Source organism: Staurois parvus, unplaced genomic scaffold, assembly GCF_062004578.1.
Source record: "Staurois parvus isolate SC_StPar_1 unplaced genomic scaffold, SC_StPar_1.0 ptg000097l, whole genome shotgun sequence".
Classification (NCBI taxonomy): domain Eukaryota; kingdom Metazoa; phylum Chordata; class Amphibia; order Anura; family Ranidae; genus Staurois; species Staurois parvus.
In genome coordinates, this window is record NW_028317893.1 from 3,237,192 (window position 1) to 3,375,334 (window position 138,143).

At 42.5% G+C, this 138,143-nt stretch overlaps 1 protein-coding gene across 1 annotated transcript; it reads left to right on the forward strand.

Moving 5' to 3' along the window:
- The first annotated feature begins 61,098 nt into the window (after positions 1 to 61,098).
- On the forward strand, positions 61,099 to 116,978 carry RAB31 (RAB31, member RAS oncogene family). The gene is made up of 7 exons (XM_089671009.1): positions 61,099 to 61,286; positions 81,755 to 81,834; positions 87,491 to 87,572; positions 95,166 to 95,237; positions 98,954 to 99,060; positions 106,376 to 106,485; positions 109,722 to 116,978. Exons 1-7 carry the CDS (start codon positions 61,251 to 61,253, stop codon positions 109,817 to 109,819), a joined length of 585 nt encoding a protein of 194 aa, XP_089527135.1. The 5' UTR covers positions 61,099 to 61,250; the 3' UTR covers positions 109,820 to 116,978.
- Positions 116,979 to 138,143: the final 21,165 nt, after the last annotated feature.

A 138,143-nucleotide genomic window follows, 5' to 3' on the forward strand; every position in this document is an offset into this window, starting at 1 on the left:
CCACAGTTTGAGAATCACTTCTCCAAAAGATAACAGAAGTTATTTGTAGCCACCGCTGGATGTATCCTACTACCAGGGGTGGACTGACAACTCATGGGACCCCCAGGCAATAGGGGATCATGGGGCCCCTGTGTCCTTGCCCAAACTCAAAAAAGCCTATGAAAAAGGTACCAGGGGCATCTCATGGGGCCCCCTACTGACCCCAGACCCTCGGGCAGTGCCCGAGTTTCCAAATGGTCAGTCCGCCCCTGCTTAATACCTGTTTCCATCATTAAAAGTACTGTCTGTTATGTTTTTTGTTTACTCAGCCATTCACACAGTGTTTTAGCTGGACATTTATTGTTTGGTGAAATGTGCTATATATCTGATCATGAGGAGAGAGAGTGTAAACTAATGAAGCGTGGGCTTATAGGAGGCAAAAAGGGAGCTGTTCATAAGCCACTGGGAAATGAAGTAGCAGTGGAATTCATTACAGACAATGAAGTAAGAAGAAGGAGGCAGAATAGCAGCTGAACTTCAGGGATGAGGCAGAATGGCAATTGATGTAGTCCAGGGGAGTGAGGAGGAGCGGGTACCTGAAATTGATCCCCCCTCCCTCCCTGTAGTCTTGACAGGTTCCAAAATACTACAGGACCATTCAGAGAGCACAGTGCTACTCGCGCATGCTCAGTGGGCACCAGGCTATGAGGTTGTAAGCTGTCACAGCCAGGTGCCCACACTGAAGATGCCAGCACCAGGAAAACAGGACTGCCGGTGAAATGGGCTGCAGGAAGGACACTGCGGGATCGGGGGACAGGTGAGTGTCTGATTTTTAAATGTCAGCAGCTACAGTTTTTGTAGCTGCTGACTTGTATTTTTTTACAGCTTCACTTGAACTCCACTTTAATAACCAAGGACAAATGTGGGTCCTGAGGTCCACAGGTGGAGAACAACTACTCCAAAAGATAGCAGAAGTTATTTGTAGCCACTGCTGGATGTATCCTACTACCTGTTTCCACCATTAAAAGTACTGTTTTTTATGTTTTTGGTTTACTCAGCCATTCACACAGTGTTTTTGCAGGACATTTATTGTTTGGTGAAATGTGCTATATATCTGATCGTGAGGCGAGAGAGTGTAAACGAATGAAGCGTGGGCTTATAGGAGGCAAAAAGGGAGCTGTTCATAAGCAACTGGGAAATGAAGCAGCAGTGGAATTCATTATAGACAATGAAGTAAGAAAGAGGAGGCAGAATAGCAGCTGGACTTGAGGGATGAGGCAGAATGGCAATTGGTGTGGTCCAGGCGGGGCCTTTCACAAGACAGGGGGTAACTAATCATGGCAGAATGTAAAGAGTAGATAGAAATGACAGCTGATTGGGATACAATAGGACTGCCAATGTAAGAGAACAGGAAGGAAAGTTCAAACTGGTGAAGAACCTAGTACAGAGAGAGAGCAGAAAGTAGATAATCAAAAACATGAGAATGAGAGAATAGGTAGACTCTGAGCTGACCAACTACAATGGAAGTAAAAAAGTCACAGAGGAGATGATCATGGATTGGAGGAAGAGAGAGACTGCAGTAGAACTGCACAGCGTAGAGAAAAGACTAAACATGATCTTGTTGTGGACCATCATGGAGCATAATTAAAATGGGCATAAGCATGGTTGGGAGTAAAGGGAAAGATGCTTGTGCTTGGGGGGTGGTGGTAGAGCAGGATCTAATAGTGGATAATTCAAAGAGGAAGCAGAGCAGTAAATTACTGCTTCTGAGGAGTGACGGGGGGCGTCACTTCTCGCTTCTGGTTTAAAAATGAAACACATATGAGAAAGTGTGTGGCTTAAGAAAGAGGGTAAAATTTAATGAGAAATGCCTGGGCTTAGCATATGTAGGACTCTTGTGTTTTTATGGAATGTCATGTGATATTTAAAAAATTATTCTAGGGGACAGTATGGATACCATTTTTGGAGAATTAAGCTAGAAGTGTGCTAGCGTCACTGGACCATAAATGCAGTGGAAAGACCCCTGCCACTGGACTGAACTGAACAACTATAAAAAATATAGGGGAGTAATGCTGAATAAGGCAGATGATACGAAGAGAAATTGGGGTGTAGTTGTGTCAATAGGTGTTGCATGATTGGGCTGTTGCATGCACATACAGTGGAGATAAAAAGTCTACACACCCCTGTTAAAATGTCAGGTTTCTGTGACGTAAAAAAAATGAGACAAAGATAAATCATTGCAGAACTTTTTCCACCTTTTATGCGACCTATAAACTGTACAACTCAATTGTAAAGAAACTGAAATTTTTTTGGGGGAAGTAAACATAAATAAACTAAAATAATGTGGTTGCATAAGTGTGCACACCCTCTTATAACTGGGGATGTAGCTGTGTTCAGAATTAAGCAATCACATTCAAAATCATGTTAAATAAGAATCAGTACACACCTGTCATCATTTAAAGTGCCTCTGATTAACGCCAAATAAAGTTACATTTGCTTAGTCGCATCCTACAGCAAAAGCCATGGTCCGCAGAGAGCTTCCAAAGCATCAGAGGGATCTCATTGTTAAAAAGTATCAGTCAGGAGAAGGGTACAAAAGAATTTCCAAGGCAATAGATATACCATGGAACACAGTGAAGACAGTCATCATCAAGTGGAGAAAATGTGGCACAACAATGATATTACCAAGAACTGGTCTTCCTTCCAAAACTGATGAAAAGACAAGAAGAAAACTGGTCTGGGAGGCTGCCAAGAGGCCTACAGCAACATTAAAGGAGCTGCAGGAATATCTGGCAAGTACTGGCTGTGTAGTACATGTGACAACAATCTCCGGTATTCCTCATATGTCTGGGCTATGGGGTAGAGTGGCAAGACGGAAACATCTAAGCTAAATCTAGGCTACATTTTGCAAAAACACACCTGAAGTCTCCTAAAAGCATGTGGGAAAATGTGTTATGGTCTGATGAAACCAATGATGAACATTTTGGCCATAATCCTTAAAGATATGTTTGGTACAAAAACAACACTGCACATCACCAAAAGAACACCATACCCACAGTGAAGCATGGTGGTGGCAGCATCATGCTTTGGGGCTTTTTTCTCCAGCTGGAACTGGGGCCTTAGTCAAGGTAGAGGGAATTATGAACAGTTCCAAACACCAGTCAATATTGGCACAAAGCCTTCAGGCTTCTGCTCGAAAGCTGAACATGAAGAGGAACTTCATCTTTAAGCATGACAACGATCCAAAGCATACATCCAAATCAACAAAGGAATGGCTTCACCAGAAGAAGATTAAAGTTTTGGAATGGTCCAGCCAGAGCCCAGACCTGAATCCGATCGAAAATCTGTGAGGTGATCTGAAGAGGGCTGTGCACAGGAGATGCTCTTGCAATCTGACAGATTTGGAGTGTTTTTGCAAGGAAGAGTGGGCAAATATTGCCAAGTCACGATGTGCCATGCTGATAGACTCATACCCAAAAAGACTGAGTGCTGTAATAAAATCAAAAGGTGTTTCAACCAAGTATTAGTTTAAGGGCGTGCACAGTTATGCAACTGTATCATTTTAGTTTTTTATTTTTACTTCCCTCCACCTAAAAGATTTCCGTTTGTTGTTCAACTACTGTAAGGTTTACAGTTTATAGGTTACATTAAAGGTGGAAAAAATTCCCGAAATGATTTATCTTTGTCTCATTTTTTACATCACAGAAATCTGACATTTTACCAAGGGTGTGTAGACTTTTATATCCACTGTAGTAGGAGAAAACTTGCAAAACAAACTACTGTAAACAGGGAGCAAGAGCAGTGAGAATGCAGTGAAGACAGTGGTGGGTAAACTGCAATTAAATGTAGTGTGAATTGTTGGAGGATGACTGCCAGAAAATGTAGGCTGCCAAAGAGCATAGAATGTAGTGCACAAAGCAGGAAGAGAGCTGCCAGGGGAAATTTTATGGGGAAAACATCAACAGAAACTACTGATAACATTGAGAAAAGGGGTGCAAAACAGGCATGTGAAAAATATTGTGTTGTAGATTTAGGGGGGAACAATATGTGTTATGGACATAGACTCTCATGATAAAAGAATCTCTTCCAGGGTGTGGGTACTTCTGAATGAACAATGAGTGTGCTAGTCTTTTCAGTGCTGCAGCATAAAACTCTGGAAGGGGCTGGATGTGAGAAACAGCACATGTGTTTCTAGCCACATTCTATCCTGGTGGTAGATAAAGGGAAAAATACAATCCTTGTAGCACAAAAACTCACATGTACAGGACCAGCTGGACAGGACTGACAATCACCATGTTTCATGAACAGCTGGAGAGGACTGAGATCATCATGTGCTATGAACAGTTCTACAGGACTGCAAAGTATGTTCTGTGAACAGCTGGACAGGACTGAGAATCATCATGTTCTGTGAACAGCTGGAGAGGACAAAGAATCATCATGTTCTGTGAATAGCTGGAGAGGACTGAGGATCATCATATTCTGTGAACAGCTAGAAAGGACTGAGAATCATCATATTTTGTGAACAGCTGGAGAGGACTGAGGATCATCATGTTCTGTGAACAGCTGGAGAGGACAGAGAATCATCATGTTCTGTGAACAGCTGGAGAGGACTGAGGATCATCATATTCTGTGAACAGCTAGAAAGGACTGAGAATCATCATATTCTGTGAACAGCTGGAGAGGACTGAGAATCATCATGTTCTGTGAACAGCTGGAGAGGACAGAGAATCAACATGTTCTGTGAACAGCTGGAGAGGACTGAGGATCATCATATTCTGTGAACAGCTGGACAGGACTGAGAATCATCATGTTCTGTGAACAGCTGGAGAGGACAGAGGATCATCATATTCTGTGAACAGCTAGAAAGGACTGAGAATCATCATATTCTGTGAACAGCTGGAGAGGACTGAGAGCCACCATGTTCCGTGAACAGCTAAACAGGACTGCAAATCATCATGTTCTGTGAACATGTCAGGGTTCTGTCCACAGCAGAAGTTCTAGGAGATCTGGCATTCCTGCCAGTACCCTGCATGGCCGCAGAAGTGCAAAGATCCATGTGCATTGGCGCACGGACTTGAGGCGGAACACGTATGCGCACTGGCGCATAGTTACGCACGCATTTGCTCAGTTTGGTGCCAGACAGCCTTTATAAGGAGGCTTATCACTCCCTCAAGTTGCTGGTTGATCTCTGGCTCCCCAGTACCATTGTCTGTGTTCCTTCCTTTAGTGATTTCCTATTACCGACCTGGCTTGCTCTTGGACCTGTCTTCTCTGCCTGACTCCTGACCTGACCCTGGCTTAGCTAACGAATATTCTCTCCCGCTCCTCTGTGTATGACCCCAGCTACTCTACTGACTACGTCTGCTCCAATCTCCACCTGGCACTTGACCTTGGCTTTGAACCGACTACTCTGTAGTCCTCTGTTTCCCTGAAGGCTTGCATACCTCTCACAGGTGCCACCTGTCTGCAGACTCCATTCCAGTGCATCAGCTGTGCTCTTGGGTGTACCTCTGATCAACACTCCTACAGGCGACCTGTGCTACTTTGGGCCCGACTCTTGCTGTCCCATATCCAGGGGAGTCTGGAACTTAGCCGCAAGGGAAGCCCTCTCTCCATTGGCTTCCATCACCAGGTACATGATAGAACAGCTGGAGAGGACTGAGGATCATCATGTTCTGTGAACAGCTAGAGAGGACTGAGGATCATCATGTTCTGTGAACAGCTAGAGAGGACTGAGGATCATCATGTTCTCTGAACAGCTGGAGAGGACTGAAATCCACTATGTTCCATGACCAGCTAAACAGGATTGCGAATCATCATGTTCTGTGAACAGCTGGAGAGTACAGAGTATCATCGTGTTCTGTGAACAGCTGAAGAGGACTGAGGATCATTATGTGCTGTGAACAGCAGGAGAGGACTGAGGATCATCATGTTCTGTGAACAGCTGGAGAGGAAAGAGAATCATCATGTTCTGTGAACATCTCTACAAAACCGAGAATCATCATGTTCTGTGAACAGCTGGACAGGACTGAGAATTGTCATGTTCTGTGAACAGCTCTACATGACTGAGAATCATGTTTTGTGAACAGCTAGACATGACTGAAAATCATCATGTTTTGTGAACAGCTGGACAGGACTGAGAATAATCATGCTCTGTGAACAGTTGGACAGGGCTGAGAACCGTCATGTTCTGTGAACAGCTCTACAGGACTGCAAAGTAGGATGCAGGAGCAGGATGAGGCATCATCGTGTTCTATGAACATTTGGACAGGACTGAGGATCATCATGTTCTGTGAACAGCTAGACAGGACTGAGATTCATTATGTTCTGTGAACAGCTCTACAGGCCTGCAAATTATGTTTTGTGAACAGGTGGACAGGACTGAGACTTATCATGTTCTGTGAACAGCTGGACATGGCTGAGAAACTTCATGTCCAAAAAGTAGCTGGATAGGACTCAAAATCATCCTATTTTGTGAACAGCTAGACAGGACTGAGAATCATCATGTTCTGTGAACAGCTGTACGGGGCTGAGAACCATCATGTCCCAGAAGTAGCTGGATAGGGCTCAAAATTATCCTATTTTGGACAGGGCTGAGAATCGTCATGTTCTGGGAACAGCTGGATAGGACTGAGATTCATTTTCTGTGAATTGCTGAGAACAGGACTGATCACCTAGATCTGGGAACGATGCATTGAGCACTCACAGGAAACACAAGCAAAATTCCAAGATAAGCAATACATTTCAATCCCTCTTTTTATTGTATTTTTATTGATATTTTTCACAATACAAAAGAAAAACGAGTGAGAGGTGCAACATATATAGAGCCAACAAAGGAAGACTAAACAGGTTATAAACATGCAGCGTACTATATACTAAATTGTTTCACAATCTAGGATAACATCCTAGGAGGAAGGGGGGAGCCAGGGTGGAGAATCGTCAGGTGAAGGCTCAATATCCGAGGCTTGTGAACCATGGATTTGCAATTTAATTCTAATGGGTAGTTTCACAAGTGTAATAAAAAAACAAAAAAGAAGGTCCCCTTCTCCTTAGCCCCTCCACCCTGGGTCATTTCAACCTCCTTTAAAATATTTAGGAAAGGAAGTACAGGTATACTTGAACCAATAAAGGAATTTTTGGGTACAAAGGAATAACACCCCATGCATGCGCTGATCAGTGTAGCTCTTTAGGAACTGATCGTTTGACACCTGGGCTATGAGTATAAGAGATGCCAACAAGAGTCTTCAACCTCGGTGATCAATGAAACCATGTTTTTTTAATTGATATAATGAACTTGCTCTGATTCATACTCTGAACCAGAAGCATAATGCCGTTGTGAACCCCCTCAAAAATATGCATCACTTAAGTCAATAATGACAAAATTATTGCTAAATCAGTAGACCCATAACTGCTCTGGTCCCTAAGAGTAAACCTAAGTGAGACCGACATGGTTAAAGATGGTTGTTTTTGCTTCTTATCGAAAATACATGAGACATAACATTAGTTTTAAGACTTTCCACTTTTAACTTTTCAACCATGGAACATTAAAATGAGTTTAAAACGGCATCCGTTAAAACACTTGTACAGCAATTAAATTTGACAGCGGAGTATGATAATAACAGTGCATGTACATGTGGTTAAACTTACCACATTGTTTACTATATAATTTTCTAAAATAAAATAAAGTATTCAAAATACCTAAACTATAAGTTTTTGCTTTATAAGGAGATCTAGAACAATACCTCCTCTTCCCTTTAAAACAGGAAAGATCACCTATAAACTTTGAGCTAGGTCTTTTGTTATTAATTTCTTTAAAATCCTTGGCATATTGCATATTCTAATATAAAGGAAGAATTCTCTTGTTGCCTGAACATTCTTGGTGATAGTCGAATCTATGGAAAATTCGACTATGTGAATCCCCCTTTCCCCTTTTTTATTTTATTCATTTTTGCATAACCTATATAGTATGGTACAAACAAACAAAGGATTTCCCAGCACACTTACCAGCCAGCCTGCAAAATAACCAAACTGGCCCTGTCTAACAGTTTGCAATAAAAACAGAGGGTTTTGTTTGCACACATTTGCAAATACATATGTAAGCCACAGTCAAGTGTCAAGGGGCCTCTGTATGCTGCATTCCAAACTCTAAAATGTGCAGATCCTTCACATTGGGAGCACATATATAATGGATAGGTTAAGGGCAGGTGTGCCTAGATGGAGCCTTAAGGGCCAGTTCACACCATAGAAACGCAGTCTGTAGGCATTTCTGTATGCACATTTTTTATGTGTTTTTGATGCGTTTTGAGGCATCCCAGTGTTATTTTGATGTGTTCTGGTTCTTTTTCTTCTTCTTCTTCAACTTAATAAAGCCATGTACATTCTGGTGCATTTGTGATGTGTTTAGGTGTTGTCCGCTGTGTTTTTACTGCGCTCCAGTACAGTTCAGTGCAGAAAAAATGCAGCATGTTCTACTTTTTTTCCTGGAACTGTAACACACTAGAATTGACCGTACTTGTGTAAACTATGCCATTGGAAACCATGTAAACTACTATCAATGCGTTTTTGATGCAGAAAAAAAAACACACTGGACTGCATGTGATGTGAACTGGCCCTAAGGGCACAAGAACGCATGTGACACCCAGCTAACAACAAAAATCCTCTGTTTTTAATACAAACTGCTAGACAGGGCCAATTTGGTTGTTTTGAAGTCTGGCTGATAAGTGTGCTGGGAAATCCTTTGTTTGTGATGTGCACCTAGCTACTAAGGCTGGATATAGGTTGGAATGGTTGCCATTTTTTTTTGTACTATATTGTATGGTCTTCAAACCACCTGCTGCTGCCTTTATTCCCTGATTATTTGTTGTCATGTACTGCCAGTATTTTCATTAATTCACCGCCAGACCGATGAACATCTTTTTCTTTTGTTTTCTTCTTGGTCGAGCCATTTTGAACTGTATCTTTAGTTATGTTGCATGTTTGCTACATGAGTAGTGATGATACAGCACCTTATTTCCATGTTCCTTAACGGCTGCTTTATTCCATCTTGTTTGTTTGCCTTTTAGGCCGCGTCACGCACACAGGGTGTTTTTGTATATTGACAGCTTTTTACAACCGCTAGTAGAGAACACACTAGCATATTTGAAAGATACGAAGCATGTTATACAGTTGATACAGAAAGTACAGGTACATGACAATACTATTATGAGCACAGCAGATATCTCCTCATTATACACGAACATTGACCATGGAGGAGCAGTAGAGGCAGTAAAGTGGGCTCTAAACAAATTCTCGAGTATTCCCAACAAACATAAAAAATTCATTATTAAAAGCTTGAAATTTTGTCTATTACACAATTATTTTTGGTACAATAAAGAGTATTACCTACAAATTAGGGGAGTAGCGATGGGCGCTAAATTCGCCCCGAGTGTGGCGAACCTGTACATGTCAAAATGGGAGGAAGAGGTAATTTATCATCATCCCAGGGAAGAAATCAAATTGTATAACAGATTTATTGATGATATTATCATAATATGGGATGGTAGTAAGGAAAACCTAGAACTATTCTATAAAGATCTTAATATATATAGAGATAATATTAATTTGAGCTGGATTATTAATGAGGATGAAATCAGTTTTTTGGATATTCTAATTAAGAAAGAAGGAGATACACTGTATACTAAAAATTATTTTAAAAAAACTGATCGGAATGCATACATTCTAACTACTAGCTGTCATTACCAACCGTGGATAAACAATATCCCGAAGGGCCAATTTATAAGGTTAAAAAGGAACTGCAGTAGAAAAGAAGATTATAGGGCACAAAGTGAAGTCTTAAAAAACAGATTTTTAGCGAAGGGATATGATCCAGTAAAAATAGAGAAAGAGAGAAATGAAGTGGGACAGATGAATAGAGATATCTTATTGATGGATAAACCAAAGAAAGATAAAGGAGAATACGATATGCATATAGTGCTGGATTATCACAAACAGTATAAAGATATACAGAGAATTATATCCAAACATTGGGGAATATTAAAATTAGACAAACATCTTAAAAATATTATCCCCCAAAAACCGAAATTCATATATAAAAAAACGCCTAATTTAAGAGACACGTTGGTCAAAAATGTATTGGAACCATTGAAAACCAATAAAAATTTCACCTTTTTTCAAGGTGAAGGGTTCTATACATGTGGTAGGTGTTATGGGTGCAAGAGAGTGGTAAATAACCCCAGACGCAGATTTGAATTCTCTAATACACACAATGACAAGGTATATAAAATTAAACAATTTATTTCCTGTGAAACGGAGGGAGTTATTTATGCGTTGAAGTGCCTATGTAATTTAATATAGATTGGCAGAACTAAAAGAGCATTAAAAGAACGCATTAAGGAGCATGTATACAACATTAATAGAGGATACAGATACCACCATGTTTCATACCACTTTCGACAATGTCACAATCAAGATGCATCCAAATTACAATTCTGGGGAATAGAGAAACACAACAGACATTGGAGAGGGGATAATTTGGTAAGGGAGATAAGCAAAAAAGAATCAAAATGGATTCATGAAATGAGATGTTTAGCCCCGCATGGTTTAAATAAGGAATTTGACCTCACTTGTTTTATTAGCAATTTTTAACAATTTTTAAAATATTTTTAATAATTTTTTATTAGGTGTATTTATAATAATTATACAGTTACATAATAATTGAATAGAGAGTATTAGTACTGTAAGCATGAGACATAAGTATTATATATCGAGATAAATATAATAATAGTAGAAGAGTTAATTATTCTTATCATGGTTAGAAAGTTAAAATCATGCTAAAAAGTTAAATTATGGTTAAAAACGAATGTGGAGGAATAGGCTTTATTAGGTGATTGATTGATATGGTATCTGTAATGAGGGGGTTAATAAATAGAGATAGAATCAAATATTGGTTGGAGAGAGGGGGATATAATGTTTCCAAATATAATTGTATGGTATATATGTAGATTGGGTTGATGATATTTTGTGGTTTTTCCAAATATTTTTTTAAATATTTTTAATTGTTTATATATATATATGTATATCAATTCATGGGTATATATATATGTATATATGATTTTATAGTCTCATATTTTATATTAAAAGCCTTTTATTAATAATTACATTTTATAATAAAATTATGGTATAGATAAATTGTAATATAATTATGTATGTGATAAACGTTATTTTTAATATTTTTGTATTAATTGTAAAGCTGTATATGTGCTATGATCCTGCAGGTTTGTGAATAGTGACAGTATAGTCAGAAAAGGTATTAGATACGTAGCTAAACAGACTGGAAGGAACTGATGATATGTGTTATACATATCAGAAGTGTATCAGCATATGTAGACCCCAGGAAAATGGCCGCGTCCATGCGGTCTACAAGAAAATGGCGCCAACTGCCTATATAAATAGAGCAGAGCACAGTGACGTCCAATTATTTTCCCCCTGATGAAGCCACGTGACCCTGTAGCGTAACGCGTAGGGGAGGAGCTCTGACGTCACGACGCCGCGGTGGATGAGCGGCATTCACAATCACAGGATCTGGGGCATGTACCTGCTGAATACTGATCTAGTGGACACTGCAAAATGTGAGTGGTGACTTTACTCTACTAATAAAAGATTGAACCTCACAAAGGATAAGGCACTATTGTGGCTCTCTTTTACATGGTTCATTGAGAGGAAGATATACCATCCAAATCATTTCTACCCATCCATTGAGGCTAAAATGTGGAAGGAGGAATAAGGGAGACCTCTGGTGGCAGAAATAAGGCAATCCACAGCATGGATGGAAACACGTATTTAATGTGAAGATCCCTACCCTGTCCTGATAAGGACAAAAAGTGTTTTTAGCCTTTTTGGCTAATTAAGGAGGTGAGCGCACACCTATCTATAGAGCACGGGGAGTGTGGCACGAATCACCCTATTTGTCACTGAAAAGTTATAAGAGCATAAAGAGGACTATTTATGAGTATTGGATTAATATTATTTTTGTAATAGCATCACAAGGTGCACTGGTTTGAAGCACTTTTAATTTTTTCACGTGAATATTCATATGATCACTAATATATGAGTTTATATGTATACTTTGGAGCGCGACACGTATATATATATTTGTAGATATATATTAATTTTTTATTTAGGGTGTTTTTGTAGCCACTTTTAGGGGCATCAGGTGTGTTTTTTGTTTTTTTGTTTTTTTACTGCTTCCAAACTGCTCTCTTTATTCCTATGTGTCCATGCACACATAGACTTTTAGTAGCAGTAGCGTTTAAGAGCAGGAAAAAAAAAAACAAGGCCAGTGCATCAAGGAGCAGCAGCGTTTTGGCAGAAAAAAAATGCTTGATGGGGTTAAACGCTTCTAAACGTGCCTAAAGGTGTGTTAACGCTAGGCGAGTTTAGCACTTGAGTGTTAATTAAATAATTATTCTGGCCAATTAAATTAACACCCAAGCGCATGACCACTTGACACTTGTAAACGCGCCTAAACTCTTAGATACTTTTACTTAGATACTTTCTGCAAAAACACTGCTACCGGAAGGAAGGCTTCTAGAACAGTTTTTTTTTTTTAATGTCCTGTGTGCATGAGGCCTCATAGGACATTCAACAATGTCTTTCGCTTATTGACTTTGAGTGATATGTGTTCATAAACATGTACTTTTGCTCTCTTGTTTTTCATGTCAAATTTCAATGGAACTAAAATAAAGGAAGAGTTGAAGCAATAAGGTATGACTCAACTTTTTTCTTCCTTGTTTTTGCAAGAGATCCGCAGTGCTTATCTCCCAAGACTACATTAAATAGGAACAGTTTTGTCTGTGGGAGAATACGGATGTCTTTGCAACACAGTGACTTTGTCTGAAAGTAAGTTTGGTGTTTTGACCATGTATTGTGAGGGCAACTGGTTGTGCTAACCAGGTATTGTAAGAAGCCACATGGTGGTGTTGGTTTTTATTTTTGTTTGAAAAAAAAACAATAAAAACAATCCTAAGAAAAAGTTTGGTCTTTTGCATACTCCTTTTCACAGAAATAGTTTACTGGTGTCTGTCCCCAGTGATTTTTTTGATATGTGATTTGTGATAAGTACAATTAATCTAAAATATCTAAGCTGGTTCATTCCTCTAGGGCTGGTCACGAATGGCTCGTCACGAAGTGATACTTTTGAGCTTGGAATATCTTAGAAGTGAACCTGTGAGTGAGCCATATTTAACATATACCATAGATAATTACATTGTTTAGTTGGCTTTCTAATAGGTTTCAAAGCACCTTTTGTACATCATAATTTTGGTTCACTCTGAAGAGGAGACAGTGACCAACTTCCATGCTTGCTGGCTTTGTCCTGCCTGCAGGGCCTCTCTATTTGACAGCACAGTTGTTCATCATAGTGTGAGGCCAATAGCATGGTGCAGGAGGCAGGAACGAATAGGGCAGAATAGTGAATAGAGGATGTTGGTAGCTGTTTCTACCTCAGAGGTCACTATTTTAAGGGGTAAGGTGGTTCTCTGAAGTATTATGTCTTTTAGATAATGTATTGTAAGTGTCAGCTTACATTTTGTACATGGCTGAAGATTTGCACTGGCCACTTTTAGATGTGTGTGACCCATCATTAGGTCTAATTTACGCCAACTATGGTTCTATTCAGTTTTGGAACACATGTCATAGGAACCCCTTCCCACCATTCGGTCTATACTGGTTTTTACGTGCACTGACATAGAGTTTCCCATTCAAGCCTTATGCTAGCCATACACTAGTCAAAAAATCATTTGAATGGGTTTTTAAAAAACGAACACTCAGTTGTGAGAGCAAATAATATTGCCATCATATCATGACCGAATTTCAAACCATAAATTGTTCAATGAAAATAAATGAATCAATTTTATGTCCCCTTTTTTTTTCTTCTGGGTCACATATGCACATTATGAACAGTTTGATTTTTATTTAAATTTATTGTCTGTTGTTTCAAACTTTTCCTTCGATTCTTTGGCTCAAAAATGTCTCTACCGATTTTTGATTTGTGCCCATTAACTGGACGAAAAACAAACAAACTGTCCAAATGACAGATTTTTGATTAGTTCTTTGTCTAGTGCATAGGCATTAGACCTTCAAAAGAATCCCAACCCCGGCACCACCTGCCTGGAGTTTGCATGTTCTCCCTGTGACTGCGTGGGTTTCCTCTGGGTATTCCGGTTTCCTCCCACACTCCAAAGACATGCTGGTAGGTTAATTGGCTCCTGTCTAAATTGTCCCTAGTATGTATATGTATAAATGTGAGTTAGGGACCTTAGATTGTACGCCCCTTGATGGTTAGGGACTGATGTGAATGTACAATATATGTATGTAAAGCGCTGCGTAAATTGACGGCGCTATACAAGTACCTGAAACAAATAAATAAATAAAAGACATTGCAATGTGTCAGAAAAAGCTAGTCAGCTTGCGTTAAAGTGCAGGTTATATACTTTTATGCTGTATATGCTTTTATATATGCTTATATGCTTATATGCTTTTAATGAGCAAATCCAGGGAATGAGTTCGAGAATTCAGTGAGGTACTAATGTAATACAGTACAAACAATAACTGTGTCAAAGTTAATTTAAATTCAGCTATATGCTTTCTCTGTAATCCCCAGCAGAATATGCACACACAGCTCCACAGAGGGTCAGAAGGAGGGCAGTAAAAGAGTACTTTCTAAGCCCATTTTGTGTGACTTTCCCTCTCTGTTTCAGGTTCCGGGATCACCAGTCACATTTAAAGATACAGTATGTGTGAATCTGAGTAATGGCTGTGAGAAACCGCTTAGTACTGGCATTTTTTTGTACATGAGAATTCTTGTATAAGAGAGGCAGCATGCTGAATGTTCCAGCATCACCATTAGGTATGTTCCAGGATCAATACAGTACAGACAATTGAGGTAGATTGATGCTATACAGCAATGGCTGGATAAAAATTTGCAGGGCTAAAAATGAAAAGTTTATCTAAACCCAAAATCAAAAATTTAATATATTGTAGAATATCATTCCTTTGATGTAATGGTTGCATTGGTTTCCTTTTTCCTTTTTTTCCACCTAATGATCCTGACAGTAACACGCTTCCTATCCTAAGGTGACAACAGTTACTCTCTGTACTGTATCTATGGCGAGGCAGCGTTGCAACCTAGGCTACTTTTCTGATTTCAGTTACAGAACATCTCCCTCTCTCCTAGTAACACACCTACAGAAGCAGAAAATGTACTTAGTTTAAAAAAAAGAAAACAAATGCAACCAGTATGTCTAAGGACTGGTAAGCAAAAATACTGTAAAATAAATGTTTTTTCTTGGGTTTAGATACTGTTTAAATTTTTTCATGTTGGCTTTCATTCATACAGTCTGTGAAGTGAATGAACATTTACAATCTCATTGTCTGTTGAATAAGTTGACCATCATTGAAAAGTGAAAATGACACTGCAAACAGAATAGAAAGGGGAGCTCTTGACAATAAATTACTGATATTCTAATCTCTTACGCTGCATACAGAGATAGTCATAAATTGCTTTATTACCAGTGCTGTTATCAGCAACTTGGTAGACATTTCCTTACTCAATATCATTATTAGTTTTTTTTGGAAGGGAGGAAAGATAATGTAGTGTAATAGTGAACTTCAGAATGAGGGACACTTAAGGGAGGAAGTGACCTGTGGTGTGTAGCGTGCCGTGGTAAAAATGTGTGTGAACAAATGCTTAACCATGGGAGGGGCATAAGGGGCATGATTTTAAAAAACTCGGGCTTCCTTGTACCTATAAAATATGCTTTGACTGCTGTGCCACAAGTAGGAGTCTCAAACCCCAGTACACTCATTTAAAAAAAAAGAATAAAAAGCTTCCATTACAAATGGTTTTGTGCATACTGTAGAAGAGTGCATTACACAAAGTGTGAAAGGATTGAGGAATGCAATATGCACAGAGTGCAGGATTCAGGAATGTGTTTCATACAGAGTGCAGGATTCAGGAATGCGTTTCATACAGAGTGCAGGATTCAGGAGTGTGTTTCATACAGAGTGCAGGATCCAGGAGCGTGTTTCATACAGAGTGCAGGATTCAGGAGTGCGTTTCATACAGGGTGCAGGATTCAGGAATGTGTTTCATATAGAGTGCAGGATTCAGGAGTGCGTTTCATACAGGGTGCAGGATTCAGGAGTGCGTTTCATGTCTTCATGTCAGGAGTACGTCTTCCATGTTGCTGCGGTATTATCCTTCTGGAGTGTGGACAGGGTTAAACTGAATATCCATTAATGCAGAAGGGAAGCAGACATCTTTAAGGAGACCAATTTACAGTGCTACTCTATGGAGTGTTTAAAGTCCAGGGGGCAACCATCTTGGCTGTGTCTAGAGGATGGCGATAAGCTGATGCAACAGAGCAAGGAGACAGTGAACTGGGCTGCTGGAAAAGGGAGCTCAGAATACAAGGAGGAAGCCAATGTGGGCACCATGTGCTGCTGCAAGCATTTTCCCCTGCTGAGAGAGAGCACCACAGTGGTGAACAGTGGTGTGACCAGAGTATACTGAAGCTATCTGATGCTGTGCTGCCCAGGAGAAGAGTGATGATTTCATGTGAGGGGACCTGGAACCTGAGAACCTGCTCTGGTGATCAGTGTTTCACTTGCTGTACATGACAAGTGACTGTGACCATAAGCGGATCCCTGACCATCAGGAGAGGACCACTGGCTACTGCTGGGTGTTAGCTTGTGAGGACACTGTGGATCTGAAGCCACAGGAATTGAGGCTGGTCTGAGGTCGTAGGAATTGGGAATAATCTGAGGTCTGAAAGTGTAGGAATCAGGTTTGACTTGAGATGTAAATATGCAGAAATGGGGGCTTATCTAAAGCTCGAAAACTATGCATTCATTGGGGCTGATTTAAGGCCTGAAGTCCATGCAGTACCTGGAACTTGGTCAAACATTTGAAAGTGCAGGTTTTAAGGTTGATCTGAGATCTAAAGTGTATGGATTGGAGCTGGTCTGAGGTTTGAAGGTGCAGGAATTGGGCAGTTCTGAGGCCTAAAGGCACAGAAATCGAGGCTGATCTGAAATCCGAAGGTGCTGGAATTAGGCTGATCTGAGGCCTAAAGTCCATGCATGCATTGGGGATGAACTGAGGTGTGAAGGTGCAGGAATTTGGCTGATCTGAGGTCTTAAATGTATGGATTGGGACTGATCTGAGGTGTGAAGGTGCAGGAATTAGGGCTGATCTGAAGACTGAAGGTGCAAAAACTGTGGCTGTTCTGAGGTCTGAAGGCACAGAAATTAGGACTGATCTGAGGTCTAAAAGTGCTGGAATTGGGGCTGACCTGAGGTCTGAAGTCAATGCATGTATTGGGGTTGATTTGAGATGTGAAGGTGCAGTAACTAGGGCTAATATAAGGCCTTAAGTCCATGCATGAATTGGGGCTGACCTGAGATGTGAAGTTGAAGGATTTGGGGCTGATCTGAGGACTGAACGTGCAGGAATTTGGGCTGTTCCGAGGTCTGAAGGCACAGAAGTTATGGCTGATCTGAGATCTGAAGTTGTAGAAACTGGGACTATTCTGAGGTCTGAAGGTGCAGAAATTGGGGTTGATCTTCTAAAGGTGCTGGAATTAGGCCTGAAGTCCATGCATGCATTGGTGCTGATCTGAGGTGTGAAGGTGTAGGATTTGGGGTTGATCTGAGGTCGTGTTTGGATTAGGACTGATCTGAGGTCTGAAGGGGCAGGAATTGAGACTGATCTGAGCACTGAAGATGCAGGAATTGAGGCTGTTTTGAGGTCTTAAGGCACAGAAATTAGGACTGATCTGAGGTCTAAAAGTGCTGGAATTGGGGGATCTGAGTCCTGAAGTTCTTGCATGCATTTTGGGCTTATCTGAGGAGTGAAGGTGCAAGATTTTGGGTTGATCTGATGGCTAAAATATATTAATTGGGGGTCGCTCTGAGCTCTGAGCTGTATGCATGTATTGGGGCTGATCTGTTGTCTGAAGTCTCAGGAATTGGTACTGATCTGAGGTCTGAAGGTGCAGGAATTGAAGCTGTTCGAAAGTCTAAACGTGCAGAAATTTAGGCTGATCTGTGGTCTGAACGTGTCGGAATTGTGGTTGATCTTAGGATTGAAGGTGAAGAAACTGGGACTGATCTAAGTCAATGTAACTTGTCATCAGCAGTAAACCTATGAGTGCAACTGCATGTAGGTTGTCTAGTGCTGTATGTAGTGTAGCACCCTCCTAGTTAGAATGTTTAACTGCCCCCCCCCCCTTTCTTATAGGTTCTAGAATATACAGTTGTGTTCAAAATAATAGCAGTGTGTTGAAAATAGTGAATAAAGCTCAAAATCCTTCTAATAGCTTTTATTTCCATACACACAAATGCATTGGGAACACTACACATTCTATTCCAAATCAAAACATGAAGAAAAATATATCAAATTTGTGTTGTTCCTCTAAAAAAAATGAAGAAAATTTAATATTAGACTGTTCAAAAAAATAGCAGTGGTTGTATTCTTCTTTACAAACTCAAACATTCACTATATGAACTGAAAAATGTTTGAAGATTTTGCTTTCCTTTGAATCACTTAATTAATATTTAGTTGTATAAGCACTGTTTCTGAGAACTGCTGTACATCTGTGTTGCATGGAGTCAACCAACTTCTGGCACCTGTGAACAGGTATTCCAGCCCAGGATGATTGGACTACATTCCACAGTTCTTCTCTATTTCTTGGTTTTGCCTCAGAAACTGCATTTTTGATGTCACCCCACAAGTTTTATATTGGATTAAGATCTGGGGATTGGGTTGGCCACTCCATAACGTCAATCTGGTTGGTCTGGAACCAAGATGTTGTACGTTTACTGGTGTGTTTGGGGTCGTTGTCTTGTTGGAACACTCAAGGACATTTCCTCTTCAGCATAAGGCAGCATGACCTCTTCAAGTATTCTGATGTATTCAAACTGATCCATGATCCCTGGTATGCGATAAATAGGTCCAACACCGTAGTATGAGAAACATCCCCATATCATGATGCTTACGCAACCATGCTTCACTGTCTTCACAGTGTACTGTGGCTTGAATTCAGTGTTTGGGGGTCGTCTGACAAACTGTCTCCAGCCACTAGACCCAAAAAGAACAATCTTCCTTTCATCAGTCCACAAAATGTTGCACCATTTCTCTTTAGGCCAGTCAATGTGCTCTTTGGCAAATTGTAACCTCTTCAGCACATGTCTTTTTTTCAGCAGTGGGACTTAGCGAGGGCTTCTTGCAGATAGCTTGGCTTCACATAGGCATCTTCTAATTGTAACAGTACTCACAGGAAACTTTAGACCTTCTTTGATCTTCCTGGAGCTAATTGTTGGCTGAGTCCTTGCCATTTTGGCTTTTCTTCTATCCATTCGAATGGTAGTTTTTTGCTTTCTTCCACGTCTTTCAGGTTTTGGTTTCCATTATTAAGCATTTGCGATCATTTTAGCTGAGCAGCCTATCATTTTCTGCACTTCTTTATATGTTTTCCCCTCTCCAATCAACTTTTTAATCAAGGTACGCTGTTCTTCTGAACAATGTCTGGAACGACCCATTTTCCTCAGAATTTCAGAGAGAAATGCACTGTAACCAGCATGTACAACATTTGCTGCCTTCCTTCCTTAAATAAGGGCAATAATTGCCACCTGTTTTTTAAAGAATGAATGACCTCACTAATAGAACTCCACACTGCTATTATTTTGAACATGCCCCTTTCAATTACACAGAATCAGCAGCATGCATGTCATGACTGTTGGGTCTGTGGGATTCCTATTACTCTACTACACCTGCTAGTAAATTATTTGCCATGTAGAAATATCATTGCTACCAAAAACAGTGATTGATCAAGTTAGTGATGTCTGACTGCTATTATTTTGAACAAAACTGTAGTGGGTTGGGAGAGGTAGTCCCTGGGCTGAATATTCATACAGCCTCAGCCAATCCCTGACCAAGGGGATGACTAGCATGGGGCTGAGGTATGTATAAATAGTTTGGGGCCTTGAACAGCAAGGTTTTTTTCCTGGTGCGAGAGGCCCACCTGAGGGTTTTTTGCAGGGTTTTTTGCAGGAGATTCAATGTGGTCCCAACTGTGCTGTGGGGCTTAATTCTAAGGCTGCTGAGAACAGTTGTGAGACGGTCTGCTGAGGATCTGGCCTAGAGGCGCACAGTATAGGTCTGGCTGGTACTGGAAGGAGGCATCTGTGACGAACGTGGTGCCTGACCCCTGCCCTTCTCACCAACTCATGACAAAGGACCAGCCAATCTCGCACCGCGCTGTCACTTGCGTAACAATGCCACTCTTAGCTGCACCCTGCAGAAAGATTTTCCAGCTCGTGGGACCACAATCTATTGCCAGCAGCCTGAGATTGTCACTAGGTTAGGTTAATTACGCAATTAACCCTTCTAACTGCCACTACCGCCTTTTTACAGAGAAGGAGGAAACTCATAAATCCTAGCATTAACACTATAACTTTAGCATAAATGTCTGCAACACACACTGTCACCACAGACAAGTATATTTAGAGGATTATTATATACAGTAGCACTCTTCAAGAAACTTCTTTAGTTTGCATTAAAAACTTTAGAGACAGTTTCATCACTTTTCAAAATAGGGTTTATTACTAAAAAGGTCAAAATGGTGCAATTTAAATATTTACAGAAAGGGATGTTACAAAGACATAAAGAGAATAATAAAGCAACAGAGAAATAACAGAAAGTAATTAAGAAGGTAGAACACTTGCAAAGTCCTGGTTTTAGCAGAGTCCAATTGTCTGAGCAAAAATGTTGCCTTGGCTCTTAAGTCCATTAAGATGTTCCTTGATTGTCGTTAAACAAGAGCTCTCCCTTCACAAGTCCTGTCAGTCCTTTTCTATGATATCAAAGGGGTGTGGACAAACTGACCAATAATCCAGTTTAGGGATGGGTGTTGGGAGGTCACCAAATTTATGACCAAGTCCCAACTACAGTTTCATACTAATATTAACAACTTCCAATACGTGCAGGTGGTATTCTAGCAACTGGCATATTATTATTCAGAATTATGCAGGTGTACCTCGGTTTACGAATGCCTCGGTTATCGTAATTTTCGGTTTAAGAATGAAAATCCATTGAAAATAATTCCTTGGATTATGAATTTTTTTGCAATATGAAGTGTATGTCGGTGCCGATTTTTAAATGCAATTGCCGGCCTTTTGTTTTCTTCACTATAGCTCACAGAATTAGCTGTCACTTTTCACGGAGCTAAGGGATACTTTGTTTCTTTTATCTCTGGAAACAAACTAAAAAGAAACATTGTTTCTTTTAACACGGGGAAATAAACTAAAAGGAAACTTTCTTTCTTTTAGCTGGGGGGAAAGTGACAGCTGCTTCTCTGAACTATAGTGGAGAAAAAAAAAAGGCGGTAATTACATTTAAAAACCAGCACTGACCTATAGTGGCAGTGATTTTTTTTTAAACTTTTTTCTGACCTCAGGAATGGATTAATTGGTTTTCAATGCATTCCTATGGGAAACAGTGTTTTGGTTTACGAATGTTTCGCAATATGAAATGTCCCGGGGGAAAACCTGTATTTCGAACTCAGGGATACCAAACACAGCACACCTTTGTCACACAGGAGGGAAGAGACTGCTTTCTCCCCTTTCCTATGTGCTAACATAGTCATGTATGACCTTGATTTGTTCAGTATGATGTTCCCTATTCAAATATATACCTAATATTGATGTGCCCTGTTCTTGCTGAATTCTATGAATTGTATGTGGAATTGTTACATGTGGAATAGACGTTTTATGGCACGCTCTGCATTCCTAGAGCTCTAATGGCCTTACAGGTCATGTGTGACAGCTTGACTGAGTTATTATTGTTTTACAATAGGGCAGAGGAAAGTGTTTTCCATGGTTCATGGTGCTTGCAGTGATTGTAGCCGTATTAGTGCACTTGCGACAGAAACAATTGAGCACTGACGTGATACTTTTTTTATTTGCACTAACATACAATTTTGAGGACAAGCTTTCGGGGTATGTCCCCTTCTTCAAGGTCCAGGCAGTACTACTCAGTAGTAGTACTGCCTGGACCTTGAAGAAGGGGACATACCCCAAAAGCTTGTCCACAAAATTGTATGTTAGTGCAAATAAAAAAAGTATCACGTCAGTACTCAATTGTTTCCATGGTTCATGGAAAACAGACATCCTGCCAAGACTAGTTAGTTGTTTACAGCCCTGGACACTGGCGTCTATTTGTGTTTTAATTAAGATAAGAGGCTCTTTTGAAGTTCCTTACAAGTCACAGCTATAAATTCCAATTTTCAGGAAGAGGGAGGCGGAAGATTATTGCTCATGAAAAACAAAAATGGCTGAGACCGTAACAAGATGGCTGTCGTGTACAGCTTCCATGTCTCTATTGCGCCCAGTTGTTACAGCATCCATGTACACAGACACAGTGAGTAGAGGTCTGAAAGAGATCCTTGAGATACCATTTCTGTCTGACTTTAGAGAGACTGCTTCAGAGATGCTGGCTTAGCGCTGCTAAGTGGGAGACCCGTAAGCTGAAGGTTCACCACCAAAGTATCTATTATAAGAGGTTCACCTGAAGATTTTAGTTACTACCAGAGAGTGTCCTCTGTTTGCACTGCATTTGGAGTATCCCAAGGCTCACCCTACACCCCAACCAAGTTTATTCAGCATTAAAAGTTAAAGTGTTACTAAACCCAGGGCCCTGCATTCACTCTATCTGGTCTCCTACAGTACACACTACATAGAATTGCAATTATTTTAGTAAATATAAACTACTAAATACCTTTTCTCATCAGCAGTTTGAGCAGTCTTGTGACTTCTATCAGTATCCAGCAGAGCACATGCTCTAGGAGGATGCAGATCTCTTGACCTTTTTATGGACAGTGCTGATTGGCCCTGTGCTGATCACATGCCCTCTCCCAAGAAAAAAAAGAGATAAGAGGGGGATACTGAAAGAAGGGGAGGATGAGAAAAGTCAAGATCAAACAACCTTTTTACACAATGCAGAGGATTAACCCCTTAGGTTCCACAGTGAGTATAACAAGCATGCGTTACTGCATATACAGGCTGATTTTACTGTTGTGGGTGTTGTAACACTTAAAAAAAAGACACTGGCTGCCTGGTTATTGTGTCAAGATACTGGGGAGCTACCGTGTGCCTGGGTACTGTGCACCTAATAGGGAACCGAACCTGGGACAATCAGTGGGACCCATTATGGGTCAGTGCACTACATTACTACAGCTCTTACTTACTAATTAAGTGAGCAACAGTGAGCTGTCTGTATTCACACCTATACTGATCTGAAGTCCCTATTTCTAGTGTGTATGCTGCAGCGGATTGATCTGAGGTCTGATGGTGGATTTTATTTATATATATTTCTATATACAGTATATCTTACGGTGAAACTATTTTTGGGCACAAGGACAGTGTCAAACCATGTGCAGGGTTTACTGTGAGTAGATTCACACTGTATTTAAAGAGGTAATTCTCACCACAGCGATAAGGTGTTCCCATCACTCTTCCTTGCTCCACCCTTTTTAAATAGCTTGTGGAAGCTCAGATATGCCGCTGGTGTCTACTACAGTTGCAAGAAAAAGTATGTGAACCCCTTGGGATTATGTGGAGTTTTGCATAAATTGAGCATAAAATGTGCTCTTAATGTCATCTAAGTCACAACAATAGAAGAACACAGTCTGCTGAACATAATACTACACAAACATTAGATGTTGTCATGATTTAATTGCACATAACATGTAAACATTCACATTGCAGGGAGGAAAAAGTATGTGAACCTTTGGACTTAATTACTGGTTGACCCTCCTTTGGCAGCAATAACCTCAACCAAATGTTTCCTGTAGTTGCAGATCAGACCTGCACAAAGATCTGGAGTAATTTTGGACTACTCCACTTCACAAAACTCTTTCAGTGTAGCAATATTCTTGGGATGTCTGGTGTGAATCGCTCTCTTAAGGTCATGCCACAGCATTTCAATCGGGTTGAGGTTAGGACTCTGACTGGGCCACTCCAGAAGGCGTATTCTGTGCTGTTGCAGCCATTGTTTTGTTGAATTACTTGTATGCTTTGGGTCATTGTCCTGTTGCATCACCCATCCTCTGCAGAGCTTCAGTTGGCGGACAGATGGTCGTCCGTTTTCCTGCAAAATGTCTTGATAAACTCTGGAATTAATTTTCCCATCAATGACAACAATCCATCCAGGCCCTGATGCAGCAAAGCAGCCCCAAACCATGATTCTCCCTCCGCCATGTTTTACAGTGGGGATGAGGTTTGGATGTTGGTGTGCTGTGCCTTTTTTTCTCCACACATAGTGTTGTGTGTTCTTCCCAAACAACTCAATCTTGGTTTCATCTGTCCACAGTATATTTTGCCAGTAGTGCTGTGGAACATCCAGGTGCTCTTTTGCAAACTTCAAACGTGCTGCAATATTCTTTTTGGACAGCAATGGCTTCCTCCGTGGTGTCCTCCCATGTACTTCATTCTTGTTTAATGTTTTCCTTATTGTAGATGTGTCAACAAAAATGTTAGCATGTGCCAGAGATTTTTGTAGGTCTTTAGCTGACACTCTGGGATTCTTCTTTACCTCATGCATCATTCTGCGCTGTGCTCTTGCAGTCATTTTTACAGGACAACCACGCTTGGGGAGAGTAGCAACAGTGCTAAACTTTCTCCATTTGTAGACAGTCTGTCTTACCGTGGACACATGAACATCAAGGCTTTTGGAGATACTTTTGTAACCCTTTCCAGCTTCATGCAAGTCAACAATTCTTGATCGTAGGTCTTCTGAGAGCTCTTTTCTGAGAGGCATGGTTCACATCAGACAGTGCTTCTTGAAACCAGTAAACCCAAAACAGGTGTGTGTTTTTTTAAGGGCAGGACAGCTGTCAGCAACACATCCAATATCATCACACTGATTGGAGTCAAGGTTGGCTCACTCCTGGCTCCAATTAGCTCTGGGAGAAGTCATTAAGCTAGGGCCTCACATACTTTTTCCTCCCTGCACTGTGAATGTTTACATGTTATGTGCAATTAAACCATAGCAACATCTAATGTTTGTGTAGTATTATGTTCAGCAGACTGTGTTCTTCTATTGTTGTGACTTAGATGACGTTCAGAGCACATTTTATGCCCAATTCATGCAAAACTCCACGTAATCCCAAGGGGTTCACATACTTTTTCTTTCAACTGTATATTTGGAAACTGGCAGAGATCCATGGCACATCTGCACACATATGGGGGATTCCCCTATTTGGGCACGTCATTCTTTCTCAGGCAGAAAACGAAGAAGTGCTGCAGAGCAGAACTGTAAAGGTTATAAATGTCTCCAAAACTGAGGAACCGTTCTGCAATTGTGTAAGGAACTGTTCTGCAATTTTGTAAGAGGGAGGGGAAGGAAAACGAAGCAAGAAAGGTATTTTAATAGGTGAATGTTTGCTTTAAAGTGATTCTAAAGGTTCATTCTTTTTTTTTTTTTTTTAAACTAACAAACGTCTATACCTACCTACTGTGTGCAGTAGTTTTGCACAGAGCAGCCTGGATCTTCCTCTTCTCGGGTCCCCTGCAGGCTCTACTGGCCCCTCCCTCCTGTCGGGTGCCCCCACAGCAAGCAGCTTGCTATGGGGGCACCCGCAGCTCCGAGTGTCCATTCACACACAGAGCTGCGGCTTGGCCCAGCCCGCTCTCCTCAATGGCTGATTGGCTGTGATTGACAGCAGCGGGAGCAATGGCTCCCGCTTGCTTTCTCAGCCAATGAGGAGGCAGAGACCCGGGACAGCCGAGGCTGTCATTCACATCGCTGGATCGCGATGAGGCTCAGGTAAGTATTGAGAGGGTTGGGGGCACTGCTGCATACAGAAGGCTTTTTACCTTCATGCATAGAATGCATGAAGGTAAAAAACCTTCAGCCTTTACTACCACTTTTACCTTGCCCTTTCACAGCACACCTAATATGCAGTTCATGGTAGCCACACCTAATTTTCACTGCAACGCACAAAGCATGACGTTAAATAGGCCCTTTTATGTTCCTTTCTCTAGGCCCCAGTGTACCAGCCTGCTCCATTAGGGGAGGTTAACAACACTGCCACTGACTTTCAGTGAAGAGGATTTAAATACAGCCAATGTAGTAGTTATTAAAGGCTATTAAACTGTGTGAGTGAATACTGTTTTGACTTAATTAGCCTTACTTTATTTTAAAATGTTTTTATTATTTTCTTGTCTGATAAAGATACGGACTCATGCATAGTAAACCAAGGAAGGCTGGGAATGGGGTGGGCAGGTTGGAATCTTTGTTCTTGGGAAACTGGATGACCTTGTTTTGACATTGCTACTGCACATCATAACTGAAGCTAGGCAAAGGCGGGTAGTTTTTTTCTTTTTTTTTTTTACTTTCAGCTCGCGGGCTGATTGAATATAACTGATTCCTCCTTCCATGCAGGGGAATTGAATGGAGGAATCCCAAATCCCCCCTTGCTGGGACATTGCACTCTGACAGCGGTACTCCCTGCTTAACTGGACAAATTTAGATTTGTCTTTTTCCAGCACTGTTAATTTGTTCTACTGCAACTGCTGTTTTTCTTTTTTTGTTTTTTAACACAGGGTACTTATTATAGTCCAGATGACTGGATTCCATCACTGATGTCCAAAATAACACCTCTTTGGTAGGGTCACTTCAAATATTTCCTTGTTTTTCTTATTTTAACCTGGCTTACAGTATTGTTTTAAAGTGATTCTAAACTCTTTTCTAACTTAATGCATTCTCTACCTACATATCTGGTCCATCATCCCTAAACACTTACCTGAGTCCTTTCACAATCTAGTGCTGTCCTCAGCTGCAGCAGCACTGCCCTCTCTTCCTGCTTCCACAGGACACACTGAGAACTGCAGGAGACATAGGCTACTGCTGCTGTCAATCAAATCCTGTGAGTAGGGAGCCAGGGGCATTGCTGAGCCATGCTGTGTGTGTGTGTCTATGAATGCACATGTAGTACCCTCTTGAGTACATAGTTTGCAAGTGTAGTTACAGGCTTGTTAGAAGCCTGGGTGTGAGGGTTTACTTCAGGTCAGGTTGGAGGACTGTACAGGTCAGTCCTATGGTACCTACCCCTCGTTCTAGAATCTGGGAAAAGTTTCTAGAAGCCAGTGGGTGGAGGGCAGGAGGAGCTGATCTGCATATTCATGGGAGTATGACCAATCCCAGGCAGGAGACCTGGCAGTGTGGTAGACTGGCCCATATATATGAGAAAGTCTAGTCAGCAGAGGAGTTGGATGGAAGATGGAGTGCTGAAGCATGCTGCTGTGTAGTTTGGGAAGGGACCCCAGAGAAGGAGGGTTCTGCCTCCAGGTTGGATGCTGGAGGAAGGAAAGAAAGGAAGCTGACAGAGGGAGCTCCACTGCCTTACACTCCACTGAGGAAGGACAGCCTGTTAGCCTGGAAGGAAACCAACCCAGCAAAAGCCTTAAGAAGTTTCTCCAAAGCTACAGGACACAAGGACTGTGTGAGTACCTACACCCCTGGAGCCTACAGGAGAGAGGGCTTCTGGGTTCTATACCTAACCAGTTCTCCCTGGGTCAGTGCTACCAGCCTGTACTAGAATCTCTTGCTCCGGGATACTCTTCAATGACAGCCAGGTGGATAGGCATTTCCTAGCTGGGTTCTGAAGAGGTTCACTTAGAGGGGACCAAGTGCTCCTTACAGAGACTGTGTTACTGATCCATCAAGAGACTGTTGCCACTCCAACGGGAGTAGGAAGTCCAGGATCCTAAATTTTTGTACAGAATTCAGGAAGTTTGATCTCGGAGTAATGGTTTCAAGTCAAGACTAGACTCTATGCAAGTTGTTTATTCCCAAATAAAACAACAAAAACAAGCCCATGGACTAGTTACTGACTCTGAATGAAAGTTGGAAAATGTTTTTGCCTGGCCATGCAGGAAAATAGGGGGACCCAAAACCAGTGACTCTCAAGGGGGTAGTGCCACACACACAGCCTGGCTTGGGAGCATACCCGCATGGGTGCCCCCATAGCACACAACTTCCTATGGGGGAAACCGCAGAGCAGAAAGTGCTGGTGGTGGTCTCCAGAAGAGAAGGTTAGCGGCAGGTAAGTATAACATCTTATTTTTAAGCAAGAAGAGAAGAGGTTTCCAGACTGCAGCACACTTCACCCAGCAATGTGGTAGACAAGTAAAAGCAGCCTCAGCTCAGTCCATCCATCAAGGCCACACTCCCAACATATTTTGCTCCGGGGCTTAACTGCTTCCTGGCTGCCCTATAGCTGAAATACTGCTACAGGGTGGCACAGGTGTATATATTGTGACAGTATGAACGGCGAGGTGATCGATGGACGCTATGGCCTTGATTCACTAAGATGTGAGTGTATTAGCAGAGACTGACCATTCAGGCAGACTCCGGTCAATCAATCAGTCGTCTGACCAGCGTCTAACAAGCTCATTAACGAGCGTCTACTTTGCCATTAGTGAATGTGGTATCCTGTCTGGCACATTTTTAGGTGCAATACCGGATATATTCGCTAGATGGCGCACAAGCACAGGCTTTATTAACATTGGCGTTTTTCTGATAGCAAAAGAGAATTTTTAGAATGTAATAAAGAGTACAGCTGTATTAGAATTTTCTATTTTTTTTTTTTGCTGTTTCTCTAAAATGATCAGGAAAGTAATGCATTTACTAATAAATGTCATACATTCTATTTTCAAATGTTAAACATTTTCACACTTATATCTCAAATAATTTATATACTTCTAATTTCCCAATATAGTTATATATCTTCATTCTCTTTAATCACATAACTATTCTATGTTAAAGACAAGTGCAGCGCTATAAATGCATGTGATCAATAATGAACGCATGTAAAAACCAAAAAGGGCAAAGAATTGCAATAATGATGTAAACTGGTAAATCGTGCTAAAATAAGTTCATATAATCATTCCTGAATAATGGAATGTCCTTCGTGTGAGAGTACCAACTCAGAGAGTGCCTATGAATGGCACGTGTGGTCTCTCCGTGACAGACAGTAGTGCATGAACTCGTGAAAGGTAAACCACCCTTGGGACTGGTCAACACTCACCAGAACAAAAGTATTAATGTGCATGGGTTATACACATCGCACATCTGGGGGTGCAGCGGTATACTGGCAGCTATGGGTTAGTCAACCAGCTCCATCCATCCATCCATCAGGGTGGGTGCCCAAATGGTCCTGGGGAGGAATTAGCTCAGCCACAGGAGCCAGAAAGGTGCTCAATAGTGTAGTACACTGTCACAGGGGTGGATGACCTTTCACGAGTTCATGCACTACTGTTCGTGGTTATATTTATCTTGTGTAATACCATTTTACTAGTCTATATCATTTGACCAGCGCTCGCTTTATCATTTTTAAACAATGTAACTATTCTACATTATAACTCAAACTGTGTTTCCCACAGTGGTTTAGTGGTTAGAGCTCAGAACTTACAGCACTTGGGTCATGGGTTCTAATCCCAGTCTTGGCAACATCCCAAAAAAATGGAGATCAATTTTCTGGGTTGTGGCAGGAATATTGATCAATCAATTATGATTTTGCCTAATGACTAGAAAGTGGATGAATGTTACTTGCGTACTGTTCTTCTGCCAATTAGGTCATGTGCAAGTTTCATGCCGTGTATATTTCATTGTAACTTTTTTCTCTTTTAAATCTGTCTCCTTATACAACTTGACCCCCTCCCCCACCCCATCATCACCTGTCCCATATGCAAATCTATGGATCACCGTCCCACTCTTTAACTATCTATTTACTGATCAAGTGAATGTGTCTCATTTTCTATCAGCTACAGCTCAGATCTCACATTATTATACAATTGCTGATTGTATCTCACCACTAGTCTGATTGAATTCACAATTCCTGGTCAGTCCTGTTCCCTGACCTCTAATAACCTTTAGGGCCAGTTCACACTACATGTGTTTCAGTTGCTTTTTCAGCATCACAAACGCACAGAAAGAAGGTTATATGGTTGTCAATGTCATAGTTCACATCAGCGCTTGCATTTTCAATGCATTGCAGGTGCTGTAAACAAAGTTGACCACGCTGCATTGTTTCTGCACAGAACTGTACTGGAACACATTGAAACGTCCTTGAATGTACTAAAACGCACATGTCCCTAACTACATTGAATACAAAGAAAATAGAAAAAAATAAGTGGAAGGGATACAAAAATGCAATGTAAACATGTCCAAAACGCATCCAAAATGTACTGGAACACACTAAACATGCATGCCAAAAGGGCATGAAAAAAACCCATCAGGAACACATCTAGACTGTTTCTATAGTGTGAACCAGCCCTTAGGACTTGTTCAGACCATTGGTGGTGCAGAAACGCATGCAAGAACACACATTTTCCAGCACAGCAAAAAAATGCAATGCCCTATGTAGATGTGCGCAGGTATCATGATGAAAACGTTGTTGCACCTACACACGTCTATTAAAAACAGCCCCATTCACAGCCACAAATACGCATGGCACCACACTACTGTGCGGTTAGGTGCGACACACTTGGAAAATAACATAAAAATAAGCCAACATGGCTAAAACATATCTTGAAAATATGGGGACTCTGATATCCGGCGACAGTCCGTTCACGAACGAGAAGCAATTCTGCACCCCTAAAACCAACATAGAGGAAAGGGATGGTCAAATTGCTGTGCTGCTTCCAAACCACCTCTGGCATGCCAGGGTCATTATGCAGGTCCTCGATGCCAGTTCTTGCCTGCGGCCACAAAATATCCACTGGCCACAAGTGAAGGTGAGTGGAGGACGTGAAGGTGGATTTCTACCAGCTTCAACCGCAAGCAGTACCACTCCTGAAAAATGAGAGCAAATAATCATTGACACGTCATCATGACAGTCAATTCTCAGTGCAGGCTATCTAGAGTGTCTTTCCTTTTTAACCATTTCAAGAGTTCAAGGAAACATTCTTGGAGCATCTACTGTGTTTGGAAAGGCCAAAGGTCCCCCCCCTCCCCCAGGCACACTAATGCTTATGCAGGCCATAGACGGGGAGAAAAACAGCCGATTTTTCTTTTAAAAAATGAAAAATCGGTTGTTCAAGCGGCCGACGTTACCAGCAATGGTAAAAAAAAAATCGGCCGATTTTCATCCCGTCTACAGCCGGCAAAAAGTGTCCCTGCAGAGAGCTCCGCTATTTCTTTGACAGTTCTTTGACATTTATAGCGGTTGCAACAATGTATTTGTATCCATTTCGGATACAGATGTTTTTATTCGGAAACAAATAGATACAATGTTGCAACCGCTGTAAATGTCAAGGAACTGTCAAAGAAATAGCGGAGCTCTCTGCAGGGACACTTTTTGCCATACTGGAATTCCTCTCATTTTTCATCCTTCTTCTTCCTCTTCTTCTTCCTCTTCTTCTTCATCATCATCATCCTCTTCTTCTTCATCATCATCCTCTTCTTCATCATCCTCTTCTTCTTCATCATCATCATCATCATCCTCTTCTTCTTCATCGTCGTCCTCTTCTTCCTCTTCATCATTTTCTTCATCATCATCATCCTCTTCTTCCTCTTCATCATCATCCTCTTCTTCATCATCTTCTTCTTCATCATCATCCTCTTCTTCATCATCATCATCATCATCATCCTCTTCTTCATCATCCTCTTCTTCTTCTTCATCATCATCCTCTTCTTCTTCATCATCATCCTCTTCTTCCTCTTCATCATCTTCTTCTTCATCATCATCCTCTTCTTCCTCTTCATCATCATCCTCTTCTTCATCATCTTCTTCTTCATCATCATCATCCTCTGCATCATCATCCTCCTCTTCATCATCATCATCCTCTTCTTCTTCTTCATCATCATCCTCTTCTTCATCATCCTCATCTTCTTCTTCATCATCTTCATCATCATCCTCTTCTTCTTCTTCTTCATCATCCTCTTCTTCCTCTTCATCATCTTCTTCTTCTTCATCATCATCTTCATCATCATCATCCTCTTCTTCTTTTTCTTCTTTTTGTCTTCCTCTTGCAGGTCACTGCTCATGTGCAGATTTTTTATCAGTAAAAAAATCGGCCGATTTGCCCATCATTGCCGCGAAAATCGGCCGATCGGCAAATTCGGCCGTTTTTTTCCAACTTTACCGAAAAAAAAAATCTGCCAAAATACCGAAAAACGGCCGAACAAATAGCCCACTAACGATCCGAAAATCGGCCGATTTTATTTTCGGCCGAAAAATCGGCCGATTTTCGACCCATCTATGGCCTGCATAAGATATGGTGTGGCCCTAGGGTCAATGTGTGTTTAGAATACTTCCAAAATGCACATACAAAAACACTACATACAAATGCATGTTCCATTTCTATAGCATGTTAAACAGAAGAAAAATGCACTTCCATAATGTTAACATGCGCAAGTAAAAATAGACAAAATCCACATCCTTTTATTCTGGCTTCACATACATGCATTGTGGTCTAACACCGCACTCCTGGGCAAATCACATGCAATTTGTGTGCGTTGCAATTAGAGACAAACATTTTGCACACCTCAAATTGCACCGCATCCGGGCCAAAAATGTGCAGGACCCTTTTTCAGGGTATGCACATGGGTGTGAATAGGCATGCCATCCAATTTGGCAAATCGCAATACGCTTTGTGTACCAATATTGGTGTGTTGGTAACTTCACCTAGAAAGCCGCAGCAGGTGGCATGAAGGGGTTGCGGTTGTGATGCGGTGCAGCGCTTGCACAGAAAACACTGCAAATTTCACATGGCATCTGTGTGACACCAGAATGTGCCAATATGTGGCTTGACAAAGCACAGTGGTCAGTGCAGATTATTTTCAATCCATGTTTTTTTTACACTTTTCATTCACTGGTTTAACTCAGGTGATCATTAATCCCAATTATCTCCGGCGATCACATGCAGCCCCTCAACCATCTATACATATCTCTGGAAATCTATACAGATCTCCTTGAAAAAATGTCTCCTCTCTTCTTCGGAAAACAATTGTCCTCCACCTCATAAACAGGGGGACAGAGAAGACTTCTCCTTGATAACTAAAATCAGATGAATTATCTGTGCTTAATAAACATACACCAATACTGCAAATGCATTGTACTGTCCAAGGCATTGCACACTAACACATTGCACACTAGAAATGTCAAATGCTTTAGTGTGTACAGTGCATGAGTGTAAAATGCTTTAGTGCAGACTGCAGTGTACAACGCATTGCACACTGTAATACACTGTACAAAGTAATACCGTGTACACCCACACATTGTAGACTGTAATGCACTGTACTCTGTCATGCAGGATGGAGCAACGCATTGCACACTGTGATACCGTGTACACCCACACATTGTAGACTGTAATGCACTGTACACTGTCATGCAGGATGGAGCAACGCATTGCACACTGTGATACCGTGTACACCAACACATTGTAGACTGTAATGCACTGTACACTGTCATGCAGGCTGGAGCTACGCATTGCACACTGTGATACGCTGTCCACTGTCATGCAGAATCCAGCAACGCATTGCACACTGTAATACCATGTACACCAACACATTGTAGAATGTAATGCATTATACGCAGTATACATGTCCAGATATTCAAAGATTAGCCATGAAGGCCTAGCTGGTTACCTATTTGGCGACCGCAGATAGCCGAATAACGCTACACTGCATCCAGGCAGCTCTGGGAGGGTGTCATATGACATCCTGGCAGAACGCGCTCTCCGTGATTGCTGTGTCCTAAGGACACAGCTGATCACGTGATGCGGTAAAGACCAATCACAGCGGCTTTTTACCATGTGATCAGCCATGTCCAATGACACGCTGATCACCGGGAAATGCATTTGCCGGGTCTTGGCTGCACTTTCATCACGCTGTCAGAATGTGTGGAAAGTACTGCCGAGAACCAGCAGTTATCAAAGCAGGGGTCGGCCCCGATGATCAGTGCCCACCAGTGCCACCCAACAGTTCCGCCCACCTGTGGCCAGCAGTGCCGCCTCATCAACGCACATCAGTGTTGCTAAATTACCAGTTTACCAAATGTTATAATATAAACAGACTTTTATTCATTATGAGCTATTTTGTGGTTTATCGAGCAAAAAGTAAAACTCACAGCAGCAAGTCAATACCACCCAAAGAAAGCTCTATTTGTCTGAAATAACTGATACAAATTTAAGATGGGTACAATGTGGCATGACCGCACAATTGTCATTCAAAGGGTAACAGTGCAGAAAGATGAAAATTGGCCAGGACAGGAAGGGGGTAGGAGTACCCAGTAGGCAAGTGGTTAATATAATTGACCCATCAATACCCAGGAGCTAATGTACAGATAAGTAGCATGTGCACCAAGTGAGATTCTGCTAGGCCCCACCCACAAAATTGCAATTACTTGTCCCTCACATGTTATAAACATATTTGCAATGGCCACAGTTACTTTACATATAAGGATCATCTCCTCAGTTGAGAACTGTGCTCTCGCCATGTCCAAATGCCAATAAAGTCATCAAAATTTTCAACCAACACAAAACCTCCAACCACTTCTCATCCACTTACACTCCCCACAACCACTTCCGGGTGCGCGCGCACCAGATGACGGACTTCCAGGAGGATAGCTGCTCGTGCGCCATGGGGGACACCTGTTTGGCGTTTATTTGTGCACGATCGCGCATATCTATGCACGATCGCTCATTTCTATGCACGGCTATGATAGCTTTCACGAATGTGTGTTTCTTAGTGATTTTTTTCTTTTTAAACCTTGGCTAATATATATTTGTTGCCAAAGGCCAAAAATCAACATACAGTGGGGACTATTTTATTACTGTAAATCAAATTGTAGAAAACCTGTAGCTGGCTGCACAGTGAATGTGACATATTCATTAGTACATAATATTGTGGTGCAAGCAGGTTTTTTATTTTTTTGTTTGGTTTTGAAAAAGCCAGTTTGCACACACTTGTATATTCACGCTCTTACAAGCTACATTTGAGCAGATTATATAAGTATACAAAGTAACTATTAAGGTTGTTCATATATTGAACATAAAATAAACACAAAAACATCGGTGAAACATTTATTGATCAAATATATCTTCATTTATTTGGTCAGCAGGAACAAGTAGGTACAGTCAATATCTTGGTGAGTCACAAAAATAGGATTGATGTGGCAAAAATAAAACACTCCTGCTCATAAGAGCTTACAATCTAAAGATACTTCTAATGAACTGTGTGTGCTCAGGTTATAGCAGGAAACAAAGGGGAAGATGAATCAAGTAACATTTTCGTGCACATAAGGTTTACTTACACAATCATTTAGTATAAAGATCCATTCACAAAAAAAGTCTACACATCAAAATATCAAGAAAACAAGACATATGTGAAAAACCCCTGCCACCTCTACAAATCCCCTCCCACCTCTACAAATCCCCTACACATACATTTGTCAGCAGGTTTGTAAGAAAAATGCATTTGAGTCTAAATAAGCAAGCAAAATTAAAACAAGAGCAGATTTTAAACAAAACGATTGACATGTGTGAGGCTTTCAATGCAAAGAGAAAAAACACAATCATTGTGCAATAACACACAAACACACTTTACAAGGCCAAAAATATGCAAACGTTTCCAGCCCACTTCCAAACACAGCCTGAATTGTCTGGGGCAATTCAGCACAAAATCTCTTCCTCCCCCAAACCACTACAAGCAAGGACTTAGTCACAAACCACCCGGCCTAGTAACAGGCCAAATCACTCCCTACTGCACATCTTTATATAAGCTAGGTTGTATTTGGAGCGTGCCAAACAAGGCCCCACACCCAATGAACCCACACCCACCACTGACCTTAATTTGGTCAGTGAAAGTGTTTTCACCTGATGAATCCGCTTCCTACCTGCATTAACCCTTGGTATACAGGCCCCACAAATCAGAAAGAAATATACAGTGAAATGTACGTGTGCAGCATACAACAGAACATTGAGCAGGGATGTGAAAGGGAACCCCAATTGGAACCTTTATTGCTACTATGGTCACAATTCCCTCCAGATTCTCGCATGAGTTAAGACAGTCACATGACCACATCTTGTATGCAATACTGAAAATGACAAATCGATTTGACTAGTATGGTGAATTTCCCATCAATTGGTAAAACACTCCAGAAATCAAACATCACCAAACATTACACTCTGGGCAAAGCTGATTTACAAATCATGCAACTTACAGTAAAGTTGACCATTTCAATGCAATTTTCAAGACATCTGACACAGATCTCTATGCAAATTGCCACTAAAGTAGTACATGTACTACTATAGAAATCAGTGTTTGAAACGCACCCATGTGGTCACTCTAATAGCAGACAATAGGGTGCGACTTTGCAGACGATTTACAGCTTGCATGTTGTGCAAATCACATGCCAAGTCCCACTCAATGTGCACGCTATTGGAGCGTTCATATTGTTGTGGTTCAAACTTGGTAGGAGCCGCAAGTAATAATAGAGTAATGAATACACTACTTTTCATGCAATTTGCTGAGAGATCGATGTCGAATGTCTTGCAAATTGCACTTGAAATCACCATGTACCCCGACTTTGAAATCATGCAACTTCTATGCAAGTCACATGATGTGACTGTGGTGTCAATAACACCACTTAGAAATCTGCTTTAATGTGACCGGGTAGCCCCCAGTAACATTGTTTGCGATTGCCATGCAATTGGCATGACAGGCGACTTGCAAATCGTAGACCAAGTCGCACCCTATTGGCCACTGTAGACTCTGTTCACATCCAATTGGATTGTGAACTCGTGCAACTTCACTGTAAGTTGGGCAATCGGATTAGATGTGACAGTGGTGTTGGCCCCCAGTAACATTGGGTGCAATTTGCCATGCAAAGAGCAAGCTGCTGGCCATGCCAATCACATGACAAGTCACATCCAGGGTGTGCAATTTCAGGTGCGATTTGTGCATTGACATCGTACCTGATATTGGATATAATGAATGTGAGTGTATTAACATACACCATTTGTTGCAGCGAGAGTTCAAAGGTATTTGAGAATTGTGGCCATTTATTAGCAATTTAACATCTAGACTCAAATAGAAATCGCAATGCTACACACAATTGAAAACACAACTAGTTAGTAATTCTCTAGAAAACACAGTAAAATTGGCAACTTAAAGAGTAATTTTCAATTGCATATAGTGTGAGCGAAGCAGGAAAATCAACAAAGGAAATAAATCTTTGAAGGCGTGCGGTACCTGCCTGCTGGGATAAGGGTCTGCTATGCATTTGGGGGAAAAATGCACGCCAGGATTTGTGACAAGTTTGATGTGTGGATTCACCAAACAAGTCTTTTCTCTCTCGTTCACTCTTCTGAATGTCTCTCTTTATCACTCTTCAGTATGTATCTCTTGCTCACTCTTCTTTGTCTCACTGGCTCGCTCTTCTCTCTCGCTCACTCTTCTGAATGTCTCTCTTTATCACTCTTCATATGTATCTCTCGCTCACTCTTCTTCGTCTCACTCTTCTCTCTCTCTGTCAGCTCTTTGCTTGCCAAATCCTTCACAAAAGTGGGTGGAGTGTAAACCATCATTATCAAATCTATTAGTGATTCAGGCCCTTATCTTATCCCATTGTATGACATTCACATAAGGTGCAGCTTTGAAGGTGTTTCAACAGACAAGGCCTCATTCTAATTCACATTTTAGGGATCATTTAGACAGAAAGCAAAGATGTTGCCAGAATATGTATGTGAAGACAGCCACACACGGAGATCATGCTACTACCTCGCCGGGGTTGGGATTCAAACCTACAACCCTAGAGTTATGAGGCAGTAGTGCTAACCACTAATCCACGGAGCTACATTGCTAACCCAGCCTGTATTTCTGTGCTGTGAATCAATCCTAGGTCCCTGGGCATGGTCAGTATAACTAGCCAGATATCTCCAATGTGACACAAATGTTGTGCTATGTTGCCAATTCAGATGTATGTTGGTTCTATGTATCCCAATACAAAGGATTGCAATACTAATACAGGCGTACCTCGGTTTACCAACGCCTCAGGGAACGTCATATTTGGGGTACAAATGTCAAACCATTTCAGTTAATTGGTCTGTTTACAAATGTTTGAATAATTTGGTATGGGCATGTGGCCTGGTATGGTTCAGGAGAGGGGGAGGCGCTCGCTCGTCGTCGTCCCCCCTTTCCTGACCTGCCGGGCTGCATGCTCGGATAAGTATGTGTTATGGATTTAGGGGGGTACCCCATGCTGTTTTTTATTTAATTTCAGCGTGGAGTTACCCCTTAACATCCATACGAGACCCGAAGGGCTTAGTATGGATGGGAGGGGGGACCCCACGCCAGTTATTTAAAGAACTGTTTATAAATCACTGCAATACTTTGACATTCAACTGTCAGTGGGGAAATCCGCCGACAGCTGAAACATGAGCGCTGCATTGGTTTTCACTACTAAAACGCTGCATGAGTTGATAACATAACTCATGCGGGATTGTAGGAGCGACAGCCATGTGTTAATGTTTCAGCTGTCAGCGGGGTTCCTCACTGACAGCTGAATGTAAAATAATTCCCTTTATTGCATAAATAATAAAAAAAAAAGCGTGGGGTCCCCCCTCCCATCTGTACCAAGCCCTTCGGATCTGGTATGGATATTAAGGGGGAACTCCACGCTGGAATTAAAAAAAAAACCAGCGCTGGTCCCCCTCAATATCCATACCAGACCCTTATCCGAGCATGCAGCCCGGCAGGTCAGGAAAGGGGGGGGACGAGCGAGCGCCCCCCCCCCTCCTGAACCATACCAGGCAACATGCCCTCAACATGGGGGGGTGCTTTGGGGCAGGGGGGCTCCCCCCCCAAAGCACCTTGTCCCCATGTTGATGAGGACAAGGGCCTCTTCCCCACAACCCTGGCCGGTGGTTGTGGGGGTCTGCGGGCGGGGGGCTTATCAGAATCTGGAAGCCCCCTTTAACAAGGGGGCCCCCAGATCCCGGTCCCCCCCCCACTACGTGAATGATTCTGTGGTACACGGTCCGAAGACTTATTCACAAAAAAACTAAGTGTGGTGTAAAAAAAACACAGTACAGGGTCTTTGACAAGTCCTTTATTAAAACAATGTCCCCCGAAGTAGATCCAACGTCAATCGCGGTGGCAGGGACCCGAAAAAAAAAAAAGTTCCTCTCCCGTCCGAGGCTTCCAGCCTTGTGAAGAAGAGGCTAGCTGACATTTCTTATATAGGTATGGGGCGGGGCCAGCCGGGGACATCATCTGAGTGACCCGCCCCATGTCACATGCTTGCTCTTCCCGGCTGGCCCCGCCCCATAGCTATATAAGAAATGTCATACTGTCTCCTGCATTCAGCTAGTTAGCCTCAGTGGAGAGACAGGGTGACATTTCTCAAATAGGTAAGGGGCGGGGATGATGTCCCCGGCTGGCCCCGCCCCATACCTATATAAGAACTGTCAGCTAGCCTCTTCTTCACTAGGCTGGAAGCCTCGGACGGGAGCGGGGCCAGCCGGGAACAGCAAGCATGTGACATGGGGCGGGTCACTCAGATGATGTCCCCGGCTGGCCCCGCCCATACCTATATAAAAAATGTCAGCTAGGCTTTTCTTCACTAGGCTGGAAGCCTTGGACGGGAGCGGAACCTTTTTTTTTTTTTTCCTTTTTTCGGGTCGCCGCCGCCGCGATTGACGTTGGATCTACTTCGGGGGACTTTGTTTTAATAAAGGACTTGTCAAAGACCCTGTACTGTGTTTTTTTTACACCACACTTAGTTTTTTTGTGAATGAGTCTGCGGACCGTGTACCGCAGAATCATTCACGTAGGGGGGGGGGGGCCGGGATCTGGGGGCCCCCTTGTTAAAGGGGGCTTCCAGATTCTGATAAGCCCCCCGCCCGCAGACCCCCACAACCACCGGCCAGGGTTGTGGGGAAGAGGCCCTTGTCCTCATCAACATGGGGACAAGGTGCTTTGGGGGGGGAGCCCCCCTGCCCCAAAGCACCCCCCCCATGTTGAGGGCATGTGGCCTGGTATGGTTCAGGAGGGGGGGGGCGCTCGCTCGTCCCCCCCCCTTTCCTGACCTGCCGGGCTGCATGCTCGGATAAAGGTCTGGTATGGATATTGAGGGGGACCCACGCTGTTTTTTTTTTAAATTTCAGCATGGAGTTCCCCCTTAATATCCATACCAGACCTGAAGGGCTTGGTATGGATGAGAGGGGGGACCCACGCTGTTTTTTTTTTTTTTTTTTTATTGCGGACCTTTATTTTTACATTCAGCTTTCAAAATAAATATTATCTAGACCTTCAAAATAAGTAAAATCATAACAGAAATAATTATAAAGGATAAGAAACAAAAATAGAATCACTAGAACTAAGGAAATCTAATTAGATTACATGAAGATATGCCGAGTGCTGTTTATTAAACACAATAGTCGCGACCGAGTGCCGGCTGTCAGAGGAATCCACAATCAGATTCACTATTAGTCAGTGGCTAAAAAGCAAACGCCCATGGCAGAGGTCTAAAAGGTGTTCTGCACATGCTCAGTTCTATCTGCCAAAGACACTGCACGGGCGTCTAGATTTTTACTGTGTCGATTTCCTTGAAAAAAACGATTTTTAACACATTCTTAATTTTTTTGGAAATAGCAGATATTGTTTAAAGTGAAGTCCTGATATTTGGCAAAGCAAATTTCTAAGTGAACATGTCTCTGCAGTGATTTTTCATGGTGTTAGACGTGCTTCTTAGCAAGTCTGCTTTTGTGAGTCTGATTCCGGGCGTGTGTCTTTTTGTGAATTAGATTGGGCGTCTGCTTATGGGCTCTGCTCAATAGTGAATTAGGTTGCAGGGTAAAAAATGGACGGACGCCCATGAAAATTGGGCTTAAGCCCATAAATATGCGCCCACGCCCAATAGTGAATCAAGGCCTATGTGTCACCTCGCAGGTGATCATACTTTAAAATTTAAGGTGGAGTCCATTCCGGATTTTCGGGGCCACAATGGCAGAGGTGGTTCCGGACCGGATTTTATGCTCCACTGAGGACCACCAACAGGTGGTATAAATAAGACAGGGCTGGAGCAAGGAGTCGCTCGTGGCCTGGGACTCAGAGAGCAATTCTGAGAGAGCTGTGCATGAAAGTGATTGTTATACAAACAAGAGAAAAGGTTTGCTTATTGTTTTGTTTTTGGGTGACAGGGAGAAGCCCTTCACCTCTGAGAGAGGAAAAATCCTATGTTTAGTTAGTGCCTGGATGGCAAGGGTTTATTTTGCTGTTTTCTTTGTTTTGATATTTTGCAAACCTTTTTAAATAAAACTGACAACCAGTCAGATTTTGAAGAAAAACCTGCTGTGCGGCCTACCTTTTTTCCCAGGGAAGGTGATCCCCATCTGAGCTACCCCCACAATATATATATGTGATTTTGCAATTCCAGGTAGGGGGCGTGGCCGCGGCTGTCAATCACTGGGCCCCGGCTGGTAACTACACGCCGATGCCCAGTGATTTCTGAGGATCTCTGGCGGGCAGGAGGACTGTATTGTTTACTAACAGTCCTCTTCCCTGTCAGCTCTTGCAAACTGCTGTGGATGGCTGTGCTATGCACAGCACAGCACAGCCATCCACAGCAGTGTGAGTACAGTGAAGTACACACATCCCACCCCCTAGTAAAACACTCCCTGCACACAGTTAACCCTTTGATTTCCCCTCATGTTAACCCCTTCCTGCCCATTGCCATTAGTACAGTGTTAGTGCTTTTTTTTAGCACTGATCACTGTATTGGTGTCACTGGGGATGTCAGTGAAACCAAGCCGGTTCCCCCCCCAGTGTCAGAATGTCTGCTGCAGTCCCGCAATAAGCTGCTGATTGCCGCTATTACTAGCAAAAATGATTACAAAAAAAATCCCAGTATATACCACCATTTGTAAATGCTATAACTTTCACGTAAACCAATTAATTTACATGTATTGGGTTTTTTTTTTTTTAGCAAAGACATGTAGCAGAGTACATTTTGGAATAAATGTATGAGGAACTTTGATTTTTTTTTTTATTTTTTACTGGACGTGTTTAATAGCAAAAAGTCAAAAATATTGTTTTTATCTCAAAATTGTCTAACTTTTTTTTTATAGCGCAAAAAAATAAAAAACGCACAGGTGATCAAATATCACCGAAAGAAAGCTCAAGTCGCGGGGAAAAAAAAGGACATAAATTTAATTTGGGTGCAGCGTTGCATGACCGCGCAATTTTGTATAACCGCGCAATTGTCAAAGTGTCGTAGCGCCGTAACGCAAAAAAAATGGCCTGGTCAGGAAGGAAGGGGGGGGGGGGGTAAATCCTCTTTAGGGCAAGTGGTTAATCATGGAGGAAAGTTGCCTCATTTCCTCTAACAGCTTTACCCCTCTGTATATAACTTCAAGCCTAGCAAAAAAACATTACTTGTAAAAAGTACAATCTCAATATTGAATAGCTTGCAAAATTGGTACAAGGGACCCTCACAGACCCTAAATATACACCTGACGTTTTTCTTTTTCATCTGAACACTATCCCCAGATCTAAAAACAAATGTTCCTTTACTATCCACCTTCTGTATGCAGCCAGAACCTGCATACCAGCTTTATGGAGGAACCTCTTCCCCATTTATTTCTTCCTTCACCTTATTGTTGCCCTCATGGTTTTAGAAACATAGAGCTCAATGTGCTGTAAACGCCACTATGTTTGTTACATTTTCCCATTGACACAGCATACCTAAAAATAGTTTTTAAAATTCCCCTCATTAACATAATGATGCAGAAGCCCAGCTTCTAGATATTTAACCCTTTGTTATGGTAGAGAGTATTCAGTGTTGCCAGTGTGAAATATCTTTTTTAAAGGCCTGCTCTAAAATATTCATAATGCTCTTGTCTAAAATTGGCATCACGGATAGCAACAATTTGTAGCTGATAAGGCATCATATTTGACATTTTTTTGTTACCATACTGAAAAAAATCAACATTTCTTGAAAAAATGAACATAACATATTGTATTTTACATATGTTTATAAACAGTTTTTAATAGGAGTCATGGTCACTCTTATGCAGTGGCGTCCCGAGGCAGGTGTGGGGGGTGTGGCCCGCACCGGGTGACACCTACCGCACAGGGTGACAACGGACCTGCTCCACAAAAAGGTAAGTTGTAAAGCAAGCCGACAATCCCCGCAGGATGGATCCGATCCATCCTGCGGGGATTGTCGGCTTTCTTTACAGCTTACCTTTTCGTGGAGCGGGTCCAGTGTCAACCCGTATGGGTTGCATGCCGATGATCCCAGGATGGATCGGATCTGCGGATTGGGGAGCATAATGGATCAGACTCCGATCCATTATGCTCAATCCGCAGAAACGATCCATTTTGCAGGGATCGTTGGAGGTGGTGTCACCAAATGTTATCGCACTGGGTTAAACCAACCCTAGGGACGCCCCGGCTCTTATGCACTGGTTTTCAAGGTGTGTATGTGTGTATATACATTTATATATGATGCTAGGATTGTGTGGCTAGGTACATCCCTAGGATCAATAGATACAAACACATTTTAGTTATGATAATTTAAAGGTGTGAAGAATTGTACCAAAATATGCTCTACTCTTAAAATTAAACTTTAATTATAAAACAGTTAAAACAAGTGTGATTTGAACTTTGTACCATATGTAACAGGTAACTTACATTATATGGATACATAAAACTTTTTTCCATGTGTTTTACGGTTAATCGCTATGTATTCTCCTCCATTCAACAGTGAGGCTCCCAGAAGGAAGTTAGGGTCCCCTTGGGGGAAGCAAAGCAATAATTACGATGTGTTTCATGGGCCTCAACCCCACTTCCTCATGTTCTGTGAAACAGAAGATACAGAATTAATTTTGACCAATTTCTAACTACTGTATATACATATACTTTTTACACATATTTCTTTAAGTACCTTAAACTAAAATAGAAGGTTAATCCCGAACTGGAATCATAGGCCAGGCTAAATAACTAGAACAGGTCCTCTTTGGTGTTACTGTGCACTCCGGCTCTCTGGCTAAACCAGCTAGGTACAGAGGAGCAGAGGGCATTTCTTGTGACTTTAGGTAGTGAAGTACTTAAAGACATAATGTGTAAGGAGTATGAGAGTTGGATGAGGTTATAAGTTAAGCCGCAGGTAAGATAGAATCAGGGGCGAACTGACAACTCATGGGGCCCCCGGGCAATAGGGGATCATGGGGCCCCTGTGTCCTTGCCCAAACTCACAAAAACCTATAAAAAAGGTACCAGGGGCATCTCATGGGGCCCCCTACTGACCCTGGGCCCTCGGGCAGTGCCCGAGTTTCCAAATGGTCAGTCCGCCTCTGGATAGAATGGAGGATCTTCCTCTTCCCAGGTAATATTTTTGTTACTCTAATTTTACAGATAGACTTCGAGCAACTCAATATAAATAATCACAACCCCCCATTCGAATACCATCTAAACAATTCAAAGAAACAAAACTAGCACTCACACCACCTGAACCTCATTCCCATTTGCCCCCTTCTTACATTCTGTACCCCTTTTTTGCATACACTATGACATTCCCCCAATCCCCTAGACTTACCTAAGAGGCCCATCTGTTTTACAGGCGTTTGACTTTTTTAAATTTTTTTTCGTCTCTGAATGCCCCTCCATGTTAACGTACTGTATGTGTCTATGCACACAAAAGTGTTTACAGGAGTTTAGAGGCAGAAAAAAAAAACATCACTTGTCAAGAGACGAGTATTTTTGCTGAAATAAATGCCTAAATGCGCCAAAACACATGTAAATGCATCTAACTGCACCTAAGTGCTAGGCTCATTTAGTGCTTGAGCGTTTTTTTAATTTTAATGGCCAGAAAATAATTTACTGGCAATGAAATAAATAGGTGCTTGATGTGCCTAAATGCATTTGCAAAAAACATGGCTTAGGCAAATTTTTAAAGCAGCTTTTCACCTACCAGGAGAAAAGTGTTAACAAAAGTCCCAGGATGCATAAGTCGTTAATCATTTGTGTCTTGAATATCTTTCCCTGGAATCACCCCAAATTAATATTTTCAACTGTCATTTTTTAAAATCTGTTTAGGAAATATTTGTCATGTTAAACAATGTTTCTTTTAAATTGCTAGTCCCCAAGGTCCATGGTTTGAATTCCTTTTCAGGACATTATCTGCATGGAGTTTGCATTTTCTCCCTGTGCTTGGGTGGGCTTTTGCTGGCTACTCAGGTTTCCTCCCATACTAAATATGTGCTACTAGGTTAATTGTCTCCTGTCCGAATTGCTGTTAGTATGCTTTGTATTTAATAACCAAAATGTATGCGCTAGTGTGTTATAAAACAATTTTGTGGACGTGTCTCAATAACAGAAAAAAGCAGCTGCACTTGCTATCTAAAATATACACAATATATTTTATTTTATGTAAATATATTCACATTACACAAATGTAAATTGCATTGTGCTACCATGCATAAAAAGTGCATGTGCACTAAAGAAATATACAATAAATTACATTTATATATAATCAAGAAATTTAAAAAAACGTGCTCTGCAACAAGCATGTGAACAAATAAATAAAAAATTCCAGATAGAGTTCATAAAAATACTGTATATAAAGTCCACAACCACGGGAGTTAAAGAGCCCAGATGATCCCTTCAGCAGGCAAATTCTTCATCACTTGTGAACACCAACATATGAAAGCTGCTTACCAGACTCTTAGAACTCAGATTACAGGTGATCTAGCTATGTTTTTATAGAAAAAAACACAAGAAAGATGGATGGGTGGATGGTGGCTTCCCAGCCTGTCAAGTGTTTGTTGAATGGATGGATCAATAGATGGACAATCACCCTCTGATTCAATAAATGGTATATATGCTTTCACTCCCTCCACCTATACATTGCTCATCGCTCTAGCAACACCGATCCACCATAAACTAAGAAGAACTCTCATGTGCAGTATTAAAAAAAATCACTTTAATAAAATTAAACAACTACTTTCAAAGATAAAAGTTTAAACAGCATCACTAATAATCCACAATAAGTGCCTTGGCGGGCGTGATGACATCATCAGTGTAGCCCCATAGGTTAATTGGCTCCAGTCTGAATTGCTGCTAGTACTGTATGTATTTGCATGAATGTGCATGCGAGATAAGCACTGTGTAAATTGTTTTTGCTATATAAATACCTGTAATAAATAATAAATAATTTTAGATCAATTTATCTTTTAATGGAAACAGTGAAATTACTTTACTTAGAAGTGTGTGTGTGTACATGTGTGTACCGTACATTAATGCAACTGACTTTACATGTATTTTACTTGTTTCGAGGCTTAGTATTAACATTTTTTTAAAAAAGACTGAAATTATACCACTAACAACACAAAGCTAGGCACACAAAAGAAAAACAGTAAATCGGAGAAGCAGTGATGCTTTGCAATCCAATGGAAACATCTCAGTGGTGGGTTACAGAACAAATAAACAGTCTCGGTCAGACAGATGCCTGTGGTCAAGGCAATCTTAAAGCAAGGGCGCAAAGTAAAAATGTACAAGGGATATTGATATAAAAAGGACAGAGTAGCCTTGAAGTCTGTATGTGTTCTTCTGAATGAGTCTGTAATGCCACACTGTCTAATTAAAGTGGTTGTAAAGGCAAAAGGTTTTTTACCTTCATGCATTTTATGCATGAAGGTAACAAACCTTCGGGGTGCAGCTTCCCACCCACAGCCTCCCCTTATACTTACCTGAGCCTGACCTCAAGGGAGTGGAGGGCGGGGCTGAGCTGTGCTCTGTGTGTCATATGAACACACAGAGCCATCTCGGGAGTGAGCATACAAAAGTGCCCCCATAGCAAGCAGCTTGATATGGGGACACTCGGCAGAGAGGGGGAGTGAGGAACGTTGGCGAGAGACCCAAGAAGACAAGGATTGCACATTGCACAGAACAGGTAAGTATAACATGTTTGTTATTAAAAAAAACACCAAAAACCATACATCGCCTGCCTCCATGGCTCTTGGTCAACTACGCCAGTGAGTAGAATATGTTATGCTTAGACTTCTTTTGTTACGTTGTTGGTATAATGTTTGTTTACATTGACTGTACCTTACACTAAAACCCAATGTGTACTGCTGTATGTTTAATTTGCCATTCTTATTTCAATAAAAATTATTGAAAGAAAAAAAAATGTTTTGAAACACTTTAACCACTTGGGACCAACCAACAGTAACTTTGCTGCTGGCCGGCGGCTTCCCCTGGCACCGTGATGTACAAGTACATTGTTGTGTTTGAGCGCACTGCTTGCGTTCCCTGGGGCATGCAATGCCGCAATCTGCAATCGCTGTGTCCATCCGGCACAGTGGATTGCAATGCTCAGTATCAGGCAAAACATTAAAACTTCAAAGAACTTGGCATGCCTCTTACTAAATACCTGGGGCTGTCAACTTTCCAAAAAGGGGTCATTTTTGGGGTATCTGTACTGTCCTGGCATCTTAGGGCTTCAAAAATTATATAGGCAGTACGTCTGGATATATATACACACACCATAGTTTGTAGAATCTATAACTTTCACACAGACTAAATAATATACACTTATTTGGGTTATTTTTATCAAAGAAATGTAACAGACTACATTTTGGCCTAGGTTTATGAAGAAAGATTATTTGTTTGCAAACAGAAACAAAGAAAAATGTGTTTTTTTTCCAAAATATTTCGCTTTTTTTTATTTATATAGCAAAAAAATAAAAAACACAGTAGTGATTAAATACCACCAAGAAAAATCTGTATTTGTATGATAAAAATTATATACTGTACATTTCATTTGGATACAGTGTTGCATGACAGAGCAATTGCTAGTTAAAGCAGAACTTTACTGAATAGCAAAAACTGCCCTGGCCATGAAGGGGGAAAAACCTTCCGGAAGTAAAGTGGTTAAGAGCTTCTCAACCACTATTTTGTCAACTATATATAGTATATATACAGTCAAGTCCATAAATATTGGGACATCAACACAATTCTAAAATTTTTGGCTCTATACACCACCACAATGGATTTGAAATGAAATGAACAAGATGTGCTTTAACTGCAGACTGTCAGCTTTAATTTGAGGGTATTTACATCCAAATCAGGTGAACGGTGTAGGAATTACAACAGTTTGCATATATGCCTCCCACTTGTTAAGGGACCAAAAGTAATGGGACAGAATAATAATCATAAATCAAACTTTCGCTTTTTAATACTTGGTTGCAAATCCTTTGCAGTCAATTACAGCCTGAAGTCTGGAACGCATAGACATCACCAGACGCTGGGTTTCATCCCTGGTGATGCTCTGCCAGGCCTCTACTGCAACTGTCTTCAGTTCCTGCTTGTTCTTGGGGAATTTTCCTTTCAGTTTTGTCTTCAGCAAGTGAAATGCATGCTCAATCGGATTCAGGTGATTGACTTGGCCATGGAATAACATTCCACTTCTTTCCCTTAAAAAACTCTTTGGTTGCTTTTGCAGTATGCTTTGGGTCATTGTCCATCTGCACTGTGAAGCGGCGTCCAATGAGTTCTGAAGCATTTGGCTGAATATGAGCAGATAATATTTCCCGAAACACTTTAGAATTCATCCTGCTGCTTTTGTCAACAGTCAAATCATCAATAAATACAAGAGAACCAGTTCCATTGGCAGCCATACATGCCCACGCCATGACACTACCACCACCTTGCTTCACTGATGAGGTGGTATGCTTAGGATCATGAGCAGTTCCTTTCCTTCTCCATACTTTTCTCTTCCCATCACTCTGGTACAAGTTGATCTTGGTCTCATCTGTCCATAGGATGTTGTTCCAGAACTGTGAAGGCTTTTTTAGATGTCGTTTGGCAAACTCTAATCTGGCCTTCCTGTTTTTGAGGCTCATCAATGGTTTACATCTTGTGGTGAACACTCTGTATTCACTCTGGTGAAGTTTTCTCTTGATTGTTGACTTTGACACACATACACCTACCTCCTGGAGAGTGTTCTTGATCTGGCCAACTGTTGTGAAGGGTGTTTGACAACCACTTTGAACATGAATTCTGGTGCCTGGCTGAACTGAGCATTCATGTTGATGCTGACAGATCAAGAAACTGAAGAACTGTTGGATTATGCATGCGTTCCAGTTCCTTCTAAATGTATGGGCACCTATTCAGTATAGAAGGTTAAACAATTTTCAGAAGGGATTATAGCAGTTTGTCCATGAACTCACTGGAAAAAATTAGAAACATAATATATAGATATATACAAACTCCATTTAATGAGTTAGTTTTTCTTGATGTTTAAAATTTTCATAGCCAAAATTAGGGAACGGTGAAAACTCCTACCAGGTTAGTTTTTGTGTCTTGCTGTGAAGATTTCCTTCACTTTCTGTACTGAAGACACCTAGGAAGTGAGAGGAAGTCTACCAAAAGTGATGGGGAAATTCCCATCTTAGACATTTGACCCTTTGGAAGAGTTCTTCTTACCTTATGATCTCATGGCCACTCTAAAATTAAGGATTTCTTTTTACTTTCTGTCTCTGATAACGGTCATCAAACAGAGGGGTTACTTGCCCCAGCAGAGACACAATAAAAAGTTGACAAGGGGGCCTAATCTTTCCCTACTTTATCCAAAGCTAAAAGAAGGTTTTGCCTTTACATACATTTTATTTACTTGCTGGGTCTGACTGAAACATTTTAATCAATGGGTTTGGTACATTATGCACCTAAAGTGATATTAAATCCTCTTTTATGAAGTTTAAAAAAGGACTAGACATGCTTTGTGTCACATACTGTATCTCTGTCTCTGTTTTTTTGTTCTTGTCCTTGGAGGCCCGAAAGGTGCTGGCCCCCTTTGTTTGTACGTATCTCCTTTAGCTAGCTGGGTAGTAAAGACACACCATGCAGGTACCTTCCTGGCTGGTGCTGCGTGTGTCAATAGACACCAACAATGCCTGCCAAGCCATGCTCTGCTTCCTCCTCCTCCTTTAGAAATCTTATGAAGACAGTTGTAGTATATTGCTCCACTGCTCTTGGTATTTCCTGCACAAGAAGGAAGTTTGGGAAATGGTCTTGATCGATTCCAGGTCCCTAGTGACAACACCAAGTGTTTGGGGACAGGAGTTTTGGCACTGGTACTGATTTGGACTTTGTCCTAATTATGTGAATGCTTTCAGGTAAAAAGATTGAGCCTTTAGCACTACTTCAAGTTTTTTTTCCATATTCTGCTGTAGATAAGATAGGCAGTCAGCTTATTGTGAGACACACCAGTAGGAACCAAAAAGCTATCTGCAAAATACTTCAAATACCATGTTGCCTTCCTAAATAAACAATGTAAACAGGACAGTTGTAGGCTGCCCAAATGCAAAATTATAATTGCATGACAAACAGTGTTGTACCAACTGCATATCTGGCCATGTTACCGAATGTCAGATATATCATCATGACATCAGAATGGTAAATGTATGTATAGCTAGACTATGTAACATCTAAAGGAGCCTTGGGGGTGTGCTGCTTCTAGGCTTTAACACATCTAAGGGAGCCCCGGGGATATGCTGCTTCTAGGCTCTGTCACATCTATAGGAAGCCCCGGGATACGCTGCTTATATGTAGGTTCTGTCTATAGCTGGGTGTTAGTGGAAATTTATAAAAAAAAGTTTGTGGGATTATAAATCTCAGTGAGGGTGTTAAATATATTTTTGTTGACATTCCATGTCACCTCACCTAATTGGCTGGCACTGGACCTTAGGGCAGTGGCTGAGAAGCACAGTTCTGGTGTGGAGGACACTGCTTCCCTCACTGCCCCAGGAGGAAACTACAGCCTCCAGAAGGTTTTGTGTTCAGGGGGAGGGACCAAGATAAAATAAAACTGTCCGGCTCTAGAAGGGTCTGGAGAAAGAGCACAAGACCTGGGGAGAGAGAAGCATGTAGACCTGGAGCTCTAAGTCTGTGGAACCCTCCTGCCCTCCAGTGTGTCATCTCCCTCTGAATTAGGAGTCTCTGGCACCTCCAGATGGAACAGCCAGTCATTTCGGAAGATTTACAGCATTCCCCCAGTCTCCTCAGATAAGTCTCCAGCCAGACACCTCAAACAAACATTCAACTGAACATTTAAGGCCCCTTTCACACAGGCGGGTAGATTTCAGCTTTTAGCTGCAGTTAGAGGAACCTATTTACCGCAGCTAAATGCAGACAATGTTTCACATGACTGTCATATTGACTGTCATAAGCCTTTAAGTGTTTCTATATTTTGTTTCTGCTCCTCCCTTTCCTTTGGTTTAGTTAATGCTCTATAGATAGTCCTCCCCCTTTCCCAAAAACGCATTGCAGCTCTAGCCTCCTGTCATGGAGCAGGAAACATTGATCTTTTGACCTATCAAATGTTCGTTGTTGTAAGATTCTCTCAGTTTATGGAATAAACTTCACAAGATCTACAAGATGTCTTATCGATTGAGTCACTGACTGTGGTATCCAGCTGAGGTTGACGTTATCGCTATCTCATTACAACTGTAAGTTGCAGAGATCACACTATCAATCCTTAGATTGGAGAGACAGAACATACTGTGTTTAGCGACATTTTCATAACATATGGTTTTATGTGTTTTGGAAAAATAAAGTTGACAGTGTCCAGGAGCGATGTACCGCAGCTATCTGTACATAAATGCAGTTAATCGCAGTATGAAGAAAAAATAAGTAAACAGTTGCTATAGAAAAGGCAATAATTTACTACTGCAGCTACATGAAGCCACATGTAATCACATGTAAACACATGTAATCGCAGATAAACGCAATGTGCAAACGCAAGTGATCTCTGTGCCAGGAGTGTTTGAATTTCAAAATAAAAAAACCTGCATTTACAAGCAGCAGAACAACCACCCGTGTGAAAGAGGCCTTAGTTAAGTCTCTGTCAGGAAACTAGTGCAGCTAATGCAAATTCTTCTTCAGCTATTGCTAATTCCCACGCATCTCGTCCACGTGTACCAACATACAGACAAGCCCAGGTTAATATCCAGCGTGCACTGACACATAGGCGCATTTCTATGTACCATCACGTATTGGCGTGCACGTCTTCCCTCACTGGTGCCAAGCTGCCAATTTAAAGGAAACTTTGCTGTGTACTAATCGCTGGATGTTCTTCAGCTTCCTGTGACCCATGTTCCTGTATTCCTGCTTGTACTGACTGATCTTCCACTGCTGACCCGACTTGCTCCTAACCTTGCTCTGTGGATTACGGATTCTGACCTCGGCTTGCCTTAGACTACTCTCTGCCTGATCTCCTGGTGCTGACCTTGGCTTACCTCTGACTATTCTCTTCCTGATCTCCTGGTGCTGACCACGGCTTGCTACTGGATCTCGCTCTGCTTGCTAACCTGGTACTGACCCCGGCCTGCCTCCTGTGTATGATCCCGACCATGCTGCTGTGTATGATCCTGGCTCAAATTGACTACATCCCTGACCATGGCAATCACCTGCTATCAAGCTATTGTCACTTGTGCTCCTTTGAGCTTTGTACCTCTGTCACCACATTCAAGGGTGCTCAGACCAGAGCCGCAAGGGAAGCCCTCTCATCAACTCGGCCTTCAACCAAGGTATATGACAGTCTTCCACTAGACATCTCAGACCCGCATTCTACCAGTCACCTCAGACAAAGCTTTGGCCGGTCACTCTAGGCAAACATTTAGCCTGTCACCTCAGAAAAAGGACTAGCCCAGGGGTCCTCAAACTACGACCCGCGGACCACATGCGGCCCGCCGAGGACATTTATCTGGCCTGCCGGGCAGGGGCATATCTGCCGCGAGGCAAGGGTCTAGGGTTTGGCAGGTTGGGAGAGCTCGGCAGGGCTCGGGAGGGAGGCAGGAGGGAGGGATCAGCAATTCTAGAACAGGGGAAGGTGGGCTCGGCTTATGAACCCGCACTACTCACCTGGCCTCTCTGCAGCCAGCCGGCCATCTATTCTGATCAGTGCATGCAACCGTCACGGCCGGAGGGCGGAGCCTAGAGCTGACAATGAAGAGGGGGAGCAAGAGAGGAGACTCCATCGCTGCATGTTGGGTATCACGGCCACGGACCCTAGATAAGTGCAGTAGATGATCGATCTCCTCCCTCTCTCCTTCCCTGCTCTCTCCTCTCTCCCTCTCCCTTCCCCTTCCTCTCTCTTCCCCCCTCCTCTGTCTCTCTCCCCCCTCCCATGTCTCTTCCCCCCCTCTCTCTCCCCTCCTCCTCTCTCTCCCCTTCTTATCCCCCCCCCTCTTTACATTGTACACAGATCTGACCCAACAAGGTGCCCTGCATTTACAATATATTTCTCTCCATAAGACACACTTGGGGGGAAATGTCTGTGTGTCTTATGGAGCAGCCGGCCCAGTATTCCCGCCGCCGTTGTACGTCCGCAGTCTCTGGTCATCTCATGTTCTATGTCCGCAGTCTCTGGTCAACTCCTGTACTGTGTCCGCATTTGTTCATTGTTTTTTTTTTTAGACTATAGTCCGGCCCTCCAACGGTCTGAGGGACTGTGAACTGGCCCACAGTTTAAAAAGTTTGAGGACCCCTGGACTAGCCAATCTAAAACCGCGATGTCATGTGCGTAACAATGCCATGCCCAGCTGCACCCTGCACAACGATTTTCCAACTAATGGACCACAATCGATGTACCGGCAGCCTGGGAGCGATTGTTACTGCGTCAGGTTAATTACGCAATTAACCCTTCACACTGCCACTACCTCCTTTTTGTACAGAGAAAGAGGAAACTATATTGTCACCGCAGACAGGTTATACAGAGGGTTAAACACACACAGTAGCGTTCTTCAGCGGCATGAATTCGTGTTTGCATTAAAGAGCTTTAGAAACAGTTCAACACTTTCAGAAAGTAAGATTTATTATTATTATTATATTATTATTATACAGGATTTATATAGCACCAACAGTTTGCTCAGCGCTTTACAATATAAATTATTAAAAGGTCAAAAGGGTGCAATAAAATTATTTACAGAAAAAAGATGTAACCAATATATATATATATATAAATATACAGAGAACAATAGCACAGCAAAGAGAAAACAGGAGTTTAAAGGGTTAAAGTACTTGCCAATCAGCTTTGGTTTAAGCAGTTTCAAGTCTTATGAGTTCAAAAAGGATTTCTTGTCTCTCACTCAGTTTCGATGTTAAACGGGAGACTCTTCTTTCTCTCACACACCCAACTCCAAGCACTTTTTCTAGGATCTCAGCAGGGTGTCTCTTTGGAGTAGTAAACCAATCGTCTCCTTTTGGGGAGGGGAGTGTAGGTGGAGACTTAAGTTATACCCAGAAACTCTCATAGCTGCAATTAAGATTCATAACTTGGTCTTGGGGCATTTGCCGGCCTGGCCAATAGTATATTAATATTTAGCCGCAGCTGCGGAATGGTTAGAGATAAAACATGTCATATACACTTGAATGGTTCAGGAGATATACTTTTCTGCTTTTCTATGTATGCCAGTTAAGGGGTGTAACATACCAGGAGAATGGTCTCAAATTGAGCCTTCCGAATATGGGCTCCGTGTTTAGGTAATTATGTCCTATGTGAAGATATTAACTTATATGAAAAAGTGAGTTTTTAAAAGTAAGTCTGTCTTTACAACCCCTTGGAAGGTCTTTTGAAGTTCAGTGAGGGACTTGGTTAATACTTTTACGATATGCCCCAGCTTCCTTGGGGGTTTTATAGCTCGGAGCTTCCTGCTGTGCTTTGGCTGCCTGTGACCTCTGCCATCACTCAGGCCACATGTCACCCCACAGCGAGGGGAGGGGGATGAGCAAAGAGGGGGAGAGAAATCTACAAGATGGAGGGTTGGAGCAAAATGGTTGAACCGCGTTCATCTCTGTGGGTACGGTTGCTACACCGCATTCTGCCAGTAACTTCAGACAAAGCTTTGACCAGTCACCTCAGACAAACATTCGACTGGTCTTTTTAATCAAGTCTCCCATCAGACACCTCAGACCTGCATTCTGCCAGATACCTAAGACAAAGCTTCAGCCAGTCACCTGAGACAAACATTCAACCAGTCACCTCAGACATCTCCAGCTTCAACTTAGGCTATCCTTATCTCACCTGGCCTAGTTCAACCTGCTGAATAAAAAGAGTTATTTAATGGGGGGCACAGTCTCTGATGGGGGTGCTGCTTGTGATGGAGTGCGGCTTTGAATGAGTGCAGAGCAGTTGAACACAGCACTTTAGTTGTGCCTTCTCTACTTTCACAGGTAACTGCATTTATCTGCTACCTCCACTCTTAACCAGACAAACGCATTGACTCCTGCTGTTCTTCTCTGGGTAACTGCATTTATCTGCTACCTCCACTCTTAACCAGACAAACGCATTGACTCCTGCTGTTCTTCTCTGGGTAACTGCATTTATCTGCTACCTCCACTCTTAACCAGACAAACGCATTGACTCCTGCTGTTCTTCTCTGGGTGCACTCAGGTTTATGACTGTGGCCTGGTTCCTAAGAAACATCCCCCCCATTCATGTGAGCCTTATCAGCTTCTAATTGGGGCAGAGTTGAATGCTCATTTGAGCATCTCCCTATAAATTTAGTTCAGCTCATGGGGGAGATCTCTGATGGGGGGCACAGTCTCTGAATGGGGTGCTGCTTATGATGGAGTGCGGCTTTGAATGAGTGCAGAGCAGTTAAACACAGCAGTTGAACTAAAGCAGGAGAACTTAAGCAGCAGGAAGACACAACAACAGCAAGAAACTCTACTGCATGCTGGACAGACTGCAAGGAAACACACTGGGAAATATCTTTTACATACCTGAGTTCCACTCCGTGTACCTTTTATATAATACACCCCTCTTCTCCTCTTCATATTACTATCCTCTGTTCCCAAATCTCATTTCTTTACCCCTCTGCTCCACCCCAAAACTTGTACATCTACCCCTCATTGCTATCATCTCCCTACTATTGCTTTCATCACCTCCCCAAAATGCCTCTTCCACTCCTCCTTCTCATTTTCCTCTCCTCTGTTCCCAAAATCCATTCACTATATCCCTCTGCTCCTCCCAAACATTTGTATATTGTACCCTCACTGCTTCCCTCACCCCTCTATGGCACCTACCACCTCCTCCTATTACTCCACTCTCCCACTGACCCGAACACCTCCACTAGTAGTTTCTCACGCTCCTGCACATCCCGCTCCCATGCCACCTTTCTCACCCTTCTCCTCCTCATAACCGCGGGGGACATCTCCCCGAATCCTGGCCCTCCACTACCTCCCTCACCCGCCCAAAACCCTCCCGCCTCCACGTCCTGCCGCAACCCCCGCAACTTAGTATCTGTCCCCCTGCTCCCTAAAATCTCCCCCCCGTTTTCATGTGCACTCCTGAACGCCCGATCGGTGTGCAACAAGCTTACCGCCATCCACGACCTCTTTGTTTCCCGCTCCCTCAACCTCCTGGCGATTACGGAAACCTGGATCCAGCCCACTGACTCTACCTCCCCTGCTGCACTCTCCTACGGCGATCTCACCTGGACCCACTCACCCAGGCCCAACGGTCGTAAAGGTAGTGGGGTTGGCCTGCTCCTGTCACCGCTGAGCACCTTCCGAGTCCTCCCAAACCCCCCCTCCCTATCCTTCTCCTCCTTCGAGGCCCACTGCGTCCGACTATTCTCCCCAACCCCCCTGAAGATTGCTGTGATATACCGGCCTCCTGGATCCATCCCCCGCTTCCTGGAAGACTTCTCCTCCTGGCTACCCTTCTTCCTCTCCTCTGAGCTACCCACTATCATCCTTGGGGATTTCAACATCCCTGTCAACCTCGACAACCCGGACACAGCCCGTCTCCTCCACTTAACCTCCTCCTTTGCACTTGCACAGTGCATACAATTCACCACCCACTCCGACGGTAATATCCTTGATCTTGTCTTCTCCAACCGCTGCGCTCCCCACAACCTCACTAACACCCCCTTCCCTCTCTCTGACCACAACCTGATTACCTTCTCTATCTCCTCATCCTCCAACGCCTACCCCTCCAAATGTCACACTACTACCAGCCGTAACCTCCGCAACCTTAAACCTGCCTCCCTCCACTCCGCAGTTGATCAACTCCATGACCGCATCCTCCCCCTGTCCTGCCCCGACTTGGCTATGACCGCCTACAACAATGCGCTGTCAACAGCCCTTGACTCACTAGCGCCTTTAACCACACGCAACATCAGACCCCGACCGCTCCAGCCCTGGCAGACTGATCACACCAAAACCCTCAAACGACACAGTCGTGCCCTGGAGCGACTATGGCGCAAAACCAAATCCCAACAAGCCTTCACCCGATACAAATCTGCCTTCCACACCTACACCTCCTCCCTCCATACTGCCAAACAAGCCTACTTCCTGACCCTCATCAAGGCCCTCTCCTCCAATCCTCGCCGACTCTTCTCCACCTTCAACTCTCTACTCTCGCCACCCCCACCTCCACCCAGCACCTCACTCACTGCCCTTGAGATTGCCAATCACTTCAAAAACAAGATTGACACAATTCGCAAGGACATTGCCGCAACTCACACGCCTTCTCAACCCGTCCCCTCTCACACAGCTACCCCCTCATCCCCCCTCCCCCTCGACATAACCCACAGGGACTTCATCGCTGCTCAAACTCCCTCCAACCCCCTTCCCCCTCACTCAGCTACCCCCTCTACACCCCTCTCCCACGGCCCCACCACTGCTCTGACCTCCTCTCCCACCCCACCCTACATTCCTCATACTGAAGCTCCCCCAACACTCCGCACCTTTGACCTTACTACCATCGAAGAAGTCTCCAAGATCCTCTCTGATGCCCGCCTCACCACCTGCCCCCTTGACCCTATCCCCTCACAACTCCTACAACCTCCCTCCCCCTCCATCCTACGCTCCCTCACTCACATCTTCAATCTCTCCCTCTCCTCCGGCACTTTCCCTTCCCCTCTGAAACATGCACACATCACCCCCATACTTAAAAAGCCCTCCCTGGACCCCAATGACCCGAACAACCTCAGACCCATCTCCCTGCTCCCATTTACATCTAAACTCCTCGAGCGCCTAGTCTACGCCCGCCTATGCTCTCACCTCAACGACAACAACCTCCTCGATCCCCTACAGTCCGGCTTCCGTCCCCTACACTCCACCGAAACTGCCTTACTCAAACTCTCCAACGACCTGCTAACCGCCAAAGCTAATGGCCACTATTCAGTGCTCCTACTCCTTGACCTCTCTGCGGCCTTTGACACAGTCGACCACCCCCTCCTCCTCAAAAAACTACACTCCCTCGGCCTCAGAGATTCTGCTCTCTCCTGGCTCTCATCCTACCTGTCACAACGCTCTTTCAGCGTTACCTATAATGCCACCACCTCCCTCTCACTCCCCCTCTCTGTTGGGGTCCCTCAAGGCTCTGTCCTCGGGCCCCTTCTCTTCTCCATCTACACCTCCTCCCTTGGCCAACTCATACACTCTCACGGCTTCAACTACCACCTCTATGCCGACGACACACAAATCTATCTCTCAACCCCCCACCTCACCCCCTCGGTCTCCGCCCGAATCACACACCTGTTGAGCGACATATCAGACTGGATGTCGCTCCACTTCCTTAAACTGAACCTCTCCAAAACCGAGTTTCTTGTCTTCCCTCCAGCCCGGACACCACCCCCCATTGACTTCTCCATCATGTCCAACAACACCACCATCAAACCCGCCCCGCAGGCCAGAGTACTTGGTGTCATTTTGGACTCCAACCTATCCTTCCAGCCCCAAGTCCACTCTTTAACAAACTCGTGCAGACTCCACCTCCGCAACATCGCCAAAATCCGCACGTTCCTAACTCCAGAAACCACTAAACAGCTCATCCACTCCCTCATCATATCACGACTCGACTACTGCAACTCCCTCATCACTGGCCTGCCTCGCCGCTGGCTATCCCCGCTTCAGTCCATCCTGAATACGGCTGCCAGACTCATTCACCTTTCCAACCGCTCCGTTTCCGCCACCCCCCTCTGCCAATCCCTCCACTGGCTTCCGATTGCGCAACGGATCAAATTCAAAATCCTAACGCTGACGTACAAAGCTGTCCACCATACTGCCCCGAACTACATCACTGACCTAATATCCAAGTACCGCCCAGCACGCACACTCCGCTCCTCACAAGACCTCCTTCTCTCTAGTTCCCTGGTCTCCTCCTCCCATGCCCGCCTCCAGGACTTCTCCAGGGTGTCACCCATCCTCTGGAACTCCCTGCCCCAACCCATCAGATTATCACCTACTCTCCTCTCCTTTAGGCGCACCCTGAAAACCCATCTCTTCAGGGAAGCCTACCCCACCCCCTGCTAACCTGCCGACCTCCTCCACTCTTCCTACCACTCCATCCCCCACAGCTATCTCCTCCTGTACCACTATCCCCTCCCTCCTAGATTGTAAGCTTGAAAGAGCAGGGCCCTCGATCCCCTCATGTTTTGCATTGTATTGGTATTGTTCTGTCACATGGTCTGTCCCCCTTTATAATGTACAGCGCTGAGCGAACTATTGGCGCTTTATAGATACTGTATAATAATAATAATAATAATAATAATTGAAGTTGTCTTTGCCACCTGTATACCACCGGAAAGGCCCCCAACTAAGCTAGCAAAAGTAATCATCTGAGACTATTCCATCTTGTCCTATCATACAGGACATGTATTTGTTTCACAATTTATATTGTTGGGGGTTGCTCTATTTCTCACAACAAAGCCCGGGAAGCAAATTTGGGCTTATCAGGACCACCTTGAAGTCTTACGTACAGCCTAACCTCTTGATATGTTATTTAGGTTTATTATTTGTACTTATTTTTTGTGTTGCTGCCTTGGCTATGTTCTTGGTGGTCTTGTCCTAGCTGGTGGTGATATCTAGGCCAGACACCTTTAGGGTTACTCTCCAAAGTCAAAATTGTTACAGTATATGACAAAATTGTATTATAATGGTGTGTTATAAGTTCATTATTGCAAAGCTGTACATTTATATGATTAGGAGTAGGAAAGTTACTCCACCACGTAAAGAATATGTAAACTCAACATTTCATATTCCTGGTATGTGCCTGCATTACCATGTACTTGTATGAAAAAAGTATCCTGTCTTCTTTTTATTGCTCCCTTTGTATGAAATACATGGTGTTCCTGCCAGTCTCTCTGCTTTCCTAATAAAAACTGACCACACTAGGCATGAGAGTACAGCGTGGTCAGTTCTCTAGCGTTGCTGGAAACAAAGTGTGCTTTCCTCCAATGGTCAGATTTCTGTTTACATGCCCCACCCCGTCTTGCATAGCTATTCAATGGGAAGATCAGTGTACTACTGTTTCCCCTCCCCTAGCTCTTATGCAGCAGAGAAAAGAAGGAATGTGATCACTTATAAAGAAAGGAAAAAAGATGTATATAATTTTTTTTTTATGTCTACACACAAATGTTTTGTCTTTCATTTCTATTTTAAACTGAATGGGTTGTTTTAAAAGGCGTGGGTTTACAATAGCTTTAGGCTCAGTAAAGGAAATCAAGTTTTTAAAAGGATTACCAAGCTAACGGCTTCTGCGGGGGTGTTCCACATATGAAAATACGGGGGCACAAGCGGTGTAGCAGTGTCATAATTTGCTAAGAAACAAGCAAATCTTTGTAGTAAATGCGAAAGGTCTCGATGTGCAAAGTTTTCCAGAGATAGTACTGTAGCAGTGAATTCCTCTCCACCCTTATTCCTGGATTACAATCACTTTCCACTGTAGCTCATCCTAGCTGTTATGATTTACGTACTGGATAAAAAAAAAACTATAATAAACCCCTTAAACAAAGTGACCTAACAGTTCACACAGCACCTCCTGGACACGTAAGGTATTCTTCTCAGTCATTGCGTGCCCCTAAAGTATTTTTTTGTATAATGTGCAGCATTTTTGGGGGATTACGAAAGCAGCAAATGAGTAGCTGTCTGCAGGCCATGTGACAGGGCTGCCCATAAATAGCCCAGACTGGTTTCCGTTTGTTTTGTAGGAATTAAAACCTCCTCTCTCTCTCTCCCCCCCTCTCTCTCTCTCTCTCTCTCTCTCTCTCTGTCTCTCCCTCTCTCTTTTTGTTAAGTCAGGAAATTATTTGCATGCAATCCACATGAGCATACAAGAGCAGCTTGGGAGATGTCTGTGTGCTGAAGCGCTGCTCTCCTGATGATGTGGTATAGGAAACAAGAATTCCTTTAAAGGATGGCTATCCGAGAGCTGAAAGTTTGCCTTCTGGGGGTGAGTGTGTTGTTTAAAATTGGTTTTAAGAGAAGGATACGGGTGGGATGACGGTGTACAAAGGAACAAAGTTCCTAACCGAAGAAGGATATTGGCTTAGGGATTCTGTATCGAACACTGATTATAAATTCAAGTCACTGGCAACTGTACTTGGCTCATATTTGTAAGCATTCTTCCACCAGTAATGCACAGTGCAGAACTGCATCTTAAAGAATAAAGGACAGGAAAGGTATTGCTCAAAAGAGACGACGGGTGCGCTACTTAAACAGTGGCCTTACAGTGAAAATTTCCATCTTGCTTTTGTCTTTTTTTATTGTTCTGTACAACATTCAACCACAAACTTTGATTCTGGCAGATGTTATTGAGGAACGCATGTGTTGGCAGCTGTGTACAGTTTTCCTTTTACTCTTCTATTATTATTCTCAGTGCCAGGGTATTGTTCACTTTTTAAAAATACTCAGCTTGTATATGCAAAAAACCTCTTAGCTTTAGCAAGTAGAAAATGTCTGATTTAAAGACTAACTGCAAGAATGTAGTAGTTACTGGATAATGACTTTCTAAAACTCATTTTATGTTTTTATTCCCAGCATTTAAGACTAGCCATTGTCATAGGTGCTGTTAAAGCTGAACTCCAGGCAAACATTTAAAACAAAAAACCCAAAAGCAAAAATGTATTATATTACAGCTTACCAATTATTAGATGTGGTAATTACATCAGTTTTCTTTTCTTTGGCTTTTTTCCCTTAGTTTTTCCCTGGCGAACTGGCCAGTAACCCACCTCCTTTATTAGTGAGATACCACTCTGGATGAATGAGCACAGGAGGCACAGCAGAGAGCACCATTGCCAGTCAGGGGGGAGGGGAGTGTTAAATGTATTAGTAAACTAACAAATTAAAGCTAAACTCCAGCTTTGGCTTTTTTCCTTAGTTTTCCCCTGGTGATCTGGCCAGTAACACACCTCCAGTATTAGAGAGATACCACTGTGGATGAATGAGCACAGGAGGCACAGCAGAGAGTACCATTGCCAGTCAGGGGGGAGGGGAGTGTTAAATGTATTAGTAAACTAACAAATTAAAGCTAAACTCCAGCTTTGGCTTTTTTCCTTAGTTTTCCCCTGGTGATCTGGCCAGTAACACACCTCCAGTATTAGAGAGATACCACTGTGGATGAATGAGCACAGGAGGCACAGCAGAGAGTACCATTGCCAGTCAGGGGGGAGGGGAGTGTTAAATGTATTCGGAAACTAAAACATTAAAGCTAAACTCCAGCTTTTGCTTTTTTTCCCCTTAGTTTTCCCCTGGTGATCTGGCCAGTAACACACTTCCTGTATTAGTGAGATACCACTCTGGATGAATGAGCACAGGAGACATAGCAGAGAGCACAATTCCCAGTCAGGGGGGAGGGGAGTGTTAAATGTATTAGTAAACTAACAAATTAAAGCTAAACTCCAGCTCCCACTTTATAATCAGTTACAGCAAACTTTGTTTTTTGCCTTTTGGGACAAAGGTTTTACATGAAAAATAAAAGCTGATCATTTTATACACCCCTGCCAGTGTTAAATGGATTGTCTCATTCATGTAAACTGATACATTCCGCTGGAGAGCTTGAGCTTTTGGAAAACAGTAGACCTGTTGGGTGGATAACCAGATGAAAATAGAAGAAAGAAAGACAAAAAGAAAATGAATGCAGCTATCATGTCTAAGAATTGGCAAGCTGCAATGTAATAAATGTTTGCTTTTGGGTTTAATACCACTCTGCATACAACAATTAAATAATTATTTCTGTTCATCTAATCCTGAGATTTACACAGCTTTACCACTTGCCACAGTCCCGTCTAGCATAAAAGTGGCCTGATCTTTCTTTGATGCAGTTTCAGTTTCACTTACAGGTCTCCTAAACTGTTTCTGGACAGTGAAAGAAAATTACAGTGCCTTGAAAAGTATTCATACCCCTTGAAATGTTCCACATTTTGTCATGTTACAACCAAAAGCGTAAATGTATTTTATTAAGATTTTATGTGATAGACCAGGAAGTGCCTAAACTAAGACCTTCATGGCAGGATCATAAGGTATCATTTCAATGAAAGCCATAGATTTCAAAAGATTGAAAACAACTTTTGAAACTACATTAACATGGCAAATGATTGGGTCCAAACTTACTTAAAGTGTTACTACGCCCACAACAGTAAAATCAGCCTGTATATGCAGTAAGGCATGCTTGTTATACTCACTGTGAAACCTAAGGGGTCAATCCTTTGCATTGTGTTTAAAATGGTGTTTGATCCTGACTTCTCTGATCCCCCCTTCTTCCTGTGTCCCCCTCTTATCCCCTGATAAGACATATCCTGTGGAGACACTCTGCACATGCTCAGTTTGGTGTTTATTGCTAGAGAAGTTTTTTTTTCTTGGGAGAGTGCATGTGATCAACATAGTGCCAATTAGCACTGTCCAAACAGAGGTCAGGGGTTCTGCATCCTCCTAGAGCAAAATGAAAACTCCTCCTATAAGCTTTAACCAGTGCTGTACTGGACACTGATAGAAGTCACAAGACTGCTCTAACTGCTGATGAGAAAAGGTATTTAGCAGTTTATATTTACTAAAGTAATCACACTTCCACGTTATGTGTACTGTGGGAGACTAGATATAGTGAATGCAGGATCCTGGGTTTAGTAACACTTTAAGGCCTCATGCACATGAGGCCAAAAAAACAAAAGTACTGCTTTTTTATTTTTTACATTGGCTAGAAATGTTGGCTTTGATCTGTGTATGTGCGCTAGGTCAATGACACCAGAGACAGCCAAGTATCTTGCAGTTTTGAAACAGGTTAGTAGTGGTAGCCACCATATTTCTTTCCCTTTAAAGCTGATTGCTGGCCTTATTTCCCACCCTCCACTAAACTTTAAGCACCTTGCTCAAGCTAACTCCTAATTAGATTCTTTAAAAATAAAACTGAATGTCCCAATTTGTGGTTTTGTGACAATCCAGGTTCCAAGTCTACTTTCTTCTGCATTAAATTGTAAAAGGGTACTTCTTCAAGTGGCCATGTCCGTGTATGGTGACATGAACACTTGCTATTGGCTATCCATCGTTGGGGTCCTCACATGATCCCAAAGGCTTCAGCTATGTGATGACATCATGATGAGGAGCTTCAAAGAGGCCAGTCAGCAGTGCACTAGAAGATAGAACTGCTGCATCCTAACCTACAGAAGTGGTACCAGTGGCACCACTTCTGTAGGTTAGGATTCAGCAGTTCTAGTGACTAAGCATCACGACTGTGAACCTGGGTAAATAAAAAATGTTTCTTTTTTAATTGCATATTACTCAGAGCAGAGTGGTTGGAAAGGATAACTACTTTTCCCTGGAGACAGGCTTTAGAACATAATTTATACCTGAAGGTAAAACATTCTTAGAGTTAGGTATCATATAGTCCTAATGCAATAGACATGAAGTCTTGAGACCTGTGGTAATAGTATATGCCACCAATTATCTCTGGACCATAGTAAAAGCCCTAATAAGGAAAGCTAGTACAACTCAAAAGCCCTATGGCCTGTACTTATTGACTGTTACATGCACTGTGGAAGAATGGCGCAACAAAGGCCTTTAGCTCTCCAGAAAGGTCCTGGTGGCCAATGCATCATGAACGCGAAGCAGTAAACTGTCAGGATTCAAGTGGAAGTTTCATCAGATGAGGGTCAGACCCATACCAAGTAGAGCTTATCCATTGATCAGTAAAGGAAATATGTGTAGCAGGCAGGGGCATAAGCAATAACAATTTAGTAGTGTATTCAGAGAAATAGAGTAAATAAGTTCTGGCCAGGTCAACAGTGTGTTTATAAGGTGCAGCGCTAGATTGTTCAATTAATGCATTAATTCATCATAAAAATAAAGTGACGTGACATAGTGCCAAAAAATACATATACACACAGTGACTTTTGTGATCTCATATAGTCTGTCACTATTAGAGTGACCAATGGTGATAATACTAGAATAATAGTCCCAATGAAGAGTATGAGAGATCAAATTCTCTCTAATAAATGGTGCTCCATCCAAACTGTGGTGAAATGCCCGATAGTGTGTAAAAGCTGTGCACTCACCAGATGCACAGTTTATCTGCGCATTTAGAGAAAATAATCTCTGAAGACTCCTGTATGGATGGATCAGGTCTGGTCAGGTGTACCCCTCACTGCTCTCTTCTACTGGTATTGTGGCTCACTCTCCCCTTATATGCAGCTCTGTGGGTTGGCGATAGCTCACAAGGAGCACAAAAAAGAGGAGGCCAATAGCGTGATACCATTTTGCATATGGTATATATTTATTCCAGTAAAGCAGTACAAATAGGGAAAAGACAAAATCACTGACCATAGGTTGGATTCCAAGATGGCCGCCGGGACCCACGTGGTGCCGGCGGCGTGACGTCAGAACGCTGTAGCTCCTCCCTGGCGTGTTTCGTGCTAACCGCACATAATCATAGGGGGTGTGCAAACCAATTCATGCAAGCTGGTTAGTAACAGGTGTCAAAAGATCAGGTTAGGTGGCAAATTTGTTTAATAATAATGTGTGCCTGTCGGTGTTTTATACACCCAGGAGGCACAGGTGCAGCGTTCAGCAACAAGTCTATAGCAGCCTGTCCATGTCTATAGCAGCTTAATTTACACATCACATATCTCCAAACATCACCCTCGAAAACACAGCTTTGTTTCTTATTTTTGATGAGGAGTATTAGCTAATACCTCAATTCAGAATTGCTTTCCTGGGTAAAGCTAACATGCCGGTCTTTTGTAAGTACTGTTCACTTCTCTACAGCCGACAACCATGCTCATTGTCACTGAATGCAATGAATACCAGATCCGCTGCTCGGCAAGTGGAAATTAAGTTCTGTTTCTATTACCCATGTCTAGTACAGACATGGCTTGCATGCACTTCAAGCCTTTCTGTTTTCGCAGTCCCATTGCTGGGGCCTTACTCTCTCTCCTCCTACCAATTCTCTTCCACCAGCTCCGTGTGCACCAGTCTCTCTGATGGCTCCAGACCTCCCAAGTTCATCCGTCATCACTGAAGGGTTGTCACGATACTTCATTAGGGACAAGAAACGCTTCTCCATTTGTAAAAAAAAAAAACCTGGAACTTTATTCACCAGACAATTAAATACTCAGAAGCAAATAATCTTGAAGCACAATTAAACCCCACAGGTAACATCTTTCGGACACGAACTCCAAGAAGTAATGGTCCCTACAGTCTGGCTCTCACCATCCACATAATGCATTTCAAAGGTAATAGGTCCTTCTTCATCATGGGGGTGGGTAGCCAGGCTCAAAAACTCTTATATAAAATCACATTTTGCTGTTACCTTTTGTAAAATCAAACATTTTAATGACCTAGAGTCCAATTAAGGAAGCATTTAAAATGATGGGTTACACCAATGTTTTTTTGTTTACTGGTAATATTTCTCACTTTCTCTATTACACATTTAGCTAGGGTTATTTTTGTATGGTCCTCATACTGTTCACGTTCACACTTCAGTAGGTGGGTAACATGCATACTACTGAAAGTCAGGAAATCACTAATTTCATACAGTTTTTAAGCGACTTAGAACTTGTGTCGAAGGAGATGTTTGGGAATATGTGGGTGCTGGCATACTAATGTGTAAATTAGGACGATTAGGCCCATATGGTGATATGACTATGCAGGCAATAAGTCAAACAGAATTTCACAATCCTGCAGTCTCTGATCTCTGATTGGCTGCTTTATTATACTTTACATGAAGTTATTTGGTTTCCTAAAGACAGACCATGTTCTTTTGATCTCACATCTTCTTTTCAACAGTCATAAACTTTAACAGTTTGACCGAAAAATAGGCCTAATAAATGGTGTTCCTTTTTTGTTTGTAAATTAAATAAAATGTGTACTGAATAATTATGGAGGCTGTCATTGTTACCTCTCTTTCTGAAAATACATGTTCCTTGGCTCTCATGCTGATGCACTGGGTTCAGTACTTTCTCAGTCACTGACAAAGAACAAGTATGCAGATTAAGTGTTTACTTTGAATTTCCGGACATGACAGCCTGGTAGATTCACAAGACATGGCACTGCTCCAAACCCCACTGGATCCATACTCAGACATACCAGATGTAGACTAAAGGAAGTTTGTCTTCACTCCATCCCACCATCGATTTCCAAACACCATGTCGCACACTAGTTGTAACGTACCTGGTGGTGGAACCTAAAGTGCAGAGAAAGGCCTCTCTTACAGCCCTGGCTCAGGAGCCCTGGTAAAGTAATAGGGAACGCAAAGCGCAGACGGGCACAAGTTCCTGGTAAGACTTCTGCTGATGGATGCTTATGTGCTTCTGGGATGCAGGAGTAGCTGGCTGGTGGCACACTGGCAGAAGTGCAGGAGCAGGTGGCATGCAGGCAGAAGTATAGGAGCAGCTGACAGATGGTACGCTGGCAGAAGTGCAGGAGCAGCTGGCAGATGATAGAGGTGCAGGAACTGGATGCTGGCAGAGATCAGTTGGTCCAGGTGCAGTAGGCAATGTACAGGCAAGGTCCGACAGTCCGTGTTGGCAACTAGCAGGCAGATCAGTCATAAACAGCAGGCAGAAGAATAGTCAAAGGGCCGGCCAGGGGTTGGTACAGGCAGCGCTCAGGTAAAAGTCGATAACAGGTGAGGTCGGCAACAGAAGATAACTCGAGAACAGAATGCACAGATGCTAGAACATAATAGACCAAACAGTACTGATGCAAGGCACTAGTTCAGCTTAAATAGCCCGCCTGGCACCATTGCATCGTCGCACATGCACAACCGCACTTGTGCACCTGTGTGCGCAATTGTGCACGCGCACCTGATAATGGGCTATGATAGGGCTCACAGGAATTCTGTGCCTGCGCATAGGTATGTGAATTCCCTGACACTAGTGATACCATGAGTAGTAAAGTTTATTCAGTCAGCACAAATATTACCATTAAGCCCGTAAGGGTGAAAACCTGTGAGTGGGGACTTTGTGCTTGCTGGATAAACTTTACTACGTATGGCATCATTAGTACTGAAACCAGTGCATAACAACCAGGCATGAAGTATTTTTAGAAGTTTAGCATTTGCAACCCCTGGGTTTCTTTTGGGCTGGCCATACGCTGTACACTCACCAGCCACTTTATTACGTACACATTGCTAGTATTGGGTTGGACCCCCTGTTGCCATCAGAACTGCCTTAATTCTTTGTGGCATAGATTCAGCAAGGTATTGGAAACATTTCTCAGAGATTTTGGTTCATATTGACATGAGTTACTGTTGCCTTTCTTTCATCTCAAACCCTTGAGAGATGGTTGTACGTAAATCCCAATAGATCAGCAGTTTTTGAAATACTCAGACCAGCTCGTCTGGCACCAACAACCATGCCACGTTCAAAGTCACTGAAATTCCCCATTTTGATGCTGGTTTGCACTTCAGCAAGTCGTCTTCACCATGTCTAGATGCCTAAATGCATTGAGTTGCTGCCATGTAATTGGCTGATTAGCAATTTTTGTTACCAAGCAATTGAACAGGTGTAACTAGTAAAGTGGCCGGTGTGTAATCTGATTGTACAACTTCCTTTTAGATTTACCAAAACTACAGTATGTGAGGACATACCTAACCTATCTAGTTCAGATAGAACACATCAGGCAGGCCCTTGCACTATATAGTTTGTATATTTGTATATTGTAAAATCAGAATGTATAGGGTATAGTCAGCCCTAGGAAAGGTTTTATTTAAACCTGGACATAAATGGATTCAACAGGAACCAGACGAATTGTGATCTACCTATGGCTGCTCCTGTTCAAAAGCAGACGATCTACTAATCAACTGCTCATGAATAAGCTTGCTGGAAAACTTTAGTTTGATCAGCACTGCAGCCAATAAGCTGCAGGGATGATCAGTGTATTCTGACAGTGGAGGAGTCTAGCTAACCCCTCCACTGTCAGATTACAATAACACCATGGGGAGGATTCCCCCATCCACCTCGAATATGTGGATGAGGAAGCTGGTTTAATTTGTTTTGTTCAGCCCGCTGGCTGAACAAAAAATAAATTAGGCCATGTATGGCCAACTTAAAGGAGACAGGAGGAATTATAAAGAAAACAAACATACCTACTTACCTACCTGCTGCAGCATCAGTCCAATGATGCAAGCTGTCCCCACGGCTCTAAGTTTGAGAACTGAGCGATCATGTGACCACTGGAGCACAGGACAGGAGATGGGGCAGAAGTGGCTGGCTCTCAATGGAGCGCTGAAAGGCTGAGCCAGTTGCCTGTAAGATATCTGGGTGAATCTCAACATTAGTCTGGAGTGGGTCTGTGATGTTAGCTGGCGGATTTTGCGTCACAGGAGGGCACAATAAGTTTACACTTGTGACCCACATAAGAAGTATGGCCAAAAAAGCTTTGGTCATACTTCTCTTTTAGGTTTTCTGTAATATGAAAACTTTGATGTGATAATTGGTCTTTTTTTAATATAATGTTGGCACTTTTACTTATATAAAGGCAAGGAAAATCTTTTTTCTTTTCACATCTCCACATTTATTCCCTTCTGGCAAGAAGGAAATGCCAGAGACAGTTTGCGTATAAGTGGCAGGGGCAAGATAAACAGTGCATTCATTGTTATTATTATTACTATACAGGATTTATATAGCACCAACAGTTTGCTCAGTGCTTTACAATATAAAGGGAGACAATACAACAACAATGCAGTTCAGTACAAGAGGGTTAGGAGGGCCCTGCTTCTTGAAGCGTACAATCTAAGAGGGAGGGGCTGGTGGTACAAAAGGTAATAACTGTGGGGGATGAACTGATATGAGGAATAGAAGATTCCGTTATTTGCTTAAGGCGGGAATAGATTTGGGTAGAATGTTCCAGAGGATGGGGGAGGCTTTGGAGAGGTCCTGGAGATGAGCATGGGAGGAAGAGACAAGGGAGCTAGAGAGCAGGAGGTCGTGCGAGGAGCGGAGAGGACGGTTTGGGTGATATTTGGAGACAAGATTGGTGATGTAATTTAGGGGAAGAGTTACAAATGGCTTTATATGTTGTTGTTAATGTTTTGAATTTTATTCGTTGGGCAATGGGAAGCCAGTGGAGGGATTGGCAGAGAGGGGTGGCAGATAAGGAACAGTTAGTAAGGTGGATGAGTCTTGCAGCAGCATTCATGATAGACTGAAGAGGGGATAGCCTGCGATTAGGTAGGCCAATGAGGAGGGAGTTACAATAGTCAAGGTGAGAGATAACAAGGGAGTGAATAAGCTGCTTAGTGGTTTTGCGAGGTTAAGAACGGGCATATCTTGGAGATGTTGCGGAGGTGAAGTCTACATGATTTGGACAGTGATTGGATTTGGGGCTGAAAGGACAGATGGGAGTCTAGGATTACAGCTAGCACCCTGGCATGAGGGGAGGGAATGATGGTTGTATTATTGATCTTGATGGAGAATTCAGGGGAGGGGGCTGGAGGGAATGTTATGAGCTCCGTTTTGGAAAGATTTAGTTTGAGCAAGTAGTGACATCCATGCCGGTATATCACTTAGTAGGTTAGTAATGTGAGAGGAGACTGAAGGGGTGAGGTGAGGAGTAGAAAGATAGATTTGTGTGTTATCAGCATAGAGATGGTACTTAAAGCCATGGGAGTTTATCAAGTGACCTAGGGAGGAGGTGTAGATGGAGAAGAGAAGGTGTCCAAATACAGAACCTAGAGGGACCCCAACAGAAAGAGGAAGTGGAGAGGAGGAGACAGAGTTATAGGTAATGCTGAAGGAGCGCTGCAATAGGTAGAACCAGGAGAGAGCAGAGTCTCAGAGGCCAAGAGTGTGGAGTTTTTTGAGGACGAGGGGATGGTCAACAGTATCAAAAGCCGCAGAGAGGTCAAGTAGTAAGAGTATGGAGTAGTGGCCATTAGTTTTAGAAGTTAGTAAATCATTAGTGAGTTTTAGTAGGGCAGTTTCAGTGGAGTGTACTGAGCTAAAGCCAGACTGTAAAGGGTCAAGAAGGTTGTTGTCAGTGAGGTAGGAGCTCAGGCGATTGTAGACTAAGCGTTCTAAGAGTTTAGAGGTAAACGGGAGCAGGGAGATGGGTCTTTAGTTATTCAGGTTGGGGGGATCCAGCAAGGGCTTTTTAAGTATGGGAGTGATCTGTGCATGTTTTAGAGGGGTGGGGAAGGCACCATTAGAAAGCGAGAGATTGAAGATGTGAGTGAGGGAACATAGGACAGAAGAAGAGGGTGACCGTAGTAGTTGAGAAGGGACAGGGGGCAGGTGGTGAGATGGGCTTCTGAGAAAACCTCAGTAGTAGCAAGGTCAAAATAGTAAAGTGTTGAGGAAGGTTTAGTACAAGGTATGCTAAGTGGGATAGATGTCTGTATAGCAGAGATGCCCCTACGAATTGCATCAATCTTGTTTTTGAAATGATTTGCAATCTCGTAAGCAGTGAGTGAGTTACTGGGTGGAGGTGGAGGAAGTAGAGAGATAAAAGAAGAGAAGGGACGACGAGGACTGGATGACAAGGTATTAATAAGAGTGACAAAGTAGGCTTGTTTGGCAGCATGGAGGGAGGAATTGTATGTTAAGAAAGCAGATTTATATAGGGTGGATGCTTGCTGAGATTTGGTTTTACGCCACAATATCTCCAGTGCACGACTATGGCGCTTACGATTTCTGGTGTTGTCAGTCTTACACAGTTGTAACGGTCGGGGCCTGATACTTCGTGTAGCTAGGGGAGAAAGTAAGTCTAGTGTGGATGAAAGCGAATTGTTGTAGACAGCAGTGGCCAGGTCAGGGCAGGACAGGGGAGAGATTCTGTCATATGCAGTCAGTGGCAGAGTGGAAAAGAGAAGGGTTAACGTTGTGAAGGTTTCTACAGGTAATTTTTTGCTGCTTGAAGAGATAAGCGTTTGAAGACGAGGACGCTGTGAAGGTTATGAGAGTGTGATCAGAAATAGGAAAGGGGGTGTTTGTGAGGTTGTAGGGAGTGCAAAGATGGGAGAAAACAAGGTCTAATGTATTCCCATTAGAGTGAGTGGAGGAGTGTATCCTTTGTGTTAAGGTAAAAGATGAGGTTAGGTTGAAGAGTTGGGATGCAGCTGGGTTGTTCACATTAATGGGGATGGTAAAATCTCCAAGAATGATAGTGGGTATTTCAGAAGAGAGAAAGTAGGGTAGCCAAGCAGAGAAGTCATCAAGAAAGCGTGACACCAGTCTAGGAGGCCGGTAGATCACTGCAATCCTCAGAGAAATGGGAGAAAACAGCCGAATGCAGTGACTGTCAAAAAAAGAGAAGGATAGAGAGGGAGGGTTAGGGAGGACTTGAAAGGTGCTCAGTGGGGATAGACGCAAAGCAACTCCACCTCCTTTCCGACGACTAGGTCTGGGTGAGTGAGTCCAGAGAAGGCCTCCATAGGAAAGTGCTGCTGAAGAAGCAGAATCTGATGCTTGAAGCCAGGTTTCTGTAATTGCTAGTAGGTTAAGGGAGTGGGAGACAAAAAGGTCATGGAGAGAGGAGAGCTTATTACAGACAGAGCGGGCATTCCAGAGTGCACATGAAAAAGGGAGGGTGGTTTTTAGGAGCATATGGATCGAGAATAAATTGAGTGGATTGTGGCTATTCCTGGAGTAAGGAGGGTGCCTGGTGTGGGGGTGAGATACTGGAGGACCAGGGTTTGGGGAGATATCCCCAGAGGTTAGGAGAAGAAGGAGGGTGAGGAAAGTAAGATGGGGGCGGGATGTATATGAGTGCACATGCCTTCATGTCCTGGTTTTTGGGTCAGCAGGTGAGTAAGTATTAGCAGGAGGTGATGAGAGTAGTATTGGGAGATAGTAGAAGTGAGCGTGATATGTATAAGCTTTGGGGTGGAGTAGAGGGGTAAAGAGTTGAGATTTTGAGAACAGGGGATAGTAATATGAAAAGGAGGAGTAGAGGGGGCATATTAAAAGGTACATAGAGTGGGAATCAGACTTGTAGGAGGGTGTTTTCTTCCAGTCCATCCAGTGTGCAGTAGAGTTCTTTGTTGTATCTTCCTGCTGCTTGAGTTATCCTGCTTTAGTTAAACTGCTGTGTTCAACTGCTGTTTTGCACTACAGCAGACAATGCTGGTTTTCTGTGCAGAAATTTGGAGGGCGGACTTGACATGATTAAATTTTGCAACACCAGTTGTAAATAATTTTGCTGCTAACTGGCAAGCAAAACAAACCACAGACAAGTCAAAGAATGAGCAATGTAACAGCCTGGCGAGTTCCCTGTCTGTTTCACCTCCCCCTCTTTCCTTGTTAACCTCCGTCCTTGTTTCAATCAGCGAATGCAGGCAAATAATGTGCTTCCTGGAAATTCATCCAGATAACATTTCCATCTGGGAAATAGCTTCTTAACCAACAGATGAAAGTGCTGTGGATACTCTGTCTTCATTGCTGCTGCTGCCAGGAAAAGGAAAAGCCATAATGGTAATAAAATGACATGAGGTCTGCCTTATTCAAGTACAGTTTTCTAGTGACTTACTTCATGGGCTACTGAGACTTGCAGCCGGAAGTTGACAACGTAGGGATATAAGATTACAAGTCCCTGCGCAATATAGCAGTTTACATCAACTTATATTAGTTGCAGACCACATGCTGGAGAATGGTAGGAACTTGAATACTCTCCCTTATGTGTGGTGAAGTCTAAAGTGATACCTGACCTGGCAGTGCAAGTCAACAGTCCTTTGCATACCTGCTCCAGGCCTTACATCAACAGACCCTGCTCTGCTGCTTGGGCACAAGTTTTATTTCCAGGAGATGTTCTCGTATAGAGATTAGGAGAAGAAATCCACATCAGAAATGCCTTTAAACAGTTTACTAATTCAAAAGAGGCAGAGATATTTACATACTTCAGCCATCCCTTGAAGGTGGTTTGTAGCTGTAAGTTGCAAACAGTTCTGCATAGTTCAGAGTGGATTCCTCACTCATTATCCAACAGTTTTATGACTATCAGCTCAAGCTTGACTCACTCTGTGTGAGTGAGTGTTGTCTTCCCCCCCTCTCCCCCCCCTTTTCTTTTGCTGTGTCTTATCTCTAGCCTCTTTTTTTTTTTTCATCTCTTCTAACATTCTGCTAAAACTTTGTGATTTGTATAGTCATGCTTGGACCTTGAAGAAGGGGACACTCCCCGAAAGCTTGTGCTCAAAATTGTATGTTAGTGCAAATAAAAAAAAGTATCACGGACAGTACTCAATTGTTTCTGTCGCAAAGGCACTAATACGGCTACAATCACCTCAAGCATAGTTCAGAGAAAGCCTTACTACTCACAAGAAGGAAAGCCCTTCTGCCACATCAGGCTTCCTCCCTAAGAAGAAGGGAAACAAATAATGCCAAAATGCCTACATGTTGATCTGGTCCAGACTAGATCCACAGACAACCACACTTTCCCGGAAAGCTCTCTGCCTTCCTAATATACGCTTACCCAGGGTGCTTCTCTAATAGCAGGGGCAGGGCTGGCACTTAACCCTTACATCTCCTGACCCTTCCCTGACTTATGGCTATGGAGACATCATATGACTTAAAGTGGAACTAAAGTGAAAAATACCTAACTCTGTTTCAACTGTCCAGTATCCACAGGGTTCCTCACTAGCATCTGTCCTCCAGCTTCTTTTGGGTGCTAGTTTTTGGCTGTCTTAAAAGGCTGGCGTGGGGAGTGTAGACAACTTGGCGACAGGTACTGTGCCAGAACAGAAGCTGAGCTGCGCGGGTTCAGCTCAGTGCACATTCTACAGAGGATTGTGAACAGGCAGGTAAGTATATTTTATTGCAGAAGAGGCATTACATGTCTCTTCTGCAATCAAAAACCTTCCTGTTCGTATTTTTTAAACTTTAGTTCTGCTTTAAGAGGGAATTATAATGGGCCAACTCTGTGCCCAATCATACAGATCTAATCCTCTGTTCAGTAATTAAATTCAGAGTATGATCCTTGCTATTACACGTCATTACTATCTACTTGCCTCACATGCCATCTATAGAGTGTGGTTGGGACCAAGTTACAGCTTGTGTTCTGCTCTCTACCTGCCTGGACAGTTTATAAAATGAGGGGCATAGGTCAGTTTATTGCATGAGCCCACTGCCCTGAAGAAAGGGGATTACTTGGCAACCATGATGGGAGGGTGATCTTATAAAGCCTTAACATCCACAATCATAATCTGCACAGATGTCAGTAGTGAGTGTTTGCTAACATCATTATTCCAGGGAGCTGTACAGACATCACAAATTCCTTGCAAGAGCCCCACAATGAGATATGTTGTAGGCCTAAATATGTCCAAAAATTAATGCACTGAGTAGGATCACTGTTGTGATCCATTTTTGAAATATATATTGTATAATTACCATTTATTTGACTCTAAAGATTTGAAATCCTCTTATAGTTTGCCCCAACAGCGATCAGTGCTTTTCACTTTTATAAGCTACCCTTGGATACACTTTTATACCAGGTCTGGTACTTGGGTCCTCAGGAATACAGGACAGGGCTACAGGACTGTAATGTTTGAAGAGAGTAGCCTTTTCCCAACAGAACTCACGGAAGAGAGTAGTGGGTTGTAGAAAGAGGCTAAGATCAATTTACAAATATTAATGCCCCAAAGGGTAAACACAGCCTAGTAAGGGTAAAGAAAAGGGTCAAACCAGCTGGGGATGTGTAGAGGATTCTAAGGAGTGAGCTGAAGCATATCTGGGGATCACACCACTGGTTGATTCCAGATCAAAAATGGTTGACAGTAAGTGGTTCCAACCCCACATTCTAAAAGTTAAAAAAAAGGAGCCACAGTGCTATTTTAATCACAGATTACATTATTTCAGTTAATGTTATTTCCTATTTTTCACTTATATGCAAATACTGTATCTAAACCAAGTACATGTTCATATATTTTTCAGTTTTTTGTGTAGTATTTTAATTAGTTCTCTTCTGCAATTTATTGTATATTTTACAGGATTTTAAAAAGCTTTTCATACCTGCATAACCTGACAATACAGGCATCAATAAATGTAGTTTCATTGTCTTTTGATTGCTTTTTTTTTCACTCATACAAAAAAAGTAAAGAAGTCAGTGCTTTTTTGAGTTTGGGCATCGAGCCAATGGTTACAACATAAGGCCTGAAAAATAAACATTCCTGTGGGACATCTTTTCTTTGTGTCTACAAGAATATTCCGCTTGTCCCTGCAGATTGTTTATTTCCTGCTTATATGCCCTTGTGTCATTTCCTGTACACAGATGTACAGAGTATGCATATTCTAGTCTGTGCTATAGATTTATAATTATCGTTACTATAAAAAAAAGGAAATACTCGAACACCTCATCAGAGTAAACCCAAACATCCATGGCCTGAATTCTGGATGCCACACTTATAAAATCAGCCTCTTCACTGACGATTAAATGTTAACCCTAACTGAACCTATTGTATTGTTACCAAACTTTTAGTTCATGCTAAACTTATTTGCTCAAATCTCCAATTTATACATTAACCCCTTCACGCCTAAGGGTAAAACAAATCTTAATGCCTAAGCACAATTTTGCAACTTAGACATGTGTTAGTAAAACTGTACATATCATCACAACTACTTTGTACATCCAAGTGAATTATACCTTATTTTTTTTCAGGACAAACTGGGCTTTCGTTTGGTGGTAAATGGTAATGGATATCTTCTGATTTTTTTTTTATTATCAAAGGAAAACTGGCCCAAAATAATTTTTTTTATTTAGCTGTGTGTTTCTTCTTACTACCATAACCTACCACCAAAGAACAACCCAAAATAAATTCTCCAGCTCTTGATGATTGCAGCGATGCCATATGTGTGTATGTTTGTTGTTTGTACCCATAGTAGAAACAATAGTGCACATTTTGTTTTTGTCTTTTTTTTAACCTAAAACACACTAACTGACACCAATTTTTTTTTTAAATCCTGACCTTTGACCCTGACCTTGACACAAACACTAACCCTGGCACTGAACTAGATCAAACCTTGATCTAGGTATTTTTTCTGTATTTTTTAATATTTATCTCTTTCTTTTTTTTTTACAAACTTTTTTTTCCCTCTATGCCAGGAGTTAGAGAGATACAATGTATCTCTCTCCTCCATTCATAGAGAGATAGAGAGAGAAAAAAACAAGGGGGCCGGGCTGTACAGTGACTGATCACTATGATAGCCAATCAGAGGCTATCACAGCTATCATGTGACCCGGAATCTGGAGTCCCGGGTCCCAATCATTAGAACGGGACTCGGTGGACTCGGTGCACTCAGTGACACCGCGGTCTTTATGCTGGGAGCGCACCGCACAGCACAAAGACAGGTATGCAAATATGCAGCCCCACAGAAAAAAACCCAGTTCTGTGAGGCACCATATTTGTGTTACGTTGGCGTCTAGGGGTTAATGAAGAGAAATCAGTCGCCCTAACATCTCCCTACCCAACTCAATGTCTGAAAAACTCAAATCCTACTTCAAATTTATATTGATCTATATTTGGCAAAGTATATAGCAACTATCCGCAACCTAAAAACCCAAATATTGCTCTGAACATAACAGGCCATCTCATGGATGGGGAGAATCAACTTAATTAAAATGAGCTTCCTACTAAAACTTTTTTACCTTTTTCGTACCCTCCTGATTTAGATCCCCTTTATTGCTGTTTAGCCCTTTCAAAATCATGTCATGTCCTTCATTTGGCAAAACCACAGACTGAGAATTCCCAGGTGAACTATGTATATACATAGGTGTCAAGGGGGCCTAGGCATTCCAAATTTCTTAAAATATTGTCAAGCCGCCCAAATGACCTCTCTTGTTGCTCTATATGCAGCTAATGATGTTCCTTTGTGGGAGGAACTGGAAGCTACTTCCTGTACTTCCATTAATTTAAAAGCATTACCCTGGACTTCCTCTAACATGAGACCACTAACAACTAGTTTTGATGAAAATTATTGATGAACATTAGAAAATCTGGGATAGTATCAAATATTCTAGTAAAATACTTTCTGCTCACTTTCCCTTCCTTCCCCTAGGGGGAGATCCTCTTTTCCCACCAGGACTTAAGTCATTTGCAGCCTTTACTTGGTGGGTGACACATGGCCTCACTACAGTTTATACACTTCTGGAGAAAGACTCAGTCTTTTCATGGCCTAGTTTTATTTATTACAGGTACTTATATAGCACTATTAATATACACAGCGCTTTACATATACATATTGTACATTCACATCAATCCCTAACCCTCAAGGGGCATACAATCTAAAGTCCCTAACTCACATTCATACATGGGTCAATGTAGACAGGATCCAATTATCCTACCAGCATGTCTTTGGAGTGTGGGAGGAAACCAGAGTACCCACAGGAAACCCACACAGGCACAGGGAGAACATGCAAACTCCAGGCAGGTGGTGCTGTGGTTGGGATTCAAACCAACGACCCTAGAACTGCCAAGCAGACGTACTAACCATTTAGCCACTGTGCTGCCCACAGTTTCAAAGAGTTTTTAGATACACACAATTTAAATACTGGATTACATCACACATTACATTACATACAAAAACAAGACCTCTCCACCAATTTAACCACTTTCAAGCACATTTGTCACTATACTCCCTTGGTGCTCAAACTAATCTCTATAGGTTATTCACTTACCTTCACCCACCATGCACACTTATATAGTAAAATTGGAGGAAGATTTAAGGCTAGGTTCACACCTATGCAGTTTGCATTTGATGTGTTTCTGCAGTTCTTTTTGCAGAGCGTTTTGTGTTTTTGTACATGTGTTGTTCACGTGTTTTTTACCAACTTGTTGCTGGGCAGATTAAAACGCAAAATGCATCAAAAACACACTACATGCATTTCTGCAGTGTCTCCATTGAAGTCTATTGAACCAAAACACAACGTTTTGTGGTTAAAAAAGTCCCTGACCCTTTTCAAAAAAACCCACCAGGTGAAAACGCGAAAATTAGATGTGAACGTGTCCCATTGGAAATCATGTTAAATGGACTGTAGTGATTTCTGCAAAACACTTAAGTGTGAAAAATTTTAGAAAGATTGGCATGACTACTACTAATAATTGTTGCCTTTAAATCAATAAAAATTGAACATGAAAAGAAATCATGGGCACTAAATAGTCATATCTTTTCAGATAGTGACAAGTACTATCTGAAAAACTGCCCATAGATAATAGATGTGGCCGGGGCAGAAATTCCAAAAATTTCTATATCCTTCCATAAATTTATTCTATTAATATGTAAATTGGAAATTTGAGCAAATAAGGAATGTACACACCGTAAATTTTAGTTTGGTTTTGAATGCATCTCAATTTCATTTAGTCATATTCGTTACTCTGAAGCATTCGTTTGGTATATTTGTTGGTCCGGATGCTTTAGAAAAATGTTGCTTTTTTTAAAAAAGATTCTATATATTAGTTTTTGATTTTCATATTTCGGTGGATTTGTTATTCACATATAAAAACTATTCAATATTTTCCGACGCAACGGAATAAATAATGCAGAATTTGGCAACCTTTATTTTTTCAAACCATATTTGAATTTATTTCCCCAACCTGAACTTCTATTGCATCATGTAACATGCGATTCCTTAATTTCATTATAACTTTTTACAGATTTGTTAACATTCGTTACTGTGTCCATTCGACATTCCATGCTTGTATCTGCCAATAAATAGCTGTCAGATCGGTTATGAACCTGTGGTCAATCTTTGAAGACCTCCAGAGTTGTTCAATATACAACAGAAACATATAACACTACAGTACCTTGAAAAAGTATTCATACCCCCTGAAAATTTTCCACACCTTGTCATGTTACAACCAAAAACAGAAATTTATTTTATTAGGATTTTATGTGATAGACCAACACAGTGGCAGCACATAATTGTGTAGTGGAAGAAAAATGAAAAATGGTTTTCAAATTTTTTTTACAAATAAATATCTGAAAAGTGTGGCATGCATTTGTATTCAGCCCCCTTTACTCTGATACCCCTAACTAAAATCTAGTGGAACCAATTGCCTTCAGAAGTCACCTAATTAGTAAATAGAGTATGCCTGTGTGTAATTTATTCTCAGTATAAACACAGCTGTTCTGTGAAGCCCTCAGAGGTTTGTTAGAGAACATTAGTGAACAAACAGCATCATGAAGGCCAAGGTACACACCAGACAGATCAGGGATACAGTTTAAAGCAGGGTTAGGTTATAAAAAAATAGCCCAAGCTTTGAACATCTCACGGAGCACTGTTCAATCCATCATCCGAAAATGGAAAGGGTATGGCACAACTGCAAACATACCAAGACATGGCCATCCCCCTAAACTGGCATGCAGGGCAAGGACAGCATTAATCAGAGAAGCAGCCGAGAGGCCCATTGTACCTCTGGAGGAGCTGTAGAGATCCACAGCTGAGGTGGGAGAAACTGTCCACAGGACAACTATTAGTTGTGCACTTCACAAATCTGGCCCTTATGGCAGAGTGGCAAGAAAGCCATTGTTGAAAGCCATAAGATTTGTAGTTTGCGAGAAGCCATGTGGGGGGCACAGCAAACATGTGGAAGAAGGTGCTTTGGTCAGATGAGACCAAAATTTAAATTTTCGGCTTAAAAGCAAAACGCTATGTGTGGCGGAACACTAACACTGCACATCACTCTGAACACTCCCACCGTGAAACATGGTGGTGGCAGCATCATGTTGTGGGGATGCTTTTCTTCAGCAGGGACAGAGAAGCTGGTCAGAGTTGATGGGAAGATGGATGAAGCCAAATACAGGGCAATCTTAGAAAAAAACCTGTTAGCATCTGCAAAAGACCTGAGACTGAGGCGGAGGTTCACCTTCCAGCAGGACAACAACCCTAAATATACAGCCAGAGCTACAATGGAATGGTTTAGATCAAAGCATATTTATGTGTAAGAATGGCCAAGTCAAAGTCCAGACCTAAATCTAATTGAGAATCTGTGGCAAGTCTTGAAAATTCCTGTTCACAGACGCTCTCCATCCAATCTGACAGAGCTTGAGCTATTTTGCAAAGAAGAATGGGCAAAAATGTTACTCTCTAGATGTGCAAAGCTGGTAAAGACATCCCCAAAAAGACCTGCAGCTGTAATTGCAGCAAAAGGTGGTTCTACAAAATATTGACTCAGAGGGGCTGAATACAAATGCACGCCACACTTTTCACATATTTATTTGTAAACAATTTTGAAAAACGTTTATTATTTTCCTTCCAATTCACAATTATGTGCCATTTTGTGTTTGTCTATCACATAAAATCTTTATAAAATATATTTACGTTTTTGGTTGTAACATGACAAAATGTGGAAAATTTCAAGGGGTATGAATACTTTTTCAAGGCACTGTATTACCATAGAAAAGTAACCTCATTTAGTGGTAACTTCATGTATCTTTTCTTACAGACATAAAATGTTCAGTATTAGAAGTTAACAATAACTTATTAGTTTTATGATTTCATTTGCAGGACACTGGGGTTGGCAAGTCAAGCATTGTTTGTCGATTTGTTCAAGACCATTTTGACCATAATATTAGCCCTACTATTGGGTAAGTAATATGCACAACAATGTGTCTGTTTTATTGACTGTAAGGCATAATCAGTGAGACAAAGGGCAATGTAAAAAGTTCAATAGCTAAACTGCTTTGCATTGGCTTTGTAGGCGTAGGGCTAACTTTATTACATACAATTTTGACCTGCACAAACCAGAGCAGTAATCCATTGCAATAAATCATACATTTATTTGTTCAAACTGCTCAGTTCAAATACAAAAATTGTGCAAAGATTATATTTCTTAGTGTTACTACAAAATTGTGGCTGTTTGAGGTAGCTATGCAAAATTTGGAAATGCTGGAAACAAATGCAATCTGTGAAAGCCAGAAGGACCCAGAGCTATGCAAAGAAGCTAACTTGACAAGCTCCTTGGCTTCCAGTCCTGGTGGGGAATATGATGTAAACACCATATTTATGCTCTATGTTTTATGCCCATCTATAAGCAAGGCAGAGTTAACCACTTGCCCTTCAGAGGATTTACCCTCTTTCTGACCAGGCCATTTCTTGCGATACGACGCTGCGTTGCTTTAACTGACAATTGTGTGGTCATGCAATGCTGCACCCAACTTAAATTTATGCCTGTTTTTCCCACAAATAGAGCTTTTTTTCAGTGGTATTTGATCACCTCTGCGGTTTTTATTTTTTGCGCTAAAAACAAAAAAAGATTTTGAAAAAAAACAATATTTTTAAACTTTGCTATAAAATATATCCAGGGAAAAAACTTTTGTCATAAATTTAAGCCAAAATGTATTCTGCTTCATGTCTTTGGTAAAACAAAATCCCAACACATGTAAATTAATTAGTTTACCTGAAAGTTATAGCATCTACAAATGGCGGTATATATACTGTAATTTTTTTTTTTGTACTAGTAATGGCAGCAATCAGCGACTTATAGAGGAACTGCAGCAGGCATTCTGACACTGGGTGGGAACAGACTAACTGCCACTGACATCCCAATGATACTAATACAGTGAACAGTGCTAAAAAAAAAAAAGCTCTGACACTGTGCTAATGACACGGGGCAGGAAGGGGTTAACATCTGGGGCGATCAAAGGGGGTAACTGTGTGCTGTTTTACAACATGTGCTCTGTGTGTTTTACTTGGGAAACATGCTGCTGTGCAGAGAATTACACAGCATCATGTTCTTGCTGGCAGGAGAGAGACCTGTGTTGTATACACAGGTCTTTCCTGTCAGTTTTACTCAGCAATTGCCGAGTGCTGGCGGTGCGGGTAGGGTGGCACATGCTGCTCGCCCCCTACCCAAAAATGCAAATCACATATATATACAATACTTGACTTTGTGCAGCCCTGCAGCAGTATTTCTGCTATAGGCAGAGGGCAACTGGCCAATCTTGTTTTTCTGTCTTTTTCTGAGCCAGTCCTTGGCTGCCTGATTCAACCCTTGAAAAGTTAAATCACAATAAATAAAAATACCACCCCTCCTCTTTATTTCCCATCAGGGTCATGACTGTGTGTGATGGGAACCCAGCAAAACAGTTTAGAAATCTTCTGTCTATTTAATCCGCATTGCAAAGACAATTACTGTAGTGATGTACAATGCTACTTGCTTTAATAGCAACCGTATAGGGGGTTCTAGTTTTAAAAACATTAATTTTGCCCTAATATTTAATTCTATTGATAATTGCATAAATCACAAAGTAGCCAGACAGCCCTGAGCCCCCTGTATTTCCAGGTCCCATACCAGTCAAATGATCTCATATGGCTATATACAATATGCCCTTGAATTTACAGTCCTGTGAAAAAGTATTTGCCCCCTTCCTGGGTTTTTTTTTTTAATATTTGTCACACTTAAATGATTCAGATCATCAAACAAATTTTAATATTACACAAAGATAACCCGATTAAATACAAAATGCAGTTTTTTAAATGAGGATTTCATTTATGAAGGGAAAAAAACTGTCCAAAGCTGCCTGGCCCTATGTGAAAACGTAACTGGCTGTGCCACTCTTGGTGGCAACAACTGCAATCAAGCATTTGCAATAACTGGCAATGTGTCTTTCACATCGCTTTGGAGGAATTTTGGGCCACTCTTCTTTGCAGAGTTGTTTTTATGCAGGCATATTGGAGGGTTTTCAAGCATGAACAGTCTGTTTAAGTTCATGCCACAGCATCTCAATCGGATTTAAGTCAGGTCTTTGACTAGGCCACCTCAAAACCTTCATTTTGTTTTTTTGAGCCATTCAGAGGTGGACTTGCTGGAGTGTTTAGAATCATTGTCCTGCTGCATAACCCAAGTGCGCTTGAGCTTGAGGTCACAAATTGATGGCCAAACATTCTCCTACAGTATTTTCTGGTAGGGCACAGAATTCATGGTTAAATTAATTATGGCTAGTCGTCCAGGTCTTGAAGCTGCAAAGCAGCCCCAGACCATCACACTACCACCACCATGCTTGACTGTTGGTATGATGTTCTTTTTATGAAATGCTGTATTAGTTTTATGCCAGACACTTTTGTCTCATCAGTTCACAGAATATTTGCCCAAAAGTCTTGGGGATAATCAAAATGTTTTTTGGCAAATTAATATTATTATTATTATTATTATACAGTATTTGTATAGCGCCAAAGGGTTTGCTCAGCGCTGTACAATAGCAAGGGGGACGGAACATGAGACAAGACAGAAACAATACAATACACGAGGGGTTCGAGGGCCCTGCTCTTTCGAGCTTACAATCTAGGAGATGTGGGATGAGCCTTTGTGTTCTTTTTGGTCAGTAATGACTTTCACCTTGGAACTCTCCCATGGATGCCATTTTTGCCCTGTCTCTTTCTAATTGTTGAAATACTGTTTTAGTTTTATGCCAGATGTAACAGGATGCACCCTTTTGTCTCATCAGTCCACAGAATATTTGCCCAAAAGTCTTGGGGATAATCAAAATGTTTTTTGGCTAATGTGGGATGAGCCTTTGTGTTTTTTTTGGTAAGCAATGGCTTTCACTTTGGAACTTTCCCATGGATGCCATTTTTGCCCAGTCTTTCTTATTGTTGAATCATGAACAGTGATCTTAACTGAGGCAAGTAAGGCCTGCAGTTCTTTAGATGTTCTTCTGGGTTCTTTTTTGACCTCGTGGAGTCGTCGTTAGGCTCTTGGAGTAATTTTGGTGTTCCAGCCACTCCTGGGAAGGTTCACCACTATTCCAAGTTTTCTCCATTTGTGGATAATGTCTCTCACCATTGTTCACTGCAGTCCCAAAGCCTTAGAAATGGCTTTGTTACCCTTTTCAGACTGATACATCAATTACTTTGTTGTTGAATTTGTTTAGATCGTGGTATGATATGTTACTTTTTGAAATCTTTTAGTGTGCTTCACTTTTTCAGACAGCTTCTATTTAAGTGATTTCAGCAGGTCTGACAATAATCAGCCCTGGGTGTGGAAAGTGAAATTTAACTCAGCTTTCCAAAAAATTTGGTTAATCACAGTTTATTCATGATTTAGCAACGATGCGGGGCATTTACGTTTTCACATAGGGCCAGGAAGGCCAGAGGCAGCTTTTTTTCCCCTTAATAAATGAAATCATCGTTTAAAAACATGTTGTATTCACTCAGTGAACATTTTTTTGATAATCTGAAGCATTTAAGTGTGACAAATATGCAAATAAATAAAAAAGCAGGAATGGGCAAATAATTTCACTTTTGTGTAAATGCTGTGGTCCATACTTGCAGTAACGGTTCAAGAGTCAGCACTCACGTCAGTGTGCATAATGTCATTTAAATTATTTGTAATCCCAGATCTGTGAAAATTGCACCACACAACTTTGTTACTTTACACATAGCAACGTAATGTTGAAAGGAAAAAAATGACTCCTAAATTGAAAGACAAACTTTGTGCTTTGCCACTCCACAATGCTGTGTATAAAGTGCTCAGCATAAATGAGTACACCCCAACAGATTTGTCAGAAAACCTTTCCTTTCCTTTCAGAATCAACATTTTCTATGGGACACTATACTACAAAATACTCCCACAAATGTGGGCTATTGATTGCAAACAAGATTTGCTAATTAGCACACAAACAAGTAATTTTTCCTAACAAATTCTTTCAAGACCATGTTGCAAAAATGAATACATCTCAATGAAAGTCTTAGGAGCAAAGCTAAATTTTAGATAACAAAATCCTAATTACCAAGAATTCAACTACAGGTGAGTCTAATTATTCATTAGACAGGTGTCCAGCAGACAGTTAATTATAAAAGGGCATTACTTAACAAAGAAAACCCCTTCCCATTTCATACTGTCAGCAATGGGACCACATGGAAGAGAAATGTGAAGGCTACAAGAAGATCAGCAAAGCTTTACTTATCAGTCAGAATACTGTAGCAAAAGTGATACAAACATTTAACAAAGATGGAACTGCAAACATCTCAAAGAGATGTCCAGGCCTTTCACAGAAGTTAACATCTAGACAGGAGCGTCTTCTGATTAGAAGGGTTGAAGAAAATCGCCATGCAAGATCACTGCAGTTAGCTGAAGAAGTAGAAAGCCAAATGTGGGTGATTGTTTCTCATGACACAATATGGTGTACACTGCAGAGGAGTGGCATGCATGAGTGTCATCCACAAAGGAAGCCCATGCACAAAAAAAGGCCACCTAGAATTTGCCAGGGCCCATGCTGAAAAAGAAGAAGACTACTGGGACTCTGTACTCTGGAGTGATGAGACCAAGATAAATGTTTTTGGAACTGATGGCTTCAAAATTGTATGGTGTCCCAAAGGTAAGGAGTACAAAGAAAAATTAATGGTGCCTACAGTGAAACATGGTGGTGGTAGTGTCCTTCTGTGAGGCTGCATGAGTGCTGCTGGTGTCGGGGAACTGCATTTCATTGATGGTATCATGAATTCACAGATGTACTGCTCTATATTGAAAGAGAAGATGCTACCATTGCTCCGCGCCCTTGGCTTTTCCAGCATGACAATGATCTAAAATACATATCTAAGGCCACAGTTGCATTTCTGAAGAAGAACAGGATGAAAGTGATTCAATGGCCTAGTATGTCTCCTGATCTGAACCAAATCAAACATATATGGGGAATTCTCAAGAGGTAGTTGAGCATCACACTCCATCCAGCATTCAGGCTCTAAAAGAGGTAGTTCTTGAAGAATGGAAAAAGATAGATGTTGCAATATGTCGCCAACTTGTTCATTCAATGCCTAGAAGACTTGGTGCCGTCCTTACAAATCATGGAGGTCATACAAAATACTAGATGGAGTAGTTTTTATTGTGGGGTGCATTCATATTTGCATCAACTAATATGAGTGAAATTAAACATATTGTTATCTAAGTTATAATATTAACTTTACTTTCATATAAAGCTCAGTTTTGTCAAAATTTTGGAAATTATTCTTGTGTTTATTGAGATACTGATTAAAATCTTATTTTTCAAAAAGGGGTGTACTAATTTTTGCTGAGCACTGTATATAGTATGTATGCACATCTGCTACAGATTTAAAGCCCTATATGTCCTGAAAAAAGACAGTTATTAGATCAAGAGGCTCAAAATCTAAAAAGGTCCAGGGACTCTGTAAATAATATAAAATTTGTGATATACCTTATTTTAATCTATAAACTGCCACTTCATATGAGCATCAGTAGTTTTGTCTGTGATACCTACAAAGTAACTTCTTTTTTTTTTTTTTAAGGGCATCTTTTATGACAAAGACTGTACCTTGTGGGAATGAGCTGCATAAATTTCTGATATGGGATACTGCTGGTCAGGAACGAGTGAGTATAAATGAAATATGTTCGTGTTTGGTCGTTTGGCACTCTCTGCCTCCTCTTGTGGGTCTGCCCCTATAGCAAGGGCTACTATGGGGGTAGACGTATGAGCTTGCTTCAGAGCCAGGCTGTGTGCATCTATAGAGTCACCCAGTGTGGATGTGTCCCGCCTCCGACTCTCTGCTCTCAGGATTTGCTAGACAGCAGGAGGAGCCAGTGGCTCCCGCTGCCTCAGTGAAGTCCATGAGAGTGGGGAGAGGGGAGAGAGCCGTGACAGACCGGCACAGCACTGGATTTAATGTGGTAAGTATTTGGCGGATGAGGGGCTGATACTGCTCCTGGGATATTTTTTACCTTGCAGCGAATGCTTTTAGGTAAAAAATGTCTGGCACGATCTGGAGTCAGGCTCAGAGGTCAGTGGCTGTAGCAGCTGAGAGATTGACAAGTATTCATCTGGGTGAATACACAAACAGATCTGATAGTAGATGACGCAGGCTCACCCAAGGTGCAGGGTCTAAACACCAGCCAGCCTTCACCAGAGCTCCTGATGGTTTCACTGTGTGCCAATGCCAGGTTGCGGTCCTCAAGATTGTCCCAGCAGGGACAGAGCAAGCGGGAGGCAGGCAGTGGATGAAGCAGACAAGGAACAGGCAGGCATGTAGTCAATGAACAAGCCATGGGTCAGTACCAAACAGTAGATGAAGGGGATCAGATGGAAGCACAGTTGAGGAACAAACCAAAGGTTGGTAATGAGCAATAACGAAGATATGGACAGCAGCAGAAGTGTCAAGAGTGAGATATTGGAAGGAGAGAACACAATAATCTGGCAAACAAGAAGCACAAAAGCATGGTCTAAAGTTCATAGCAGGAGCAAAACGTTCAAGGTTCACGAGAAACAAGATACAAGACAAGATCTGATGGGACTGCCCAGGGATCTGTTTAGCATTACAGGTAGCTCAGCAAAAAGAGACCTCGTCTGAAATAGCAGAAAGCACAAGTTCAGACCCGGACCCTGACAATGTTAATGCTTCCTTCATCCATACAAATAAGGTGGGTGAAGGAATCCCTCTTGTTGGGACATTGTATCCTGACATGGGGACTCCCAGCTGTCAGAATACACTGACCAGCAGCTCCAGCCACTGGTTGGCAAAAGTTTTCCACCATGCCCCTTTTCTTTGACAGAAATGAACCAGCTGAACTTCAATCTGTCTATGGCCAGCTTTAGACAAACTTTAAGGCCCCATGTACACGGGAAACGTCTGAACGATGAAAACTGATTGCTGGAAAACGTAGGTTAAAAAACGTCAGTTTAGCAACGTTTGCATACCACGTTTATGAGCATTTGCATTTAGAAGTGTTTTGTAAAGATAACCTCAGGAGACCTTCCAAAATGCCCAGAATGCACTGAAAAACAGTAAAAATGAACTATTTCAGACATTTTGAGAGAAATAGAGAGAGCAGAAGCAGCAAGAACAGTATGTGTTCAGGTTAGCTGTCTTCTTTTTTTGTGGTGTTTGGATGTGTTTTAGCTCATTTCTATGCAGAAATTATTGCAGCAGTGTCTAACATATTTATGCAAAACCTCAAAGTATGGTGTACCAGGTCCATTTGAGTATCGGAAAAATGATTTGCATGCATTTTTCATGACGAAAAAAGGCTCTGGACAGCATTTGGAAATGGAAGAGTTAAAAAAAAATGTCAAACGCCTATAAACGCGTTTAGCTGCATTTTGCGTTTGAAACACTGATAAAATCTACTGCTGAATGCAAGTTTTCTGCATTCAAAATAATGACTGTAAACTCAACTGCCTGTAAACGACGATGGAAAGATGGACACATAGGAAAACATTAGGGTGAGTTCAGGGGCTGCTGAAAAAAAATGCTGAACAGCCCCTAAACGTGAGTTTATCAGCTGCATTGTACATGAGACCTAAAACTAAAATTCCACCCTTGCAGAGGACCCCCTCCCCCGACAATGCAAGTGTTAAATGCTCCTAATATATAGGGGATTGCAGGACATGTTATATACCTGGTTCCTTTCTTCAGCCAACGCCACTACTCTTCTCTCTCTGAAGCTCCTCTCTATGGGGCGGAGCCTTGGCATCATCACATACCATACAGGGACATTATCCCTGCATTGTATGTTTAGGAGGCTGTTGGCATGAATAGGAAGGTAAGTGTTTTCTCCTTAATCCTCCACACCTAGACTAAACAAGCATTTAATCTTTGCATAGTGAGGGGAGGTCCCACTGTATGGATAGATTTTTTCATCTTCATAGAGTTTGGGCTTTAAAGAATATCTATGGTCACAGCACACACTTTCATTTTGTAATATCAGCATTGTAATAACAATACAAACAGTTTTAAAATTATTTTAACAGTCCAATAAAAGCTTACTTGAAAAAATATCCTTTTACGTTGTGAGTGCTGTCTGTCTGCTGGCCATCTCTTTCTACAGCTTCCTAGTTTCCCTGTATGCGTTGCAGCCTGTCCTCTGCTGTTTATGTCCAGGGACTACATATCCCATGGTACCTTCCTGTCTGCAAGTGAATCCTGTACTGACTCCACCTTCAGAAGTTCCTCCTCTCAGTACCTATGTAGTTAGGAAGGAGGGCTTTGTGTAATCTGTGACACAGTAGTGCCTACTCACAGGGCATCGTAAATATGTCTCACAAATACAAAGAGGTAATTGTGTGTGTAGGTTAGAAATAATTGAAATAAAATGTGGGAACAGATATATTTTATTCAATGTTTCCTATAGGTAGGCTTTAAAGCAGTATTAAACCCAAAAACAAACATTTAATATATTGCAGCTTACCAACTCTTAGATGTGATGGCTACATTGCTTTGCTTTTTTCTTTGTTCTATTTTCATCTGGTAAACTGGCCAGTAAGTTTGTTATTTTTCTTAAAAAACAAGCTGTCCTGCAGATGTAGCAATTAGAGGGATGAGACAAACCATTTACCACTAACAGGGGTGCTTACAATGATCCGCTAATTATGTAAAACCTTTATCCCAAAAGAAAAGAAAACTGTTGGTTGTAACTGCTTATAAAGTTTTAGCTGGAGTTTGGCTTCAATTTGTTAGTGTATCTAAATTTAACTCTCCCCTGCCCCAGACTGACAATGCTGCTGTCCAAAGGAGCCCCTGTGCTTCTTTGTCCAAAGTGTAGGCACTCTAATACAGGAGGTGTGTTACCAAGGCTACTGTTAGAAACCATGGGGACCCATACAGCCAACCTGACAGGGCCCCCTCAAAACAAAAAAACAGTTTACTATGCTTCAGTTATGAATGAACAAAATAAGTGATCAGTACCAATCCCACATTGTGTTCATTCAGGAAAGTAAGGGGCTGGTAAATTTGACATATTAACCGGAACCTTCCCTCAGTCTCCATCCTGAAGGAACCTTATGCGTGACTGCAGTTGCCGGTGGAAAGGAGAGGAGGGAAGCCGGAAAAACTACAAGGGTGGGGGCACACAGGGGGCCTGGGCAGCTAAAGGAAACATATGGTGCACAGGGTGGGTGATGGGTGCGACAGGGGTGGTGAATTACTGGAATAAATCCCATGTATGGCTTTCTCTGCAACAGATGAAAGCCAGCAGGAGGGAGAGGAGAAGAAGCCAGCTTTCAGCTGCTGCAGAGACCCATACAGGGGATTGGTCAAAGTAATTGCCCCCCCCCCGCCATGTTGATCACCCTCCCTGTCAACAAATCTGATTCACCCAGCTGCCTGGAACCCCCTGCTGGCCTGGGCCCAATACAGGAGGACTGGTGGTGCCCCCTTCTCCATGGCCCTGTATGTTACTGGCCAAATCACCAGACGAAAACAGAGGGAAAAAAGCCTAAAAAAAGAAAACTAATGAAGCCACCACATCTAATGGTTAGTAAACTGCAATAAATCACATTTTTGATTTTGGGTTTAACAATGCTTTAAGATACGCTTCAAACCCCTGTGAGTACTGCTTCTTTATAATGTTGCATTTGCTGTGTATATGTGTTTTAGTCATGTTTTAATACATCTATACACACATGCTTTTACTTCTGTCTAAAGTGCTAACTGATAATCCCTGCATTATCTTATATATACACATATGCTTGCATGATGGTTATGCATGTGCTGTATTTACAAATGTTGAATAGGGTAAGGAAGTTCCAATGTAAATGTAAAAACGACATAACTGACTAACAAAGGAGTCATAAGCAAAGAAATAACTTGTACATGAATCCTCGTCATATCTCAGTGGTGAGGTCATATGATAGATATATATATATACCCCAGATCAGATGATTAATTTCTGGTACAAAGTTTATAGATTAGGGAAACACTATACAAGGGACACTATAAAAAGATCAAATTATAAGGCAAAATTGTTCCCATGGACTTAATAACTATGGAAGATCTTGTAAAGTTGCAGGAGACTGCCCAGTTAGTGACATGTGTGGTTCATTTTTGCCTATGATATTAATCATGAACAGTTTTGTGCCTTGGTTATCTAGAAATTATGCCTCCTAACATTTCCAGACTTTAAAGCAACATAATTACTTTCATGTGAAGCACTGATGGCCCAATCCACCAAGCAGAATACTTTCATGGCTTCAAGTGGCGGTATCAAAGTGACACAAACAATTACTGATATTCGCATTGCCAGCATTCATGTCAACGGCTTTATGTTTATTGAGTCATTGGATGCTGCTATAATTCTGTATTAATTTATAGGCATTTTTTTTTCAGAGTGTGGACCGTTTTTTAACAAGTATTTCCAACTAATGCATTGACATTGTTTGAATTACTAAATAGCTGTGCGGGCCTTCATTGCATGCTTGTTTGCAGCATTTAATTGTTGCAAGTAATTTAGCAACTTTGCATGATTGTACTATTAAACCCTTTTATTACACTGTTACTATATTATTTTTAGTGGCCCTTTTATTAAAATTATACTTAAAGGCTACATTCACCTTATATGGGTGTAACATGTAACAAGCTCCTTTGAAGCCACCTCCTGCCGTCAGCGCTTCCTGCTTTGTGACAGCGGGTGGGGGATTTTCTCCCCGTATTCGCTCTCACAAATTAAAAACAATGTGGCCATGGGGGGCTCTTCCCACAAAGCGGTGTCATTCAGTTTCCTGTGAATGAATTGGACTACAAGTACCATCAGCCATTGCAGCTGATGGCTTGTAGTTCTCAATGAACTGTGAGGGTACTGGTAAGCGCTTTTGTAGTTCATGGATTTTTACTGACATTCAGTAACTGCCTGCCCATATGGGAGGAACGGCAGACGACTGACCTTACTGTATCCTTTAATGAACATTTGCACAACTTTCATGGAACATACAAAGTCATATCTTCTAATTGTACAGGTCATGGGCTTTCTGAAAATAATGGTTTGTATGTATGTGTGTTTTTTTTTTTAATCACAAATGTTCAAGGCTGTAATGTACCCATGAAAAACAGCTAAATTGGCCTGGCTACCTAAGGCACAAACCAAAAAGCATAGCATGGCAGTGAAAGGGTTAAAACAAAATTTATCTCTGGTTTGGGGATCTTAAAGGATAAGTTCACATTTTAATAAAAAATAATAAATGCACATTTTTTTTCAGGAAAAAAAACCTGCATTTATTATTTTTTGTTTCTTAAGCCTCTAAAACATTGCACTAGCGATCAACAGATCGCTGGCGCCATGCAGGTTTCCCCCTGACCTGTCAGTATATCTGCTTGTCGTACATCCCGTACAGACAAGAAGATACTTAGTGACAGGATACTCAGTGAGCTGTGGAGCACCGTGGTAGTTCATTGAAAACTACAAGCTGATAGCTGTAAAGGCTGTTGGAACTTGTAGTTTTCCCAATCATAGAATACTGTGAATGAGTGACAGAGGTGGAGCCCCGCAAATTGTGACAGCTAGCTGGGATCAGGGGGTGTGGGGGCCAGTCGGACAGTAACATGTTACATGTTATACCCTGAATATGGGTGTAAAATGTAACATGTTATGAAAGGTAAACTTATCCTTTAAACACAGATATTACTGCACTGGCTGGGTGTAACTTTGCCCATTCACATATATGCAGATTGGATGCAGTTTGAATGTGAAAAAACATTGTGAAAAAACATTACTTCCTATGGTGCCTGTTCACATATGTCCAGTGCACTGGTGGTGCAAATTCAGTGCAGATTTAGTGTGGTTTTTAAAAGAATGCTTTCCGTTTTCTGAGTAGTGCGGCCCGGATCAGGTGTAGATGACAGGCTATTGACTTCTATGGGAGCTGTTTCTAAACGGTATGTGTGTGAACAACATAAGATCCTGAGCTAATCCTGTCCTGAACCTGATGTAAACCTGACCTGAACCTGTGAACAACTACTCTATCAATTAGCTGTGAAATCTGAGCTTCATCCACACCGCACAGCATATGTGTGAATCAGCTAAGCTGGCTAACAAGTTTCAGCAGGTTTTTAACAAGTATTGCTGAAGCGCTTGTATAAGCTGCTAGCTAAGGGACAGCACTCAAATCACTTCAAACACTCATCTAATCTTTAAAGCGGTAGTAAACTGCAAAAAATAAAACAAAATAATCTTCCCCCTGCAACTTAAGAGCATAATGTACTAGTATGCTTCGCATACTAGCACATTATAAAAAACGTACCTGAAAACGAAGCCCTCCAGCAGAGCGGTTCCATCTTCACTCGGACTTCCAACCAGGTTCGCAGGATGTGGCTGTTTGACTTGCCGAGCCATGATGACATGCGCACAGGGTCTTGGCCATGGCACAGCTCTCTCAATGGACAGCACACCGTCCATTGAGAGTGCAGTGAGCTTGCGCCGGTGACATCACCAGCGCTGCTAAAGTAAATAGCTCCTAAACGGTGCATGTTTAGCAGATTTTTACTGTGCCTACAGGTAAGGATTATTATAGGCTTACTTGTAGGTATAAATAAACAAACAAGACTTTGCTATCACTTTATCATGTTCATGTCATTTCAAAAGGCATTTTCAATATTTCTAAATCTGCACCTGTCATGAAAATAATACCGGGTAATCCACTCACACTCAGATCACTGAAAGTGCAAACTGTCATTACAATGCACTGACACCACATAGGGTTGCCACCTCATCCCTTTAAACCCGAACACATATTAATGACACAGGTTTTGAGGCTAATTTAATGCAGATAAGGTTCTAAGTGAGTTTATTTGCCACCTTAATCAGCTAAAAACCCTGTGTAATTAATATGTGTTTGGGTTTAAAGGGATGAGGTGGCAACCCTAGCACCACACCAATCACAGCGTATATCATTGGCCCCAGTGTAAAAGTGCTGGTGGGGTGCACAAGCCCACAAGCTTCAAGAAGGTTGCTTGATGTTGGCTGAAAGTCTTACCAATGCTTTTTAACTACTTGCACACACTGTTCTGTACAAGCTGAAGCCCATGTGTTCAGAGCATAAAAACACAGCAGGTCCAGGTATGTTGGCAGATCTATGATATTGCAAAGAAATTAAAGATGGCAGAGGTCTGCTATTATTACAGTAAATGTGAATAGCGTGTTTTCTTACTAAAATGATTGATTATGTATTCTGTAACTCAATGACATCTGATGTCTTTACAGTTCCATTCACTGGCACCAATGTACTACCGAGGCTCGGCAGCTGCTGTTATTGTATATGATATTACAAAGCAGGTAGGATTCATTATACTTAAAGTTATAGCAAACCATGCAACTGCAATAAGACGCAGCATCATTGGATTCCCAGTACTATCTTGCTGCATAATAATTTTTTCAGTTGGCAATAGCATTAGCTAAATTGAATGTAATATACACTGGTCAAAAAAAGTAATTAACACTTTTTAATCAGAAATAGCATAAAGTCAATTAATCTCCTGGGATATTGATCTGGTCAGTTAAGTAGCAGAGGGGGTTGTTAATCAGTTTCAGCTGCTTTGGTGTTAATGAAATTAACAACAGGTGCACTAGATGGGCAACAATGAGACGACTCCCAAAAAAGGAATGGTTTTACAAGTGGAGGTCACTGACATTTTTTCACATCTGTTCTGTTTTTCACTAGTTTTGCATTTGGCTAGGGTCAATGTCACTACTGGTAGCATGAGACGATACCTGGACCCTACAGAGGTTGCACAGGCAGTCCAACTCCTCCAGGATGGCACAGCAATACGTGCCATTGCCAGAAGTTTTGCTGTCTCTCCCAGCACAGTCTCAAGAACATGGAGGAGATGCCAGGAGACAGGCAGTTACTCTAGGAGAGCTGGACAGGGCCGTAGAAGGTCCTTAAGCCATCAGCAGGACCGGTATCTGCTCCTTTGTGCAAGATGGAACAGGATGAGCACTGCCACAGCCCTACAAAATGACCTCCAGCATGCCACTGGTGTGAATGTCTCTGACCAAACAATCAGAAACAAATATCATGAGGGTGGCCTGAGGGCTTGACGTCCTCTAGATGGCCTTCTCCTCACTGCCCAGCATCATAGAGCTCAATTGGCATTTGCCTTTGAACACCAGAATTGTCAGGTCCGCCACTTGTGCCCTGTGCTTTTCACAGATAAGAACAGGTTCACCCTGAGCACATGTGACAGACATTAAAGGGTCTGGAGAAGCCATGGCAAATGTTATGCTGCCTGTAACATCAATCAACATGACCATTTTGGTGGTGGGTCAGTGATGGTCTGGAGAGTCATATCCATGGAGGAACGCACAGACCTCTACAGGCTAGACAATGGCACCCTGACTGCCATTAGGTATTGGTATGAAATCCTTGGACCCATTGTCAGACCCTACGCTGGTGCAGTGGGTCCTGGGTTCCTCCTGGTGCACGACAATGCCCTACATCATGTGGCGAGAGTATGCAGGCATTTTCTGGAGGACGAAGGAATTGATACCATTGAATGGCCCCCACGCTCGTCTGACCTAAAGCCAATAGAACGCCTCTGGGATATTATGTTTCGGTCCATCCAACGCCACCAGGCTGCACCTCAGACTGTCCAGGAGCTCAGTGATGCCCTGGTCCAGATCTGGGAAGAGATACCCCAGGACACCATCCGTTATCTCATTAGGAGCATGCCCCGACGTTGTCAGGCATGCATACAAGCACGCGGGGGCCATACAAACTACCATTTTGAGTTGCTGCAATGAAATTTCAGCAAAATGGACTAGCCTGCTGCATAAATTTTTTACTATGATTTTCAGGGTGTCTTTGAATTCAGTCCTCTGTAGGTTGATAATTTTCATTTCCATCAAATGATGGGGCAGGCTTACGTTCCTAACACAGTACCCAGTCCATATAAGTATAGATATCCAGCATTATATTTTTCCCCGTTGAGATCTGATATGTTTTCAGAGATGTTCCTTTCATTTTTTGAGCAGTGTATATGTACTTTGTGACTGAGAAGATTACTACATAAGCAATTAGATTCGGTAACACTAGAGGGATTGCCTTTGTCATGGGTGATCCCGAAAGGTTTTGCTATGGATCCTTATAACACAGGTATATGCCAGAATATGTGTGGCATCTTGGGCAACTTGTTTCATAATGGAGTGTTATACGTGACATGTTCCTGCATGATTTGAGCCAAGTGTGCAGTTTTAGAAGAAGATGAGTGTAATTATGGTTCACTTTTTCTCTTGCAGAGACTTCTAAATCCAGGTACACAGTGGGAGTCAAAAGCTTTTAGGTTATTTCCATAATACTACAAAATACTACAAGGTGTCATTCTCTGGTTCTCACACCTCCATGCCTCAGAATGCAAACCATTATGATTCCAGTGCTGTATCACTGTCCTGGACATTATGGCATATATTTACAAAGAGGTGAATCTGACTTTCCTTTTAGGCCCATTCACACCAGGTGTAGTGGGGCATCCTTGTCCAGCGCAGTCCCACTGAAAGTCAAGGCAAGTGCCTTGTCTCCTATCAGGATAGTTCACATCACTCCGTTTTGGTGCTGTTTACTAAAATAAGAACAGCATGCAAACCTCTTTCAGTTTGGTGCAATGCAATCCAGTACCTCGCACCACATTGAGGTCAATAGGTCTTAATGAAATGTCAGAGACATTCCAAAAAAAGTTTGCTTAAAAAAGAAAAAGTCAACAGTGAGATATGCCAGTACTGGTGCATCAGCACTGTCATCATCCTATTACCTTTACTTACCTTCTATTTTGTTCTTCTCAGGATGACAGGAACTGTAAGAGTGCTGAGCACCACCATAGTTCATATATATTTATTGGAAGTTTTAGGGAAGCACTAATTATTTTTTCTGTAAAGCCACTGAAAGCCAAAATCCAGCTGGTCATAAAAAAGAAAAGAAAGTTTCCAGCTCAACTTGCTAGCCAGCTTACTAACAACCGAATTAACATGTCTAACAGTATGCATTAAAACCAGGGGTTTAGTTAGTACACATTTGCAAATACATGCGTAAGCTACAGAGCCTCATCACGGCACCCTGATATTCTGTGGTCCTAACTCTACATATTTTGAGAGCCCCCATAGTAGAGGCACATGTATTTAATGGATAGACCAAGGGCAGGTGAACCTGAGGGAGCCCACCCCTCCCTATAGGTACTGGAGCGCACTGGACACCTAGCATGTAGCACAATGGCAGCCAGGGTGTCCAGTGCACCCACTCACCAACAATTCAGCAGTAGAAAAAATGGCCCCTGGCCCGGTCTAAAACTGGCTTTTACAGCAGGGAACACAAGGATGGGCAACGCATGTCAAAAAAATAAAAGAAAGTTCTCAGCTCAACTTGCCAGCCAGCTTACTAACAACCGAATTAACCTGTCTAACAGTATGCATTAAAAACAGGGGTTTAGTTAGTACACATTTGTTGTCATCCTATTACCTATACTTATCTTCTATTTTATTCTTCAAGGATGAGAGGAACTGTAAGAGTGCTGAGCACCAACATAGCTCATAAATATTTATTGGAAGTTTTAAGGAAGCACTAATTATTTCTTCTGTAAAGCCATTGAAAGCCAAAATTCAGCTGGTGCAGATAAAATTTAAAAATTGTCTGACGTTGTCGAGTGCAGTCAAAAGTAGAGCATTTTGTTGCACTTATAAGTGTCAATGATACTGGAAGATCTTGTTGAGCTTTGGAAAAATGAAGTTATAGTGCAGAAATTAAAGTAGAAAGGTTATGGTTTATTTCAGAGTAAAAATTATTTCACGTGAAAACACCAGTATGGGTCCAACCAGTGATTTCAATTATGGGAAATTACATATAGCTTTTGAAGCATTTATAGGAGAATCACTTTGAAAAGCACATGTTTAAGCACTAACAAATGCTTTGTTTTAGTATGCAATAATACATTCAAACTTTGAGATATTTTGGGGAACCATCAAACAAGAGGCAATGAATGTGTAATGCTCTGATATGTACACAGGACTCGTTCCATACACTGAAGAAATGGGTGAAGGAGCTGAAAGAACACGGTCCAGAGAACATTGTTATGGCCATTGCTGGAAATAAATGTGATCTCTCTGACATCAGGTAGAAATTCATATACATGTGTTTACTAAGGGCAAAGCAAGGATACAGAAAGTAAGAACAATGATTAAATTATTGGGGTCATCTTTATAAACCTAGTGTGTCTTAGAAGAAGTTTTTTTGATGCTCCTCAGTAAAAGAAGAGTAGTTATATATTTGCATCTGTACAAATATAGGATAAGGGTTTGTAGGGGTTGTAAAATTATATATACGGCTTTCTCAGATTTAGAGAAGAAAAATTGTTGGGGAAGTTATGAAAAATTTAGAGTTTGATAAGTAATTATGCTTGCAGTATAATTTACTGCAAGCAGAATTTCTTCAATATCTACTTTATGGCAAATGAAGTATTGTTGATCCTGCCGGAAATCCAGATTCTGTGTCCTGTACTCTCTGTATTCCTATCTCAAGCAGTTTTATAGCCCTCCCAGTTCTCACCTTGAGCTACAGAACACCACCCCTATTAGGAACTGAATGCATTTCTACCAGGATCAACAAGGGTTTTCTGTAACTGCAAAATCTCTAAAGGGATAAAACATGGGAAAATGTGATGTACCATAGTGAAATACTGCATGTGTTTGTTGTTTTTTTTTTGCAATCACATACATTTTAGGCTATGAAGGGATAACGGCTAACCATCTCCATCCAAACATAGCTGAAGTATCCTATGGTATACCCAAACATACTCACTGCAGACATTTTGTGGCCTTTTACCTGCAAAAAGCCTGATGTAACAAGTTGAAAAGTTTATTAAACATGACTTAGAGATTTGAATCTGATTGGTTATACACTGTGTAACATTTCAATAAAGTTAAAAAAAACATAAACAGTACCCTGTATTGTAAAACACAGGGCACCGCCAATAAAGTTGAAATGCAATTGAGCACTAAACCACACAGGAAAACTGATAATTTACCTTTGTGAATAGTGTCAAAGATCCCTAAGGAAAACCTGTACGAAGAAGGAGTTTGCTATTGCTGACCTCTTTCTGAACACATCAATTATCTGGCTGACAATTGACTGGAACATGTATTATGATAAAAAGTTCTGACTTTAAATGCTTTATACTTATTCCAGGTCAGCAACTCAAAAAGCTTTGAAACTAGAGGCAGCCAGGCAACTAGCATGTTCAGAAGAAGGTCACTAATAGCCGCATCCATTTTTTCTCAGTACAGGTTTGTGCTAAAGTAATATTAAATGCTCAGTGTTTTTTATTTGAACATATTGAGCACAGTAAAACAAACATTCCCCAGTAAATTATTTGTTACAATTCCTACCCCAGCACTTGCTTTTTGCAACTTTCAATGCTGCTGGCGTTTGCTCTCTCAGTGCTGGTTTACTGAATTCTCTGTCTTTACAGTGTAGCGCTAACCCCCGAGGGACTACTGGACATAGACAGGTTCTCCCTTGTAGTACAGAGGTTGCCAGTCACACAAGCACAGTCCCATGCATACCGAAAATGTAGTCTCTGACCAAGGGATGTCTTTTTAAAATGTATTGCTGAAGAACATTGACAGGAGAGGGGTTTAGGGCTACAAGATACTCCAAAATGTTCAGTAACAATGAAAAGAGGACAAACTTCTCTGTAATCTTTCAATATCAACTTTCTGGAGGTAGTATGGAATGGCCATTATATCTAGGACCTTACAGCAGCAGTCCATATAGCCCACATCTGGCACTTAGTTCCCTTCTGGTACTTGCACAACTTATAGTCTTCAGCAAGGTCTCTACTCACAGTGTCCCAGGAGCTGTCTACAACCCATTATTCACAGGTAGATCCTCAGTGAGGGGGATAACAAGATCCTTCTCCAGACCAGGACTTCAGTGCAGTGCCCTCCAGAACCCTCCGGTAATCCTCCTCAGGCACTCAACCCAACAGCTGTGGAAGCTTAGACTGCAGATTCTTATCTTAGTAGAGCTTCCTTCAGGGGCAGCAGTCCCAAGAGGACTGAAACCCTCCCTAGAGGGAAAAGAAGTCTGTTTAGGCCTCCTGCACATTTATCACTTTCTCAGCCACTTTCCGGACACCTCCTTCCAGGGATCGGCTAAGGGATGATAATTATTCAACTGATCATTTGAATTTCCATGCCCTAAACTCTGGGAGCTTCTTTCAGATGCAGGTGGGAGGAATCAAACTCTGAGCTCCGGAAACCCTGAACAGACTAAAAGCAGTGAAGCACTGTTCCACTCGATACAACGTCAAAGACTAAATTTACCTAACAGCCTAACCAGATGCGGGTGCTACACCAGAAAAAAGTATACAGTGGACAGTGCAGTCTGCAGCCAGTCAGTTAGCCAGGAAAATGGAGGGGGGAGGAGAAGGGAGGAGCAGGGGAGTGCCTTGCTCTTTTAGGCTATGGGTTTGTGTGTTTCTAAAGATGCACACAGTGTCTGGGGACATACCTTTAGTTTCCTCATGCAAGGGTGGCTCTCTAAGACAGTGGAAGAGAAAGGAACCACCCTGAAACAGGAAACCTGAAGCAGCATTCATGGCACCAGCCTAACCCCTAGACGCCGAGCGCACACACAAATGTGAGGCCTCTCGGCATCTAGGCCTTTATGCCAAGCAGCCGCATATTTGCGTGCCATTAGAAAATACACATGTGCTGAGACCACGCACCCTGTGCTCTCCCAGCACATATATATGTGACTCGCGGAAAGGTCCCAATCTCCCCTTGCGATTGGGACCTTTTCCAATCATGTGACAGCGAATCACGGCAGTCACGTGACCCTAGAACCCTGCCCGCCTCCCGGCTTCTGAAACTCTTAAAGGGCCGGGCCGGGAGGTGCCAGCGGAAAGGGGTTAAACTGGAACATAGACAACGACTGAAAGATGAAATAAGTGATTAACTCAGCTGTCATATCAACTTCAGGTCACATTTATACAGTAAATGGTTAAAATGGAAGATTTCCATGGGCCATAATGTTACTGCTAAGGACCTAAAGTATTCAGTACTAAACATTGCTTGCTAGAAACAGACATGGGAGAGCTTTGGTTCTCCAAACAATTGTCAGGATTTTTTAATGACGGGGTGGTCCTTGGCTTTATTTATTGACCTACTCTAGTTTGGTATGACAGGAGTGCTTTGTTTTATATACTTTATCTTCTTAGTACTTGTTCCTTCAGCTTTTGCTGTGGCAAACAGATAAAAGGTACGCCCCTTTAGGGGTTCTCTGGCAAAAGGGAGGCAACTTCCCTGCCAAATCAGTGGTAGCCTTCCTGTTCTTCCCTGTACCTCCTTTTTAGCACTGGGAGAGAAGTGGTGAGATAGAATGAATAATTTAATTTGACATCACTGTGTGTATTTAGGGTGTAGCCCTAGTACTAAAAATAATTTCTTGTTGTTCAGTATATGGAGTGCCATTTGCAGTAATGCTTTCCTCTAATTTCACAAGTATACTTTCATAATACCTACTTGCATAAGTCATCATGAACCAAAAAAAGTCATAGTGAACAGCTCTTAACAGCTCCTAGTAATCAGCTATTCCCTTTTTTATAGCTATAATTTTTGTAATTATTACACCTACAGCTCACTATTTCTTTTTACAGTATCTGTTAACTCCAATTTATTACCAATAAGTGATCGTGTAAATGAAGACGTTATCCCAATAAGCTGTTAAAAGTCGAAAGCAAAAAATTATTTATTTGGAACAAAATACTCTAAAATTCTGTATTTAAAGCCCAAATAGTTTTTTCATTTTGGCTAGATTGAGAAAGAATTAAAACTTGATAACATTGGCTCCACTATGGAGATTTACCCTCTCTATTTATCTTATATCCATTGTCACTGGGACAGAAAGCAGTTATGTATTTTATATACCTTGCATCTGCTATAGCTACTCCAGTGCCTTGAAAAAGTATTCATACCCCTTGAAATTTTCCACAGTTTGTCATGTTACAACCAAAAACGTAAGTCCAGTCCTGAATCCAATTGAGAATCTGTGGCAAGACTTGAAAATTGCTGTTCACAGACGCTCTTCATCCAATCTGACAGAGCTTGAGCTATTTTGCAAAGAAGAATGGGCAAAAATGTCACTCTCTAGATGTGCAAAACTAGTAGAGACATCCCCAAAATGACTTGCAGCTGTAATTGCAGCGAAAAGGTGGTTCTACAAAGTGTTGACTCAGGGGGGCTGAAGCTGAATACAAATGCACAACACACTTTTCAGGTATTTATTTGTAAAAAATTTTGAAAACAATTTATTATTTTCCTTCTACCTCATGATTATGTGCAACTATGTGTTGGTCTATCACATAAAATCCCAATAAAATACATTTACGTGTTTGGTTGTAACATGACAAAATGTGGAAAATTTCTAGGGGTATGAATACTTTTTCAAAGCACTGTATAAAGAGAAAAGTTGGGGCTACCGCTGCTGACTTCCTTCTAGGAAGAATATTTGCCTGGCTGTCTCTGATTTGAATATTTACAGATTTCCTTTAAATGCTGGTCTGATGATTCTGATTTTTTTAAAGAAAGTCTTGTTGAGAAAATATTTAAACTGCTATTTCTGACTTTTCCTTCTGCTAGTTCAGTGGCTCTCATACTGACCCAGTGGCTTTAAAACTGGGTCAGTATTACCCTAGAACAAACATATGCACTCTCCAGCCTCTTTATTAGGTACACCAGTTCATTTGCCTGTTAACACAAATTGCTAATCAGCCAATCGCATGGCAACAACTCAATGCATTTAGGCATCTAGACAAAGTGAAGATGACATGCTGAAGTTCAAACCGAGCATCAGAATGGGGAAGAAAGGGGATTTAGGTGACTTTGAACGTGGCATGGTTATTGGTGCCAGACAGGCTGGTCTGAATATTTCAAATACTGCTGATTTACTGGGATTTTCATGTACAGCCATCTCTAGGGTTTTCAGAGAATGGTCTGAAAAAGATAAAATATCCAGTGAGCGGCCATTGTATGGGCAAAAATACCTTGTTGATGTCAGAAGAGAATGGGCAGACTGGTTCGAGATGATAGAAAGGCAACAGTAACTCAAATAACCATTTATTACAACCAAAGTATGCAGAATACCATCTCTGAACACACAACATGTCGAACCTTGAAGCAGATGGGCTACAGCAGAAGAAGACCACAGCAGGTGCCACTCCTGTCAGCTAAGAATGGAGAATGGAGGCTACAATTTGCACAGGCTCACCAAAATTGGACAGTAGCAGATTGGAAAAATGTTGCCTGGTCTGATGAGTCTCCATTTCTAGCTGCAACATTCAGGTTTGGGCCCCTTAGTACCAATTTAGCATCATTTAAATGCCACGGCCTACCTGAGAATTGTTGCTGACCATGTCCATCCCTTTGACTAGTGTACCCATCTTCTGATGGCTACGTCCAGCAGGATAATGCACGATGTCACAAAGCTCAAATTATATCAAACTGGTTTCTTTAACATGACAATGACATTACTGTACGCTAATGGCCTCCACAGTCATCAGATCTCAATCCAATAGAGCACCTTTGGGATGTGGTGGAACAGAAGATTTGCATCATGGATCTGCAGCTGACAAATCTGCAGCAACTGCGTGATGCTATCATGTCAGGGTGGACCAAAATCTCTGAGGAATGTTTCCAGCACCTTGTTAAATCTACACCACAAAGAATTAAGGCAGTTCTGAAAGAAAAAGGGGGTCCAACCTGGGACTAGCAGGGTGTACTTAATAAAGTGGCCGGAGAGTGTAGATTTGAAAGCCAAAATCTGCATACTTGTTTTAGATCAGTGCCCCGGCTTTTATTGGTATGATGACACTAGAACCTGGAGCTTACGATAAGTTGCAAATAAATGTTCCAGTTGGTGGCACAATTGGAGGTAGGTTGATGAAATTCTGAACAGCAAAATAAAGTGCCACACCATGTTCAGAATTTCATCAACCTAACCTAGGGGGGCCATTTTTACCCCTTGGTGTGCTGAAGCTGCCTACCCATCAACCAAGTACTCTACAGGGACCACACCAACACAATAGTGCAACCAACTGGAACATAAAACGACCACTTCTCTTAAACTCCAATCTACTTCCCTGCAGCAAAAAAAAAGTTGAGGCACTGGCCTAAAACAGGTATGCAGATTCTAGCTTTCAAATTTACTTTCAGTTTTCACCAATGTTGCTGTTTGTTCCTGTCCATTGTCACCTGGACAGGAAATGAGAGGAAGTCTCCCTAATGGGGACCCCGACAGCAGTAAAAACCTGATGGGGTTTCAACCCCCCCCCATTCAATCAAAACTAAAACTAATGCTGACCTCTATATGAAATTCTATATTCCTGGTTGTCAGGTTGATCCAAGGACTTCAAGCCAGGCATGTAGCATTTCAAAGGGATACATTTTTATCAGTCTTTTTACTTCTGTGGGTTTCCTTTAAAGACAAACAATGAGTGGAAAAGTTATATAAGTAAATACTAGAAAAGCTGTTCTTGCCTCCACCAGTAGTCTATGGCTTGAAAATGAGGGAGTGATGGCAGTTTAGAAATCATGTCCTGATTTTTCAGCTCACACTCTAGCTTTTGTTACTCTGCTGCCTGCTCACACACCTGGGTTCCTATGGCAACTCACTCTACAGCAAGGGCAGAGAAGAGCGGTTAAAAACAAACTGCTCCAACTTGCTCACTTCACTGGCGGTTGCCATATTCAAACGGTTGTCGTTTAAAAATTATAAATCCTACACCAAAGAATTGTGAGAATCACAAGACCCAGACCTACATTTTAATGTATAGTATGTCTCTGAAATATTAAAAATGAACGCACAGTCGCAGTTTAGAAATTGCCCTTCAAATTTGAGGTGGCTAGAGTGGAGTTTCAATGAATGGGCGGCGTGAGTTGCAAACAAATGGTCATATTGTGAAAACTATCAGGACTTTGGCTTAGCTGTGGACATTTTTAGTGGCAGCAGGGATAGCTGAACGTTTTGATATAAGATTTGTGTAGGTGGGCTTGAAAATGAGGGAGTGATGGCAGTTTAGAAATCATGTCCTGATTTTTCAGCTCACACTCTAGCTTTGAACATTCCGCCATTCATTCCTATGGGACCAATTTCACCACAAAAACACTGATATTTCGTGAACCATTCGTCGAAACGTTCCACAAAGTAATAGCACACCAATCAGGAACAATCCGCACGTTTCGGTATATTACTGTCTATGTAGTGTAAAAACTGTGGGAGGAGTTAGGGTGGTAAATTTGGCTATAAGAATAAGAATATATATGTGAGATAACAGTAAGTGGTCTTGCCATGGAAGAACACTTAATAACCTCTTCACAGCCTGTAATGTAAATGTAACCAATTCAGTGACTTGTGCTTGTCTTCATTTCAGGGAAGTATCAATGAAAGATGCCAAGGAATATGCAGACTCTATTGGGGCAATTGTTGTTGAAACTAGTGCAAAGAATGCCATCAATGTGGAGGAACTCTTCCGTGGTATAAGTAAATATATGATTTTCTGTTATTTTTATTAGCATAGTGTGTATGTTCTTTTTGATTTACACTCTGCAACCTGTTACTTATCTCTGCAAACCCCTCCCCCCACCGCCAATTACAGAAAGAACAACATTTCAAAATTTTAACTCTAACCTACAAAGCCAAGTGTCCCTACATTGCATTTCTTCATTTAAATCTTTTTTTCTGAAATCTAGGTAAGTGACATATGTAAAATAATTGCTTCTGTGACTAGGTTTGAAAAGGGGCTTGGGCCTCTGTTGCCACTCCCTGCTCCTATAATCTCTGCACACATTGTGCTGTCTTCACTTCTTCAGGCATCCTTGTGATTTTGCAGCAACGCTATGGGCTTGTCTATAATGACAAAGCTGACACATACAGGAAAATAGAAGAAAAGTTTGCATACCCTGGCAGAAATTGTGAAATATTGGCATTGATATTGAAAATATGGCTTATCATGCCAAAAACTGCCTTTTATTTAAGGATAGTGATCATATGAAGCCATTTATTATCACATAGTTGTTAGGCTCCTTTTTAAATCATATTGATAACAGAAATCACCCAAATGGCCGGAATCAAAAGTTTACATTCCCTGGAATTTTTGCCCTTGGTACACACACACAAGGTGAGACACACGGATTAAAATGGCAATTAAAGTTTAATTTCCCACATCTGTAGCTTTTTAAATTGCAATTAGTGTCTGAATATAAATAGGCAATGGGTTTGTTAGCTCTCACGTGGATGCACTAAGCAGGCTAGATACTGGGGAGCAGAAAAGAACTGTCAAAAGACCTGCGTAACAAGGTAGCAGAACTTTGTATAGATGGAAAAGGATATAAAAAGATATCTAAAGCCATGAATATGTCAGTCAATACTGGTAAATCACTTTTTAGGATGTGGAATATTCGGGGATCTCTTGATGCCAAGGTCAGGTAGACCAAGAAAAATTGCAGCCACAGCTGCCAGAAGGAAAAACTCACAGATAACCTCAGAAGAAATACAGACTGCTCTTGAAAAAGACAGTGTGGTTGTTTCAAGGAGCACATAATGACGATATTTGAACAAAAATAAGCAGCATGGTCAAGTTGCCAGAAAGAAATCTTTACTGTGCCAATGCCACAAAAAACCTGGTTACAATATGCGCAACAACACTTTGTCATGCTTCTGGCACACTGTAATCTGAAGTGATGAGACCAAAATAGAGCTCAAATAGGTCACAACCATAAGCACTATGTTTGGAGTGGGGTCAACAAGGCCTATAGCGACAAGAATACCATCCCCACCACGAAGCATGGTGGTGACTCACTGATGTTTTGGGAGTATGTGAGCTCGAAAGCCATGGGGGAATTTTGTGAAAATTGATGACAAGAAGAATACAGCATGTTATTAGAAATTACTGGCAGACAATTAGCATTTTTCTGCATGAAAGCTGCACATGGGATGCCCTTGGATTTTCCAGCATGTCAATGACCCTAAGCACAAGGCCAAGTTGGCTCTCTACTGGTTACAGCAAAAAAACGTGAAGGTTCTGGAGTGGCCATCACAGTCTCCTAACCATAATGTCATTGAGCACTCTGGGGAGATCTCAAATGAGCCGTTCATGCAAGAAGACCAAAGACTTTGCATGACCTGGAGACGTTTTGCCAAGATGAATGGTCAGCTATACCACCTGAAAGAATTTGGGGCCTCACAGACTACTATTACAAAAGACTGAACGTTGTCCTTGATGTTAAAGGGGGCAATACAAAGTGGATACGTTCACCTTTTATAACATGTTACATGTTACACCCATAATCAGGGTGTAACATGCAACATATTATGAATGGACTGGCCATTGTGACAGCTAGCGGGGGATCTTCTGCCCTTCTTATCCCCCGCTAGCTGTCACAAAAAAAAAAAAATGCAGCATTCTGTGAATGAGAACACTACAGGTTCCAAAAGCCTTTGCAGCTGTCTGCTTGTGTTTCTTAATGAACTACCACGGCGCTGTGGAGCACCATTGTAGTTCATTGGCTTTTCGAGTCCAGGAGACTTGCATGACACCAGTGATCTGCTGATCTGGTTGGACATCCGTTCTAAAACTAGATGCAAAAAAAAAAATCAAGCACATAGCTATAATCATGTGATTTCCATTGACAAAGATTACCATACATAGACGTTTTAGACAGTTATATGCTTCCAAGTTTGGAGGTTAATGGAAATATAGTATGTCATCAGCACACCTTGTGGCATGTCCAAATGAGTAATCACATATAACCACCACTTCAAGGCTGCTAGGAGGGCTCCTTGGTCAGGCAAAAGTGATACATCACTTTTACCTGATGAAGGAACTTTTCTAGCAGCTCCAAAAGGGTGCTTACTTGTGTTATTAAAGGAGCTTTGGACAAACTACATTGTAGGCAGATGATGTACTGCATATCCATGACGTATCCATGACTTACTTAGACAGCAGCATCCATCTTGGTCGTTCCAGTACACTTATTTAGATGACCAAATTTCTGTAAAGTCCTGAAAACTCTACATTTGAAGCAGTTTGGCTAAAGATTTTTTTGGGCAGCATGAAATCATCCCTGTGCACAATGCCAGGTTTGTAACGACATGGCTTTGCAAGCTTGTTCTGGAGCAACTTGAATGGCCTGCACAAACCTATAATCTCAACCCTACTGAACACCTTTGGGATAAATTGAAACAACTATTGTGAACCAGGTCTTTTCATCCAACATCAGTACCTGACTTCAAATTCCAACAAACACACCAAAAGGGAAAATTCAATATTATTGCCCATTGTTTGGAGTGGTAAGGCCAACAAGTTCATTTAGATGTAATGGTTGAATGCCAACAAACATATTGGCCATATGATGTAGTTGACCACCTTCTGTTATATGTATATGTATATTTAATACATGTTACAGAGGCTCAAAGTTAGTAGCAACAACATTTAATGTTTTTTCATATAAAAGAATTATGTGAGCACTAGGAATATGAGGATGTGTATTAACTATTATACATATGATAAAATCAGCTATACAAATTTTTATACAGGCAACCCTTGCCATGTGCTAAAGGGTATTTATTAAAGAAAGCTTATCTCCTTCCGTCTTGAGAAAATGTTTGCTTTTCTGATGATAGGTCTACATATAAAAAGAATATAATTTTAAAGGCAAATAAATCAAAAGGACCTATCAATTGAAACTGTTGACAAAATGGCTGTTTGTTTATTGCAGGTCGGAGAATCCCTCCACTGGATCCACATCAGAATGGCTCTAATGGAGCAATGAAACTCGGACGACAGACCACGCAGACCACAAACAGATGCTGTTGATCTCACTAGCTATCATTTACATCACTCTATTCACACATTGAAATGGTTTGCTAACAATAAGCAGTACCTTGAAACGAACCAAGAGAGGATGTAAAACGGAACAAAAGCATGCTGAATTTTAAAACCTAAAGCATGCAGTTACAATTTTTTTCATTGTTTACAATTGCTTTCTACTCGATGTTTGATTATATGAAAGCAATTACTGTACTGCATTTTTTATATTTTTATCAGAGGCCTTGAAATTGTGACTTTTTTTTTTACAGTGAAATGCATACGTTTTTATGAAGGCCTAGTAACCTAGTTATATTTTGCACAGTACTCTAAAACTCAGCCATTTTTATAGTCATTTTCATGAGCTGACAGGGAAACTAATGGGGATGTAAATAAGGTTCACTAACCAAAATACCTATTGGAGGAGTTCAGGTACAAGGACCTTAAAGTCATCATAGATCTCTTTAGCTTTGTACTCATGTACAGTATAAAAGTCAGTGTTTACCAATGCATGTATTACAAGGCTCTAATACTGTATTAATGTTTTTATAAGAGGGCCTGAAGGTGTGCCCAAAAAAGGCAAGTAGTGGATAAAGGACTAGTCAACTTCTCGGCTCCTCCTGCAGTTGATCCTTTTCCTATTACTGACTTGACGTTGCTGTTCTGCACTGTTTCTGTGTGGATGTGGACATCTTCATTGAAGAATAGGGCTTTGCTTCCTTGACGCTGCACCCCCCCTTACCCTTTCCCCTCCCATGACTGGGGAAAGAAAATTTAAGAAGTAAAGGTGTAGGAAGCACAGATCCACAGAAGAGATGAAGAAATATCAGGGAGATGCATGCAGTGCATATTCCTTTTCAGCAAGCAATACAGTAGTGACATCTCCAAATCTCATTAGACCAGCGTTAAGATGCAGCAGTGCTTTACATGATCTCACACAACAGACATGCAAGTAAGAGACTATAGGCACAGAAGTACCTAGGTACCATCACATGTCAGGAAGTGCATTGCTAATTTTCAGTTGGAATTCAAGACAAAGGGTATTTTTTCAGAGTACTACACCATTACCATTTCTAGATTTTTCTTATACCACAGAAAATATTCACTTCTTAACATCAGGTCCAATTTAAAAACTAACAATAATTATTTAGATATTTTATATCAGTTTTATTATTTGCTTAAACTCCAACATCCCTTGGACACTTTTTGGGAAGTCTGTATGGCAATAAAAAACCCCAAGACATGATCACACAGAATGCAGTCCAGCTAAGGGTATTTTTTAGAACTAAAAAATATCCTCAATTACAGTTTCCACCTAGTGTTCATTTTTTTTAATACTTTGATGTGTTTTCTTACATTACGACAGTTTTGAAGACCCCATTATGAAGTGTTAAGTAGTCCAGAGGACTATTTTACTAGATAACGTAACTTTTATTCCTTTGGAGGCCTCAACATTTCTCTGAGCCCTAGACACAGTACCTCATTTGCCTAATGAGAAACTGTACCCTATACCGATTCAGTTATCTTTCCACATGCAATCAGTCAATACACAGTTTAAGAAATTTTACATTGTGAATTGCTATACAGAATGCTACCCTTTCAAAAAGGCTGGGATATCTGTATTGACATTGAAATTACTCAGAGATTCTATTGTCAAATTCCCTGTTGAAGGGATCTCAAATTTTAGAGTAGCTGGAAAGTTTGGCATTTTCTACCACTGAGACATGAGGCATGCAGGTGTGATCAGACCGTCATGGTCTAATCACATACATAAGGTCCAGAAACAGAGGTATTGCAGCCTTCTGCATAACTTTGAAACTAAAATCTACTGGTTTATAATAGAGCAGAGTTGACAAGCCAATGCTTGTTTTTTTTTGCCAAGTGAATATTTCAATTCAGTGAATTGGCAACAGTCATAATCAGACTTTAAAATGGATATCGTGATTTGTTAAAAATCAAATGATAAGATACAAAATAATAAGTTATAGGAGCATTAAGAGACTTATTATTCAGTAGTAAAGGTTAGCAGGGACAGCCTCCATTCTGTCAATGCAGGTTTTTATACGTTACACAATATTTCTCTTATATGTCTCCTCACATTAAAAAAACCTTTTCTGCCCAGGAACACAATATCCATCATTGCTTGTTTATGACCCCCAAGTCTTTAAAAGTATGGAAGATGACCCTTAAAAAGAGTTACCGTACATTTAAAAGTGAAAGCCGAGATCAATGTTTTCAGGAACTTCACTTTTATCATAAAAATTACAACAAAGGCACATTTAGAAATATTTAGTAATGGCAATCTACAAACAAATGCATATAGATAATTAAAGGCTTTTACTGCTGTCTGTACCTCTTTTGGGGAGATTTGTCCTTACTTTCTATGGCTCCATGCCCACTGGCTTATAAAAGCATTGCTTCTACAGTTTAGCTTTTTGACTGTGGAAGCAACTAATGTTATCCTATGTGTCCATTCACATTAGGTAATCTAGAGGTGTTTTTTAACCTCAGCGCTTAGAAGCAGAAAAAAAACGCTCCTGTTTTGCATCTTTGAGAGTGTTTTTCTTGCCAAAAAAAACTCTAAATGCCCCTAAACGTTGCTAAACACTCCTTAATGCTAGCTCAAATTTTTTTTCAGCAAAGAGCACTGGCGTTTTTTAAAGCGACATTAAACGTTAGTTTTTTTTTTTTTTTACTAAAATAACAGACATGGTATACTTACCTGCTCTGTGCATTGCACAAAGCTGCCCAGATCCTCCTTTTCTGGGGTCCCCTGCTGGAACTCTAGGCTTCTCCTCTTTGGTGGGTGCCCCCCATGGAAAGCCACTTTCCATGGGCACACCCAAGCAGGCACACTCTGGAACTGCCCTGTCTGCGTTCATTGACACAGAAGAGGCAGCTGGGCCCCGCCCCTGCTAGGTCAGCACAGCATTTGATTGATAGCAGTGTGAGCCAATGGCTATCAATCTGCCCAGGGAGGAGGGAGACAATGGCGAGAGCCGCTGCTCTCATGCACATTGCTTGATCGGGTTCAGGTAAGTATATCTAAAACAATAAAAAAATAACATTTTAAGTAGAGTTTCATTAGAACTTGGCATTAAAACTTTGGCCATATACAACCTGCTAAAAGTAGGTGATGTAACCAATAAGAAAATCACTCATGACAAAAAAATGTCATGACAATAAGGCTAGTTACAAAAAGTTTAAAACAAGTATTTCCAACTGTTGGAAGTGATAGCATTAACCATTTCCTGACGATCTTTTCTTTATATGAAGAAAAGGGAAAGAAGCTTTTACTGTGTGTGTCCTATTTGTGCATTGGTCAAATTTAGGAGACTAAGGCAGGCCTTGGAAGCAAGTGAGTTGACTTTCTTAACCGCTTTCCTGCTGCCCTATAGTGGAACTACTGCTACAGGGTGGCAGGGCTGTGAAAAATCACATGTATATATACGTGATTTGCATTTCCGGGTAGGGAGCGCATGTGCACGGGCACGTCGCCCTACCCGCACCGCCATTGGTGGCTAGGGATGCCAATCACTGGGTCTGTCTCCTGTCCTGCCAGCAAGGTAAACAACACAGGTCTCTCTCCTGCGAGCAAGGACATGCTGCTTTTTATCTCTCTGCACAGCATGTCTCCCTAGTAAAACACACACAGTACATAATGTAAAACACACACAGTACATAATGTAAAACAGCACAAAATTAACCCTTTGATCGCCCCAGATGTTAACCCTTTCCTGCCCAGTGTCAGTAATACAGTGTCAGTGCTTTTTATTAGCACTGATCACTGTATTAGTGTCATTGGGATGTCGGTGACAGTTAGTCAGTTCCCACCCAATGTCAGAATGCCCACCGCAGTCTTGCTTTAAGTTGCTGATCGCCGCCATTACTAGTATAAAAAAAATAAAATAAAAATGCCAGTATATATACTGCCATTTGTAGACACTATAACTTTCACATAAACCAATAAATTGACATGTATTGGGATTTTTTTTATAGCAAAGGCATGTAGCAGAATACAATTTGGCCTAAATTTATGAAGAAATTAGATTTTTTAAATTTTTCACTGGATAGGGTTTATAGCAAAAAGTAAAAAATATTGTTTTTTTTTTAAATTGTCGGTCTTTTTTTGTTTATAGCACAAAAAAAAGACATAAATTTAATTTATGTACAGCATTGCATGACCGCGCAATTGTCAGTTAAAGTAATGCAGCGCCATATCGCAAAAAAATGGCCTGGTCAGGAAGGGGGGTAAATCCTTTGGAGGGCAAGTAGTTAAAAGAAAATTTGATAGGTGGGACAGATTAGTAAACGAGACTCATTGGTCAAGGTAAGGTACTAGATACACAGCTTGTGCCAATTTATGGATATTAGGGGACAATTTGAAAAAAAAGGGAAAGGGGCAACAAAATACATAAGTAAGCAAATAATGTACCATATCAAACAGGACTTAGGTATGCAGATAGTTCCCCGCAGCATCTTGATACATGTGACATATCTGTAAAGGATATGTCACAAAAAAGAAACCAGAATTCTGAGTAGGTTATCTGTTAGGGGTATGGGATAACTAGGCTTTCTTGCAGCATAAATGCAGGCTGTAATCATCAGAGTGTCCATGAAATTAGTTTTCAATCTTACAAAAATAGTACATTGCTAAAAGTTGTATCCTTTTTATTCTAATTTCCAATATTAATGATATTATATATTTCCTCTCCATTTTATTGTCTATAGAGGGAGCCAAAGCTGCCACCTGGGTTAGACTTCAAGCATATATTTCCCTCTTTATCTCCATTACATGGGGAGTGGTGAATTAGTAATTTACAGAAGTAACTTTCAGTTTAGCTCACATAAATTGACAAGGACACAGCATTTTCGGCAAGATCAACAGACATTTTCTGTACTTGCTGAAAATGTTACTTAGCCACCACATCTGAGGACTGCTCAGCTACAATTTTTAGTTTTTAAATATCCATTAAAGAAACTTTGATAGTCCTGGCTGACTCTGCCAAATGTGCAGTTCTGCACTGGAAATGAAAATTTGAGAATGAAAGTGTGAATCTGATGTTTTACACTAGGGTAATACAGACAGTTCTTATTAAATATGCTAATAAAGTATGCCAGGTTTTTACAACAGGTTTAGGGTCAATCTTTTTCCTTTTTTTATTTATACATTTTCAAACATGATATATATCCATTTGACTATTAATATATAATTTTATTTAAAAAAAAAAAAGAAACTGTTTTAAGACTCTCTCTCTAAATAGAAGATTATATCCAAACGAAAAGAGCAAGCAGAGGCTGAAGGAGAGATGTATTATTCCTCTCATTCAGTCCTGCATGTACATTTGAAGCTCAGTAGTTGAGCTCTATAAACAGAATGCTTTTTCTTCAAATATGCTTAAATACATCAAGACTTGCCCAAAAACGTGTGAAAAGAAGCCTAGTCTCCATCTGCTGGCTGTAAATGTGAATATGAAGTATTCATATGCAATATGTTGAACTGTATTTACCTGTTTAAAAACATTTTTAACATATATTTAGTTTTGAATGAAGTAAACTATATACAGAGACATTATATATTCCCTTTAAGAATTACCATTTTGTATTGACCCAGGGCAATCAGTGTGATGCAAATCGTAATTCTCTTTCAGGTTTTTTCCAGTGCATGTTTGAATTTTATTGGTGGCTGAGCACCAACATTGAATATAATGGGGTATTTTACTAAAACTAGAGTGTGCAAAATGTTTAAACTGAGAAAATGTACCAAGAATAAAATAAATTAATTTTGAAATTGATGGCAGCAACACAACTCAAAAAAATTGGGACATGGTAACAAAAAGCTGGCAAAATGGGGTTGATTTACTAAAACTGGAAAGTGCAAAATCTAGGGCAGCTCTGCATAGAAACCAATTAGCTTCCAGGTTTTATTGCCAAAGCCTAATTGAACAAGCTGAAGCTAGAATATGATTGGTTACCATGAACAATTGCACCAGATTCTGAGTGCACCAGCTTTAGTAAATCTCCCCCCATTGGTTCTTAGGTAAGATGTGTTGCTAAATAATATATCACCCTAAGGCTTCAATACTGTGAGTTGCTGACCCTAAACAAATAAGTCGAGAAGAAGCATGACAGCCAAGAAACTAGCATTCTCAAAAGGAGGACAGCTCCTGTTATTCTCTTCTGACAAGTTTAATTTAGTTCCTATTAACATATTTTTAGTAGGCATGTGGAAATCAAGGCTTACAAAATGCACAGAAGCAGATGTGTGTAGTAGGAACACAGTCTTTAATTTGGTCTTGTCTTTATGCTGTTGAAACACTCATGGAGACTTACCCTAAGTACTGTAACATGTTATAGTTTGCAATGTGGAATGCAAGGAAAGGTCGGATATGTAAATATTAATGTAATGTGCCTCTTGACAAAATAATACTGTATGTACGTTAAATGTAGCTTTTAAAATCAAATGTTTCACAAAGAGTGCTTTGTAATAAGGCTAGGTTCACATCTGTGCAGGTGGTGCTGCTACGGATCTGCACGAAAATCCGTGCAGCCTCACCACCTGCACAGAGAAATGCGGACCCGCGAACGGGTGCCATTAGTTTTAATGGCATGCCACCTGCACTGGAAAATGCAACCGTACTGGGAACCGAGGCTCCCGTGCTGGCTACGTTTTCAAAAAAAGTGCAGGGACTTCTTCCCTGCGTGTCACGGGGCACGGGAGTCCATTCAAATGAATGGGCTCTCGTGCCCATGAAAAACGTGGCCCGCGTGACCACATATATGTGAACCTGTGCTAAGAGTTGGCATTAGTTGAATCTCAACAGTGGTCACTGTTCGTGAGAATACTCAAAATGGTTGTGTTTTGGCATGAATGCTAAAGAGAGTTGTGAAAGCTCCAATTCAATCTATCATATATGTTAGTTTCATATCCTGCTTCCACCTCATGCAAACCTATCCAGATATATTAGTGTTATTATGTGCAATGATTATTACTTGTTTTTGTTATTCTATAAATGTGCGAGTGGGCTGGTTCCCAAGTTTTGGAATTAATGTATAACACTCAGAAAATATGTTCATTATTCAACATTTTATTATATTATACTTTTTATGTGCTTATGATTTTATTCAAGACTAAACTGAATAAAGACTTGTTTTTCATAACCTGTGATCATGGAGTCATAAACAGTATGATTTTAGTTCCTAAGGCTATATATATTTATATATATATACAATATATTGTAAACATTTTGATGCTTGTTCCGGGCCCTCCTTTCATCTGTTCTTGCTATTTGTTCTGCTTTCTTTTGGTTGTTTCAGATTCCTGTGTCCTTACTGTGTCCTGGTGCTGCTGGTGTTCTGCTTGGCTCAGGCTCCTTTAAAAAAAATTCATTCCACACTCTAGATGCCAATTAAAGTGTTTATTTGCTTGTTGGTGCATATGAAGATACCCTCTGGTAGGTTACATGGGTTTATTGAGGGAGCAGACTCTAAAGCCTGGTTCAAATACAGGTAAAACTCGAAAAATTAGAATATCGTGCAAAAGTTCATTTATTTCAGTAATGCAACTTAAAAGGTGAAACTAATATATGAGATAGACTCATTACATGCAAAGCAAGATAGTTCAAGCCGTGATTTGTCATAATTGTGATGATTATGGCTTACAGCTCATGAAAACCCCAAATCCACAATCTCAGAAAATTAGAATATTACATGCAATCAATAAAACAAGGATTGTACATAGAACAATATCGGACCTCTGAAAAGTATAAGCATGCATATGTACTCAGTACTTGGTTTGGGCCCCTTTTGCAGCAATTACTGCCTCAATGCGGCGTTGCATGGAAGCTATCAGCCTGTGGCACTGCTGAGGTGTTATGGAAGACCAGGATGCTTCAATAGTGGCCTTCAGCTCTTCTGCATTGTTTGGACTCATGTCTCTCATCTTTCTCTTGGTAATGACCCATAGATTCTCTATGGGGTTCAGGTCAGGCGAGTTTGCTGGCCAATCAAGCACAGTAATCCCACAGTCATTGAACCAGGTTTTGGTGCTTTTGGCAGTGTGGGCAGGTGCCAAGTCCTGCTGGAAAATGAAGTCAGCATCCCCATAAAGCTCATCTACGGAAGAAAGCATGTAGTGCTCCAAAATCTCCTGGTAGACGGCTGCGTTGACCCTGGACTTAATGCAGCACAGTGGACCAACACCAGCAGATGACATGGCTCCTCAAATGAACACAGACTGTGGAAACTTCACACTGGACTTCAAGCATCTTGCAGTGTGTGCCTCTCCATTCTTCCTCCATACTCTGGGTCCTTGGTTTCCAAATGAGATGCAAAAATTGCTCTCATCACAAAAGAGGACTTTGGCCCACTGAGCAACAGACCAGGTCTGTTTTTCTTTAGCCCAGGTAAGATGCTTCTGATGTTGTTTGTTGTTCAGGAGCGGCTTGACAAGAGGAATACGACATTTGAAGCCCATGTCCAGGATCCATCTGTGTGTGGTTGCTCTTGATGCACTGACTCCAGCCTCAGTCCACTCCTTGTGAATGTCCTCAACACTTTTGAATGGCCTTTTCCTGACAATTCTCTCCAGGCTGCGGTCATCCCTGCTGCTTGTGCACCTTTTCCTTCCACACTTTTCCCTTCACATAACTTTCTATTAATGTTCTTTGATGCAGCACTTTGGGAACATCCAACTTCTTTTGCAATTACCTTTTGAGGCTTTCCCTCCTTATGGAGGGTGTCAATGATGGTTTTCTGCACAACTGTCAGGTCAGCAGTCTTTCCCATGTATGTGATTCCTACTGAACCAGACTGAGAGACCATTTAAAGGCTCAGGAACCCTTTACAGGTGTTATGGCTTAATTAGCTGATTAGAGTGGGACACTTTGAGCCTAGAATATTGCACCTTTTCACAATATTCTAATTTTCTGAGATTGTGGATTTGGGGTTTTCATGAGCTGTAAGCCATAATCATCACAATTATGACAAATCACAGCTTTAACTATCTTGCTCTGCATGTAATGAGTCTATCTCATATATCAGTTTCACCTTTTAAGTTGCATTACTGAAATAAATGAACTTTTGCACGATATTCTAATTTTTTGAGTTTCACCTGTATTTATGGGTGGTGCTGCTGAGGATCTGCATGAAAATCCGTGCAGTTACACCACCCGCACAGAGAAATGCGGACCCGCGGGCGGGTGCCATTAGTTCTAATGGCACGCCGCCCGCACTGGAAATCGCAACCGCACTGAGAACCAAGGTTCCCGTGGGGGCTGCCGTTTCCAAAGAAGTGCAGGGACTTCTTCCCTGCGTGTCACGGGGCATTGGGGTCCATTCAAATGAATGGGCTCTCTTGCCCGCGCAAAACGTGGCCTGCACGGCCGCATATATGTGAACCAGGGCTAAGACCTCCTAATGGATATCCAGACCTCTTGATGGTGGAGATGGGCTGGAAACCCTAGTGGTCTGAGCACTCTTCGCTACAGCTGGCACCAGGTTATGGCCCCTGGAATTGACCCACCAAGTGGTATCAAATTGGTTATCAGGGATTCTGAAATGTCGTAAAAGTGCTTTTCTTTGTGCTTCTTTATTTATCTCACTGCTGACCCTCTCTGGACCTACTCTGGTCTTTTATTCCATTTGACAGGTTGGCTTTGCACATGATTTTTAGCTCGTATAGTAAATATTCAACCCTTGAATTTTGTTTTACCTGATTACATGAAGCACAGCTAGTTTTGACCCCTGCTTGCACAACTACTACTCTGCATTTGATTCTTTGGCACTGTTATCGCAGTTCACACTGGTTTAACCTTGTACTGACTGACCACCCACTCGTTCTCCCCTGTATGCTATAGGTGAGATGGGGTTCAGCTCTTTGTACAAAGCTAGTTTTCAAACCTTACAGCAATGATGTTACATCAATCTAGGCACATACGTGACATTACCCTAGGCTCACACTTATGCAGATTTCAGTGCGTTTTACAGTTTGCAAAAATGCATTACAGTCCATTTAAGATGATTTCCTATGGATCTAGTTCACATATGTATGTTTTGAGATGGTGTGTTTTTGGAAAGGGTCAGGGACTTTTTTTCCCCGCAGCAGATTGCGTTTTGTGTGTAAAAGACATAATTTGCTGCTTTTTGTGGGTTTTTTTGCTGATAGAAAAGTTCATATAGTGCAACTTTGATGCGACTTTACACCGGCACTCAAGTAGCATCAAAGTAGTGCAGGAACCTTTATGTGACCAGTCGCATGTTAGGGTTAGAGCTGATTCACACATATGTGGTGCGGATTGAAGCTCAGGTTTCACAGCTAATTGATACAGTGGTTGTTCACAGGTTCACGTCAGGTTTACATCAGGTTCAGGACAGGATTAGCTCAGGATTTTGTGCCGTTCACACATATGCGGTTTTGGAACGGTTCCCATAGAAGTCTATAGCCTGTAATTTACACCTGAACCTGGAAGCCACTGCCCAGAAATTGGACATGACTCTTTTTTAAAACTGTACTGAATCCGCACAGAATCTTTACTGCCAATACACCGGACATATGTGAACAGGCACCATAGGAAGCAATGGTATTTCACATGTCATGCAGATTAGATGCTGTTCAAACCGCATCCAAACCTCATATACAGTTGTGTTCAAAATAATTGCAGTGTGTTGAAAAAAGTGAATAAAGCTCAAAATCCTTCTAATAGTTTTTATTTCCATACACACAAATGCATTGGGAACACTACACATTCTATTCCAAATCAAAACATGAAAAAAATATATCAAATTTGTGTTGTTCCTCTAAAAAAATTGAAGAAAAGTGAATATTAGACTGTTCAAAAAAATAGCAGTGTTTGTATTCTTCTTTACAAACTCAAATATTCACTATATAAACTGAAAAATGTTTGAAGATTTTGCTTTCCTTTGAATCACTTAATTAATATTTAGTTGTATAAGCACTGTTTCTGAGAACTGCTGTACATCTGTGTTGCATGGAGTCAACCAACTTCTGGCACCTGTGAACAGGTATTCCAGCCCAGGATGATTGGACTACATTCCACAGTTCTTCTCTATTTCTTGGTTTTGCCTCAGAAACTGCATTTTTGATGTCACTCCACAGGTTTTCTATTGGATTAAGATCCAGAAATTGGGCTGGCCACTCCATAACATCAATCTTGTTGGTCTGGAACCAAGATGTTGCACGTTTACTGGTGTGTTTGGGGTCGTTGTCTTGTTGGAACACCCATTTCAAGGGCATTTTCTCTTCAGCATAAGGCAGCATGACTTCTTCAAGTATTCTGATGTATTCAAACTGATCCATGATCCCTGGTATGCGATAAATAGGCCCAACACCGTAGTATGAGAAACATCCTCATATCATGATGCTCGCGCAACCATGCTTCACTGTCTTCACAGTGTACTGTGGCTTGAATTCAGTGTTTGGGGGTCGTCTGACAAACTGTCTCCGGCCACTAGACCCAAAAAGAACAATCTTACTTTCATCAGTCCACAAAATGTTGTGCCATTTCTCTTTAGGCCGGTCAATGTGCTCTTTGGCAAATTGTAACCTCTTCAGCACATCTTTTTTTCAACAGTGGGACTTTACGGGGGCTTCTTGCAGATAGCTTGGCTTCACATAGGCGTCTTCTAATTGTAACAGTACTCACAGGTAACTTTAGACCTTCTTTGATCTTCTTGGAGCTGATTGTTGGCGGAGTCCTTGCCATTTTGGCTATTCTTCTATCCATTAGAATGGTAGTTTTTCACTTTCTTCCACGTCTTTCAGGTTTTGGTTGCCATTTTAAAGCATTTGCGATCATTTTAGCTGAGCAGCCTATCATTTTCTGCACTTCTTTATATGTTTTCCCCTCTCCAATCAACTCTTTAATCAAGGTACGCTGTTCTTCTGAACACTGTCTGGAACGACCCATTTTCCTCAGAATTTCAGAGAGAAATGCACTGTAACCAGCATGTACAACATTTGCTGCCTTCCTTCCTTAAATAAGAGCAATAATTGCCACCTGTTTTTCAAAGAATGAATGACCTCACTAATAGAACTCCACACTGCTATTATTTTTAACATGCCCCTTTCAATTAGTGATTCAATTACACAGAATCAGCAGCATGCATGTCAGGACTGTTGGGTCTGTTGGATTTCAATTACTCTACTACACCTGCTAGTAAATTATTTGCCATGTAGAAATATAATTTCTACCAAAAACAGTGATTGATCAGGTTAGTGATGTCTGACTGCTATTACTTTGAACACAACTGTATGTGAACGGGCACTTAGGGTTAATGGCTAGGGTTAAGGTCTAGAATTAGGGTTAGAGATAGAGTTAGAGGTAATTGTTCGGGTTGAAATGCTAACTCTAACAATTACCGCTAACCCTAACCTTCACCCTAACTCTAACCCTGATCCTAGTTCTTAATTCTAATCCTTAACCCTAGCTCTTAACCCCAACCTTAGCTCCTCCCTATCCCTAACAGTTAACCCTAACCCTAGACATCAATCTTAACCCTAACTCTAAAATGCAACTTTGGTCACATAAAGGTTCATGCAGTACTTTGATTTGACTTTGATGCTACTTGAGTGCAAGACAGTATAAAGTCGCATTAAACTCTCACTAAATGAACAGAACTATCATACTTTTCTATTAGTAAGAAAACCCGTGGTGGTTCCGGGGCGGAGCCTGACGATGGCGGCGGCGGAGAGCTCGTGCTAGGAGCTCTTGCAACGAGCCTTCTCTGACCGACCCCCCCTATTTTCAGCCTCAATTCCCCCCAGCGGTGTGAAGCCCTAGATGGCGGAGACATACCTCGGCCGGGTGGGCTTCCCTTGATGGGCAGCGGTGCGCGGTTGGAGGAGCCGGGGAGCCGGAGAGCAGTGGAGAGAGACTGGGATGCTGAGCCTGGTTGCCGGGAGACGAGGAGGCGCGGCCGGGGCACGTGACCAGCCGCGGTGCATCCCTGGGAAGCAGGGATGCCGGCCAGCCGAAGACTGACAGGAGGAAGGAGAGTCGGGTGAAAGTGGAAGCTGGCTGCCTCCTCGATGTGACTGGGAGACGCTCACTGCTGCCTATACCCCCCCTGGCTGGCTGTCCGTGCCTGGGCCTGGTGGACCCAGGAATCCCAGGAAACCCATCCTGCCTCCCTGGGACGGATCCTAAGGAGGAAAGGAGGGAGAGAGGAAAGGGGAGAAAGGAGAGAAGGAAAGAAAAAAGAAAAGGGAAAGAAAAATAATACAGCATCGGAAACCCTGAGGAATCCCCCCCCCAGGACTGAGCAGCAGTGATGGCCCTCCGCATAAGCATGGAACCACAGTCCTGAGAAGGGAAGGGTGAGTGAGAGCTACTGGGGGCTTATTGTGTAGTGGACCCCAGAGTGACATAGGAGACCAGGTGGTGAAAGAGGGGACGGGAGGATTCCCAGGGGTTGGAAGAGAAGAAGAGAGGAGGCCCAGGTGTCCTAGGAAAATAAAACATAAAAAATCGCAAGTGTGTCTAGTCCAGCAATTATAAAGGAGAAGTATAATCCCATCTTGAGGATATAGAAAGAAAAAATTAATAAAAGAAATTTACAGAGGATATGAAGAATAAAGGTCCCAAGGCAGCAGGGCCCAAAGGGTCTCAAACAGGAACAATAAAGAAATTCACATCATATGGAAATATTACGCCAGAAAGGGCCCAAGGCGCAAGTACAAAAGGGGAAATGGACACTAGTTCAGGTAATAGTCCGAGATTATCATTGGGCATGAATAGCAGCTGCAGCCAACAAATAGAGGATGGCCCGGGAAAAAGAGAATCAGATGGGGAACTACAAGCACCAAACAAGAAGGAGATGATAGAAATGTTTCAGAATTTGGAAAAAATGATTAAACATGAAATGACAGCTATTCGAAATGACCTAGGGCACCTGCTATTAAGAATAGAAGAAACAGAGGAGAAAGTTAAAATCCAGGCCCAAAACATTGACAATTTAAGGAAAAAAATAAATCAATTGGAAAACACCCAGAAAAAATTGACCTATAGGATGGAAGCCCAAGAAAATAAAGAAAGAAGGTGTAACCTTAGGGTACGAGGAATTCCAGAGTCTGCAAAAGGCGAAACACTATATGAACTAGTGAAAAAAATCTTGAACTCCATACGAGATAGACCAGAAACAGACGGGATCAAATTAGATGGATTGTTTAGAACAGGAAAGCTTAAACAGGCTACTGAGAAGGAAAGACCGAGAGACATAATTGTCCAGTTCCAAAAATTCGGGGTCAAAGATGAGATTTGGAAGAAGACCAAGGAAAGATCATTAATTAAGTATGGAGATTTGACTATTCAAATTCATGCAGACTTAACAGTAGAGACCCTATGGAGAAGGAGATCCCTGAGACCCCTGTTGGAGCAAATGAGGAAACAGAATGTGCAGTATAGATGGGGTATCTCAGCATCTCTAATTGGCTGGAAAAATGGGGTCACAGCCTATTTGAGATTTCGGGAGGAACTAAGAGACTTTTGCGAGAGACTGGATTTGCAAAGAATGGAGATAGCAGGGTGGGAAGAAGAAGAAGAAGATAAAGGAGATATAGATGTTTCAAGAAAAGAGGACTGGCAGCGGGTCGGGGGGAGGGGGAGGAAGACTTTGGGGTTGGGGAGGGAAAGGAGGGAGAATTAAGTAGAAATTGTGTTTTGTTTTGTTTTTTTTTTTGTTTTTTTTTCTCCCACTTCCATCTCTCGCCCTTGGTCTCTCCCCTCCGGATGTTGAGGTCCTTTAGAACGCTCTGGTGAAGGGAGGGAAGTAAAGATTCTTCTTGAGCCTGGAGGATAGAGAGAGGAGATTTGGGGGGGTCGGAGGAGAGGCGAGCCATCCATGGGCGGAGCTTACGCCCTACTTTTTAAATCAAAGGTGGAAACAGATCCACAAATGATTTGTAGACAGTTTATAAGCCTAAAAACGGGTAGGGGAAAAAAAAGAGAGGGGGGGAGGGATGGGGGGTGGGAGATGGGTGTCGGGTGGGAGGATGAGGGGGAGGGGAGGTGGGGTTAAAATACTGCACGATAGAAGGGCCTAATAGAAAGAGGTATATTAGAAGAGAGATAGACAGATTTAAGAAGGATGGAAGAAATACAGGTTATAACATATAATGTGCATGGGTTGAACTGTCCTGGGAAAAGATTTAAGTTGTTTAAAGAGTTACACCATAGGGCAACGTCAGTGGTATTTTTACAGGAAACACATTTTGAGATAAAGTCAAATGTGAAATTAAAATCTAAATATTACCCAACATGGTACTACGCTGACTCCCCAATTAAAAGAGCAAAAGGAGTGGCAATAGGGTTGGCAAAGAACATGAGATTTGAGCTGGAGGATAGAAGAACTGATCCGGAGGGGAGATTCCTGTTTTTGAAAGGTAAATTACAGGGAATCGAGTGTACATTAGCCAATATATATTGCCCCAACAAAAAGCCGGAGAACTATTTGAAGGGTCTGTTGAAAAAACTGATGGACTTTAAAAAAGGGCGTTTGATAGTAGCAGGAGACTTAAATCTCTGTATGGATCCCCAAAAGGATGCAACCTCCCCTGTGCGGAGAGAGGGGGGTGGGTCTCTGAGAGCTTTGAAGAAAGCGATTCACGAGTACCAACTGGTGGACACTTGGAGAATAATGCATATGAGAGACAGAGACTACACCTTCTTCTCTAAGGCACATGAGATATATTCGAGGTTGGATTATATTTTAATAGATCATCAACTCATAGAGTTATTGGTTAAAATAGAAATAGAGATGAGTACATTCTCGGACCATGCCCCTGTCACAATGAAAATGGGATGGGGAAGACGGTGGACGGGAGGTTTAGGATGGAGGTTAAATGAGGCCCTTCTTTTGGATGAGGATATAGCGCAGAAGATTGGGGAAGAGATCAAGTTATATTTTAAGGAGAATGAGACAGAGGAAGTATCGACAGCCACAGTATGGGAAAGCCACAAGGCATATATAAGAGGTATCCTGATTGCGATGGGAGCAAGGAAGAAAAGAGAAAGAAGAGAGAGGGTTAGTGGGCTCCTAAAAGAAATCCTGGATTTAGAGCAGATACAAAAGAAGAAAATAACAAGAGAAATAGGACAGAAGTTAATGGATAAAAAAGATGAATTAGAGAGATTGATGGACGAAGAGAGGAGAAGAGTATATAATAAAGTACTAAATGAAAGATACAGATGGGGCGACAGACCAGGAAAATACTTAATGAGAGCTTTGAATAAAAAGAAAAATAGAAATTACAGTCATGGCCGAAATTGTTGGCACCCTTGATATTTCTCCAGGAAATCATGTATTTCTCACGAAACGTATTGCATTAACACATGTTTTGCTATACACATGTTTATTCCCTTTGTGTGTATTGGGACAAAACAAAAAAAGGGAGGAAAGAAAGCAAATTCGACATAATGTCACACAAACCTCCAAAAATGGGCTGGACAAAAGTATTGGCACCCTTTCACAACTGCGGATAAATAAGAATGTTACAAGCATGTGATGCTCCTGTAAACTCACCTGGGGCAAGTAACAGGTGTGGGCAATATAGAAATCACACCTGAAAGCAGATAAAAAGGAGAGACGTTCACTTAACCTTTGCATTGTGTGTCTGTCTGTGCCACACTAAGCATGGACAACAGAAAGAGGAGACGAGAACTGTCTGAGGACCTGAGAACCAAAATTGTGGCAAAATATCAACAATCTCAAGGTTACAAGTCCATCTCCAGAGAACTAGATTTGCCTTTGTCCACAGTGCGCAACATTATCAAGAAGTTTGCAACCCATGGCACTGTAGCTAATCTCCCTGGTCGTGGACGGATGAGGAAAATTGATGAAAGATTGCAACGCAGAATAGTCCGGATGGTGGATAAGCAGCCCCAAACATGTTCCAAAGACATTCAAGCTGTCCTGCAGGCTCAGGGAGCATCAGTGTCAGCGCGAACTATCCGTCGACATTTAAATGAAATGAAACGCTATGGCAGGAGACCCAGGAGGACCCCACTGCTGACACAGAGACATAAAAAAGCAAGACTACAGTTTGCCAAAATGTACTTGAGTAAGCCAAAAGCCTTCTGGGAAAACGTCTTGTGGACAGATGAGACCAAGATAGAGCTTTTCGGTAAAGCACATCATTCTACTGTTTACCGAAAACGGAATGAGGCCTACAAAGAACAAAACACAGTACCTACGGTAAAATATGGTGGAGGTTCAATGATGTTTTGGGGTTGTTTTGCTGCCTCTGGCACTGGGTGCCTTGACTGTGTGCAAGGCATCATGAAATCTGAGGATTACCAAAGGATTTTGGGTCGCACTGTAGGGCCCAGTGTCAGAAAGCTGGGTTTGCGTCCAAGATCCTGGGTCTTCCAGCAGGACAATGACCCCAAACATACGTCAAAAAGCACTCAGAAATGGATGGCAAAGAAGCGCTGGAGAGTTCTGAAGTGGCCAGCAATGAGCCCAGATCTAAATCCCATTGAACACCTGTGGAGAGATCTTAAAATTGCTGTTGGGAAAAGGTGTCCTTCCAATAAGAGAGACCTGGAGCTGTTTGCAAAGGAAGAGTGGTCCAAAATTCCGGGTGAGAGGTGTCAGAAGCTTATTGATGGTTATAGGAAGCGACTGATTTCAGTTATGTTTTCCAAAGGGTGTGCAACCAAATATTAAGTTAAGGGTGCCAATACTTTTGTCCAGCCCATTTTTGGGGTTTTGTGTGACATTATGTCATATTTGCTTTTCTGCCTCTGTTTTATATTTGTTCCAATACATACAAAGGGAATAAACATGTGTATAGCAAAACATGTGTTAATGCAATACCTTTTTTGTGTGAAATACTTGATTTTCAGGAAAAATATCAAGGGTGCCAACAATTTCGGCCATGACTGTATATAGAAAGGATAAAAAACCCTAAAGGAGAGTTGGTTTATTCAACCAAAGAGATTATTAAAGTGTTCACGGAATACTATAGAAAACTGTATAATATTAGCCCCCATGGCTCTTCAAAGGAAAATGTAAAGGATATTAACGAAAAAAGGATGATATATATAAAAAATGCAGGATTACCAAAGTTAAGTGAAATACAATTGAATGCTTTGGACGCGGAAATTTCCCAGGATGAAATAAAAGTAGCATTAAGAAGTACAGGGGGTGGAAAAAAAAAATCCAGGACCGGATGGGTATACAGTTAAGTACTATAAAAAATATAGTGAAATATTGTTACCTAAGCTGAAGAAGTATATGAACGACCTGGGAGGAGGGATGGAGGGGAGAAGAGAATCTCTTCAGGCCCATGTTGTACTCATTCAAAAGGAGGGAAAAGACCCTTCCCAGTGTTCTAGCTATAGACCAATTTCATTATTGAACACCGATACTAAGTTGTACGCAAAGGTTCTAGCAAATAGGCTGAAAGATCTAATGCCTGAATGGATTCACGGAGATCAGGTGGGCTTTGTCCCAGGGAGAGAGGGTAGAGACAACAGGTTGAGAACACTGATGCTCATTCAGAAAAGTAGAAAAGGGAAGGCCCCGACGGTACTATTGTCGATTGATGCCGAAAAGGCGTTCGATAGAGTGGACTGGGGCTTCATGATGGACAACTTAGAAGTGTTGGGGATTGGAGAGAGAATGCGTGAGTGGATAGGTAAATTATATAGGGAGCCCACCGCAATTATCACGGTAAATGGGGAGAGGTCGGAATCCATTGGAATGTCCAATGGAAGAAGACAGGGCTCCCCACTGTCCCCCTTGCTGTTTGTTCTGTCATTGGAACCCCTGTTGTCTACGATAAGGAATAGTGGAGCGGTAAAGGGAATCCAGATAGAAAATACAGAGCATAAAGTAGCGGCCTTTGCGGATGACTTATTGTTTTATGTAGACAACCCTCGAATAACATTACCAAATATAATGAAGATCTTGAAGGAATATGGCGATCTATCAAATTTAAAAATTAATCCAACAAAAACAGAGATCTTAAACATCAACGTACCAAAGAGTGAAAAGGAAAAGCTCCAAAAAGAGTTCCCCTTTACATGGAGAGAAAAAGATTTAAAATATCTAGGAATAAAACTTGCTATCTCATATAAACAACTGTATAGATTAAACTATATTTCTTTGATAAATGAGATCAAGGAAGAATTAAAAATATTAGAAGGTGGAAACTAGAGATGAGCGAAGTATTCAAAAATTCGATTCGACTGATTCGGCGAATTCGTGGAAAAATTTCGATTCGAGTCGAATATATTCGCTGTGAATTTAACTTAAAAAAGGGTGTTTCTAGGCTTCAGAGAGACTTAATATTAGTGCTGAACACTGTACCTTTAATTTAAATGCCCTTGGAGTCTGCTGGGGAAGAGAAATAATACTGTCAGGCAGTATGACATGCAGATGAGTGCCGTCGATCTTAGAATCACCGCACACTTCACTCATTTGGCCAGTCACGGGGCCAAAACCAGAGTGTGGAGCCACAGTGTGGCGGTGGAGGCAGCAGCAATGGGAGGCCATACAGCACCCTATGACAAAAATGGAAACCACCAGCAGTGTGAGGAGACCTGAAAGTGGCACATGGCAGAGTGTGGCGATAGAGACAGCAGCAATGGGAGGCCGTACAGGGACCCATGACACACTCTGGACCTGGCAGCAGCATGAGGAGGCGGTACAGGGGCCCATGGCAGATTACGGGCCTGGCAGCAGCATGAGGAGTCGGTACGGGGGCCCATGGCAGATTACAGGCCTGGCAGCAGCAATGGGAGGCCGTACAGGGACCCATGACACAATCTGGACCTGGCAGCAGCATGGGGAGGCGGTACAGGGGCCCATGACAGATTACGGGCCTGGCAGCAGCATTTGGAGTCGGTACGGGGGCCCATGACACACTCTGGACCTGGCAGCAGCATGAGGAGGCGGTACAGGGGCGCATGACAGATTACGAGCCTGGCAGCAGCAACTTGGACAGGAGGACGTTCAGTTTCTGCACCGTCTGGTGCGTGCTCGCAAACTGTTGTCTCTTGGAAACGGATTCCAAGAAAGACTGCTGACGGAATCCGTGAAGAGGAGTAGCAGGAGAAGGAGCATCTGAACGAGCGGAATATGCCAACAAGCGACAACAGGGGCCCATGACAGATTACGGGCCTGGCAGCAGCATGAGGAGTCGGTACGGGGGCCCATGGCAGATTAGGGGCCTGGCAGCAGCTATGGGAGGCCCGTAATCTGCCAGCACCCTATGACAAAAAATGGAACCCACCAGCAGTGTGAGGAGACCTGAAAGTGGCACATGGCAGAGTGTGGCGATGGAGACAGCAGCAATGGGAGGCCGTACAGGGACCCATGACAGACTCTGGACCTGGCAGCAGCATGAGGAGGCGGTATAGGGGCCCATGGCAGATTAGGGGCCTGGCAGCAGCTATGGGAGGCCCGTAATCTGCCAGCACCCTATGGCAAAAAATGGAATACACCAGCAGTGTGAGGAGACCTGAAAGTGGCACATGGCAGAGTGTGGCGATGGAGACAGCAGCAATGGGAGGCCGTACAGGGACCCATGAGAGACTCTGGACTTGGCAGCAGCATGAGGAGGCGGTATAGGGGCCCATGGCAGATTAGGGGCCTGGCAGCAGCTATGGGAGGCCCGTAATCTGCCAGCACCCTATGACAAAAAATGGAACACACCAGCAGTGTGAGGAGACCTGAAAGTGGCACATGTTTGGGGCATGATTCATGGCGGATTTAGTCAGTTGTGTCAGGAACTGGTGGTTTGAAATCCAGACTAATCCACGCCTGATTCATTTTCACAAACGTCAGTCTCTCCACACTTTGGGTGGACAGTCGTGTCCTCCGCGGAGTTGCAATACCTCCTGCCGCACTAAACACGCGCTCCGATGCCACGCTACTGGCCGGGCATGACAGCCTTTCAAGGGCAAATTCAGCTAGTTGGGGCCAAAGGTCAAGTTTCGTTGCCCAGTAGTCAAGGGGATTGTCTACCTCGGTTGGCAGGGTGCTGTCCAAGTAGGCCTAAGCCTGTTGTTTGAGGTCCTGCTCCAGGTCCACCTGATGCTGCTGCTGCTGCGGCTGGTTAGTAGTTTCCTCACTGCGCTGGTGAAGAAAGCTACTCATCATCGACTGCAGACTGAGGCAGCCGCTGCTGGTGGAGCTGCCACTGCTCCTACCACCCCACCCCTCCCCTGCTGCCATGGCAGCGGAACACGAGCGCACAGGGCCCACAGTGTCTGAGGATGGACGTTGGCGCAGACAGGCAGAGACCAGCTGACTACATAGGTGGTTTTTATAGTACGTTATTTTGGCCTCCCTCTCAGCAGGTGTGAAAAAGGCCACCATTTTTGAACGGTAGCGAGGGTCCAACAAGGTGGACAGCCAAAAGTCATCCCTCTGTCTGATGGTTATTATTCGGCTGTCGCTACGCAAGCAAGCGAGCATGCTATGGGCCATTTGTGCCAAGGAATGCGAGGGACTCCCTGCCTCCATCTCCACAGCATACTGCCACGGTGCGTCTGGGTCCTCTGTCTCCTCCTCCTCCTCCTCTACCAGATGCTCCTGCTCCTCCACTCCTGTCCGCTGAGTGGAAAAACCACCCATTTCACTCAATAATTCCTGAGCACCAATGTCCTCCTCTACCTCCTCCTCTTCTTCCTGTCCTGCCCCCACAGGGGTCATGTGGCGTTGAGATCTGTGCGCCACGTCTACCGCACCCTGACCAGCCATTGTTAACAGCATTTGTTCCAGGACGTGCAACAGAGGAATGACGTCGTTCATCCCATAGTCCTGGCGACTCACGAATAGCGTGGCCTCCTCAAAGGGCCTGAGCAAGCGCAGGTGTCACGCATGAGCTGCCAATGGCTGACATCTAAGTTACACAGGGAGTACCTTTATCCGCTTTTAACATCAGGAAATCGGTGATGGCCTTTCGCTGTTCGTAAAGGCGGTCTAACATATGTAGGGTTGAATTCCACCTTGTTGCAACGTCACAGCATGAGGAGTCGGTACGGGGGCCCATGGCAGATTAGGGGCCTGGCAGCAGCAATGGGAGGCCCGTAATCTGCCAGCACCCTATGTCAAAAAATTCTACACACCAGCAGTGTGAGGAGACCTGAAAGTGGCACATGGCAGAGTGTGGCGATGGAGACAGCAGCAATGGGAGGCCGTACAGGGACCCATGACAGACTCTGGACCTGGCAGCAGCATGAGGAGGCGGTATATAGGGGCCTATGGCAGATTAGGGGCCTGGCAGCAGCTATGGGAGGCCCGTAATCTGCCAGCACCCTATGTCAAAAAACTGAACACACCAGCAGTGTGTGAGGAGACCTGAAAGTGGCACATGGCAGAGTGTGGCGATGGAGACAGCAGCAATGGGAGGCCATACAGGGACCCATGAGAGACTCTGGACCTGGCAGCAGCATGAGGAGGCGGTATATAGGGGCCTATGGCAGATTAGGGGCCTGGCAGCAGCTATGGGAGGCCCGTAATCTGCCAGCACCCTATGTCAAAAAATTCTACACACCAGCAGTGTGTGAGGAGACCTGAAAGTGGCACATGGCAGAGTGTGGCGATGGAGACAGCAGCAATGGGAGGCCGTACAGGGACCCATGACAGACTCTGGACTTGGCAGCAGCATGAGGAGGCGGTATATAGGGGCCTATGGCAGATTAGGGGCCTGGCAGCAGCTATGGGAGGCCCGTAATCTGCCAGCACCCTATGTCAAAAAACTGAACACACCAGCAGTGTGTGAGGAGACCTGAAAGTGGCACATGGCAGAGTGTGGCGATGGAGACAGCAGCAATGGGAGGCCGTACAGGGACCCATGAGAGACTCTGGACCTGGCAGCAGCATGAGGAGGCGGTATATAGGGGCCTATGGCAGATTAGGGGCCTGGCAGCAGCTATGGGAGGCCCGTAATCTGCCAGCACCCTATGTCAAAAAATTCTACACACCAGCAGTGTGTGAGGAGACCTGAAAGTGGCACATGGCAGAGTGTGGCGATGGAGACAGCAGCAATGGGAGGCCGTACAGGTACCCATGACAGACTCTGGACTTGGCAGCAGCATGAGGAGGCGGTATATAGGGGCCTATGGCAGATTAGGGGCCTGGCAGCAGCTATGGGAGGCCCGTAATCTGCCAGCACCCTATGTCAAAAAACTGAACACACCAGCAGTGTGTGAGGAGACCTGAAAGTGGCACATGGCAGAGTGTGGCGATGGAGACAGCAGCAATGGGAGGCCGTACAGGGACCCATGAGAGACTCTGGACCTGGCAGCAGCATGAGGAGGCGGTATATAGGGGCCTATGGCAGATTAGGGGCCTGGCAGCAGCTATGGGAGGCCCGTAATCTGCCAGCACCCTATGTCAAAAAATTCTACACACCAGCAGTGTGTGAGGAGACCTGAAAGTGGCACATGGCAGAGTGTGGCGATGGAGACAGCAGCAATGGGAGGCCGTACAGGGACCCATGACAGACTCTGGACTTGGCAGCAGCATGAGGAGGCGGTATATAGGGGCCTATGGCAGATTAGGGGCCTGGCAGCAGCTATGGGAGGCCCGTAATCTGCCAGCACCCTATGTCAAAAAACTGAACACACCAGCAGTGTGTGAGGAGACCTGAAAGTGGCACATGGCAGAGTGTGGCGATGGAGACAGCAGCAATGGGAGGCCGTACAGGGACCCATGACAGACTCTGGACCTGGCAGCAGCATGAGGAGGCGGTATATAGGGGCCTATGGCAGATTAGGGGCCTGGCAGCAGCTATAGGAGGCCCAAAATCTGCCAGCACCCTATGTCAAAAAATTCAACACACCAGCAGTGTGAGGAGACCTAAAAGTGGCACATGGCATGAGACACTGTGGACCTGGCAGCAGCATGAGGAGGCGGTATATAGGGGCCCATGGCAGATTAGGGGCCTGGCAGCAGCTATGGGAGGCCCGTAATCTGCCAGCACCCTATGTCAAAAAATTCAACACACCAGCAGTGTGTGAGGAGACCTGAAAGTGGCACATGGCAGAGTGTGGCGATGGAGACAGCAGCAATGGGAGGCCGTACAGGGACCCATGACAGACTCTGGACCTGGCAGCAGCATGAGGAGGCGGTATAAAGGGGCCCATGGCAGATTAGGGGCCTGGCAGCAGCAATGGGAGGCCCGTAATCTGCCAACACCCTATGTCAAAAAATTCTACACACCAGCAGTGTGTGAGGAGACCTGAAAGTGGCACATGGCAGAGTGTGGCGATGGAGACAGCAGCAATGGGAGGCCGTACAGGGACCCATGAGAGACTCTGGACCTGGCAGCAGCATGAGGAGGCGGTATATAGGGGCCCATGGCAGATTAGGGGCCTGGCAGCAGCTATGGGAGGCCCGTAATCTGCCAGCACCCTATGTCAAAAAATTCTACACACCAGCAGTGTGTGAGGAGACCTGAAAGTGGCACATGGCAGAGTGTGGCGATGGAGACAGCAGCAATGGGAGGCCGTACAGGGACCCATGAGAGACTCTGGACCTGGCAGCAGCATGAGGAGGCGGTATATAGGGGCCTATGGCAGATTAGGGGCCTGGCAGCAGCTATGGGAGGCCCGTAATCTGCCAGCACCCTATGTCAAAAAATTCTACACACCAGCAGTGTGTGAGGAGACCTGAAAGTGGCACATGGCAGAGTGTGGCGATGGAGACAGCAGCAATGGGAGGCCGTACAGGGACCCATGAGAGACTCTGGACCTGGCAGCAGCATGAGGAGGCGGTATATAGGGGCCTATGGCAGATTAGGGGCCTGGCAGCAGCTATGGGAGGCCCGTAATCTGCCAGCACCCTATGTCAAAAAATTCTACACACCAGCAGTGTGTGAGGAGACCTGAAAGTGGCACATGGCAGAGTGTGGCGATGGAGACAGCAGCAATGGGAGGCCGTACAGGGACCCATGACAGACTCTGGACCTGGCAGCAGCATGAGGAGGCGGTATATAGGGGCCTATGGCAGATTAGGGGCCTGGCAGCAGCTATGGGAGGCCCGTAATCTGCCAGCACCCTATGTCAAAAAATTCTACACACCAGCCGTGTGTGAGGAGACCTGAAAGTGGCACATGGCAGAGTGTGGCGATGGAGACAGCAGCAATGGGAGGCCGTACAGGGACCCATGAGAGACTCTGGACCTGGCAGCAGCATGAGGAGGCGGTATATAGGGGCCCATGGCAGATTAGGGGCCTGGCAGCAGCTATGGGAGGCCCGTAATCTGCCAGCACCCTATGTCAAAAAATTCTACACACCAGCAGTGTGTGAGGAGACCTGAAAGTGGCACATGGCAGAGTGTGGCGATGGAGACAGCAGCAATGGGAGGCCGTACAGGGACCCATGACAGACTCTGGACTTGGCAGCAGCATGAGGAGGCGGTATATAGGGGCCTATGGCAGATTAGGGGCCTGGCAGCAGCTATGGGAGGCCCGTAATCTGCCAGCACCCTATGTCAAAAAACTGAACACACCAGCAGTGTGTGAGGAGACCTGAAAGTGGCACATGGCAGAGTGTGGCGATGGAGACAGCAGCAATGGGAGGCCGTACAGGGACCCATGACAGACTCTGGACCTGGCAGCAGCATGAGGAGGCGGTATATAGGGGCCTATGGCAGATTAGGGGCCTGGCAGCAGCTATAGGAGGCCCATAATCTGCCAGCACCCTATGTCAAAAAATTCAACACACCAGCAGTGTGAGGAGACCTGAAAGTGGCACATGGCATGAGACACTGTGGACCTGGCAGCAGCATGAGGAGGCGGTATATAGGGGCCCATGGCAGATTAGGGGCCTGGCAGCAGCTATGGGAGGCCCGTAATCTGCCAGCACCCTATGTCAAAAAATTCAACACACCAGCAGTGTGTGAGGAGACCTGAAAGTGGCACATGGCAGAGTGTGGCGATGGAGACAGCAGCAATGGGAGGCCGTACAGGGACCCATGAGAGACTCTGGACCTGGCAGCAGCATGAGGAGGCGGTATATAGGGGCCTATGGCAGATTAGGGGCCTGGCAGCAGCTATGGGAGGCCCGTAATCTGCCAGCACCCTATGTCAAAAAACTGAACACACCAGCAGTGTGTGAGGAGACCTGAAAGTGGCACATGGCAGAGTGTGGCGATGGAGACAGCAGCAATGGGAGGTCTCCCATTGTCCCAACATGGCCCAAATAGTCCCAACATGGGCCCCCTGGCCACGCTTGACTTTCTGGCCACATAGTCGACATACGGCTACGTTTACTTCCTCGGGCGGCTTGATGAAAAATTGCCACACCGCCGAGTAGGAAACTTTGCCCCCGATACTCCTCACTGGCTGACTGCTGCTTCCTCCGTGCACACCGGCACCACTACTGGCCGTGGTGGTAGGCTGCAGTGGAGCTGGTGCTCTACTCCGTGGCCGTTTGGCTCCACTGACACTGCTTCCACTGACACTGCTGCGACCCTGCTGCTGTCTCCTGGGCAACCCACTGACTGTTTCGCTCACTGCCAAGCTGCCACCCTCTTCTCCTGATGATGCGGAAGAAATTGCCTGATGACGACGAGGCTGCCAAGTGCGATCAACCTCCTCATCATCAAGTAGGGTCTCCGCCTCACTACTAGCCCCCTCGGCTGCGTCTGGGTCAGGAGACAGACCTGTCTCTAGACCGGCTACCGGGCCACTCTCCTCGCCACTACTTCTTCGCCTAGCTGCTGAAAAGGCGGATGTCTCCCCCCGTTCCTGACCGCCCTCTGTTAGCTCTTCCTCACTGTACAGTGGGGCTGAGCCCACAGCATGCGATACTTCGCTTGGTGAGGGAACACCAAAGGACAGGGGCAGGTAGAGGACACGTGATTTCAGTGGGCTAGGTCCCGGGCCATGCCAACTAACGGTTGTGTCTGACGTACCCACCGACCGTTGGCTGTAGGTGTCAGAGGTGACCTGGGAAGAGGAAGACGACCGAGCCAACCAATCGATGACGGCAGGGTTGTCGGTGGAGACACGACCGCTGGATGACACCGGGAGCACTGGCCTCTGGCTGCGAATAGTGCTGCCTCGACCCCTTCCTCTGCTGCCACGTCTGCTCGCTCCTAAAACATTGCCTCCTCTGCCACTCCTCTGCATGTTGTCTGACATACTCTTTAATTAAACGATTATGTGTCCCTGAGTAACAATTCTGTGTCCCTGAGTAACAATTCTGTGTCTGTGCGAGTAACAATTCTGTGGCCCTAAGTAACAGTTCTGTGGCCCTCAGTAACAATTCTGTGTCTGTCCCTGAGTAACAATTCTGTGGCCCTAACTAAAGTTTCTGTGGCCCTAAGTAACAATTCTCTGGCACTCAGTAACAATTCTGTCTGTCCCTGAGTAACAATTCTGTGGCCCTAATAACGTTTCTGTGGCCCTAAGTAACAATTATCTGGCACTCAGTAACAATTCTGTCTGTCCCTGAGTAACAATTCTCTGGCACTCAGTAACAATTCTGTCTGTCCCTGAGTAAAAATTCTGTGGCCCTAAGTAAAGTTTCTGTGGCCGTGAGTAACAATTCTCTGGCACTCCGTAACAATTCTGTCTGTCCCTGAGTAACAATTCTCTGGCACTCAGTAACAATTCTGTCTGTCCCTGAGTAAAAATTCTGTGGCCCTAAGTAAAGTTTCTGTGGCCCTGAGTAACAATTCTCTGGCACTCCGTAACAATTCTGTCTGTCCCTGAGTAACAATTCTCTGGCACTCAGTAACAATTCTGTCTGTCCCTGAGTAAAAATTCTGTGGCCCTAAGTAAAGTTTCTGTGGCCCTGAGTAACAATTCTCTGGCACTCCGTAACAATTCTGTCTGTCCCTGAGTAACAATTCTCTGGCACTCAGTAACAATTCTGTCTGTCCCTGAGTAAAAATTCTGTGGCCCTAATTAAAGTTTCTGTGGCCCTAAGTAACAATTCTCTGGCACTCAGTAACAATTCTGTCTGTCCCTGAGTAACAATTCTCTGGCACTCCGTAACAATTCTGTCTGTCCCTGAGTAACAATTCTCTGGCACTCAGTAACAATTCTGTCTGTCCCTGAGTAAAAATTCTGTGGCCCTAAGTAAAGTTTCTGTGGCCCTGAGTAACAATTCTCTGGCACTCCGTAACAATTCTGTCTGTCCCTGAGTATGAATTCTGTGGCCCTAACTAGCGTTTCTTTGTCCCTAAGTAACAGTGCTGTGGCCCTGAGTAACAATTCTGTGTCTGTGCGAGTAACAATTCTGTGGCCCTAAGTAACAGTTCTGTGGCCCTCAGTAACAGTTCTGTGTCTGTGCGAGTAACAATTCTGTGTCTGTGCGAGTAACAATTCTGTGGCCCTAAGTAAAGTTTC

Excerpts from the sequence above, each read along its gene's own strand:
- RAB31 (XM_089671009.1), top strand. The coding sequence starts at position 61,251 with ATGGCTATCCGAGAGCTGAAAGTTTGCCTTCTGGGG. Across the intron at positions 61,287-81,754 it reads TGAAAGTTTGCCTTCTGGGG|GACACTGGGGTTGGCAAGTC; the intron begins GTGAGTGTGTTG and ends TTTCATTTGCAG. Across the intron at positions 95,238-98,953 it reads TATATGATATTACAAAGCAG|GACTCGTTCCATACACTGAA; the intron begins GTAGGATTCATT and ends ATATGTACACAG.